Source organism: Leuresthes tenuis, unplaced genomic scaffold (assembly GCF_036924035.1).
Source record: "Leuresthes tenuis unplaced genomic scaffold, fLeuTen1.0.hap1 SCAF_6, whole genome shotgun sequence".
NCBI lineage: Eukaryota > Metazoa > Chordata > Actinopteri > Atheriniformes > Atherinopsidae > Leuresthes > Leuresthes tenuis.
In genome coordinates, this window is record NW_027325360.1 from 12468416 (window position 1) to 12577156 (window position 108741).

Below are 108741 nucleotides of genomic sequence, written 5' to 3' on the forward strand. Positions count from 1 at the left end.
AACTGTTGCATCACAAAGATAAGGCACAGTTACAGTCAGTTTTCATTTTATCAGCAGTGTGTACTGTGACTTGCTGATAAACTGATAAAAGTGTAAATATTTGTGCAACTCTAAAATTATACTTAATATTATACACTGTAATAGTATAATGATAACACATTGGAGATCAACTGGGCAGAATATTTTCTTGTGTACATATATATGATTTACTGAACATGTCCCACTCATCATTCTAACATTTCAAGTTGAACAAAACAGACACTGTGTCCATTCAAGTTTGTCCATTTTCCACTGTGCTACAAAGTATAATAAACGTCATTAATCAAAATCTGCCAAAACACATTGCCTGTAAAAAGTCTTTGGAGAAAGTGAGTTTATTTAAATCATATATTTCAAAGCACTGTAACACACTGTATGTAATTTGACCTTTTTAATCAAAATAAAGGATGTAATTCTGAAGTATCATGGGCTTGTGAAAATTGTCTTTAGCTCCACTGCACATGAAAATCTATCTTGACTCTGGTAGAAACCATGTTAATGGCTGAGATAATGTATAATAATAATAATTTCATGGTATTTCAGTCATGTATACTCATGTCTTTTCGACAAGAGTTTTCTTTTAAACTTTTTTGTCATGTCTGAATGCTTCTGTAGGTGTTAGTTTTAGGTATGATATTAATAAACCTCTCTCTACCAGATTACTGTGCTGTGAAAATTTAATTAATCTAACTCTAAAAATCCTTGTTGTGACCAGAGGGGATAAAATAAATGTGTTGGAATTATTTGGTGAGCAAAATTCAATTTTTCCTTTAATTGTAGAAAATATTGGATTTTACTGTGGTTAAACTTTTCTGTAACACTTTGGATAATATAAGTACACAAGCCAACAAAATATCTAACATTCATTAAGTTGTTTCAGAAACATTTTAATGGGTAAACATTATGTTTTGTACCTACACACCATCCATACATTTCCAACTTAGAAAGTGAAAATATAAGATATGTTCACTAATGTTCTAAAATGTTCTTACATTATCTGGTAAAATATCCTGATATGACTTACCAGTTTTATCCTTCCTAATTAACTACAGCACCACCTCCCAAACAGTTTCGAGCCCTTAAAACCAGATCTCTGAAGCACACTCTGACTAGCTCTGAAAATACCAGCTCACACTAGTCATCATTAGATACTATTGTGCTCTTGTCATGTTGAGAGCGGCTTATCTGAGTCTGGATCTTGATCTCTGAAAAGTGCAACAACACGAGGGTGCCTGGATGAAAACTGCACAATGCAGCATTGTGGAAGCAGCGACAGGCCTCATTAGCTGTACCACATCCTGGTTATCTGATCCCCATGCAGCCGGGCTTGTAGCGATGATTGGAGCTCATGACTACCACCAGAATCAAAGACAGCAGTGTCAAACTACCTGCTAAAGCTACAGTTCTTGTCAAAATGATGCCAAGGGTGTGCTGATGCGAAAAACTCGAGACAGTGTTTTGAAATAGGATGAATTCTGGTTGGTGTTAGTCAGCAATGATTATCTATAGGTGATAAGATTTCTTTTTTAGATCTTTGATACCATAATATAAATCTAAGTCACACCCAGACAGGCACCCTAAGGTTAAAGAGAGTGTTAGAAAGAAGAGCTGCATTGCATTAACATGTTCCATATTTAACTGTTAATGTCTTCCCTTGTCAAGTTTCTCATTGTTTCACAATTTCCCTTCACCAGCAAACAAAATAGTAAATGTCCATGTCTGTATGTATCATGTACAGTATATGATACACCTGATACTTGCTGAGAATGACACCAAAAGATACTGAGGAAAATGTAGCCACAACGCAGTACATAATATGTTAATATGAGACATCCATACTTGATTCTTTCTCATGGTTTTAGAATTTAAGTTATTCCAGTGCATTATTTTAGCACCCGTGTATATATTGCATTAGCAGATATTGCATAGTAACATTATCACTCATTTCGAGCCCTGTTTCTAGTCACTTAACTTCTTTTAGTGATTTCCTTAAATGTTTTATAACCAGTTGTTACTGAAAACAGAGTTCATAAGAATATACTTGATAGTGTTTTTGTCACAACCGGTTGGAGGGGGGTTGAGCATGACGTGGTGGAGAGGTAGGACCCAGATGCAGAATTAAAGAAAAACTTGATTTATTTCACACAAGAAACAAAAAGCGCGGCTGAGCTGGAAAACATGAAATCTTAAACTGTGAAAAAACAACAAAAGCTACGACTGTGCAAAACAAGAGGCAAAAACCTGACCTGACAAAACCTGATGAATCATGGACCTCATGGCGAGCCGCGAAGTAAGGTTAGGTAAGGTGTCAGTTAAGGTGAGGATTTCGCGATGAACTGAGGAGAACCTGGAAACTAAATACTGTGGTGAGGTGATTTGAGATGGGGTGCAGCTGTGAAACAAAGACAGGTGACTTGAGTGAACCTAATGATGTGAAAAAGAAAAAACATAGCAAGAAATGAACCTAAAACCTGAAAACAAAACTTATAGCATAGGAGATTTTCAGATGATGTTATGACCTGTTTTTTTTAATCCAGACACTTTCTTATACCTAAAAACCTGAAACAGGTATAATAACTCTCTAAACATACCAAGTGTTTTATCTACGTATTTTCTAAAGGATTTGATGGTTTGCATATTTGAGGTTGTCTAATACTACAGCTGATATTGGAAATGGCAATGCTACTGAGAGGCATATTCTTTTAATAGAAAACTCCCACCTATAAAATGACCCTAAATAGGGTAAAACGTGCAGTGAGAATGAATGAGTTTTTACATACTGTCTTCTTATCTACAGTGATTTCTCCTCTCTAACGTTTTTATGAAGCTCTCTTTCTCATTTCCGCTGCTTTCATTTGTCTGTGAAACTTACCTGAAGCAGCAACGTGATGCAGCTGTTTCACTGCATATGTCCATCTCATCTCCCACCTGGATTTAACCCTTCCTTGCTCCAATGGTAACCCTGACACAAAATAACTGATAAACAAAGTGTCACAATTTTTTTTTTCACATCAGACAAAACAAGGGTTTAGTGCCTTTTGAAAGTAAAAGGTAAACAATGTAAAATAGATAATTGAGTGAAATAACAATCCAACTATTGCATTGTGTTCAACTGCTGGATAGGGGTAGTTCATAAGATATCATCATATATGTCACATATCATAGGTGTAACAAAATGTACACATATTGAACCAATTAGAACCTGATACTGCATATGGGTACTGCAGTCCTCATGGCTAGAGGGCTACCAAGGTCTGAATGGGTTTATGTATCAAATTGCCCTCAGTAATGGAGATGTGCATTTCATGTCACAAGGCAAACTTCCCACACCTTTACAACCTTCTCCTCCATTTCCTAAGTAACCAGAGTGGCACGTCCCACCAACAGTGATGATACCACCTCATATCTGAAAGAAATTGTAAACATTGGCCTTTTGCGACCCCCTTAAACATTTGAGAAGTACCATCATATTTCTCATGAGATCAGGCTGAATGGGGCTCTTTTGCTCTGCTCTGAAGAAAGATTTGGTTATTTGTAATCGATAATCCCTACACCTTATTATATTCTGCAGATGATTAAAAAAAGCACCTGCAAGGCTTTTAATAAACTTGAAGTAAACAAAAAAAAACATCCCAGTTTTAATGAAACATTCCACTGCCTTGCAACTGCCCATAGAAAACTGTTGAAGAGTTTATTTTATGGTCTATGTGACAAAAAAGTCCCACGGCAATTTGTGAAACTCACTCTATTGATATTTTTTTCATATGTAAGACTGGTTAGTTGTAAACATTTAGTTCAGGTAAGGGAAATATCATGGTTTGCCTTACATTGGCCTCTCTCTCAGCCTTTTGTTCCACCGCATTTTAGAAGTCTCAACTTTTTTAGGTTACCAAGGTGACCAAATCTAACCAATCCGAAAACCATGAACCAGGCAGGCACAAAAGAACCCCCAACTGACCTATTCTACTTTAAAAGTCAAACAGTGCTCAAATTATATCCATCTCTATGAATACAATTACTCTTCTTTTGTGCTTTCACTCAGGATTTACATTAAGACTAAGAAAACTAGTGACAACAGGTGCCCGATGTGCGATATCTACTGTGGTGGAATAGTGTAAAAGAAGATTTTGAGGGTCTCCTGTACAAGATTTACATAGATCTCCCAGGAAGCTGTGTCTTATTTAAGTGACACAAACAAGGGTAATGTAGCTTAATAGTCTTCCATTCACTCAAAACCTTTATTTTTTTACTTGGGAAGAATTAATTTGGGTTTAGAATACTTTCATCTACATAGATATGCTTTGTATTTTAGGTGCAATTTTATTCCAGGAAACGTTAGTCAAATCTCAAGGACTTGGTGATAGTTTTGCAATTCATTTTCCTTTAAAGCTATTCTCAGTCAAAAGAGGCTTCAAAATCCTGTGTAAAGATAGTGCTTGATTTGTAGCTACACAAAATGTAACAACTAAAGTAGTTCACAATGTAAAAATAACAGCTGTGGGCAAAGACAGTCGTCAAGAAGTCAAGGACATATCAAAAGGCTTCATGACAAGAATTTTATTTTCTTTTTTTTTATTACATTTTGCATTAAATTAAAGAGTTTTTTCTTTACAACATACATTAAGCTGTGAATCAGATATTAAGGAAGTGGAGAGAGTAGGGCAAAAAACTTTGTGACGTCACAATATCTTACAAGCTTACAAAGTTCAAAAGTTTGAGAAGTTGATAAGAGAGTTGAATTGCATCTAATAGCAGTGTATTATAACAAGGGTGAATAGACAAAAGGCACACACTAAAGAACCTCACTGTCCACAGCAGTCTTCCCAGTCAACCCTAATCCAGCCTTTAAAAATCTTCAAACCTCACTCTGATATCAGGCTGCTGAATCTTTAATGCACCCACAGTTTAATTTACTAGTCTACACGGGATGTGAACATTTACCCATCTGACCTAGACAGGTTATCATGTCCACATTCTGTGTGGATTTTCCCAGGCAAGACCCAACTAAATATTTCTGTCAAAGAAACATTTTGCTCAGGGTCAGCATTATTCCAGGCCTGGGGGGAGGTTGAAGGTTCAACCACTAATTACACTGAAGGTTGAAAACAGGGTGTTCTTGTGCTCAGTCACTATCTAGAGTGAACACACACCATGAAGCTAATCTTGGGCCATTTTAATTTTGAAGGTCAAATCTTTACATAATTACAGGGATAAACGTCTCAACTGCCCCCAGAACGTGTTTTTAAAAGAGCATCTTTGTCTTAGTCGTGCTTTGACCTGTTTTCCCCCTGACCCATCACTTGCAACCATACCGTGCAAACGTCTATGCACACATTTAATCAAGGTCCCTGCTCCTACATGTCCCTCTTGCTTTAGCTGTGGATTGAGACATTGTTGGCTTTCCTCCATTGAGAAACACAAAATTGCTTGATATCAAGAGAAAACTTTGACCTATCTACACGTAAAACACACAGGGGGTGCTCCACTCATTTAAGTGTTTAGGTGAAGGGTGGGGTGTTCAATAAAAAATCCCCACGTAAGAAGGAAGTGAAAGAAAAAAGGTCAGATTAGTCAAACTCTCAGCCATTCCTAAGGCCTTGATAATGAGAGTTAGTGAAGCAAAGTAAAAAAAAGTGTCTCTAAACTTTCTCAAACTGCGTTTTTTCTTACAAAAAGGGGGTTAAATAGAGCACAAATTTTAATCTTGTTTTAAAATGTCAACTTTCGTCACAGGAACCAGCCTGTTTATGCAACTGCCTAACAAATAAACATTAAGATGCACACAAGTAGCCTGGAACTGCACTGGTGCACAGGGGGCTTATGTGTATCTCATACTGTACATTTGCTATGATGCTGCCGTTGCATTATTATTGCAGTGCACCAAAAAGATACACAAACATTGGCCTTCTCAACAAGACACAAATGTTAACTGTTCGGTTAATCAGTCAGTTGACCATCACTCCAAACAAACAGACAGCAAAAACAAGTAAAAACAAATACCAGGACTTTTAGCTTGTATAAAATAGAAAATCAAGAACACTCACAACGTCTTCATCGACACTGCCAGCACAACATAAAGGGTTGCTTTAAGCTCATTAATGGCACAATCAGAAATGAACCACAAAGATGAGTGTGTATGTGTGTGTGTGTGTGCATGTGTTTATCCATTAGAGGGAAAGGGTGAAAGAAGAAAGGGAATGCTCCTTCCCCTCTCCCTCCTCTGGACAGTAAGTGTGTTATGTCTAGGGACCAGAATTACAACAATAACACCTACATTCTTTAATTGCATTTTTATCAAACCAGGGAAACATGACGTAAAAAAGAAAAAGAAAAGAAATTACAACAAGGAGACAAACTTAACAGCTATCAAAGAAAACATTGTCACTACTTTAGGGTGTAAGGCACAAATTTACATGTGGAAAAAGAAGCAGGCAACACAGATGTTTTTACTGTTTTCTTTTTTCGCCTGCGTGACACCGCCGGACGAGAAGATACGTTCCGAGATGGAGTCATCGCTCCGTTTGCTTGGAGCCTCACCTACAGCTTCTTTTTGAGTATGTGTGTATGTCTGCACTGCTGCTGCAGCTGCTTTTCTAATATTTGCAACATGCAACAGTGAGCTTTGATGGCACCAGTAATTCAGCAACCAATCAGGACAAATGTTTCTGACTCACACAAAACCACAGTGCTGATTGGGGTGGGATGCTCATTGGAGGAGTGACAGAATGTGATTGAAGAAGTCTTTTTTATGATTGGTCTAAAACAATGGAAACTCTGGTCCGTAAAGGTGAAAGTCCTGGTCTGGCACAGTTTAAATAAATATCACCTCCTTGTTGCAGAGGTCAGGTATACTGTATGTCGAGCTGTAGGTCCTACTGAGCACACAGTAAGACCTTGTGGACCTTTAGTCAACAAAAAAGTTCTACTGGCTCCAGTTTAATGACTTTAAATATTTTTTCTCACTTGATTAATTCATATTAAAACATTTCTTCTTTGTCCTCTCTCTGTCCAAGCCTAGAAAGTCAGTCTGTTTTTTTTGTTTTTTTTTCCAAAGCACTTGATAAAAATAAATACAACAGGCTATTAGTATTAACAGTCATGTGTTATTCAGTAACCAGTACAGTAGAAGATTGCTCTGGCCAGGCTTCGAGCAAAACCCTGGCAGGTCTTGATTGCTGTAACACTGAGAGGCTTTTCACAGTTTCCGACAGAACTCAGGCAGCTGTCTGTCCTTTCAGTCCGAACTCCGTCTCTCTGAGTGCTTGTTCACTTAGATTCTCCAGTCCTCAAGGTACTGTACAAAGACTATTCTCCATCCCCTGCCTTCTGCATGCTGTCTTCCTATGTGCTTTTATCAGCATGATAAAGTATCAAGTCAAGTCCCAGCGACCAAAGACATTACAAACAAGAGAGCCACTGTCTCGAATGCTACAGGGTGCCAATGAATGAAAATTTTTAGGACAGGTTTCATCTTCTTTTTCAGTAGCACATGTTGCCATTTGTGTTTACAGAGGAACTGAGAGCTGGCCAGAGCATGAGCTCAATGACGGCAACAACAGACAACAACCATTGTATATTTACATATTTATATAAAAAGAAAGTGTTTTCTTAGAAAAAAAGACGTGTTGAATTTTCCACTGTACTGTACACCAAAAACTAACAAACAAACAAAGCACTAAAAGAAGATGTAGGTTGTTGCAGTTTTCCCTGTTTTTTTCTTCCTTCCAGTTAACACCTTTTAACTACTGTCTGTTCACATTACTGACGAGTTAACGAGCTAACTATGTGCCAGAGTCACTGGGCTTGACTTTTGTTGAGAGTGAGACAACGGAGGGTTTTGGAGGGACATCAGGTTTGAGGTGTTTGATGCCTGTTCGAGGCAGTGAACCATACGAGCTCATTCCAGGCTGCCGTGACAGCGATATCCCCTGTGCTGTCATTTGTATGGAGTCCACCCTCTGGGGTGCAGGTGGTGGGGTCTCCACACGGAAGCTGTGATGTCTTGCCAAATGGGAGGAGTTAGATGAGTTGGTGTTATGCTTCTTGAGGGCAGAAGATCCAGAAGCAGCAGATGCTGATCCTTTCCTGAGGCCGTAGACTGATGAGTGAACCTCCAGGCGTTTACCCATCTGTGGGACAGCAGGAGGGATGGTAAGAGAGGCCTCTCGTTGGGGCACGCGAGGTGGCAGCACCCCATCTGGTTCCACAATGTTGAGGTTATGACATGGGCTCTTTATAGTCTTGTACTCTAGGGTGGCCCCCTGATCATCCATGACACTGTGGCTCATGGTCAGATCACTATGATGGGGCTGCTCCACATACTCATGTTGGTAAGACTGCAGATGAGGCTGAAGCTGGTGCTGATGCTGTGGTAAAGGCAACACTACCACACTGGGAATGTGGCCTGGTGAGGCCCTCAGGGGCAGGTCTGTGGATATAACAGGTGAGCCAATAGGTGGCATGTCCTTGGTGCAAGCATTGATGAGGTTCTGATTTCTTTCCCATTCACGACTTCCCCGGCTAGGCTTGCGACGCGGCTGCATGGGTGTGGATTCAGGTGTTGGCAGAGCAGTAAGGTCCAGGTGATGCTGCTCAGCTTTTATCAACATCTTTCCATTTGGTGTCAGCCGCCCATTGTGCATCAAAGGGGTGAGGATTGCCTCTGGGCGACCATCTTTGGCCTGTGTTTCAAACAGGCCAGTCAGCTTAGTCACACTGTTCATTGATCCCCGGCGGGAGTGAAGATGTAGGCTGTCCTTTTGCTTGCGGCCTGTCAGGTCCATATCTCGTCGACGGTGGTCACAGACACAGTAGACAATGAGGCCTGAGAAGATGGCTCCCATGGCAAATGCCAAGATGACAGCTATGGCCAACAGGGTCACAGGCACCAGCTGGTCGCGACCCTTCTGGTAGCTCTCACGTATCACACCTGTCGAGAGACATTCACAAAGAGACTTACTTACGATGATTAAAAGATATGTTCTGGGTAAAAAGATAAGCAAAATAAATATTTTCCATCATTAGAAACTTCTATTCAAAATGTATACAACTGGTAACTTGAAGTAGAGACATTCAATATTTCCCGAAAATCCAATCTTGGAGTAAAAATGTTTTGGAGGGGTGATTAGGAGTCACATTTTAAATCCCAGATAAAACCCTCTGCTGAAATTAAAAAGATGAGTCTAGATAAAGGAGCTTGAAATACCCAAGCGCTTTCTTCTGTTAGATGCAAATGTGAGACTTTTCATAAAGCGTGGATCCAATCTCATGAATTCCAGAGAATACATTAAAAAGCCTCTGATTAGGCGCTAAATCCAATGAGCGAATTCATCTCTGTCTTATGAAAGCGCCTATTTCAAAGACGGGCAAAGACACACTGGCAAAATAGAAGATAATTCAATAATAAGCAGCTGTACAGTATTTAAGTAGGGGGAGAGAGGGAGCAACAGGTTGTGTGTAATGAAACAGGGTCAACAGTCTGCGTACGGTACACACAAATGAGGACAAATACTCACACACCCACGCTCAAAGATAATAACTTAAAGCCTGAAGATAATTGTAGTGATATAACATAGCACTCTCTTCTTTGGATAAACACACCAGTCCACAGCAGAGTTTTTTATTATACGTTCACACATGACCTGTGGCCAGCACAGATCATTCACCACAGACAGGGGATTAGGCAGGTGGACTAAACACTGGGCTTGACACGTGTGTCGAGCACTTCGTTTCTCATATTGTGGCATATGTTACTCACTAGAGAGTACAAGCACATGACAGATTTCTGAAATTCCAACGTGCATGCGGCTTGTCTCCTAAAGAGATCATAAGTACCTGAAAAACGGCAGGAAAGATGAAAGCTTTTATTCAGTGTAGAGTGAATATCTAAGGAAATTACGAGTATTTCTGTATGCATGAATGGAATTTCACATATTACTGAATTACCTTGTGTGTTCCCTGGAGGAGTTGAGTTTAAAGTAAATCTTTTCAAAAAAGCATTGAGTAGTAATGTAAGTGATAGACATTTCATTTCTTTCTCTCACTTCTTTGGGATTATTTGTATTCAGTCATGTTAATGAATATTTTGGTTATTGTCACTTTAAAAAGTCAAATCAATCTTGAAATGTGACATACTGTACAAAAAGGTTTGTAATCCTGCAGATTCATTAACATAGTTTTTTATTTATTCATTATTCCTTAAAATGCCCTACCTTAGCATGAGCCACAGACAGATTGATGCGATATTGTCTTTTTACAGTGTGGTGCACTGTAAAAATAAGCTATGTGGTTTGACTTAAAACTCAGTGGATTTTGATGGTAACACAGAGGAACTCTAAGATGAGAAGAAAGCTGCGCAAAAGGAGCTCATCCCAGAATTTTATATTCAGTAAGAGATCACTTAATGTTAAAACATTAACTGTTATGTGATCCAATTCAAATCAAAACTAACCTTCATAATAGCCAGAGTTGTTTTCATTATTATGAGAAGAAGTAACCAACTTACATCTTGGGCCACGATGTAAGTAAGAGTGTAAAAAAGTGTCTGTGAGAAGTTTTTACTTTGATAAAGTATTTTGAGAAGTCTACTCGTATGCTTCTTGTTTTGCTATGTATTCATTTACCTCCTCATTTTATGTCTCAACTGCTCAAGCTAGGAGAACTCATATTCTAAAGTGACATTTGAATTTGACTTAACCAGAATGAACAAAAGAGATGCATCTACATTAATCAAACTAGCGAGGATAAGTTGGTTCTTCTACATTCCTCTTTGATGTTTTTCACTGAATGTTTCCACAAATTGTTGCTTTTCTCTTTCCTGCATATGATCGCAGTTTTAATTGGCTATTTCAGTTTTTCAAAAGAAAATGCTACGAAGTGTTAGTTGAAATAATTGAGTAGTTTGGCTTTTCAGCTCGACTGTGAGGATGCACTCAGAGAATATCTTCTTTCTGCATCTTTTCAGCGAGACATAACACAGACACAGAGACAGCACGATGATCTGCTCTCATGGAACAGAAATTCAGTCTCTCTTAAACCAACATCTATAATCCTCACTCTCTGCAGGCATACTTCATTAATTCAACACATGACTTTAAAACCCATTTTCCAAGCTGAAATAAAGCACTGAGCAATACTTCAGTGTCTGTGTCGACTTTAAAGCTCAACCTAGAAAAAAAAAGAGCTATTACATTTTCTCTGATCTTTCCTTTTTTCATTGTAAAAGCAAAACTGCTGACATTGTGCAGCTTAGCTAGACTTCATTTAGAGTTATACAAACGTTTAAAAACTTAATTTCTGTCCAGAATAGATTTTTACCATGGATCTGGACAGATGTGTGGATAGTGTGAGAAGAAATAAGTGTTATCTGCAGTGAGGCACTAGAGTGTTCTGCTGTGACCAAAAAGTCTGCCTGTCTGACGAAGCATCTGCTTCCTTTCTCCAACATTAACATCTTTTCTTTGCTGCTGTCTTTTTTTTTTTTCGTTGTTGACTTTACTCTCTTAGATCTATCTTTTCCCATTTCCTGCAACATCTGACTTTCCTCTTGTTTCAGAGTGTTTTCTCTCACACTGCTCAGCTTCCATATGCTAAGTGTTCTATTTGGTGGCAACTGGGAAGGCTGTAATTACAACCTTGTGGTCTTTGCGAGTTAACATCCTTCAACAGAAGCGGCAGAAGTGACTGTGCAGTTTAAATGTTTGGTTAAGGGTTTCTGTAGACAAAAAATAGATGCAGGGAGGAATCTAAAGGAGAATATATTGTGGAAGAATCACTTTTTTTTTCTCAGCTTGAGAGCTTAAGTTTGGGAGGTCACTACCAACTCAAAAACTGAAAAAAATTGCATTTTATTTAGGGCCCCTCGTATCTGAAAATGTGACATTCAGTGAACCGTTTAGATTTGAGGGTAAACTTCCACCACTTTATAAGATTACCCAGCTCACTTTCTCATTATCTGTGCCTGGATTCAACCACAGATGATGCTGCATTTGCTGTACCCTCCAGTTCACTTACCTTAAGCTTAAGATTAAAGTAATTGATCTAATAATGCTCCACCAGAATTTTGTTTAAATTTATATCTCCTGATAAGGAAATCTAATTTGTAAAAAGAAAGCTTTTATTCTTTTTCTCACTTTTTCTCCTCCTCCATCCATCACTCAAGTCTCTCGCACACTGACACTTCCAGTGGATACCTAGCCCAAGTCCTTGGGTTAAACACTAAAGGAAGAAAAGAGTTTGAAGATTTCTATTTTTCTTGGGAGGACTTGTTTCTCATCGAAAGAAAGTAAAACTTTCTGTCTTTCTGTCTCTGTTGAATCACCGAATCTCAGGCTTATGAATCTAAGTGGCAATACTTATTTTTCAATGCAAGTTTGTGATCTTGGCTAAAGTTTTCAAAACTTCCACAACTTGACCTTGAAGTATCAAAGTTTAGCTAAAACCCCCAGATTTTCTGCTTTAGTTTCATCCTGTTGGGGTTCTGATTATACTAGACTTATAATCTTCTAGTCTCTCTTCCCTCGTCCTCAGAAGACATCTTAAACATCCTGCAGATCGACGCCTCTCATAGCGGCAGAACTGGTTTTCATTCCACTCTGCCGCAGGCCTCAACATTCAGATATTAAACACATATCTCAGATAGTCAGATATTTCTTGCTATCAAAACAGACTGCGTCGGCAGCACTTACTTAAAAATCAGAAATACTGTAATCTACTGTGACTGGAACGTGTGAATGCTCTTCCTCTATCTGTCCAACTCACACAGACACTCTTACACTCTTTTAATCTCTTCACAGGCACCATCTGACTTAAGCCCACAGAGTTCGTCTTTGTGGTGGTGTTAGGGAAACTTCAAAGGCAGTTAAACATCACAGAGGGGTTACAGAGGGGGCCCTAACCTTTGACTACCAGCCGTTACACAAAGACATAGTCTGAGAAATGGTAAATATCTTCATCGTCAGACTTAACTGCGCTCACTGATGTATCTCTTGTTGAAAGACATAACAGTCAACCTTAAATGGAGGAGGAGAAAGATGCAGAGGAAAAGCAGGCTTATACTGGTGTTGCCTTCTCTGCAGTGGGAGCTGAAGATAGAGTTCTCTGTTTAGGACAAACTTGTTGTTTACCAGAAAAGGACCTTGGTACTTAAAAAATGGAAATGATTCATCAAGTTCTATTTAACCCCCTGTTTGGATACCATCCCATTAAGTCTTGTGTGTGTTTATGTTTAAGAGGCACTAATGGTATTATCCAATAATAAAGGCATTATCGGACAGTCCAGAGTCACAGCACAGCATACTAATGAGCAAGTTAAGATTTAATTAAAGTCCTAATTATATCATTCTGCACCTTACGTGTTAACATTGATGTTCTAACCTTGTAGCCAATTCCCTCCATGCAATCCGTAGTATTTAAAAGTGACAGGGCATTACATGGCAGTTAATTTAAACATCCATGGGAATATTTTTAAGTGGTTGTTTGATGCCATAAACTTAAAATGACCACAAGATGAATCATAGACCCGATAGATCGTCTGCTTCACATAAATGACGTCACCAAAAAAAGCAAAACCTATTCTCTCTTAACTTCAGTGTCACTTAACTTAACTTCACGTGTCGACACATTTCTGAAAATCTGCATTCTAAATTTTCAACAATCACAAAGTTTTTTTTAATTAGTATTCAATCTCAATGAGTCCCTTTACACAGATGGTGACCTACTCAAGTGTATTTTATCGTGCCATGTCTGCTGAAAATGTATGGCAAGTTTCTATCATCTGTGGATGTCTGAAGGGCTTTGTGTGTACTCATATCCACTGTTACTCATAAATCCAGGCACTGTCTCACAGAGTTCTCCAAAAGAACAATGACTTGGCTTGTATTTTCCTGATAAGTGGCTCAGTCCTGATCACCACTGACATGACACTTTGATTTCAGTTCAAAACAGAATATTGACTGCTGAATGTGGGTTGTCTTCAGATGAAATTCAGTCTGACGATGCCGAAAGACAAATCACAGCTTTTGTATGGACCGGCATTGGTGAGGGGCCTTACTGAAATGTTTAACCAAAACATGAAGAGAGTGAATGTATGTTGAAAACAAAGGCGGTCTTAGAGAACAATAAGCTAATCAGTGGAGGAAATTATGGCTTGTGGCTTGACGTCAGTCAAGGAAGAGCGTAATACTGGGAAAACATCCAGTCCACTGTTTCTTTAATGACTCACAATGAGCTGTGAATAATTCATCTGTTTCACAAAGGCCTATCACAATCTTTGGCCAGTAAGAAACACAAACCCAAAATCTTCCGCATAATATAACACTGAAGGTGTTATATGATTTATTTTTTGCTCTCTACTACACTGCAATCTCCTTGCCTTAAAGGGACATTACTCCAACCTTTAACCTAAATCCTATCATCCTTTTTACAGGATTAGCCTAAATCCAATAATTCAACTGCAAAGACATATAAAACTACTAACATTTAATTTGTGCTCAGCCTCTTAGGCTCTTTAAAAACGTCACCTGTCAAATGCTAAGTCTGACATCAATGAGAGTTCATGGTAAACTAAAGCCTCCATTACTTCAAATCTTGTTGTCTCACCTCCAAACGAGATAACTTTGTGCTACTTGGCACTGATTGGTTGTTTGAGTTCTATTTGCAGACCCTAATTTGTGCATAAATCCGAGGTTAAACTTACCCTTCCAAACTATAGCAGCTGATTTGTTGTTGTTAATAAATACAGGTGTTTATGTATTTACTCTTAATTGAGCTAATCAGAGCATGTTGCTGGACATAATCAAGGTGACACTCATTAAATTTATTACAGAATACTGAAATGTAAGTTTGAAATCAGACTCCAACCCTGATGTTTCTTTGCCATATTCTGACAGAACATATTTGACAGATACCCCATAACTACATGCAACATTTAAGACATGCATTGCATTCAAAATAACATTGATTAAATGTCCATTCAGCTGCTTTCCAGAGAGCGAGATTAACTGCAATGCAAGGCATCTTGACATGAAAAAGAAAATAAAATAGAGCCTGTCTGAGCAAGGTCATTCTCTCTTTCTATCATACCAGCCTCACCTTGGCAAACAGGTGTCAGACAGATACCTGCAGCCAAAAATAACCCATTGCACAGCAGTTGTCCTTTGATTGTGAAATCTTGCCATGAAGGGAAATCGTGTCTTTAAATGAATTTCAGTAGCACTTGTGTAATAGTAAAGTGTCATCAAACTATCGTAAATAATTATTGAGGGGTTTCACATTGTATATGGTTGTTGCTTTTTCTATGAATCATAATCTTTTGCTATCATAGTTCCAACATGACAGGAACTTTAACAGACGCCTGAATTATGTGCAAGGTACGACCAATTTCTATCATAAAAATAGCTTCATATGGCCAACCTATTCTCAAAGAAAAATGTGAAATGGTAAGATAATCATAATCTATTGATTTGTGTCCGATCATGCCCCCTCACAAAATGTGCTGGAAACTCAAACCAGATGGCCAGTTGAAGTACATTAGTCTAACCTGTTCAGCCCAGGGAGTCTTTCTGGGGTTCCTGCTTGAAAAGGACATGCCCAAAATTAATTTAGCATTTCTCTGCAATTACAAACTCGGTGTAAGCTATCTTGGTATCCAAATGAAGCTAACACTTGTGAGACTTCATCAGAGCCGAATCAAACCGGATGTTCCCCTCCCACCCCCGGTACCGAGAACTGAAGAGGTTAAAAGCTGTTTTGGGTGTGGCGAAGTACAATCTTGTTTTTATCAGCACGAGTACAGTTTCCTGTTTCATGACTATTTGACTTTTCGCCATGAGACTGGACTTACATGGCATAGTGTACACTCAGGCTGCTGTTAGCTTGTCAGGTATCTAAAGCTAAAAGACAACAGTGTTTGAGGAGGAAGAACAACAGCCCCTTACAAAGTAAATGAATGTCAGTGTTAATCATAGAATGTCTAATATTCATAAAATGGAGTTTTCATTGTTAAATTTCCTCCTAATTTGTGCCTACACCTTGTACATAAGTATATGATACACATATCTCCATAGATAGACCTTTGTCATTTTATTTAGCAACTCATTTACCATGTCAGATATATTCTTCCTGGTATTACCTTTTGCTCAAAATAAGTTTTCTGTGGAGAGTTTTGGTACAGAAGTGGAATTTCCAGATTTGGTCACACCAGTTTTATTTTTTACCTTACAATTTCAAAGACTAATCAATATAAAGTATAGAGCATAAACAGTTCATAGTTAAAATTGTGGCTCGCTATACAAAAAAAGACAGTTGTCTACTCTGTTCAGCTACAGTATCTCTTAACATCTTACATCCACTCGGACTCTCCTCTCCTCCATCTTGTTTTTTTTTCATATAGCTCAGCCACTTTGTCTACCTTCCATCTCTTATCCTCCATATAACCTTCGCTGCTACATTATTGTTCCGTTTAATAAATCTTTATCATGTGGCCCTCTTTCTCCTCATCCCCAATGTCTCTTTCCCAGTAGTCTCTCTCCATTTCTCCTTTCCACCTCTCGCTTCATTTTTCCTTGGATAGCTGCTGTAATGAACCCATAAATTGGAGCAACACAGCAGTGGCTACAGGTCGGGGTTGGGGGAGGGTGGATGTACTGAAGAACGGGGGTAGAGTTGAGCCTGACAGAGAAAGGGAGACAGGTAGAAAAGAGGAAAACGGGGCAAAGGTACAGCAGGACAAGGATTCCTTCCTGCAGACAGGAGAAGAGATATGACTCCAGTTTGAGGGGAGACAGACTGATAAACAGAGAAGGAGGTGCAGGGATGGAGGAGGAAAAGATGGTGGAGGCCAATAGGAGCAGGAGGCTCCATAAATTGCTTTTGGAATTAATTTGCACCAGGTAAGGTATAGCCTTGGAACATGACATCCTAGTCAGATGAGAGGTCCTGTGGAAGGGAGACTGATCACAATGGCAGCAGATGGTGGAAAGAGGCAGGACTGCTGGTGGCTTTGGGGGCAGGGTGAGCTATGGGAGGAATGGAGAAAGGTGTACTGTAGAAGTAGCTGAAAATATAGCAAAGACAGATGAGGGCAGCTAGACAAACACCAAGCTCAAATGTACTGTGAAGCATAAGCAACCACCTGGTTACCCCACTGGAATGCCAAACAATGTGCTGTTAGGGACGGAATATCATCAGTGTGAGTGAAAACTCATCACTGTGCAGCAATTCTAATTACTCTGGTGATGTTGGGCTAATACACATTGGCAGCACTGTGATAGTCATTAGCAGATAATATTCTACTATATCTCAACTGCAAATGAAAAAGTTCGAGGGTGATTTTAATTTATTTTTTAAATCATGAACAAGCCTGCAAAGCCTGGATATGAGATAAAGTGTTTTTGCCCAAGCATAAGCTTGAGATTGATGGTTTGGTTAAACGTTTATCCCTTATTACTTCTGTTAAATCAGCTGCAAGAATTTATCTATGTAACCAAAACAGAGATACCATTACTGAATCACTTTGTTACTCCATAATTGTTTCTTATGTATACTTATATTTTCCAATTTTCCTCCCACACACGCAGTTTGCAAAGTTTTCACAGTACAGTTGACACCTGAAGCCAATAATACTGAGGAGTGACGGGAAGGAAGAGGAGGCAGGATGGGTGGAGCGGGAAATGAGTACTGTTGGCTGCTGTGCTCAATTTGCCATGCTAAAAAGCATTAAGCTGTATGGAGGCAAAACTGTGCTTAATACCATCAAAGCAATCAACACGGGAAAAAGACAAATATATAAATAGCAAAAAAAGACATAGTCTCAAACCAAGCCATGCAAAATATCAGCAACTGCTCATAATAAAAGCAAAAAAAGACAAAAGAAATCTCATCAGAGCTGAATTTCAGAGAAAAGTTTAAAAAAAGAAGACTGTAGAGCTGAAATTGAACTGATAGAAGCAGTGAAACAAGCTCAAAGGGTGTCCCAATAAAGAAAACCAAAACCAAAAACATTAACAATAATGATCACACTGAAAAAAACAGCAGGAAGCTTTATTTTGAAATGTGAAGCCTTGTTGCAGTTACCTGAGCATAAAAGACCCACAAAACCCCCTGAAAGGAGATAAATATTTGGTGGAATCTTGTTTCAAGACAGGTTTTAGCTTCTGTCATGGTAGAGAATTCCTCACCATTCCTTGTGAGGCTCAAGAAATGGTACACCTGCTCAGGTAAAGGCAACTTGGGGGGAGGGGGCAACAGCATGTTGTGATGCTGATTGTATGTATGTTGTCTGAAGTCTCTGCCATCATTGTGCTTAGATCTAGCCACTGTTGCCTTACTGCTTCCAGCTGACAATGCTGCAGTCATCGCTGAGCCTCTGTTTATTCCAGACAGGAAATGCTGTATTATAATATGTATAGTGGAAGACTGAACCAACATAATGTTTTATTTCGATGTTTATCATTTTATCGAGCCCTAGTTTATGAGAAAAACATACAACTGATGTGCGTCACAAAGTGTTTTTGAACTTGTTTGAATGCATTTTTTCAGCACAGCTAGAATCAACCTATCAGTCTTTTTTGTCAACACTTTTCTTCTTCAAAGACTCTTCGAGCCATGAGAATGAAGAAATATTCTGTCTGTTCTCTTTTGAGTTGAACTCACTTCCCAGAAACAAGATAAAACCTTTTTTTGTGAAACGCAAGTTTCAGTCACAAGTTTCTTTTAACTTTATATTGTAGCAAGGACATGCTGCTTTTAACATGATGTGTTATAGGTCTGTCTGTTTTATTCTAATGAACTGGCAGCATTACAGAGGCCTTTATCCTCCCCCCGCTCGATAAGTGTTGTCCCTCTCGTCTCCTCCCATTCTATCCTTTTCAGTCTGACTCATTTATCCAGTGAGCCGTCCTTGAGGCGGCACAGCATTAGGCAGGTTGTTAACACATAAGAAAAGGGCACTCAATGTCATGTCACCGTGTCGCAAAGCATGACAGAGCTGGGTACTGGGCTATCTTCAAGAGGAAATAAATACATTGCCATCTTCCTTTTCAGAGTGTAATGGTCTGAATATTATATCTCCTGTGGGACATTTCAGTCCACAGATAATAAATCCATCCTCCAACATGTGTGTGTGAGTATTTGTGTGTGCTTACTGGCATCTTAATGAGCACTGAATGTGTATGTGCATGTGCCTGCATGTGTATGTGCCACGTAGTTGTATTTGCATATGTTTCTGTGGAGGGTTTACTTGCACAGTGTGAGGCCATTTGTCCCCTAGAGAGAAAGTCATCCACCATTTCTACACCTCGTCAGCTGGAAGCAGCATTGCAGCCTTAAATCTCAATTACCTAAACCCCTCCCTTCCACTTCAACCCCCACTCTCCTGCCACAGGTGACAATGGACCAAACTGACTGTTGCCGTTGTGTTCCAAGGCTTACCATTGGCTTTGGGCTGAGTCTGAGATGGCACGGCCACGTAGGGGTCCTCCCCTTTGTCTGAACTCATTGGGGGGTCCTTCCGCTCTACCATGCGGCCCCGCCCCAGGGGGCTCTCCGCGGCCTCGGGCAAGGCTGAGGTGGGAAGTGAGAGGCTATGGTGATGGTGGTGGTGATGGTGGCCTGCCGGACACAACACAGGTTAACTTACGCTCACAGGAAACGGGGGAGGCTTCGGTGGATGCAAACAAGGGCCATCTGGGGTGCTCTTACACATGAACATTTATACTTCTATTCCTCTATGGAAGCGAACGCACAGACATATAAACACACACAAGAACAGCTGCTGGGCTGTGTGGGTCAACAGGGTGTTTGCCCTTGACTCTCTGCAACTCATTCGCAAATACATGAGTGTGGGTGTTTCTCAGGATCGATGAGTGTCATTTTTCTGTCATTCTCTGCATCTCTATCTTTCTCACTCTACCTCCTCTTGTTCTGACTGACATGTCAGATCTCTGCTGGGCCTGCCAGCATACAGTTGCATTTTTCTACAGTCACTACGGGGTGCCTTTCTTTCATATGTTGGACAAATGACAAACTTTCTCCCCATCAATCACGTTGAGAACTCTGCCTGTAATTTTTTTTCAAACTACAAAGTACCTATAACTCTGCTCGTGTATTTTCTGCTATCTTTTGAGAGCTTTATTCAAATCAAATCTTTTTGTAAATTTTGTAGCAATGTTCTATTCACTGTGATGTACAGCAATAACTTCTTGCATTTTAAATCATAAAGTTTGTTTTAAAGCAAAAGCAAAGTCGTTAGAGTGGAAATGAATGATTCCATAACTATTTTAATAACCAGTCAATAATTTAAGGCATTATCAAGCTGACATTTCAAATAATCTGTGGTTACAGCTTCTCAAAGGTAAAAAAATGCTGCTTTTCGGCCCGTCATATGTTGTCTTTCCATCAGATCTTTTGCTTCACAAAACATGCAAATTGTTAATGATATTTTGTGCTCTGGGAAATTGTGCTTTTTTTATAATTTGCAAAGTAAAGAATAACATAGATTTCTCAGTTGAATTAATGCCTAACTTTTCTTCAATAGGTGGGTAATGGATCATACACATCCCTGTGTCTGCCTCACTAAGTTTCCCATTTTCTTGCTCAATTTGTGTTTGCATTTGTTTGGATGTTTATTTTCTAACCATGACAATCACATTATTGCCCCACATGCTTACTGTTAAGCCACCCTACACACTTTTGCTCTTGCTATATATTGTATTTAATATATTGTATCTAAGATACTTTTTTTTTTTTTTTTAAAAAAGAAGCATTCCCGAGATAGAGAGTGACATCACTTTTATCAACAGCCTCTTGTGGAGCTCAGCACTCAGTAACCATTTTGACAAGCTGTCTCTATGGAGAAGGTGACAGCATGTAAGTGTGTGTTTGTTTGGGGATGTGCACGTTCCCGTTCGATATGTGTTTATGCCTGTGCTTGAAGATGGGGATGCAACCCTGATAGACCACACTAAATAGACACCCACGCACAACACCACCCAAAGCCTCCTCCTCTTCTGTGTGGCGTGGCAATCATTAAAATGATTTATTTAACTATTGGCCCAAGGCTGAGAGATTAGTGTGACAGGCCTATTTTATAATTCATTCCCCCACTGCCAGGGGAAGTGCAATTCAGGCAGATGACACATATACAGAGAGCTCTGAGCTTCAGTGCTCCTCCATGGATCAGAAAGGAGAAAAAGCCCTAAACTGCCAAAGGATGCACATTCCTCTCTTTCTACAGATTAAAAGAAAGGCGTGGATATCTAGTCTGGAGTAGAAGAGGAGGAAAATGGAGAGGAGGCAAATATTTATCATCTAATCCATATCAACCGCCAACAGTTAGATAGACAGTCAGTGGCAATGGCTGAGACTTTGTGGGGTGGTGTTGAAAACTGGGTGTTGCCTGTGTGAGTCTGTTTGTGTGCCTGAAAACACACAGCCAAGCCTGTGGGAGCATATTCAGCACTACGGGGGGGCACACCAACACAGACGCTTTTTCGATGACCCTGGATATCCAAAAGGAGGAAGAATCACAGTGGGGGTACAGCCAAGGGGGGTGAGCGAGAGGGCTTTCTGGAGAGGTTTCAAAATATCTATTCTTGTCATTCTGTATGGATCTGACCGTTTTGATCTGGCAGCTGTGAGGCACTGCATGTGTGTGCGAGAGAAAAGAGATTCACTAAAAACAAAGCTAATGCACCCTCCGATTAGATAAAGAGGTGGATGTGAGTGTAGGTGTGTGTGCTATGGATACCAGTGACTTTGCTGCAGGCCAATCACATCTGTTTGTCATTCTTTAAAAATGTGTCACGAGAAAAACTGTTCCAACCACCCAGGGTGATTGTGATATTGCATGAGATTAGGAGAGTAAATACATATCTATGAGAAAAGCTGTGTGTGCATATGTCTATGCATGTTTACAGTGGCCCTTCTGAGTGAAGCACGTTTGAGTTTACATGGTTAGCAGAATCAGGCTCTAAACAGGCCAGTTTGATATCTCGCTCTCTCTATCGACACATTTCCTATTTAATGTGCACAGTGAGGAAATGCCTCACCATTAAGACTTTAAACCACCAACAACCAGATCCATCCAATTAACAAACCAAAGGTCATGACTAATCAATGCTATTGCACAGAGGGTAAAGAGGAATGGAGTGTGGGGGGGGGGGGGTGAGAACAAGGAGAGAGAAAAGATCTAATAAGACTAACAGAATCAGCATCAAAGATTTTCAACTGTGATTGGCTATCACTACGACCTTTATCGAAACACCAACGGGGCTAAATCAGGAGAAACACTATGAAGCGATGAAAGTGACGGACTTTCATTATTTTCATTACCTTCATAACCGGAAGGGATGTCTATCAAAAAGAAAGAATGAAATAAATTCAGTTAAAACCTTCTCATTGATAACTGGTCTTTACAGATGTGGGAGGAGTTTTAATTTCCTTGAGAGGGGATGATTGACTGAGCAGATGAAGAGGTGTGGCTGAAGTTAAAGATTTAATGTAAAATGTGATGCAGCGTCTGTTTTTAATTAGATTGCATGTTGTAGATGTGGAACACTTACCATTCAGCGCCACAAATGTATCTGAAAGAAAGAGAAAATAAACAAAGGGAACCTTGTTATTGCATGCATTAAAGGGATCTTATATGCTTTCACCTGATGAAAAGCCATGATATTTAAACTAAGTCCAAATTGACTGGCTGCTCAATATTCTTCTCTTTTAATCAGAGGGAATTTATATGGCCTCTACAGCTGGTGAAGGTCCAACAGTCTGGGTTCCCTTGACTAAACATACAGATGGAATTAAAGGAACATTATAGTCTTTATTTACTCTGATTAAGGGATTTAATGCCAAATAGTTTTGTTTCTTTTGGAAACTGAGAAAGTCGATTGAATATCAAAAGTGTATACCATGTGCTATTCAAAACATTATTCCTGACACAAAAAGATCAAATAATTGGTCCCCAAAGAGTAAAAAAGACCTTTAGATTTGAAGATGACTTGGTTTGGTTTAGTTTGTGTCCTGTTTCATAATGAGCCTTCTCACATACAAAATCTCTCCCCTCTATGCAGCTGAATGGTTGTGTTTTTGAGGAGATTTGCAAGAAGGAACCCAGTCTTCGTCGTATCTGGACACAACACTCTATTGAATAATGGACTAGAGAAATGAGGGAAGAGGACAGAAGAGGACAAGAACTGAATGGGACAGATGGAAGGAAGGAGCTGAAAGAGAGGATTGTAAGGGGGAACAGACGGGAGAGGAAAAAGGTGATGGCAGTTACGAAGGAAACGAAAGGCTGAGAGGAGAAGGAGACAGAGTTGATAGAGAAAAGAGGAATGGTGGTGGTGGGGGTATGGAATAGAGGAGGAAAGATAAGAGTGAAGAGTGCCTGCTTACTTTGGCAGTCTCCCAAGCCATCTGTGTTACCATGCTCCACGTCCTGCTCAAAGGCTGATCTGCGGGGAACAGAGACATCATGGTCAGCAGTGGAAAACAGGCCAGGCCATGCAGGCTTGCCACACCTTGCAAAGTAACAAAGCTATGGGAAAACTACTACAAAAACATCATGAAACACAGCTTATCTTAGTGCACAGTGTAAGCTGCAGAGAGTCCTATGCTGGACTGAAATCAAGGAACACCTAGCAGGTTCCCTGGAGACCTAAAATCAGTGGTTATGTGAAATACGGTAAGTAAAGTAACTTCAGTAATGCCGCAGGACTTGTCGCCAGAAGAGTTGATAAAAAATAAATTTGTCTTTATTTCTCTATAATAAAAACTGATCTTCTCTTGCTTAAAAAATTGTTTGACAATTTAATGATGATTTTTTCAAACAGTCAAGCACAAACTTTCTGTAATACTAATTTCTACACTTTGTTTGTAAACCAAATTAAGTATGACCTGTTTATTAGAGAGTAGTAGTATTTTTCAAACATTGCAGGCCAAGCCTATCTGTCATCCTGTCTTTATGCTAAGCTAAGCTAGCCCTATAACTGTTGCTAGTACTTCTAGTTTCAAACTTATTTTACAAACATGGCAGGATCTTTTCATCTAACTCTTGGCTAGAACTTTTTTTTTTTTTTTTAAAGCCCATTTCCAAATTTCTTTTCACTTGAACTTCACTGTGTGTTATCATTTTCTCTTAGTACACACTATTTGACTTTATCAGACATCAGTACAGATTTGAGAGTGAAGTTGTAATCACATGGGCCAAGGGCAGAGCAGTGGGGGTAACCATGCTTGAGGGCCATCATATGACACAGAGGGAGAGAGTTTTGGAGATGTTATTTTCTGATGCCGTCTGCACCAAGACCTGTTTTCTCCCTGAAAGACCACCAAGCAGGCTGTAAGGGGATCGGTGAAACGGAGCGGACCAACTGTCAACCAGGATCACAGTCACGCATGACAGCTTTTCACAGTCCTCCTCAGCTCACTCCTCAGTACACCTCCTTCACTGCTTTTCCACCCACCTCTCATCTTCCTCACCCTCCACTGGTCACAATTATAGCATGAAGAAGAACGATTTTCTAAAACTCTATCACCCAGCCTCTGTGCTCTGATCAGAGAGAAAATATGGACCTCACAAGAGTAGCCCTTATTTTTATCAAGACAGGCTACATCTATTGTATCAGAAACAAAGTAAAAGTCACTTCTTTATGTATACCATTCAGCCACAACATTAAAATGGTCATAATGATAGGGATAATGACGATGGTCTTGACAACCAATTCCCCTTCAAACTCAAGCACAACAGCTACTTAACAAGAAGAGCAGCATCCTCTTTTCATATGTGGGGGTTCAATTAATCAGCTTATCTGATTTGCTAGTCACATACACAGTCATAATCACAAAGCATACGCAAAGTTGCACAACTGAACCTTGCTAAGCACAAATATAATCAAAGCACACCTGGTATCTGCCGAGTATTCCTTATAGATATAATCAACTTGTCGAACCCAGAAAGGTTTTTATGCTTTTTTGAAAAGACCAAGGCAACCATGTCATCTTGGTTTCCATTGTAGGTTGATAATAACATTGCAGACTGTGGTGAGTTAAATATTACAAGGTTTAAATTCCCACTGGCCTTGAAATGAATTAACAATGAGTATTCACACTACAGATGTAGTGTCTGGGCTTTACTTGGCACATATGAAGAGTGAATGAACCACAGTGTGAATCATCAAATGAGGAGGTCAGTTCCATAGTGACTGCATTATAGAAACAGAAGCACAGTGTGTTTGGATGTGACACTGCAAGCGGTCAAGCTCGAGGTTAAGATCCCACTGCAACCGCATAATGCATTTTTAAATCAGATTCAAGTTGCATCGTACATAACTGGAGGCAGCTAAGAACCCTATTTTATTTAATCCTGCATCAGATGTGATTATTATGTGAGATGTGAGGTTGTACATAGGGGACTTTGTTGCTGAAATGCAGGTCAGGCATAATAGCATTAATTATTCATATTTGGAGTTAACTGGAAGGCAGTAGATGTACTGTACATACAGTATGAACTAAGTATGCAAATTTGCCTTCAAATTATTTTGATTACTGGCTTTCATTTAAAAAGAAATGGGGGCTTTTTGGGTCATAAACAGCATATGGGCACATTTTAGCTGGGTATGCTCATCTGATATGCTGATTCCAGCAACACAACTGTTTATCTATTTTGCAAAATAACAACCATTCAGAATCATGTGCAATTACATGGATGAACAGGGGGGTGACTGGAGACCATATTGCAGGAGACTAGAGTGCAAGCTGTTTATAGGCAGTAGGTATGAGAGGCATAACTCCACATGGGAAAGCTGGCATGCTAGCATCAAGGCCAGATGGAAGAAGAAAGGCGGGGAGGCTTGCAAGAGCAAAAGAGTATGTCAGAGGAAAGATGGAGGGAAAAGATGGATAAAAATAGATGTACAGGCAGGCTTGGACAAACACAGGTAAGAAGACAAGGAGAGAGGGTAAGAGGGGCCTGTTTGAATGAGCAAATCTCTCTCCACCCTCATTTAACCTCCACTGTTCTGCCTTGCAAAAGTTTTGAACAGCTTACTACTGACCAACAGATCCTACCAGACCAAATCCCGTCTCTTCCACTTAAAAATATTGAACATTAAAGAGGCAAGGTTATCTGCCCTCCTAATGCCTCTGTTGGCTCTTGCTCCAAAGTGGAAACTCAATCAGATCTGTCCATCGCATCAGCTTTGCAGAATAATAATAGGATGGGTAGCATCTGTGTTTTCGCTATGCAAGTTTTATGTGGTGCATTGCCATGCCAGACCAATCACTTTGCAGCTGGGAAATCAAATTCATTCATCGTCAAATAGCCAGTGGAGCAGTTTGTCCTTTTGTTATGACTTCATCTATAAAATGTTTTTCCCACCACAAAACTTCATATGATGTTTGTTCAGAAAGCATATTCTGGTTCTCTGTCATAACTGGAGCCACAAAATTATAGTTGCTGTGGCCATCAAACCTCCCCAGCACTGCGTATCCAATCCCAAGCCTTGGGCAAACAACACTTTCCTTCCATTCATCCTTCCAACAGCCCCTTCAGCAGTAGGTAACTCCAATTATACAACAATTATACACCATGAAAAATAGAAAGATTGAGTGGTGAATGGCACAGGTATTACAAAAAGATGGAATACCATTCTACTGCTTAAATTCAACCAAGGCCAGAAGTTTTAAGAGGGTGAAACTGACTGGATGGATTTTAATACTTATGATACCAACAATTTGGTTGTGTTTACACATAAAATTATTACGCAAAAAGATTCAGAACTTATTTTCCACTCAAATTTTCAATTAATTTAACAAACCAAAAGATCAACACCACACATTTGGAAATAGCTTTCCTGTGGATATTGCTGCTTGGTCTCTAGTATCACTGCCTGTACAGGACAGAATCATAGGTTTCTTCTGTGAGGGAGCAATACCATACTTTCTCGGTGGTGTACTTCTGATTGCTTGTCCCAAATGTCAAGATTTGCTGTAAGGTGTTTTTGAGAAATAGCAATGAAAGGGGTACTGAAGAGTTATCAAATCCATAGACAAAGTTGCTATTAAGTGCGACTGACTGAAATTTACAGCAGTGAGTGAGAGTGGATGACATCCATGCAAGCTCAGAAAGAATCTATTCACACATTTTCAGAAAAACAAGTTTCCAAATCCCAGAGCTGAAAACTGAACACCTAGCCCTATCCTACCTAACAAATATCTGAATAGTTGAATATTTGACTGTAATAGGTCTAACCCTGAAATGCTTTCTGTTACTTTCCAACACTAAGTTATGGTGAGAACCAGAATTATTGGTGAATGAGTCTAAAAGTAAGCCGGTCCAAATTGGATTCTGTAAAGAAAACCATTTAGCTTTCCAGCATTAGCAACAGTACTAAAGAAAAACTGATTGAATATCTTCACCAAAATTACTACTTGGTAGTTCAGCCATCTTTGACTACTGTCAATTTGCTGTTTTTTTAATTTGCTGCCCACAAGACCTCCTCTGACTTTGCAGCTCTTTGTGATTGCACCTGTCTTTACTTACTTGGCATTGCCAACCACTTGTCTGCAGGCTCCTTCTGACACCCAACCACAATATGGGTCCCTGGAAGCTATACAGGACCTGAAAGATAACGACACACACCATCAAAAAATTATACACTGAAATATGGCTTGAAATTAATAAAAAATCAGAGTATGATGTAATGATTTCATTGGCAAGCATCAAACTTACTTCTTGCATCGTCCATGCCTTTCACAACGAGACAGCGGTACTTTCACCACACAGGAGGTGAAAGCCACCCACAGAACTTGACTCTTGCTGTCTATCTGCATACCAATGATGCGCTTGTCCTCCACTCCATCTATACTGCACCTAGAGAAGGTGGAGAAGAGGACAAAACTTATCATAATTATTTATAATTATATATTATATAATTATACCTATCCTTCAAAGATATTGTTGTTAAAAGGGAAAGTCAGTGCCACAAAATAAGAATCGAGACAGGAGTTAATTTTTCTTTCAAAAAAAGGTGGAGATTAAGATGGGCCAAACAGACACTGAGGTCAGCAAGAACACAGATAAAGCTGGACAAGAGTACATGAGGTCAGGAACAGAGTGGGAGATAAAGAGAGATAAAGAAAGGGGTGATACAGATAAACAGACAGATGGGCACTGTGAGCAGTCAGCAGCACTTAACTGTAAAATCCACTAACTCAACCTCAAGCCCCTCCACACCCCACCCCCCTCCCCCCAACACTCCACCACTCCTCCATCCCTGTCAGTTGTCTTTGTCTCCGCATCTCCACAGGGGCACACTCTAATCTCTCTTGGGTGAGTCAAGCATCTTTCTATCCCTTCTCTCCCTACACTCCTCTCTCCACCCTGCTATCCAGCTCCTGGGATTTAATCTTCCCTTTACAGAGCTCTGGTTCTGCATTAACTCTCTCAATTAGGGCTTAAAGTTCATCTACACTGGGTAATGCACAACAATCGGGCCTACGCTGATCCAGGCAGACAGACAGGGAAGCAAAGTCACTTACTGTACACGACTAAAGCCAGATGGCCGGCTGCCGACAAATGCTCAGCCCCAGTCAACAGGAGAGATGGGGAAACAGAGGGAGATGCAGGGAAGAGGCGGGAAGGAGGCACAGCAAGGGGAGAGGACAGAAGAGAGGGCCCAGCCCTTCATCCCCTACAGACAGCTCAAAACATAGTCACGTCATGTTCGGTAACAAACCTTGAAAGCCCTCCTGTCAAGCTCCCCATCTCTCCTCTCTGGTCCTCACAACTGTTTTCTCTCCCTCTTGTGTTTCTGCTGCTATTTGTTCCTTCTCATCTATTACCTCCCAACCAAGTATTTGCTTTGGCAAGACTATACTCGGGCTGATTTTTCCTTACTCCTTATACTTCAAATACATGACAGTGCTTATCTCAACACTCTGCAACATTAGGTCCATGGACACAAATTCATATGGTACCAACAAACATGTAATGTATTAGAAAAAAATCCCAGGCTGGCTCTGAAGAATAACACAGGACTTTGAGTTTGTGTGTGTTTTCTTTAATCAGCCAACATCTTGGAGGAGCTTAGCTTGGCTGTGGTTGGGAACCACACTGCTATGTTACACACAGCCTTAGTGTCTATGTCTTTAATTTAGTAGCTGCGGTTGGGCAAAGTGTAACCTGATAAAACTCTTTTAAATGATAGAGTAGCCATCTGGTATGCTGGCTTCACTACAGCGCTTGGGTCAGGGGAACAGACTGGTAGTGATTGAGTTGGTGGGTTGGCAGAATTGATATATGGTTGAAATACAAAATTAAACACATTCTCTCCCAGTAACACACACATATAGGCTAAATCTGGCCTTTGTTTGTTTGTAGCAACTGTATCCATGTGATTCTCTATCATACACACATGTACCCAGAGCTACATACTTGTCAGGGTTGTAGACGTTGAGCTCCTCTAGGAACAGGCTGTCATTGAGCAAGCCATTGCTCATCTTGGCTAAGAATTTGAGGATGATGCCCTTTTCTGATCCCAGGAACACCACTGTGTGGTTCTTATGGGGACCTGCCTCATTGTCTACCACAATGCGAGTCAGACGATACCTGAAAGAAAGTAAAACAAGTCAAACAACTGGTTAATTATTAGACTTTTGTCATCCAACAGAGAAACATGTTTGTTCTTTCGAAAAGCAGCATTTGGTGATCAGTCAGTCAATTAACATGCTTTACATCATGCACGTCAAATGTCTAAAGAAGACTACAGAGCTGCAGAGGGCTAATAATTTCAATAATTCCCTATAATTTTAGTAGGGTATACATAGGGCCTGTTAGACACTTTACTATCTTTTTTGTTTTTATTGCAGCTGATCGCAAAGATTGGCTCAGCACAACTTGCATACAACCCCCATAACACGAGATAACAAGAGATTCAGGTTAGCTCATTAGACACCTGCCAGTACATTTTGGACGGGTGCTCAGTTGAGCTTGAGGGTGATAAATATTCATACAGATCATACAACAAGAATAGGGTTAAGAAATATCTCTTCAGACAATTCATCTTTACCATCTGATTTCATAGCATTGCAGAGGCTGCTTCTTATCACTCTGTTAGTTTAAAGCCATCAGTGTTTTCATTATGCTGATTATTTCATCATTTTTCAACCCCCTGCACCCCAGAAGCTCCTGTTCTGGGACAGTCAGTATTTTTATAAAATCCCACACAATTCTCAAAGTTTTGAAAACTTTTTCAGAACCAGTTCTACAGCATACATTTTACTGACTTATTGTGTTGATGCTGGCATAAACTCTTAATTCACAAGTTCACTTTGGTGAATTTTTTTCTTCTTTAAAAAAAAAAAATCAAATTGATAAGGATAAAGACAACTACTGTATCTGAGAAATGTCCTAAATGCCTCTTATCCATAGAGCCTAAGGTTGTTTGGGCCTTAAAGTTGTGGAGCTGATACTGATTGGATTTGAGGATGTTTTCAGATGGAAGTTTTAAAATACAGCTTATGGCTTTAGGGGTTAATAGAACAAGATGGGATTTAAAGATTAGAGATGGGGGTTTATCTGGAAAGCCAGGAAGTCCACTGTTACCCTCATTAATGTTTACTCACTGTTGTGGGGAAAATGAGTTAAAAGGTACTCGCTATTGAAATAGTTGTTACTTTAAAGAAAGAATTTCTTTCGACGTGATGATAAATGCCACAGGTACCTTACTACAGAAAACTACCCTTTTACACAAAGAAACTTCAAATTCAAAGGCCACAATTCTGCTCTTTGCTGCCTCTGTTGTCTTAAAATATATCCTTAAATTCTCTGTGAAACTGGCTTCATCCAGTTAACCCTGACAACAATGTGAAGGTCTAATAAGGTTTGATATGTTCACTCACAACAGGTGTTCCTAAGGACTGCATCAGTGGGATTGGATCTCATCAGAATAATACAGACTCAACCAGTAAGACATTCAAGATAATACAATTCAAAAGAGGGAGATTCTTCACTGTGTGTCCTCCCCTTCAAGTGATTGATTGTGTCCCTGCTACAACACAGAAGTCTTGAGACCAAAAAGCGTTTTAATTTTGAGGAAAAAAGCTTGTGCTATATATTGGGGTGTCCTCTCAGGGGTGCAACAAGAATCAAACCATATTACTGATTTCATTTCCAGTTGACTTTGGATCAAAAATAGTAATCCACATTGAAACCACAACAATATCCTCCTCCACCCCACGCTGTGATGCACGTTGAGTTGGAAGAATACTGGCTCTGCTGACTGAGGTGCAATTTCTCATGAAAAAATAGTCTGATGGCTGACTATGACAGAAACACGCACATTGTAGTCTTAGCACACCAAAGAACAATTGATGAGAAGCTGCACATATTCTGACTGGGATATCACTACACATAGGTCAGACTTCAGGAAAGTAGCACCAAGATGCGATATGATGCAAATACAGTGAAGCTACCACCACTGAGGCTTGTCAAGGATGTGGAAAGCCATTTAAACCCTAAATCCTGTGCAGATGTGATTAAGAGCCAGGTCCAAACCGAGAGGTACATTTTCAAAGTTTAATAATATGCACTCTCAGCTAGTTTGCTCCTGATAGAGATTGTGATATTTTGTCTCTTTCTCCGTAGAGGCTGGCTTAAATGTCTAGCCGTAGTGTAACTAAAAGCTAGCTAGACTTTCACAATCAAATGACATCTGCCACGGTGCAGTGGCTTTTGGGATATGGGCTCAGTTTTAGAAACTGGGGAGAAGAGATAACCACTCAACTAAAACAAAGAACATTTTGCTCCAGTATCCTCTTTTTGAAAGTTTGAGATCAAGAGTTGTTTTTAATAAGTTTTATGTTGTTTTTTTTTTTTTAAAGGGACTAAGCATAATCGTTCACTCTGTCTTCATCACATCATTACATAATCACTCTGTGAGAAAGATAGTATGGTGTGAATTTATGTTTCCTCCACTTAGACAAAAATAGGTCAGTGATATAGTACTACTGTCTTTTAATGAGTCTGACTCTCTGGGCAACACTTCAGATAACTACCATCCTGGGCTGAGAGGGCCCACAGACCTCTGACGAGGAAGGTTTTTGGAGTGTGAAATACTTACCGCACCATGGTTTTAAGAAACCACGGCTTGTTAGCAATGGATGGCACAGCCTCGTCCATCAGAGGATGCATCTTGATGAAGTTTAGAGTGTCATCAGGGAACTCGTTGGATACCTTGTATCTCTCCATGGAAGGAGTGCCAGCACAGCTGCCAGGTCTGCAAATGGAGGGGAGGAAGAGGAAGGCAATGAGGAGGAGGAATTATGGGCAAGGGAAAAAAATGGGAGCAGATGGAGGAAAAGTACTAATGAAAAAACACTTAGACAGAAAGTCTAACTTCCTTAAAAACAATAAAAGTGAAGCTGTAACTGATTGAACTCTCATTCCAAGAGGCTTTGGTCAAATAGAAGAACACAGAATGTCTTCTTTTCTCTAAATTCAGGGTTAGGCGATAAGACGTTCTATCTATCTGATTCTTTTACAGGGAGCGGGAGAGCTCCTTGTAAAAGAGAAGCTGCTTTTGATAGCAAATCCCCTTTGCAGGCATGTCACCTCCAAGAGCTTGTAAAACCTTTTTACAGCATGGTCTTTGATACTCTTTCACAGCCCATAATAGACACCAAGCCCAAGAAATATTAGCCAGTTGACCACTTTGTGCCTGATGCTGTCAATATGTAAGGACCTAAATTAAACATATGTACATGCTCTAGAAAAATGTATATTCCTTTTCGAGTGAAATTTTTTTGTATAATTTTTTGATATAGTGATGTGTAGCCATATATATTGGAAATTTAGTAAACAGAGGCCTATGCACATATCTTTACCGTACTGATCCCTGTGCGGAACTGGAAAACTGTGTGAGATAGTCAGCTCCCGCTAATGTAAAGTTAACCATCAAACTGTTACTGTTAAGATACGATTTATGTGCACGCACATATGGTCAGCAGAACGGAAACAGACTTCTCTTAAGTAGGAAAATCTGCAAATGATTCTGTATGAGAGTCTAGCACATGGAACAATAGTCGGTTGCAGAACCAGACCTCGGTGGCATTGCTCAAGTCTGCTTGCCTGTAGATAGGCAGGTCTGAACATACCAGAGGATGAAAATTAAACTGATCACATCAATTACTGTAGAAACAACAGCAGTTAAACCTGCTCCTTAAAGCATCTGACTTTGTTGGACATAAACAAGTAATTACCTCCCTGTAACTGTGGAAAGAAGGTAAACTCTATCTTACTCACTGATTCACACAATGCATGGAGATCAGTACTATGCAGGCTTTCTAATGGTAAAGAATACCATCCTTAGGCCATATGAGATAATGAACATACACACTACTAACAATTATCCTGGCCCAGATCTTTTTTCCTTGAGGATGGAAGAGCAGCTCTTAGCTCACTAATTAGTGATCACTGGGTGGGAGATTGATCAGGTTGTGGAATGAGCCAGCCTTCTGTAAAAGGATCTTATGCTTCATTTGTCGATCCTTAGGCAGCTGCACATGGGGAACAGATGAGGTAATAGGAGCAACTTTGAAAAGAGGTGGCATTTAGATTAGTGTGATGGTGCAAACAGTATTTAGATGAGACACAATGTGATATAGGATGTGTAATCACTGTCTAAAGAAAGTGGGGATGTGCTAATATATGAGAGCTGTAAGTTAGAATAAAGGCAGGAAGGGTGAAACTTCTGGTTTCAATGTGTTTGTGTGGGCCAGTGTGCTGCAGTTGTACCTAGGCTTGGGAACCCTCTCCTCAGGGAAAGGCGTCCAGGTGGAGTCTGGGGATTTTTGCTCTTTGAAACGCCCTGTGAATGTTTTGGCCACGTCCGCCATGTCGTAGGCACACACTGCCGAACCTGGAATACTGACATGACACAAACACACAAAAAAAAACACTAAATAAACAATCCTGTTGGCTTAACAATTCAAAGAAACACCTTGCCAATTCTGTACTATCACCAAGAGACAGACATGTATTTACAATCCCTTTTCAAAGGGTTGAATCTCTGTAGGATGGCTTATTTTAGAAGTTGCGCATTTTATATGTTAACAATTCCCTCCCCATTTTTTTAACATAGAGTAAAATGGCAATTATTCTTAGACTGAATTCAATGTCATTTTATTGATTTGCACATAGTGATGTATTTGTTACGGCGTTTGTGCCTGCTGAGCAACATGAGGACACACATTCCCTCCTTCACTGGGTTTCCCCAAAAGCCTCGTGGCATCAAAGTTCATCAAAAGTCCACTGTTGGGCTTCAAATATGGAGAACAGATTATCTTGTTATTGCCCTTCATTTTAGGGGGAAAAACACCCGTTTTGTGATAGCAGCAAGACTATTGACATCTTTCTCTGTGTGGAATCAATGCATAGCTGATTACTGAGTCACTCTTCCTTTTCTTAAATATCTGCTTTCAAATGTAAAAACTAAGCACTGTTTACAGGCAGAGAAATGCTATTTTTTCTCTTTACTGGCAGGATTTTCTTGCTGTTGCATCATGGGTTAAACTCATCATGTAGACATTTGGGAGACAGAATACACAAGGGCAGTATTATGGAGAGCAAGGTCAGATCTGTTAACTCTTGGCTCAGCTGCTAAATTTCAGCAATTTTTGTCTGTATCAAATAACTGCAGACAGTTAGACAGTCATATTTCTGTTTGTACCAGGCTGCTAACAAGGCAGATAGATGGTGAGCAATTTGGCCAGTTTGAAAGTGATGGATCATGCAGCAACCTTCCAGAAAGAAAATGAAACACAAACTCTGAGTGCTGCATGCACTCTGACTGTGTTCCCTCTAATTTCACCCCTTGACAATGAAATGGAAAATTAATGCAAGGAACGAAACGGGTGCTTATAGAATTTTTCAGAGGCACTGCCTCATTGGGTTTTGATGTTCATTAACCACGCTCAATTGCGTTGTCACAAGCAATTGTTTCATCTGCTAAAAAGAAGCTATAAAACAGTGGTAATCTTCAATTTAGATTAGAAAAAACTCCCACGACCTGTGGGAACAGTTCTTGATATAAACAGCATAAGGGAAAATTAAGATTAAACAGATTAAAAACCTACTTGTCAAAGAGCAGCAAACTGTTTTGACGGATGATGTAAAAGTTGACCCTGTAATGCTCATAAATTAGATGTCGCTAAGAGGCCCAGCAGGAAAACACAGTGCTAAGATTAACAAGGGTCAGACTGTCATAATGTTCATGAGTTCGGTTCAAAATGAGAGAGATAATCAGGGCAATAAATGCAAAGTTAAAAACAGCTTTTGAACATAGTTTTATCTTTCTGTCACTCAGGGTACCTGTTGTATGGTGTTGAGAAAGTAGCCATCACTACATCCCTCCCGTTGATGTGAATGACATCTGTTACAGCTTGCAGGATGTTGAAGTAGAAGTGGGAGTCTCCGGGGATGGAGCAGTTCAGACGAGACTTCAGAAATGAGGTCCACTGTTTCTCCAGGACACGGGGCGATCCTCCTCGGTCATTCTTGCAAACTCTAGCCACGCGTGGGAACACCACCTAAATGAGTCACAAAATTTAAAAGTCACATTTGAATGGCCCAGTGTAAATTAACTGTCACTTATATCACATCTCAGTTTCTTGCTGTAAGGCATCTGTCAAAAGAGTACTCCACAGATGTAGCACAGAACCCCTACAGTGCTGTCAGACTAATGATAGACAGTTTTACAACAGAGGTCATAATTGATGCTGCAGAACAAGAAATACATCAAGTAACACCTCAAGAGGCTTTTTATTCTAAATCACATGACCTCTTGAGTCAATCTACACAGAGACTTCCAGACACGGAAGACATGCATGATGTTGAAAGTATTAGTGGTAGACAATGTGTACCCCCTAATCACTTGTTCTGAGTCTAGTTCATATTTCCTGTTTCATTCCTTGAGCGCTTGTCTTTATTAGTTACTTTAGTTAGTCTTACTCCTGAATTGTCACACTTGGTCTTTGTTTGCTGATTACTATCTCACTTGTTTGATTATCATTAGTCCCCTCAGTATTCTTCCCTGATTTCTTTGTTCACTGTGACTCTGTTGGGAGTGTCTTCCTTCTTGCCAGCTTTTTTTTTTGGGGGGGGGTCATTTTGTAACTACGACTTTCTTGCGGTACCTGTCCTGTCTGTACCTTTTGTTTGCTTTTCAAGGTTTTCCTTTGTGTTTTGTGTTACATCCGGCTGCGTCTAGCATTTCTACATTTACCTCATGACACAGTAATGGACTATAATTTATATGGTATTCAAATCTGAATCTTTGTTTTGTGCTTTTACCACATTATGAATATTAGAAAAGTAGAAAACTCCTCGAGTGTATTACTTTGATGAGCTTTTGACCACGGTAGGTTATTACTTTGATTGTCCATAAAGCGTACATGAATAGAAAATCTGCTTTCTATAACAACAGAGATCGGAAGTAACAAAGTAAAAATGCAAAAAAGAAAGTACTACCTTGTGTGCTTATTTTGCAGACAACTTTTAACTTTTACCTGTTACATTTTAACACAAGTATGTGTCTTCAACTCGTTTTAGCTGCAAAAGCAGCCTGTTACTGTTAAATATTTCTTATTTTACATCACTTTGTGTTTTCCCAACATTAGTACCAAGTTCAGCATCCATGGATAAGACAGTAACATTTGGAGATGAATATCCTTTGGTTTATCCATTGGCACAGGACTGATGACATAACATTACCAGATATCCAGATAGCAGATGGAAAAATAATAACTGTGAATTTTGTAATTCCAACTTCTAAGAATTATGAGAAAACAGCACCAGAAGTTGCATTTGTCTTTTGAGAACTTGAGCAAGGTTAGTCATCCTTTGAAATTTGCATTTATCTCTGGGAAGTGAACTTATCTTCATTTGTCATTCTTGACTCAATAAAACATTGGCCAAAGTACTTGAGCGGGATTATTAGCTAATTTCTTCCTTAAGTTAAAAGAACTATGTAACTGCTGATGAGAATTTATCGTCCATAGCAAGAGAGCAAACCATGTTTTATTTCCCACTTTGTACAATAATATGATTCTGAGATCCAATTTCTCACTCCCAAGGTACATCTAATGCGGCATAATTTTAACTAGCCACACAGATGAATGGGAAGTAGATGACACAGCAGATTCAGAGCAGCAAGTTTCTCCTCATCCATGGCCTTAAATCAAGGCTTTGAGGGTTTCAGCTCTAACAATGATTCCTCAGTGAATGAAGTCAGAGAGGTATTCATTAATTTATGAGATAAGGAGCATTTGGCTTTTTATTGAAACAGCTGGTAGATCTAAACTTTAAAGAATTTATTTTTATTTTTGTACTTAAAGTACTAGTAGTATTATTTTTTCATAGTATTTATATAGTTCCGGGAACCTCTGCATAACAACTTTGTATAAGAACTCAAACTGATGGGGAGACTGTTTTCTCATCTGTCCTATAAAAAACATAGGTGGAACATAGAGGTTTAAGAATTTCTTGCTCTGCAGAACTCCCAAAATCACAAAAAATGACTGGATGACAAGTCTTAATCCAGTATTTTATCCCTTTATGGCAAATTAAAGACAGAGGGGTAAATTGATGTGTTGATGTGCTGTTTTAGAGTCATCACCTGGCAACAGAAAGTTCAAACTATACAGCTTCAAGTAGGAGCCAGCGCTGTAATTACAACTGTGCTGTCAGATCTTGTAGCCAGTGTTGTAATTAGTTGTTGTCACACTATACTTAACAGCTATAACTCTAACCATGACCTAAAATTGACAGTGTGAATGGGAGCAGACGTGCATTTAAAACAGATCTCTATACACACACGCCCCACAGACAACTGAACACACACCCTCCTCCATGCAGAAACACCACACTCCTCTACTTCCCCTCTGACCCACTCACATGTATGAATCAGAAATGCAGAATCTAAGAAAAACAGAATAAAACCTTCACAGGCCTGTTCAATGTGGCATGATGTGGTAATGGTGCATATACAGAGATGATTTACAGCTAACAAATATCTTATCAGAACCTTGGTAATATACTCGTGTAAAGAGATATTTATCATTTTTTTGTTTTCCTGATAACAACTCAACATTCAAACTAAAACCAATCTGTCACAATGGATTTATCAGTTTGGCATAAAGCACGGGCAACTGTTTACATTGTCAGGGACGGCCATTCTGCTGTGCCGTAATGAAGAGATATCATTCACGAAATGTTAAATTGCTCTCTGCTCCATCAGTTCTCCCACCACATGCATAATTACACTGACACTGCTTTCAAAACACCCAGCAGATTGAGAAGCCTGATCTGTATTCATGCTTTGTATAACACATGGCTGTCACTTCTGGCAGTGAATCCCTTATTTCTGTGTTTCGTGTTACCTCAGCTCTGCTCTCATACTGTCTTCTCTCAGTGTGTTTACCCTAATTCATTCTGCAAAGTACATATTAATTTCCATAGCGTATTTTCTTTTACCTGCTGCCTAATTAAACTTTCTCCTTGCAAGATATAAAACTCAATCAAAGAGATTACTAGAAAAATTCCTGTCACACTGATGTAATACCTAAGGAAAGCTGGTTTCTACTTCAGCCTTTCTTTTCCCCCTCATCTCATTTCTCAGAGACACTTGGGTGGAGTTTCTCTTGGGAAACATTGAGACGATAGGTCAAACAGGAGCACTGTGGGACGGATGCGGATGTGCAATTCTAGATGTATTTTTAGACTCCAAAATGGGATCTCCAGACATTCATAGATTTTGTTTTTGAATCTATTTTTGGTCGTGTATCCTGCTCAGTGTTGCTCAAAATTGTTTTGGCCACTTAACAGCTCCTGAAAGCCTCCTTCCCATTATGTGATACGCCCATATCCTGTTAGCTTCCCCAGGCACTTCCTGATTCTCCAAGTAAATAGAAAGTCACCTCTGATTAGAGTTCAAACAATAGCGGAAGATTAGGACTTGTGCTTACCTTCCCCATTGTGTTGTACTCCATAGCAATTTCCCGAAAGAAGAAATAGATGAAGTCCCCGTAGTCAACTGCCTGGACAAAGTAGGGCTCTGAAGGAAAAAAATGATATAAAAATGAGTCTGGGTGAGTGTAAGGGATGTTTTGCTATGACAAAACAGGTTCTGACACTGTATTTCACAGTAAACGGCCAGAATATCTGTCATAATATGCAGATAAGCACATACTGTGAGGTCTGAGAGCCCCAATCTATCATCCACTACATCAATAAAACTGTTTGCATGTGAGAAAAAGACAAATATCTTTAGTGAGTTTTGACAGACTAGACTTTTGCGTGTTTCACTCCAGGGCAGAGCAATTTCAGCAGGGGCAGGGTGGCAAAATGAATCTGTGTCAAGCAGAACACGTTGCATTAACATAAGTGGTTCTGCACTTACCTACCCTACCATCATTCATACACAAAGGTGCAGACACACTTGCACATTCATCATAAATCACAAAATGCATGGTCAAGCATGTATGTCCAAATCCTGATTTGTTTTCTGTTTTGTTTGTCAGCTTGGTGCTCTCCAACTATGGGGACTGTTTGCGTGCCCGCAACTCACCTTTGAGCCATTTGGAGTCATGTTTGACAGTACGCAGCGTCGGGCTGTCACCAAGGCTACGATAGATGACTGCATCGATCGCTAGAAAGTCTGTTACTGTGGCCGAATACAGCTTGCCATCTGGAAAGGAAACACAAGAGACAGAAAACGCAATGAAGAGGGGAGAAGAATGATGAAAAAAGACAGAGGGATCCACAAAGAAAAGAAAAGAGATGAGGAGAGTTAAAGAAACATTAGGGAAGAAGCCCATAAAGCTACAAAGAAATTCCTGTTCTTTGTGGCTAGATGCAAAAATATGTTTCAGATGACTTAGACCTGGAAAATGAATGAATCACAACCCAAAGGGAATCTCTGGTGGACAACAAACAGACTGTACACACACTCAAACATGTTGCACATTTGTAATTACCCAATTTCACAAACACTCTTCAAAAGCACAAACGCTGAAGCCTTGCGCTCACATCCAGTCTTAAAGCACAAAAGACAGCCACAGTCACATACTGCCATGCATATACATACACACACACACACAAGCTTCACAAACACAATGCACCACCAGAATGACCTCAGACTGCCTTGGCTATAACCACAGTGGAAACTCAAACAACATAATTGAAAGGATAGCAGTCAGAGGAACCCTCCTGATTACTCAGTGCTTCCAGCTCCTTCCAAGCATCTCTGCTACACATTAACTGTTCCAGCTTGGCATCTACTTTTTTTTCATGTGCTTTAAACCAGCAGGGACAGCTCATCAATACTGCCATAAATCAGTTCACAGTGAATATGAACGGGGACTGGATGTCTTTAGCAGCCTGTGGATCGCACTCCGCCAACAGAGCACTGACTCACTCTGGTCCCATCCATTTGTGACTTATTTTTAATCACATGCATATTGAAAGAAACTGAATAAGATATAAAATAGCTGAAAGAAAAGTGCAATAAAAGCTTGGGGCAAATCATTTTTTTCTCTTACGACAGTTGTATTGATGCATTTTCAAGATCTCTAATAAGAAGCAGCTTCCTAACACAAAGCAAACGTGGCCCAAAGTCTGATGAACTGTTTTTGTCTACGTAATACTTTTCCTTTTTGACATGTTGTTGGAATAGTGCCATTAAAATAAACCACAGAGTATTAAGAAAAATATTGAATACAACCACAACTAATCCCTCACTCAAATACACTCAACTTTCCCATCTAGCTCTAAACTGTTCCCTTGTTTAATAAATGCAGAAGCAGAAAATTGGGTTTTAATGCTTTGCCTCATGGCTGTCAGTGAACGGGAACGAATATCAAACAAACTTAATCTACTTTCACCTCATGAAACTTGAAATGAATGGCAATGCAACAGAAAAAAAAAATGAAAATCTAAATATAAGAATGATAATAGTTTCTTTAAGTGTGACTTATACAGAAATGTTTAACATACCACCAAAGAGAGCAACATTGGCATGCTTGGCATCATAAGGACAGCGTGCCATCCCACTGATCTCTTCTCCCAAAGCCTCCATGGTGTCCATCTAGGGTCAAGAATGAGATGAGAGGTCAAGAGAAGGGCAAAACTACACTATATGGAGTGTGAAATAAAGCAATGCACTTGAAATAAAGCTTAAAAAGTGTTGGCTCCCAGTTGTACATAAAGATCCTGAAAAGAAAAGTGCATTCAAATGTTAAAACAATGACTTTCTGTGAACAATAGATTAGAAATGTGTCAGAGTGGTGAAATATTGCAGGAAAGTGATAATAAAGCCGGAAAAGCTGTTTTCTAGCCCCGGAGTGTGTCTAAAATAATAACCCTTGGATGCCACTTTGGTGTCCTGTTGAGATCTGTCAAAGCTGCACATCTGGGAGAATCAGGGAGACTGTCGTGACGAAGATAAAAAAAAAACAGCGATATTTTCCACAGCAAAGCGTTTCACAGTATGGGTGGATGTGGTTTGTTTTCCCCCTGCTATCTTTTATCCTTCAACTGCGCTGATGGTAGAGAAGACTTTTAACAACCCTCCAGACAGATCTTCAACCCATTTACTGCACTGCTTTCCCTGCCCTGATTTCCTAAGTCTGAGCTTTAGCTGGAAAGATGAAAAAAATTACGTACAAAGGAGAAATGGGTGAGCGCACAGCCCTGAGCGGGATATGTGAGAAATTTTTTACCAAACCACAGAAGTTTTTAAATAGTAGATTATATGGTTGCGATTATTTTAGTCAAAATTTTCAGCCTTCACTCTGACTTGTGCTGAGAGTCCTTCCTGAGGGAAGAATTGTTCCCTCATTTCATGTATTTCAGGAGAAATCTTCATTTTTCTTCTGCACCTAGTGTATTTAAAGGTTATCTTTTCTTAACATTTGCAATGTGGTTGATCAAATTTAGTTATTAATTCACAAATTCAATATCTCTTACATAATCTTAGTGGGATGATCTCTATGAATTTGAATTCATATGAATTTGAAGTTTTTTGTTCAGTTTAGCTGCAGTGCAATTGGCAGAGCACGGCAGATGATCAGAAGTGGGTGAAAGGTCACTATCATCCCACTGTGGGTAGGCTTGTTTCACCCAGCATGCCTCAGGACGCTGTCTCACCCTGGCTACAGACCAGAGGCACTCACACAGACACACAGGCACAAGAGATGAGGAAAAAAAAGCCATACAGCACTGACCTGACGTCTAGGTTAGAAAAGATTACCGCACACTTTGTCTCCAGAGTTCACAATACATAATAATTTTTCCTTCACAATCTGAGTTTCTATCTGTCATGCTCTCTATGTCCTCAATTTCTCACTTTCTCCCTTTCTCTTGACAGAGGGGAGCGTCGCTGGCTAAGGCTACTAACTGCTTACGCCTCCCTTTCTGGTCTCTAAACAGGTCATTTTGTTTTCTATTCCTGTCTCGGCGGAAACAGTTATCATCTGCCCACTAAAAAGGTCACAAACACACACATACACTCCGGCGCAATGCTGGAAAAGCTTGCCAGAGAAAATTGTTGAGGCTGATCTGGCAGAGAAAATTACAAGTGACCTTTACAACAAACACAGAACAACCAGCGGCAGTGCATCGCTCAATTTCTCATTCCTTCTGTTTCTCCAGAAATTATGCTGGGGTGAAATATACAGAGGCATATCGGACAAATAATGTTATTAAACAGGAGAGACTGTAATTATAGATTAGACAGAGTTAATCATAACAGACATGAGGAGTTTAAGGTCAGGTGCGCCCACTGAATCAGAGGTATAGGTGTGCAGAATGACACGGGAACTTGGTTATGTTTTAAAACATCAGCAGCTTCTGTGTCGTCCACCTAAATCAAGAACTCCATCCTACTCTGACACAACGTAAACATACGCTTACATATCTCACATAGTTGACCTCACCAATTCCATCTCCTCAGTTGGTTTCACTAAGATAGTGACCTCTGTTTGCTGGGCTTTGACGACTGTCATTAATCTGCTCCTGCAGTTTGAACAAAGGAAGACACTCCCAGCCAGCCGCAGATATGCACATGGCTCCAGTCTCCTGTCGAGTCGGCATGTGCGGTGAAAAAACACCATGGTGCTCCTTTCTATGCTATTAGCCTCGTCAGATGCAATATTTAATATTTTGAAAGAGGACGGCAGAAATCTATAAATCTGCCACGCTGTACCACAACATTTTTAAACATTAAGAGATGTTTTTAATTTACTGTTTTACTGCCAGACAAACACTATTATGCTGTCAGCTCTATGAGCTGCAACAAATAAAGAAGGGCCTTCAACTTTGTGGAATCACATTTCAAAATAATAGGATGGAACTGAGGCGTTGTCACATGTCTCTTGCCTTAACTCACATTGTTCTGTGGGGATCTACTGTATCTAAGCAGATTGAGTATACAGTAACCTTGGCTCGGGGTAAAGTCTATCTAGATTAATTAATTACAACAACAGCTCATTTGTGTTTTCCATAGGCTATATGCTAATTAATTAGACAAACACAATGTAGAGCCAAAACATGCCCATCAGGAGTGTTATAATTGGTTCAGAATTCAGGGTGAGGTTCTTCTTCCATGTCTATGCTGTTTTCTGAGGATGCTGTTTTTATGCTTTATTCATCTGTGCCGAGGGATTTGTGAAATCTGACTGTGGACAAACATGGGAAAAAAATGAGCCAGCATCCCACTCACAAACTGTTTACTTGAAAATACTTCCTTTAAGTAAAGCAAAGCTTATTTATTGAGGTCTATGCTTGTGCAAAAAAGTTTGAGTTCTTCACAATTTTATCCCAGTTGTTAGAGTCCAAAAGGGCAGACACTGAGAAACACTGCTGTTCCGGGCATACTGATATTTTCATAGTTGGGTGACCCACTGTTTGCAGCTGGGTTGAGTCCAAGCAAATGTGTTTGTATGCAACCCATATTTCCACCTGAAACAATCCTCTGCATCCATAAAGGTCAAGTACATAAGTTCACACCTGGTCCAGTAGAGGTTGTATAAATTCAAAAAAGGGACACATCTCCCTGGGAGATTAATAGTCATGGCCCATTTCTCTGCAACTTGTTTATGAGGACTGGAAAGATGAAAGCTTTCCATGACCACCTTTTACACAAGAGCTGGAAACCGGAGTTGTTGCAGCTGTTGAGAGAAATCTGGTGTGTCCACCAACAAACCTACATTTTTTTCTGAATCTGTCTTTCTTAATCTTTGAATTTTGGACATAACAGAAATATATGTACTTTTATCAGTCATGTAACTTTTGCCCTACATTTCCTAGTTATTTGAATGGTCTTAATCAAAATGCTTCTGAGCAAGCTGCAGAAAAAAACAGGAAAGTGTGGCTCAATCCTTTACCTCATAAATTATAATAAATACCTCTGTGTGCGCAAATAATTTAGAATGCAAAGACTGCAAATACTTCCAAGTCCGCCATCATTAAGCCCAGGACGCATCACCTGGGAGTTAGAGCCTCCAAGACTCTCCACTGATGCCTGCTGCTTCACCCGGCAACAGGCGATGAAACTGACTCCATTCATATATCAGCCCAGCTGGATGGGGTGTTTATTATTACAACACAGCAAGGGAGTGACAGAGGGAGAAAGCAACAGAGGGCAAGATGGCAGAGTGTGGGAGCAATGGAGGGGGAGAGGAATTAAGGCTGGCAGAAGAAGAAGGGAGAGGATAAGAGAGGTAGGAGGCATGAATATAAAAAAAGGAGTTGGGTGCTGTTTGGTGCAAAGGGAAAGGACTGCATCATGCTGCCAAGGTGTCTGTCAGTGTTTTTTCTTCATGCATTTGTGTGGCACAGTGCGTTGACACTAACAACACAACAGCAACAGATAAAGAGAATATAGTAATGAAGAGAGAGACTTGATAGACTTGTAAAGAGAAGGAAAGACCGAAAATAAGAAATCTAAAGGGAAAAATGAAGAGATAACCAGGCAGTGAAGGTGTCAGTTAAGAAAAAACATGGGATATGGCTAGTTTTGTCCTTTCTGCCCCTTATGTCTCCCTCTGTGTCTCCTTCCACCTCTGCTACCCTTCCATGCCTCCAGTTCCCTCTCGCTTGCCCTCGCAGCGTTGTTGATTAATGTGGGATGAGGCTGGCCCTGAAACAGAAGCTCTTTTCAGTTCTGTCACACTGGGGAGATGGAGAGGCAAACTGTGGCCAAGGTGGATTTAACCACAAGCACACACACACAACACACACTTTTAACCAAGCAGCCTGGATGAGCCCAGCAGGCCATCAAAGGCCTGGTATCTGCCCAGAGAGTGTGCAAGCTTGCCAGCAGAGAAGTGTGTGTGTGTGTGATGCTTTTGTAAAATGTGTTTAGTAAGTTGCATGTTTGCAAAGCTGAATACACATTTTTTTCCCTTGCATGTGTTTAGGCAATTCAGTGAATGTTTACATGTTGGTGTGCAATTGAACGTCTTTTTACTAAAATTGATATTCTGTTCAAGTAAATTTTTATCTTTGTAGAATTCTTTTAAGTGGAAAAGCCATAACAAGAACATTAAATAGCCCAGAAAATACTAACTGAATAACATTGATGTGATAATTGTATTTTATCTTATTTTTACAGGCAGTTGTGCACTTTTTCACAAAATGAAATACACTGAGTTTTGTTCACAGATAAACGTGCTTCTGTTTGCATGCGAGGCCATTTCACCAAATGTCACAATGTTTTACAGCACTTTCTCTCATTTCCCTCTTAACTCCGGCAGACTAGCTGCAATATCAGCGCAGTAACAGCTAAAACAAACCTTGAAACCATAACCAGAGGCGCTATAAAAGCTAACCACCCCTGATAAATGCGGAGACATAAATTCCACCTTCCCTGCAGGAGGAGGCGGTGAAATGAAAGACATCCACTCTGTGTGCTTAGCATGCTGAGCCACAAAAGCAACGGAGCGGAAATGTCTTGCTTTTCTGATAAACAGATCTAGTGGACCAAGGCAGGAGAGTGTTCCCCGTAGGCTACATAGATAACATCTCCGTGTGCTGTGGCTGGCACATCACATCCTAACAAAGCAGACAATGACATTCGTCAGGACAGAACCGCTCCCTGCCTGCCTGTGCTTCTACTGTTCTTACTATCTGTGTCTGTTCCTCTGTCCTTCTTACTCTTGTTTGCAAGATGTTTATGTCTGATTTTTCTGGATCATAATGTCTACTTATTTACAATCTATGTTTTTTTATACATCATTTTGAAGTTAATCTTTGGTCATATCTGGGTTAGGCCCAATATGACCATATTAGCTGAGCACCATTTAAATTGCTACTTTTTTCAAGGTAGAAAGCTTTCCTGGTCTAACAGTGAGTCTGCCAAGCTACTACAAAGGCAAAGAAGTTGTCTTGTGAATAAACTGTCCACACCACAGCACTACTTCCACTCTATACTACTATATTTTCACCTAAGTATGAGAGTTGTGTGAGAGTTTTCATAGAGAAAAAAATCAAGTTTATTTACTGAGCAGAAACTGAAAATGCATGTGAGGCCAGATCAGCTGCCACAACATTGAACAGTGGAGATCAAATGAAAGCATACACAGAGGGAGACTGAATGCCATTCCTGGAAAGAACACAAGTACAATGCTACAACTTGAAATAACTAATAGTTGTTCTGTTCTAGAATAAAGTTTAAATGCCTTATAATAACTTTAAAGGATTCCCAAAGAGGATAATTTTACAAGTGCTTCTAAAACCATTTCATTCTAAAATCCCCAGCATTACTTTTTATTTGTAGATATAGTGACTTCTGGAAACTATGGCATATTTCTTTCCCTTGGCCATGGTTTCCTATGGTGATACGTATTTTCTCTGGTACTACCCTAATGTGTCACCACATCTGCTTTGCCATAATTTTAAATATATGTTGTTTGCTGCCATGTCCACCTTTTACATGTTACTTTCAGAAATAGTTTTACCATATTGTCATTTCAAACAAAGAAAGCTCTGATCTTGTGTCTCACCTTAGCTGTTCTTTGTATATTTGTACAACTATGCAGTCAAAACTCTACCACCTGTTTCCACTAGCATAATCATGTCTGAAGTACTTAGATTATAATTTGTTTTCAGGTGCCTTTGCATGGACTGAGAATAGTGCTCATCTGGATGGAGATCACTTTCAGTGACTAATTGAAATAAAAATTAAATGAAATTTTTCATACAGGATCATCAAAAAACTTCAGATGTATGTCACCAGGGAAGGAAAAAAAATGGTAAATTTTTAGCCCATCTGGTTTTTATGTTTGTCCATCTGCTTCCCTGTATGATAAGTTTTCCCCTTCCTTCCTCGTCTCTTTTTCTTCACCAAGTCCATCTACCTGCTCTCTTTTTTGACCCAAGGTCAATAAAATGCATCAGTTACTTTCATGTTTTTACTATTCCTGAAAGAATGCTGAAACTATTCCAGACATTCCCGTGTGAAAATGACCTGCAAGATGTTTGAAAGAAATGATTGAATCAAATTTCAGGACTGAGCTCTCACCTGCATATCACATTGTGTGTGAATGAAAGAATGCAGGTTGATAGGTTTCTGTGTTTCTAAATCGAGCGTGTCAACTTGGAGATAAGGATTTAGGAGGAGGCCTGCTGGGTTGTGAAAGTCATCCATCTACATCCAGAGTTCACCTTTTTCTAAACTCTCACATAGCTGACATAAAAAAAAAAAATCTCATAGTGTTTGTGTGCCACAAAGGAAGAGAGACAGAGGAGACAAGATCTTTAAGGCAGAGTGCGTGAGCAGTATGCATGTCAAATGTCAGTTAGGTAAAAATTATACAAACGTGGAGATTTATGTGATTTCCTACCTTGTAGGTTCGACAAGAGGGGTTGAAAGCATTTGTTCCGCAAACAAACAGGGTGTCATCATTTTGCTGCAGGAGGACTTTGATGAAATTATGACACTCATCCTTCACGGAGTGCAGGACAGAAAAGGGAAGAAAGACAAAGAGAAGAGGCCATCACAACATTTTTGTCAATATACTTTTACACTAATAGCCCCATGTGGCTTGTAGAACCAGATGCTTTTTCTCATCTTTCCTCTGAAGCAAAGCATGTAGTGCAAGTAAGAGGCATGTGTAACAAACACTGAGCATATGATCTCGATATGCAGTATTTCCTAAAGGCATTTCCTTTAATATAGTGGCTTTTTTAAACAATAAAAAAAAGGTTCATTGTAAAATGCAGAGAAAATAAAATTATATAGCTAATACATTTCACAAGAATGTTCACTGTAAATCAAGAGAGCAACAGCTTATATAAACTACAAGCAGTGTATTATTGCCCCATCAGGGTTATATGTCTGTTGTGTAGGTGTGTATGAAAGAGACAGAATAACAAAGAAGCAATGATGCAGACTGCCAGTGATTAAATCTGTTGTCTGCATTGTAAAATGTGTGACTGACTTGGGAAGTATTTTGTAAAGCGTAAGGTGATATTTGCTCTATAAATTAATGTAGTGCGTAAGCTCAGAGTGCAGCTGTTGTGTAAGTTATCTCTACCTTATGCTTCCCTTTCATTCTGCATGTGTCCACATCTGCCTGTCTGGACTTCCATGTCATTTTCTGAGGGAAGAAAAAGATGAAGGTAAGAGAGTAAGAGACAGAGTAAACAAGTTGAATATTAAGGTAAAAGGAAAAAGCAGACCATTCTATCCAGCTCAATAACTCATGTATTTAGTGATCAATAATCATCATCTTAGATTTCCCATCACTTATTCCCCTCTTAAGTCACCTGCTCTGAGATGAGCTTTGCACTAAATGCTGAGTGAAGATAAGTTTTCCTCCTTGAAAATCTAATTCTCTGCCAGCAAGGAGGAAATACGATACTGACCCCAGAGCAGAGCAGAGCAGAGTCTGTCCAAGGACAGATCCCAACCCATCTCCCACACACTTATCAATCACTGCCAAGCCACAAACATGCACACAGATTAACACACACGCACATACACAAACCACTATGGTCCCTTCCCTGTGTGGCCTGAGGGTCAGCACTGACCCACAGGTTCAGACCGCTGTGTACCCGTTGCTGTTGTACAACTTGTTTGGGCCTCAGCTACTGATTAAAGACCCTCAGTCATCAATCAATCAGTGAGTCTCCCACCAGCCTTTCATCTGCAGCCTGCCCTCATTAAGAACCACTCACCAGGCTTTGACATTGAAGTGGATGAGGTGAAGGGAGGGCGGGTGGTTGTATACACGAGAAAGGCCTTGTTTGAATGCTGTTTTCATGCATTATGTTAAGGGAAAGTGATGCCAGAGAGGAGTCGTTGGAATGAAATGTGATTGTTACAGCCTAGGGCTTCTGAAAATGTTAGATTTGTTTTCATACACAAATCATTTTCCTCTTCACATACATCTTACCTTTATCTGTTTTTCTGTTTTGTCCATTTGTCCATTTTCTTTTCCCTCCTTATCCCTATGTTTCCATCCCCTTTCTACTTCCTGCCTCTGTCTCTAAGCTTCTTTTACACACCCTTTAGACCTTTCACTGTCCCACTGATGAGCGTGGATGACGCAGACACTTTGATCACTGATTGATTGGATAATCTTCTTAACGGGGTCACCATGGCAAGCGCGACAGGCTTGCACCATTGAGCAGGTAGTTGAGTAAGAGTGCTGACAGACACATGCACACACAAACACTGAGCAAAATTATTAGGGCTGCCCTGTCAATCACAGCAAGCTGAGAACAACATTTCCACAAAGAACCCGACATCTTACTCACCTTACTGAAAAAGATCTCATCACTGTTGGCTGTGTCTGTATCCACCGTGTATATGTGATCCCTGCCAGTGATGGAGGGAGCGAGGAAGAGAAAGACAGAAAACAGAGAGATGAGAAGATAAGAGGTCAGACAGCAACAGACAGTCAAAAATTCAACAAACAATAAACCAGTTTCTTTTCGTCCTTCTCTGTTTTCCGCCTGCAGGCAGCAAACAACATAAGAAAATGGGGCTTTGTATAAACTTTGTTCAAACCTCCAAAAATGACAATAAACAAAAGGAGGCCAGAGCTATTTGCACTGTCAGACAGAAACAGTCAACAAAGGTTTAGAGCGCCGTGGCGCAGGCCAGGGGACAAAAGCCTCTTTGTCCCAGAGAATGGTCTTGATGGGGGGTGAGGGAGGAGGGAAGGTTGAGACGGGAGGTGCCAAGACACTCAGAGCTGTTCAGGTCAATTAAGTCCAATGTTTGAGCCACAGGAAATCTATACTAACACTCATTATTGCTCAGACAAGAATACTTATGTGTGCTGGCCTGTAAAATATACAGGCTACCCCTGTATTACACAGTCCAGGCATAAAAGGTAGAAGAAAGACATATGGAAGACATAAAACTCAAAAGGGTTAACTATGTCTCAGACAGACGGACCGGCTGGTTGACCAGGCACCTACTAACCATGGAGAGTTATGGTGCATATGTGGAGATGTAGGGTGGAAGGTGTTGAAGGTGGTGTCAATAGAAATAGCTAAATTAAAGAGGAAGAGAAGCAAAGGTGACCATGCCAAACGATGTAACGGCTTTAATTTGGTGGAGATTAGCTGCTGAGTGTGTTTTTAATCAAAGTGTGCAACAGTGGCATCGTCAGACTTGCAGCTTAATTACGTTCCAGCTCCCAAACCTGCGCTCAGGCAGTCAGCATGCCTTGCTCTCTCATTAACTAAATCTAATAAAGTCTTTGGAGAAACAGGCACCTTGAAATGAATCCACTTATATCGCTTTCCTGGGGGCCACCACCGTCTCCTCAAGGATAAAACCCAGTCTACTGTACATTATCAGCCACAGCATTCAAATTGAATAATTAATCTCATGGAGAAGTTTAAATTAAGAAAACAGTTCTGCTTTCTTGGTGGGAGAGGACAGATTTCCAGTGAGGTTTGGAAGAAATGTCACCACTCCTCTTTCTACATTATGGCTGTGCTGAAATATATATACATATTCATTAATATTATTATTATTATTATTATTATTTAGACATGAGATACATTACATCCTGAGTGCTTTCTTCCATGTTTGCTTGTTTTAGATTTAGATTTCACACATTTCAGGCCATGACTGTAAGCTATATTTTTCACTGAGGCTACTTTTACACTACTCTATGCAATTAATCTGGACTGAATTTCCTGGCTTTTGAATGACTGTGTTCCAATTCCAATGCCTCAGTTACAAAGCAATAAACATTGGTCAGATTCACTGTGAATGTGTCAATTTGGTGGCCATCAAAAATAAAAACAAAGCCACATAATAACACAAAATATGTAAGAAGATTCCTGTAAATGAAGATTAAAAAATGATGGATAATATAACTATAATGTGCTGAGAGATCTCCTACAGTTCAGCAAGTTAATCATGGAAAGTCGTTAATATATTCATTTAAAGAATTCAAACTTTATACTTAAAAAGACATAACTAAATCAAAAGCTATTAAATCAAGGGATTACTTGGCAGGTTTAGTGTAATCCCTTGGGTTATTTCACTGCCTGCCATTTTAAAACAGCTCATGAGTAATCTGTAATTGACTGCTCCATAATTTTCAACAGTAACCTTCCATGCTGGTCGCCTCTCTCATACTGGTGCTGACAGCGTTCTCGAGGGCCAAGGCCTTCCAGTCGTAGGGTTTTTGGTTCCAGCAGAGATTAGAGGGAGCCAAGCGATGAGGCGTCCCTCAAACATCCTGACTGAAGATGGAGGAGGACAATGGAGGGGCTGTCTCTGTGTCAACACCAGCTCTCAAAGCACACACATGTGCAAGGTCTGCACTCCTGTTGTTTTACTCCAGTGAGATTACACAGACTCACACATGCACTCTTTCACCTCCTGAACGCTGCACCTGAACTCATATTATGACATGTTCACTTCCCCCTGCCCTATGAGTTACATCTGTGTAACTTCATAGCACAATCAGAGTTTTCAGGGACTATATTGACATCAGTGTGTGCTGTAGACCTCAGACTAAAAATTAGTTCATCTGAAAAGCTTTTGAGTCACAGTAATTAAAATTGTTATTGGATAAGTTATTGGATAATGACAACAAATAGTACTTCCATCAGTGATTAAGCTAGACATTATTCTCTCTGTTCTCTTGATTTACCCTGATAAAAGACAGCAACAAAGATCATCATCACAATTTCTCACTCCATCGTGAGAAGTCTTTTTTTGTCCAACACACATTTTTTAAAAGAGAAGCAGCAGATTCTCACATATAAGACGCAACAACCAAAGAATGTTTTGGATTATTGCCTAAAAAAAAATGTTTCAAATTGGAAATAAGCAATGAAAACTATCACCTGGTCTTCGAGAAACTGCCTTTTCTGAAAAACCTCAAGGATGAAACATAAAAATAGAGTTTATTTTCAAACTGTGGCAAACTAAATAGAAAGTAGTAGCTACTACTTTATGGTAAGGTATCAATCTAAGACCCTTTGGTTTGTTTAAGAAAATGTCAAACAGGACGTTAAGCACAGTATACAATGAGATTTATAATCATTTCTCTGTGTCTGCATGGTTCTTCAAAGAGCAGGCATTTAACATAGCTTTTTCTTTGATTTGATTTGAATTTTGTTTAAACCTATGTAAATATTTTAACTGAATGAGTTGTCACTATTGAAAAAAAAACAGCATTTTACTGACCCAGTGTCTTCAAAATGAGTATGATTTCAATGCAGTGCCTGAATGCAGTGCACAGTCAAAAGCTGCAGTCCTGTTCGGGCAAAAGAATTTGGAAAACCCTAGGCGTAACTTTTATTTTGTCACCGTTTGTTTTGATTTGTGACTGTCACAGCCTGGTCTGTTGCGCCAAAACATAAAAAGAGGGACTAAAACCATAAAGCTTTAGAAGTCGTGTCTTCAAAAATAACTCATCAAAGTTAAATGTTTAGGCAAAGCCACAACATGTATCCCTTATCGACACTTTCACAGATGAAGCCAATGCATCACACAAAGTTTCTTGTGCTGCCACCACTAGGCCATTAAGGATGTAGAGGGGCGTAACATTGATTGATGTTCAAAAAAAATCTTCAACTCATTACACTCTTCAGCTTCAGTCTCCTCTTTGGAGTGATTAGATTCAGAGGTCTGGACTGAGCAAGATTTACAGACAACTACCATTACTTTGAAGAGGAAAATTAAGAAACCCTAATGAATCCCATCTAAGTTCTGGAGTTTGGTAGGGAGTATAATCTTTATATGATTTCTCAAGGGGAATAGTGGCTGTTAAGTCATAATGGGTTTGAGAGATAATCACTTCCCCAGAAAAAGTAAGACACATCATTTAGGTAGGCCATACCACAATAACTCTTCCCTATTTCATACAGAAAACAGGCATCCACCTATTCATGAGTTAAGAGTCACCTCTCTCCCTCTTCAACCCCCTGGGAAGATGCAGCTTGCATTTTTAAATCAATGCCACACACATTGCACAAAATGACTGTTCAAAATTTCCCTCAACTTCTTTAAGGTAATAGTGTAACACCATCTGATACCTGGTAATCACATCAGAAACAGAAACCATCTCAAATGCTGTTCGGCCACTATCTAGCAACAAACTGCATATTTCTAAGGTGTAACTCTAAAGTCTTTTGTTCTTCATCAGCGGCTGCCATCTAGGTAAAGCCACACCAGTGCCAATTCTTGTTTTACACCTTTGTCTATCCCAAATTAGTTTAGCATCTTTGTGGTTTGGTACTTTTGACTGGGTCAGTTCAAGTGCCTTTGTCTCTTGTTGAATCCTATGATAAATACGATCCTCCATTCCTCAAACGTGTAACGCCAAACTTCTCAAGACACAGCACCCACAACAACTGATCCCTCAATTTTTCTTCTCTGGTAACAGTCCTCCACTTCAATGTGTCTTTTACGATGACAGCACACAAATAAATGGTTCATTCTAAGATATTCACAATGTAACAACTTTTAGTCGAAAAATATTTTCAACACTAACTTTAAGTCACGTGAGGGAGATAATCACATTTTCAGAGAATGTAAGTCATGTCATATAAGTAGGTCAAACTACTATACCAGCACCTTCTTCTTTCAGCAAAGCCTCAAATCTCTGCCTTTGCTTCCTCCTTGGTAGGTACAACCTGCATTTTAAAATCTGTGTCTAACACCTCACCCAAAATCAACTGTGTTCAAATCAGTCTGAATTCATCCAACGTGTTCAGGCCTTTTCATGGACACAGTTTCATCAAATCAAAACCAGCTGTTGATCGCTGACATGGTGCGGTTACATAAAACATGAGGTTATAGAGGTTCCAGTGCTGATGATGAAATACGACACACAGTGGGATTCTGAAGAAAAGGAAGTAACAGTAAGCCTTTGACACTGGGTGAGTGCAGAACATCGGGTGTCAATGTGAATAACTTGGCGTGGGCTTCGCATTTCCCAAAATTCTGTGACAAATATGAGTGAGTAGGATGGAAGGTATGCAAATATTCTGTCAGGCACAAATATGGAGGCATTGTAAGAGGATGGGTACCCACTGGGAGAAAGGAGCTGAGGGATCAAGTCAAGACAGTAGAACAACTGAGTGTGGGCAAGAGTGTGAGACTGAGTACAGCAGAGTGACATAGAGGGTCTCCATCAAACATGTAGCCATGAGTGACCATGAGAACACAGGGTCTTTGTGTGGAAGAATGTCGTTTTCATAACAGTGGGTTTCTTCTAGGGTGACTGCCGGCGAGCTTAGTCCATCTGTTGGGTCTTTGTCAAACTATCTCGCACTCCAGCAGGAGAAAAGAGGAGAATGTGATTAGCATGCATCTCGCACCTTAGGCCACCACCCTGCTTTCTACAAACTAAATGCTTGCACATCCACCCTCCTCTCTGCCTCCCACCCTTTCTCCCTCATCACCCTCTTCACCCATATTCCCCTCTCTTCATAACTGGATCATGGGTGGTGGAGGAAGGCCCATTGTACATTGTTTTTGGCTTTCACTGGTTCAAATCCTCTTCACCAAAGTGGATGGGGGGGGGGGGGGGGGGGGTGCCAGCAGGCACCTTTGGGCTGTGAAGGGAGTTGTTGAAGTTCTGAAAGAGCTGAGGGCATCGAGAGGCCCTCGGTGATGTGGTGGCATGAAATGCGACAAGCCAGGGTTCACCCACCCCCAAGCTGAGGCAGGTTGTTCTTTTTGAAGGTTGAAGTTCTCATTATGGGCTTCCACATTCTCCACACTTTTCTCTTTTGTGCTTGTGTGTTATTGTGTGTGGCTGTTTTAGTAGGGTGAGGGGCATTTTTTTGAACATGCAATTAAGCAGGCAGGGAAAAAAATGACAGCATGAAAGATGTGATTCTCTTTACATGTAGTCTCAGAGTACACGCCATTTTTGCACAAGAGACAACTGAGTCGTAGTTTTCTCTATGTATCTTTTTATCAATTCACTTGTTTACTAATGAATTATCTGTGCACACCAACAATATGGTAACATCTGCCACAGATGATGACATATTGCATTAAATGCTTGGGATCTATATTTTGAAATATTTCTGTCCAAAGTCAAATCCAACTTGTATCAAACCTAATGTGATATGATGAGAATTACTAGGCATGAATATCACGATTTGTGAGCCATGACTTTAGCTGTTTAAAACTGTGTTACAAAATGCACACCTAGAGATTTTAATTCATTCTAACCATTGCCGTTTTTATTTGTAGTGACTAACTAACAATTTGTGGGTTAGAGTTCTATAGAAAAGAAAAGAATTGTGAGAAAATAGAAACCATAAAAGTTGTATGAATAACTGTATGGAACAAATCTGATAACATGACAGCATGGGGTCACACCTCTTCTCCATTTTTTACGTCACCATGATTACGAGTCCCACAGTGGCGACTACACCAACAGAGAACATTCGATTATAGCCATATTATATCTACCTAAGACTTTGATGGAATTTCAGTGAAGTTTGTCCGACTACTCGGCTTTCACTGGTTCAAATCCTCTTCACCAAAGTGGATGGGGGAGGGGGTTAAATATGACAGTAGTCGGACAAACTGTTTAAATATGATTCCAGGAGGACCTAATCAAGCATTAATGTATCACTAGCCAGGAGTAAAAACAAAAAAAATCAAAAGAGACCATTTAAAAAAATTGTATGAAGAGAAAAAGTGAGAAAAGCCTCTAACACCCCAGATGATCCTCAATAACTGACTACAGTGGCCGCAACCACATGTAAGTTAATTGCCTGCTGCACTAACATTGTGACATCAACCACCGCAATCAGAGTCTGTATAGGTTTTGTTCAGTAAGCTGTTAGAAGAAAGAATTATGTTTTGAATGAAATTCTGTTACAACTTTTTATGTCAGGTGATGATGAGAATGATAACTAGAACGGCAAGCTTTGTTTCAGAGTCCGGACATTGCTGGATGCCGTTGATGCTGCGAGAAGAGGGAGAGGACGCAACCGTGTAATCCCAGTCATTAGTGGGCTTTAACAGGATTTGGTGGAGTGACAATAATGGAAACTCTTGTGGCCTCCACTGCGAGACCCAAAGAGACCCAACAGGGAGGAACAGCATCCACAGAGGCACGACGATTCCAGTGGACTCAGCTGAAAGAAGGTAATCTGGATTTTTGAGTGTAAGTGTGTGTCTCTGTGTGACTGCAAATGGCAACCACAAATTTTGGTCCTTCAGCTCTCACTCTCACACTGATCACTCCATCTCTGTTTCTTTCCCACACACACACATTCACATTCTCTCTCTGATTCCCATGCTTCCCAGCTTCATAGAGGGGTGTAAACAGAGTGTGGTTGGTGTTACCATGGTAAAGGCTGACTGCAGCCCAAGAATGGCGACTATGCCCTGCATGTGGCGAGACATAGGACATGCATGCCAGGCAGCATTTACTGTAACACAGTCACATATACTCACATGCACAAGCATGTATGGACTATCTGTCCTGTCATGTCCTAAAAATATGTGCAAACCCTAAAAGAAAATTCCACTGTGTCACTTTTCCAAAGTTTTAGCCTTCATTCATTTTGGTATCTGTCATCATTAATGATTAATGAGCCCATGGAAACTAGCTAGTTTGCTGAAACAGACACCTAAATGAGCACCTGTATTACAGCAGCTGACCTTAAACAGAAAACAAAAGCAAAAGGTAAGATTATTGTTACCTAAACCACCCACCAAAACACCTACTGCAATTTACAGACAATTTTCAACTTGAGTAATCACAATACTCTTGTTGTGTATACACAATTTTTTTGCTGAGCAGTGATAGATAATCACTAATGTTGTGTGAGTGCTCACCTACGCATTAATGTCCAAATTACTTGTAGTAGTTTAGATAATGTGGCTACTTCGTTAGCTTAACAACAGCCTATGAAACTCTCCTCACATCTTATCAGTTTTAAAACTGATTAAACAAAATTAGAAAAAATAACATTCAAGCTTAGAAACAGTTTCATCTAAACATCTAAAATAGCTGTTTCAGTAAGGAATATGTGATAAAAACTGAGCTCCACACTCTTAAGGGTTACAAAGATAAAATGAAAAAATTAATTCTAACAAAGGTAGAGGTTCAAGAACACACATTTAACAGAATTTAACATTCCAGAAGAAAACAAAGTATTCAATATTGAGATTCAGGTTTGAAAATGTGTCTGACTTAAACGTAGCAACTGGCTTCAGTCAATTTATTGAAAAAGAGCGCACACACTTTGGAGCCGTGTCTTTGTGATGTTGTACACACTCTACACTATATTCATGCCTACACTCTGACCCACACACACACTATTTTTCAGCAGAAATGAAAAAGATAAATCTCCTTTTGCGCTGTGATAAATTTCCTCTGAATGCTGTACATAGTGTACCCTGCCCATGAAATACGGACCTTTGGGATAGGAATCCTACCACTTCCATCTATCACCAAACAGTTTATTGCTTTTATTAAACGTGCTACACAACTAATACACATGACAACAGACACACATAAAACACTGAGGTTACACATGATGAAGTTTTTATGTTTATTACCTCAACTTAATATACATCAAGTCTCAGTTTATCTTAGATAATGTATGACTGATGGATGCAATCACAACAGTTTCAAACAACAGCTCAGTGCCAAGCTGGGTCTCATGTTTATCACTCATTTCCCTTTCAGACACACACTGCTTTCCATTAAAATTCATGTTTCAGCTTCATGTCTGAGTATCCCAACTGCACTCTCTCTAGAACCTGGTAACATATGTGTATCATTGTTAACACAGCAAAAGTCTGAAACACATGCAGTTACATCAGTGACAGACACAAGTAGAGGTGGCTCCAAAGTCAGCAAGTGATCTGTGTTTTAGTGGAATGCTACAGATTGTGTCGTTAGGTAAATGGTTTTCCCTGTCATTAAAAGGTGTAATGACTCAGAACTTTTCCACAGCAACCGAACCAAAAAAAAAAATAGCTTCTTTTAATGTTCTCCATCCAAGACCCTGAACTCAGGTGAAGGGAAAACTGATGTTTTTCTAGAGTCGACAATAACAGTAATACAATCTTTGCAAACTGCCAAAAAGTGTCTGTTTTTAAATCAACTGTTGATGAAACATGTATCTAACTTGGAGAACTATCCAATTTCACATGAATGGCACCCACTGGTGTTAAGTATGTCTAAATGAAGATTTGAGTAACATTAATGTAGAAGCGAGCTTGTCTAAATGACGATCAATAAGGTCGATAAGCCATTAATGTTGCCTATATTTCTTGTGACTTTACTAACACATCTTGTTATAACTTGCTATACTCTATAACTGTATTGTTCTCCATTAAGACAATATTTCTTGGCAGAAATTCTGCTTCTTGCTTATTAAAACTGAACAAACAAGAGTGTTTTGAAAAAACTGAATATGAAAAGCATGTGGTCTGATATCTTATCAAGCTGTAGTGTCCCTCTGGATAAAACACTTGATGGAAGTTAAGCCATGGAATATGATTCAGAATATTAAAGAACTAAACGAGCCATGAACTGAATTCATAATCAACATTCAACATATACGAGTTTAAGAAGGCTAATGACATTTTGCAAATATTTCAAAAACCATTTGACCTCATCGGCAGAGGCCATTGTATTCATTACTTGTCCACATACACTGGCTGAAATAGGACTGTCAGACTTAACTGAAAAAATACATTTCATTCAAGACTGAATTCTCAGAATAAATTATCAATCAGTGCATCTGTTGCTGCATTTCTCTCCTGCCAAAGACTCAACTCAATCCCTCTATGGATTAAGACACTTTTGTCTATTTACCATTTTATCAGTTGCTATGTTTGTATGTATGGCACAGCTTACAGCCTTAAAATCTGTTTTTTTTTTTCTCTTTTTAAATTTTTTTGCCAAAGCTGAAACAAGAGCCAATGGGACTTTAACACACTGAGCAGTCATTGAAAAAGCAGGCTGAAACAGGGCTGGGTTTTGGACTGTGTTCACAGAGGCCATCTGCAAGCTGCTGCACACCAAGAACTGAGGCAAACCAGTCTAGAGGCATGATGGCAAAGCTGTGTGATACTGGCCCCAGAATAAACAAGCCATTTAACTGGACAACCTTCATAAAAGCAACTATTGATGTTGCTCAGTTTCTTTCTGCTGCATTGTGCGTTGTTTCGTAGCTTGATTCCTGCTGCCTGTTGGCTCACTTTCACATTGATTTCTGAAGTGGTAATTGTCTCTGCTGTTTTCCTTACACTGTCATTTAACTTTTTCATGTCTTTATCGATATCCTGTTAGAGCCAATGGATGTTTGTGCCGCAACTGTCATTTGTATGTCCATGCTATCGACTCTAACTTTCCCTTCTGTGTCCGGATCAATTCCAGTCATCCGACTCTGTCTAATCTGAGGCAGCCATTCTACTAATTCAGAGGTCACATACCATGACCATGTGTCAGAATTCCTGTCTGCCACAAACAAGTACGAAAGTTTGGTAACAGCACACTTTCACACACTAACACATGCAAGAGTCAATGGAGACGAGATTCCTGGCTGAAGTTCCTCCACCCATATTCACCATCCCCAACGTATGGCCATATGCACACATGTGGCTACAGACGCCACTTTTAAATCCACATGACAACTGGTCAGCACACTAAACTAGGCAACACACACCCTCGTGCTCATATTCACATAGACACACCTTCTATAAACCCTCTGTGTCTCATTTCCTTCCTCGACCCCTCAGGCCCCAACGACCCCATGTTGAGCAGGTGGGCAACAGGCAGACCAAAGCCTCTGACATCCCAACACACACACACACACACTTATACAGGCTCTCTCTTTTTCTCTGTTTCTTCGCTCTTTCCACACACCTTTGCTTAATGACCACAGATATGTTAAAAAGCTCTGCCACTTAAACCAGCCCCCCCCCCCCTTCCTCTTAATTTGACATGCTTGAGAGGAAAACAAAGAAAGACCCCTATTGTGGCTTTCAACAGTCTCCAATCAAGCCTGCCACTCAATTATCCATAAATGGCAAAGAATGAGCACGTAAGGATCCATTTTCTTGAGACCTTTTCAGTGCTACTGTATTTTTACATTATGCTGCACTTTCAGACGTAAGTTGAAGGTAAACCCGCTGGCTGATGCTTTAAGTACTGTTTTACAAAGTGAGCAATCTGTAGTGCTTCTAAAATGCTTATGTCAAGAAAAAAGGCTAAATCAATATGATTATGGAAAAAACCATGGGTCATGTAATTGCCTGTGTAATTAAGCTCTATTCTCTCAAATGATTAGTCACATAAAGATGCAAAGGTGAAAACAGACAGACAGAGAGACAGAAAGCAATAAAGACAGGTGACAGATGGGGAAAAAATACCAATCAAAGCAAAAACTCAAGAAAAAATAAGCGTATCAGTTCTGTGTTACTGTTTATTGACACAGATTGTGCATTAAGACTGTTTGGATGGTGAACTGAGAACCTAAATTATAGTCTTTTTTTATGTAAAAAAAAAAACAATAAGGAAACTCTTTTATTTAATGTGAGCATGTGAGCTTTTATATCAGCTTGGATGTCCAAAAAAAAGGAGGACAGAAATCTTGAGGGACATCACACAGAGTAAATGGGGTTTCGGCAGACAGCGAGCTCAAAATAGAAAACAAGGAGGTAATGAAAGAAATAGTCCACACAGCAAGGCTTCAACATTCCTCTCTGATTGGTCCCAACTGATTCCCAAAATTTAAAAGAAGAGCACCTCAGGGCTCAAAAGTTCAGTCTGAGGGCCCCACACACCAAGAAATGAAGGGGTAGGAATGGTCCGAAAAAAGGTAGAAAAGCTGCTTTGTTGCTTCAGCTGTACCCTAGAGGATATCAGCGCTGTACTTTGAAAAAACAAAATCAAACAAAAGCTAAGCATATTTACATGAGGACCATTTCTGTATCTTACAGGGAACTGAGCTCTCCCTATGGGTGCAGAAATCAAACTTTCATCTCACTGTGGTCTGGTTCACAGTTCTCAGCCATAACTAAGTTAAAGCGGGCTGTCGTGTTCACAAAATAACTGCTATATTAGAAGGGATGATGAAGAAATTCAATAATCCGTATGAAACCACCTTTTTTCAGTTTGACTTTATTCCAGAATAAAATGCAATAAAACTGTTCTGTTTTGTTTCATGGCAGCAGTACTCAGATTAAACTGTGATTATCACTCACCTGGCAGCGATGTATAATGTCCTGTTCATGATCATGATGAGCTGGATGTCCAGTTTGTGCCGCTGCGTGTTGTTCCTTCCAGGTTTGTGGCCCACAAAAGCTGGATATTGTTTTGTGTCTGTAAGAAGGAAGCAAAAATGGACCCCTGCAGTAATAGTAAAGATGACTTCAGGATATTATGAATTTCAAAGCTTTTCTCAAGTTTGTCATGGGTTAAATGCCAACACATGTGTCCTAGCTAAATGAGGAGACACACCCAGTGGTTTGAGATTGTCCTGCAACAATAAATATGCTACACTGTACTATGCAAGCTTTCTATTGTTAGTGGCTCTAGATGAAAGCACTTGGTTTAAATAAACAGTCTGATAGAAGAACACAGGTCTGCACGAGCCTGGCTGGCTTGTATTTCAGCTCTCCAGGCCAGAACATACAGACAGAAGTACAGGACATAACAGAGGGTGAAACACAGAGAGAAACACAAGAAGCATTGACCATTTCTTTGTAGCTTTCCACAGTCTTTACACTATCACAAACAGCATTAGGAGCCCGAAAGAAAAATAGAAGATCATCCTTTGATGTAGGGTGGGCTCTGTTTCAAGTGCTGTCTAAAGTCCATAATTTTAGTGTGTGCAGAAGGGCTATCTTTGGATGGCCATTTGCACACCATAGCTTAAAAATGCATTCAGACTGGGGAAGGTGGGGGCTGAAGAGGAGGCAAGGGTTGAAAAGGAGGCAGAGGAGTAAAAGGACACGGCAAGTGAGACAAATACTGAGAAGGAAGATTGGCAAAGTAGGAGATGAAGAGACAATGGAAAGGGTGAAAGCAAAGTGACTACTTATAGGAAGAGAAGAGTCGCACAGGTGTAGTAATAAGGACCTGAAGAAAGGAAAGAAAATCAAGGAAAAAATATATACTTACAGTTGCCGTGTGAGATGCTAATAGGCTCACTGTCCTCGGGGAAACCTGCCCCGGCTATTTGCAGTAGCGTGAAGTAGAGTAACAAGGCCTCTGACCTCATGGTCGCACCAACACTGCTGCTGCTGGTCCTCTACAACAGATTTGGCTCAGTCTGTACAAAAAGAGACAGAAAAGGTAGATGTGGAGGAGATAGACAGGGAAAGAAAGTTTGTCAAACAGTGCTTACACCTGGCTATGTAATCAGTTGCTTTCCTTCTTTGGTTTCTGCATTCTTTGTGTTAGACAAAGAAATGCAGAACCCAGGGGTCAGGAAGGCCAAACATTTTCAAGTCCACTTGAATTAGTGGTTTGTGCATTTTGTTTGGCCCTTTCAGTCTGTCAGAGATATATTTGCGTGCATTTTCGATGACTCAAGTAAGCCACAGTGCAAGCGAAACAGAATTAATTGGATTAGGGTGGTAATATGCGTCATAGATCGATGTCAGACAGGGAATGATGCTTCTCTGTCCCTCTGCCTCCCTGTGGGTGACAGGGTCTTATTGAAGCAGGAGTGCTCGCGGAGAAAATAGGATTGCAGGTACCTTATTTCCCACCTGCCAGACTTTAACAAGGGTAGCAATCTCATGTTCGAACTGAGATGACAGCCATCAGTTAAAACTGCTCATGGAATAAAGGATGATATAATTTTACCGTAGAGTGGTTTTTGAATCTGTAACACTCAATATTATCACTTGAAATCCTGTGTTTTTCTTTTTTCCATCTCTATTATTTCTCTCATTGTGCCTGGTCTTTGTTTTGAATGACAGAATACCGTGTTTGTTTTGTGATGATTCCTTCTCTTATATAGAATTATTGGGAGCAATGCTACGAGTTAAGAGGAAAAAAAATATGCCTGTGTGAACCTACATACAGATGCTGAGTTTTTACTGCTGCAAGCCTCAGTTCATTTCAAACCATATACTGTCTCTCAGTCTTTTACTTACGGCCTACATTGTGCTTCAAAGTTTCAGCCAAATAGAAGATCAACAGTCTGAAAGATATTTCAAAGATGGGAAAAAATGTACTTCATTATCTCTGTTTAATTTGCAAATGAGGTATTATTTCACTATATGTAGAAATGTGCATTCACTTATACAACAAAAATCCGAACACTGTGAAATCTAGATTAAAAATCATTTTGTTGCTAGCTGACATACAGAATCAGAGGGTCCTATCAAGAGTTACTGACGGTAAAATCAGAGAAAGGAAGAAAAATCCTCCTTGCAATCCAAAAATCTCAAAATTGCAGTGCCTTTGCCTGTAATATTCTACCAGCCTGCAAAATCCATAGACTCTGCAATCTAATTTTCTAATGGTACCGTACTTGTTGAAGCAAGCTTTATAGAAAATGACCTACATTCTGTTGATGTAATGTTTTCATAGCACAAACCAAGGCAACTAAGCTTTTCTTACTGCAGTTTGTGGCAACCAATTACACCCATAAATCATCTAAGACAATTATTGCGTCTGTAATCTAATCAACAGTAAAGCATTTAATTTGCATGAAGCTCCTTCTATTTTTTCAGATGAAGCTGCAGGAATGAGATGCAGCAGGGTAGACAGAGCAGGAGATGCTTCAGGGATGAAGAATTGAATAAAAAAGCCGATTTCATTTGCTCCAGTCTGATAAAAGTTGTTTATCCCACGCTGTATTTTTTCACTCACTATTGTATATCCAAGGGGAGAAGAAACAGAAGAGAGGAAGGAGGAGGAGGGGTTACTTTCTCTTTTCTATGTTCATGTCCCTCTTGTCCCCCCTCTCTCTTTCTCTCTCCATGCTCCTGTGAATCTCATTCAGGAGAGGAATGAAAACACTATTCACTGGTAGATTCATTTTAACACTGAGGAGAATACCAATACTAAAGCCTGGATACGACCTTGATCTCAAAAGCTTCTCCCTTCCCCTCCCTCCTTTCGCACTCCTTTTGGCCCACTCCTTTTTTCCATGCACAGTTTTTTTTTTATCGACCACATTGTACTGTATGTTTTATGATGAGAAAAATACAAAAATTGATCCTTTCCCCCTCCCCACACAGCAACAGTCCACTCAGCTGCACTCAGGATACACATCTTAATGTTGTCCAATTTTTAAATAGAATTTGGATTTTTTTCCTATACAGTAGAGTAAATCTCTATGGAGGGCTAAAATGTGTGTCTTTTCTGAACCTTGACCTAGAAATCCTCTAGTAATTGACTGATTGATGAGCAGGAAGCAGCATAAGACAGAGAGGTTAGCCCTTAGGGAGAGAAAACAGTGAATGATGGATGGAGGCTGCACTGACCAACAAAACAAGATCTGGCTCTGTGCATTCTGATAAAATGGGATAAATCAGTAATTGTGATCTTAGACAGGACTTGATTATGCCAGAATCATACAAAATTACAATTCAGTAATTGCGTCCTCCATATAGATATAGATGCTGCTTGTTGAAATTATTATTGTGAAATTAATCACACTGAAAATAATTTTTCTTGTAATCAAAAGTGACTGAAGGCGAGGCAGATCCTTAATTTATATCAGTGGGTTTTAATTGGATGCTGACAACCGTCAAAGTTAAACCTCGAAGCCTACCAGTGGCTCTTTCATTACCAGCTGCAACATGTGCATAGGAAGGGAAGAGAAGGGACCAAGACATAGTCTGTCTTTACCGAATTACACTCATTGCGTGGAAGAGCAAATTGCCTACTTGTGTTTAAGTGTGTTAAACTCTGATCTTAAATGCTACTTTTTTACAACACTGTTTAGACACTCACGCATACTCAGAACATCAAGCTTCAGAAATCAAGGCAATAAGTTGTGCCCACACTTCAGTAATGCCACATAGCACAGGTAGAAGAGTGTGGATTTTCCCTCCTGTAAGAGCAGTCCCTGGAAATAACCAAAAAGAAGACAAGGTGGAACAGCGGATCCGTGTGAACTCTTATTCAGGCTTTTGATTGATTGAATAACATTTTGAGAACTATTTAGTTGCTATTTTTTTACACCTCCTGCACATTCTCAGTGATTAAGCAGCAGTGTGTGAACACTTGCATATTTGTATGAAGTAGAAAAAGAAAAGATGGGACTTAATCAAGCTTGATGCTGGCAGGGGGCACCAGCAAATAAAAAAAACACAAGGACCCCCTAGAATCCCTCTACATATCACACCCTCTTATGAATGCCTGCACGCACTCATTCACCTTCTACACACAACGCTCGGAGCATAAAACTTGAAAAAACATGATTTCAAACTATAAACAACATTAAGACAACCTAAAGTAGACAAACAATCACAAACACATAGGACAGGCACACATGGAGCCACCCATGGGGGCAGCTGAGCCAAGCTGCATTTACTTTAACAATAAACACATTAGCCACCCTAATGATGTTATTGCTGCTCTTGCATCAGCACGTTAGCTATGGGTGCTTAGAGCTTAAACATGCACACAAAATCACACATTTATTATCACAAAAAGGTCAGTTGCATAGGCTTCAGGTGAGCAAGAGGACGGAGATGTTAGCCTACATTCAGTTTAACTTAAAGTTAAATGCACAAACACACAGATGAAGTTTGGTGCTCATAAATAGAAACATGTCTACACACACACACACACACACACATAAAAACACACATTCACACGATTAGTTAATCCTGTGAAGGTCCCAGCTGTTCATCTTTTGAGACCCACTCTGTGCCAGACTAAATGTGCAATGGAGTGAAACACTGCTGTTTGATTACATCTGAGTAGACCTGTTGATGATTGACTGCTGCTTCTGAATGAGGTTAGAAGCTGGTTTCCCAAGAAAAATTACTTTTATTTTAGATAAAAGTATCATATGTTTACAATCTAATGATGGTAGCCTTCTGGTGGCCCTCTGAAGGGAATGGTGTGATGCTGCATTAAGGGAGAGGTTTCTTTCAGGATAGATTGGTCAACAAAAACTACTATTAAGGTAACCAAGACAACAAAGGTTGAACCAAAATTATTCTGGAGACTAAACCAAACTATTTTTGTACCAAAGATTTAACTAAAAGCTTAAATATGGAAATTGTGCTTTACAATATTCTGACTGCTGATGTTGCCCAATGGCACTTGAGACCATGTTGCGGATTCTGAATGAATGTATTTGTGGCTCTAATAGCACAGCTATACCTATTATATTATATTATATTATACCCTATTTATATTATGTTCTGTCTGTATAACATCTCATGTGATGGAATTGAGCAAATGTCAGTTGTTTCAAGTATGCCATTGCCATTATTTAGAATCCCAGATTTGTCTTTTGCTCTTGGGTTTGTGATCATTATCAATCTGGCAGAAGGACTCCATATGAAGATTTTAAAGCAGCAGCTAGCAGCTTCTTGTAAATGCTGTCTGACAGTTTTGATACGAGGGCAGTCTGCTTGTGTTTATATCTGCCAGTCTGGGTAATGTCCACAGATTTGTGATGAAGGTTTTACAGATGACAGAATTGCAAGAGAGAAGAGGGGTAGCTTACTGACAATGTGCTCTCATGGCCAGTCACCAGATTTGGAATTTTGCAACATAAAGGCTTTAAAAAATTGCATTCAGTATTCAAATAGCTATTTTAATGGGGATATATTTGGGGATATATTTTCATTCTTTTTATCCATTTTGTAGGGACCATTTTTTTGGATGTAGTTCCACAGAATACCATGCAGTCCCTTGAGATCTGAGTCATCTGTAATGTGTTCAGATGGAGGCAGAAAACTGAAAACTCAGCAAAGCATAGCTGAAGACCTACACAAAATAGAGGGGCCTGCGTATGTACTACAAGGTAAACTGATCCTCCAAACATCAATAAGAAGTAGAATTAATGTCTGAGGGAGATTAATGGTTTTTGAGCTGTTTTTCATGGTTACAGAAGCTAAATAAAAACTTAGATGATTTAATATCTGAATGAATATTGGATGGATTCCAGCAACTTTAGAAAGTTGTGCTGTGTGACAATCTTGTAGAGTTATAGAGTGGAAACGCACAGGTGTGAACACAAAACCCATAAAAAACACCAGACCACACCAAAAGAAGACACGTTTACAGCACAGCCACATAAATACCATATTGCTAAGAGTTTGCAACCACCTTAAGTTGTGACAGGCAAGCTGGAGAAAATTGTGTTTGGGTTTATATGTGAACGTAGAACAGATTCCCACCAAGCAGAGAAGGTTGAAAAGACAGCAAGGTGAAAATAATGAACTGGATCCACCAAAAAGGGATAAAAAATGGGCCACAGCCAACCACCCAGAGCTCTCAAATGGGGAGGATAGCCTGACAGGTGTTTACACTTGTCAGTCCTGGCCTGATAAATCAGAGAGAAAAGACAGGAGGTGCTGTCCGCCTAAGCCCAAGAGGCCATGATAAGAAGAGGGAATGGAGAAAGCGCAAAGAGGAGGAACCTGCCCGTCCATTTGAGAGCAAAAACCAAACTAGCATCCAATATAAACACACTCCTACAAAAACTCCATGAGCTATCAAAACGCAAGCTAGTGTTTTTCCTTTCCTCTCCTGTTTTCCAACCCTTACAAGCTGCTTTGAAATGAATATCTATATGCAGGCAATCCATCATGGTTTGATTATTAAAGGACAAGGAAATGGACATGAATGAGGAACCATGCTGCTGTAGACCAGTTATTGAAACAGAAGCCTAAATGCAAGAGGTGATGGATTGATTGTGGAAGTGAGCCAAAGACGACTCAAAAAAGAAGACAGGAAAAAAACTTGGAAAAGAAAGACAAAAAAGGAATAGAGGCAATGTGCCAACTTGGAACAATAACAACCTAACAAAGACATTCAAAGACTGGCGATAAGCTGCTATCTTTATAATACTGCTTCTGTGATCTAAAAGCTATTAGGCCTGGACATGCCTCTCTGATTCTTAATCATTAAAAACAATTATGTCCTGCAATGCAATGCATATCTTTTTTCACAATGTAATGAGGAGATTCTTTGAAACAAATTACCAAAGATATTGTAATGAGGAGAATAAAAAGTAAGACCAAAAGTACAATGTGGAAAGGAAAGGAAATCAGAGCAGGGAAGAGGAAAGGAAAGGAAGACAAGGAGAGAGTACTGGGCGTTCACTGAGAATGATCCAAAGTAAACTGACATCACACCAACCTCACTACCAGCAGAAATTTAACAGAGAAGAAGGTTGACAGGAGATAACTACCACTCACTGCATTGTTTTTAAAAGTAGGTCAAGAAGAGTGATGAAGCACGAATGAGCGCCCAAAGTTACTCTGAATAAGCTCTAACATCTACAGGTTCTAGAAACGACGTACACAGTTTTAAATTAGCCTCAAACAATACAAAAACAAGAAAAATATGGTTGCTTGGCAAAGAAAACAATAGTGGAAATAGTCTATATTTACATAAACCTGCAAAAATATTTATGAGATACAATCTAAAAATCTCTTATCTATTGTGGCAAATGGACTGTAGTTCTAGGTATGATGACACCACTCACTTTGATACACTACTCTTGTCAAGATTGAGACATCTCAACATCATCTAGTTTATGGTGCAATAGATATGTTATAAAATGTAATTAAACTGATTTGAATGCATCTGATTTGCTCACCATGACAATACAATAACCAATATAAGGCTCTACCAATCTGTGAATAAACACAAGTGTCCTCAGCTGGTTCACATCCATCTCCTACAATGTCTTTCCTCTTTCTGATTGCAGTAATTGCGGGAAGAGTGCTGTGTTCCAGCGTGGGCTGTTAAATTTAGTAAATTCTGTTTTTCAGGCTCCATTGTTTAACACACACTAGGACACTCAACATGGTGGGATAGAAACCTTGGTATCAAACAGCATGTTGGTTGTCTGATTGCAGAACGACATGCTGATAGCAGCACAGGTTTAACTCCATATGCAAAAGAAAATCAAACTTGAATATGGTACACACATTATGTCTAAATATGTACACTTACATAGTGTGTGTGATCTTTTGTGTAACTATTTCAGCTTAAACTGAAGCCTGTCTTGGCATTGAACATTTTACAGATCAAAGAGTCTAGGTCTTAGACCTGATTAGATTGAGATTGAATACATAAAAGTGTTTCACAGAGATAATTTGTAGTTACTTTAATGGTTAAGTATGTGGGATTTAGTGACACATAGTGGCAAAATTGCAGACTGCAACCAAATTAATACCCTTCACCTCAACTTCTCCTTTCAGGCACGTTGGAGAAATTAAAAGTGTTTGCTAAGGATTAAAATAGCCTGCTCTTGAGTATTGTTTTGGTTTGTCTGGGCTACTGTAGAAACATGGCAGTGCAACATGGCAAACTCTGCAGATTTTCTATTTTTATTTTTCCCAGTTGCTGTGTTGTTCCCCTTGATCAACTGGCATAAGGTTTGAAGAAACTGGAGTAAGAGATATAGGTTTGCCAGCCTCCATGCTGCTTTTCTAACTTTGTTTTCCATCTTGTTTATAACATAACAAGTGACAAAAAGATAAACTTGTCAACTATCAATGGGACAGGAGTCATATTTTTATTACCAACAAAAAAAGCTTCCACTTACACAATTATTTTTAAAAAAGTTAGTTATGGTCTTTTTGTCTTTGTTTATGCCAATATCTGGCCTCCATGTTCCCTCATTTGGTCTCACAGACCAAACGAAAGCACCATTCCTCTTTATCTCCTCTCTTATTCATCTTCCTAATTATCTTTTGACATCTCTTTAAGAATGGCAGCTTCAAGAAGGAAAAAAGTAAGTGTGGTGCAAGCTGCTCCATTTGCTTTGTCTGGAAAAAGCATTCATGAATCATAAAAAGCCCCCACTCTGTGACACACATTCAACCACACACACAAAAAACAAAGCTCAACTAGCATCACGCGCTCACAACTGGTACTTAAGAGATTGACCCCAAAAAAAGGCTACACATTTGAATATAGGAACCTTTTTCAGGCCTGTCAATCATCGCTTATGACAATGCTAGCGAGCACCTTAATAAATCTGGATGCAGCTGATACAGAGCTGTATGGGCTACGCAGAGAAAATTGACTGATAAGACCATGATTGGTAGCACATGGCTCTCTCAAACTTTCTTTTCATCCAATTATCTCTCTAGTCTGACACAATTCCATCTGCCTTTTGATTTTTGTACAGCCCAATGTTTGTCCCTTTACTCTATATATGCCTTGTATTATCAGGGCATACTTTTTGTACTAGTTAGTCATTTAGAGTCAAGGTTACCTGCCTGTAGTGTTGAACTTGACCCTTAAAAGGCCAGAAGCATTTAAGAGATGCAAACTAAAACTCTGTTTCTTCCAAGAAGAAGAAACAACATAAAAAAAACTGTCAGTGTCACTGAGATAAACGCCACATTAACTCCAAGGAGACAGATGCTGGCATGACTGGGGCTGTGCCCTGCAGAGCAGCAACGGGAGTGTTGAAACTGTCACACAGCATAATGCACTTTTTTTTTGGAAACTCACTTTATGAAGTTTGACTGCAGGGTGCCTTCAGGCAGCACTGCACAATTTCATGCTATGCTTAGTCATGATACAGACCTGGGAGATCCACTCTGTTAGGTTGGTGAGTCAAGTAATGCCTTAATTTAAGCTGCTGAGGTTGAAAAAATGCCAATACGTTTATGCGTGCCCACTACAGAGGAACTTGAGTTCAACTTCAGCCCCTCATCTACAGCAAACATCAGCTAAACCATCAACAGGGAGAGGTATATCAGACAAATCTATTTGTGTGGGTTTCAACTTAAGAATTTTGAAAATGCATGAGCCCTAAAATTACTTTTTGTGTAAGTTCTTGAAGAAAAAAAGTTAATTGTTTGGAAGAGAGAATAACTTAATAGAGATGCAGCAATCCATGCATAAGTTTTCTGAGTCAAGCCAGAAATAAGTGAAGAGTATGGGAGAAGTAGCTGAGGTATGCTGGGATCCTGGGGTAGTTTTCCCACAAATAAAAGAGGATGGGCAATCAATAAAACATTAGCTGTAAATTTTGGACCAAGAACTGGATGGTTACAAACCCTATTCCTCGACTGGCCCTGGCTGTAAATGAGAAAAGTCTCAAAGTCAATATTCAACGGCGGCTCGCTAAGTGGTCTTTATGGATATTAACAGCTCAGGCAGATTCGGAAGAAAAAGATAGAAAAAGAGGGCTTTGGGGTTGTTTTGTTTTGTTTTTTTCTTGTTGGACCTCAACAAAACAGACAAAGTTGTAATTAGTGTGCCATGCATGTAAAAAGAAATCATAAGACTCACATGCTTCAGTATCTGATAACCACTGGGCAGAAAAAGCCTGTGGATTGTGCTCAATCTTGTGATACAACTACGGTGAAAATCTGACAGCAAAAAATCTTTCCAAGAATTTAGTTTGCACCAACAAAACCAATTATATGTACTTTTTTCATGAGCGCTTTAACATTCAACTGCAGCGGTTCTCGTTGAGTTCTCTTCCACTCCTTACAACTAAACTGGAAAAGCAGACAGGATATAAACAGATGGCCTACAGGGATGAAGTAAGAGGTGTGATGGCTTTCTGTTGTTGCATCCATCTGGTGCAGTTTTCACATATCACAGCCTCCTACTTCCTCATAATAGGTGTGCTTCTGAGTTTCACAAGGAGTGATAGAGTCTCTGTCTGTGCCTCATTGCATGCCTAATACAGCAATCAGTATCTCTTGAACGATTTTTAATCTTCCAAAATTCACAGACATTTTCCATTGGAAATTTGGTGAGTAAATGTTACAAACAGAGAAAAGCATATACTTGAGTCAGTTATGTGTCCTTGTCAGCAGTGACAGAAAAAAGCCGTGTAAATGCCATGCTTCTTCGTAAATAATGCTGCTGTATATCACATCAGGAGCATCTGTTTCAATCATAAACTCTGCAAATGTACTACGATTTAATTTGCTGTTTTGCCATCACAGAAAATCATTTAGGCTCTGTTAATGGAATCTTTCTTGTTGAGCTCCCAGCTCATTTGATGTAGCGTCCATTATGGTAAGTGACTGAGTCTGTGTCCTCGCTGATAACTGGCTAACTGGCCTTCTGTTCCTCAGCAACGGGCCTATCAGATCTGACTTAGCATGATGCTAATCTCCATTAAGGTAGCCATGGGTCGAGGAGAGAAGAGCACACACCACTAGCACACACTCTCTCAGCCTTCGCTCTGCTTCTTATTCGCTTATAACAGACATTTTCAATCCTTACAGTACATTTTTCCTTCCATCTCTCAACTCCACTGCTCTCTCTGCATCTACAAAAACAAATAAATCTTGAAAAAAGAATAAAGCCACAGGCTCTCTTCATTTTCATCCATGACAGGAAACATATATTCATAATGGAGAATGGAATAAACTGAACACAATTATACTGTGCGTTAGCTCGTGATATTGTGATACTGATAACAGAGTATCTTGTTTCTGTTGCATCAAATGTGCAACAAATCCAATAGCATTATGAATCATCTGTGATAAACCAGGACATTCAATCCTGCTGCTGCATGAGGCCTCAGTCACTAACTGACAATGCATTGTACCTTTGCAGCTGCTATATTGTACAGAATGAGTCTGTCCCAATGCCGTTATCTCGACGGAACATATTGGAGGCGTGATGCAGCTCACATACAGCTCTAAATGAATGAGTGAGATGACAGTGCTAAAACATCACTGTCCCATCAGTGAGAGGGGCTAAATGCATGGAGAGAAAATGTATTACAAATACAGGACAACAGGTTGCACATTACATGTTGTTAGTTAGCAAAATGGTGATTGCCATTACATTATCATGTCGTAAGATGAGGTAACAAAATACAATAAGTGCAGTAATTTACGCTGACATGGGAGACACTTTGGAAAGCATTTTCTTCTTTGTGCTTTGGTTTAACCACAAATTAATCCCACAACAGGAGAACCAATGTGAACCAATAATTGAGAGATAGCATTTTGAAAACAGTACCTTAAAAGGTACACAAAGGAAGTGATGAAAGGATCTAAGCCTTTGGGAAACCAGTGTCTTTGTCGCTAAACCTGATTAGAGGCAAGCCGATCAGTGCAATTGGTGTGTCACTATACAGTACCTGCTGTGCTATGGAGCAGTATGTGCAGGCATGCTATCTGTAAGACATGTTTCATGACAACAAGAACATAAATAGTCCACAGTCAGTAACTATATAATATGTCAAAACATTGTATGTGTCTTTTCTTTGCTTATGAGGTAAAACATCTTAATTTCCCCTAACTATATCCAAATAACAAAATATGGAACAAAAATGCTATCTTTAAGCATCGGGTTTAAGGTTTAAGGATAAAGTAAGTTGGAAAAGATAATGAAACTATGCAAACTGCTAAACGTATTAATACTAACTACCTAGGCTAATTATTAATTCAATCAGCAATGACTCTGCAAACACAATTAGTACAAACCTTTAGGTTTGTAAATACAGTAAACAGGAGGCTGGATTATTGGTTAACCTCAGTTAACTCAGTTAACTCAGTATGTGCTTCTGGCTGCTGTGCAATGCAACATTTGGGGGCTCATATTACGGGGGTTACAAAACAGTATTTGCATGACAGCGACTGAAGTCAAAGTTAATAAACACTAAATGCCAGTGTTATATAATGATCTCTGTAAATACTGGTACCACAAGAGAGGTGCATTTGTTGCAAAGAGACCACAGAATCAATACAGGGAATTTGAAGTTAATCTATGCAGCAGTATAAAAGAAAAGCCATGGGATAGAAAAGTGAATCATATCAAGAATGTCTTTTGATAAATAGAGGGAAAAGAAATGTACTTTTTGTCATGTTGCTGTTGCCGGAGTTCTACATTAAGTAATGCAACGTTAATGCTTCTATAAATACATGCTATAACATATTTGTCAGTATTTTTGAGACAAATTAATCGACACAGCATTGTCACCTTCTGGTCCCATGCTTGACAAGAAAAGAGGATTTACATGAAACAATACTATTCAGAGAGACAGAGATAAGACAACACCACAATATGGTATAAAAATAAGGATAATACAGCCTTGTGGTTGTTCTACAGCTGTTTGAATCAAGCCTCACTGTTTCTTTTATGCACTGTAATCATGCTGTAATTACAGTGTACGGCTGCAATGAACATAGGCATATCTTTACTGACTTTAAAGTCATGTACTAACTGGTGGAAAACAGTATGAAATTACATCTGAATCACAGCCTTTCAATTGAAATTTGCCCTGGAAAATGTTTTACATGCCACATAAGCGTTTACAATGTATAACATCCCTCTTATCATCTCATATATATATATGTTTATGTGTCTACACATGTATATACACAGATATATATGTATGTGTATATATACATACATGTATATCTGTGTGTGTGTGTGTGCAGTCTCCATCTCTGCCCTCCATCACAAATTTCAGCAAAGTGCAGATGACGGTTCTCTGATAAGCAATTTTCCATGCTATGTCAAAGCATCTTTGTGATCACTAACTTCTTATATCAGCTGTGTCAAGCAATTTTCTAATGGAAATGTTGCATTAATTCAGCGGCTGGGGTCATACATCACGGCTGTAAATTTTGCTTGCCGGTGTGGAGCAAAGCTGCACCAGGCCTGGCCAGGTTAACTGGTTTGTGTTGCTTTCAGGGAACATACAAAAAAAATAAGTTTAGGGAGTAAAAATGCTTTTATTCATTCTATGCTTATATCCAGAAATAACAAAAAATACAAGGACAAAAAATAAAAACTATGACATTTTTTGCTTTTTTCCTCTCATTGCTAAATGTTCTGGGAGCAGGAATAATTCAAATTCATCCATCCATTTTCTATACCCGCTTAATGCAACTCAGGGTCCCGGGGGGGCTGGAGTCTATCCCAGCCGTCATTGGGCGAGAGGCAAGGTACACCCTGGACAGGTCACCAGACTATCACAGGGCCAAGGTAAAGAACAGATGCAACATAATCAGTTGAATATAATCTAACAAAGAAAACATTAGCAGCTTAATCTCCAGCAGTTTCCACACAATTGCTCTTTCTTTCTATTTGGTCTATTTTCTCTTTTTCACACCATGATAGTGTTGTTCCTCTCAAGTGATAAAAACTGTAACCATTTCACACCCACAGTTTTCTTTTTATCAAAAATGTATTTAATTTCAGCCATTTGCTTGCACACAAAAAGTTTGACAAATAAGCCACATGTAAGGCTTCTTCTAAAAACCTCAAACAATTACTCTGCCTTTTGTCTGTAACCTTTCAACTTCTTCCATTACTATAGATGGGCAGCATCTAAAGACCTGCATTTTAAGACTTCCTGCTACCATACCAGCAGAGGAGGGTGAAGTAAAAGCAACTTGAGCTAGATTGACAGTGGCTAGCGCCTCAGCCTGGAACTATTCTCATTTTGTGTGATAATTAAGGTTGGAGTGTGAAGAGACTGAGGAGCGACACTGCAGCTATGGGCTGTTGTGACCGTTTGTGCGATGTGGTCATGCACTCGCCCATGCAGGTGTTGCGTTTCAGTCTTTCGGTCAGATGGTGGGCATGTTCCTACCTGCAGCTCCCAGGCTTTACACCATGGAAACACAGAGGGAAACCTGAGCTAGTCAAGCCCACTCACTGTGATGTTAAGCTAACGCCAAGATTACTGCCTCCTTTCAATCAAAATCTTGTCTGTATGATCACTTTGTCTGCTGCTCTGTCTGCTTGACTGACCTCCAGACAACAAAGTTATAAAGTGTCAAGTAGCTTTTCTTACTTACACATATGACAAATGTTTTAGCAAAAGTTCAGAGATAGTTGCTGAGAAGGAGCAGATTTAAGTAGGGAGAAGAGAAGGAAAAGCAGACATGAAGACGGATCATGTCACAGCATTTTACAGGGAAGTTTAATAACACTTTAGTATTTTAAAGTGGCAAAAGAGCAACTAGCACTTTATCAAGCCTGTATGATTGAGAGCCAGAAGACATTGATTCATGCCTGCGTTTTGTTGCACTTTTTTTTCTAAATAATGACTGATGGCATGGTTTGTTTCAGCAAACAAAACAAAGTCTAAAGCAATGCTTGAAGCACATTGTCACTGTCGTTCCACACAGAGGTGCTTTAGTATGAATGTTAATAACTATATATTTGCATGACAATGCTAATGCCCTAACCTTCTAATATTTAAAGATCGCATGTAGTTGATTCAGCTGCAATTCCAAACACTGCTGTATCATCACACTAGTTTAAGCCAAATTAAGGCAATCATAAACTAAAATTGTGTGTATGTATACGATTGTGACAGCCGATATGAGCTGATTAGCACTGAATCAAGCGGAAAGCTTACCAATGCATTTTAGCATCACTGAAAGATTCAGCTTGCCCAATTCAATATTAATCAGAAAATGAAGCAGTGTTAAGCAACATGGTAAAATGTGACGCCAAATGTTTTTCACTGTGGTTGACTGCACATTTACTATTGTTAAAAAGCAATATGTAAGAAAGTAGAATGAATCTAAAATGTTAGAATCTTAATCTTTACAATTATTTGTGACAGACCATCCTGGCTTTGTGAACCACACTGTATTCTGTTTTCTGTATGAATGGCTAATCTGATAAGCAGCGGAAGCAAACACTATCCATATATATGCACATCAACATATGAACAAATGTCAGACGAGCAGGGCCAATTTATGCATACATTTCATCCCTCAGAGAGGCAATATACAGTACACATAAAACAACAACCAGCAAATAAAACTTCAGTCTCCTTAGGGATTAGTTGCATGGCTGTATATCTAAGCAAACAAGAGCATTTAAGTGTCTGTGTGTATTTCTGAGCTTTAACTAACCATTTCATTTCCAAATAGGAGGACTTGGTCTGGCTGCATCCATGTATCCGCTGGCACACTCACATTACCATTTCATCCTGATTGTCTCTGTCAAAGTAATTCATCATCATCAACTGAAAGACTGTGACTGAAGCCTCCCCTGTCACCGCATCTCCCTCTTTCTATTTCTAGTTTGTCCATTCCCAATTTTCTGGCTGTCCTTCTTTACCTCTTTTTTCCTCTCTCTGCAATTCTCACTCGTGTCCATCTGGCTCTTGAGATAAACACAGGTCTGGCACTCTTCACACAGACAATACATCTAGACAAGATGTGTGGAATTACAGTTAACTGCACTGGTTTGGCTGTTTAGTCCAATTGAATATAATCCATCTGTCTACCTCATTCCTCTTAACTTCAATTGTTGTTTTTTCTTTTTTTGGCTGCCCCTGCACCCATTTACCCTCGTCTGGGTTCGGATTGAGAAGCAGATTAAATCCAGGGGAAAATTTAATTAATGAGTTTGTTTGAGGAAAATTGACTAAATAGAATTGGGGGCCAAATTAAAGAGTGAGACAGATTAAGAGAGGGACAGGGTCGGTCAAGGATCAAATATTCACTCAGCTGAAAGGTAACAACATTAGGCAGACCTCAGCTGCTGTCACACTGGACTTGAGGAGAAAAAAGGATGATAGGATGATTCAGTTTCTTCAAGTTTCCCTCATTTTGCCTTCTCGTGCTGACTCCCTGTCCCTCTCTCCCATCCACCCTCCATCACATCCTGCTTTCATCCACCCAGATATGATCCTATCCAAACCATTACCACCAGCAGCACCAGCATTTCTAATCCAAGGACAAAGCCTATAGGATCTTACAACAAGCACACGCTCGCACGCTCACCTTCACGTGCATGCAATCACAAAGAGAGCCTGCAAGAAAGCACTTTACAGGCTCCTGGCTTCAACAATGAAATCTTTGCTTTACTGACAGAGTTAGGACCCCTAAAGACATAAGAGGATCAAGTTGCTCATCCGGCAACTTAAACCATTTAACTGTTTGTGCATTTAATTCCAACTGACATGTAATTTTTAAAGAGAAAACAATGCAAAGGAACTATCTTGTCAAGACAGTGCTCAGGCTTATCTTTGTGAAAGACTTTAACAATCTTAGCAATCATAAGGCTGCAGATTTTTTATGAGTTTTTTTTTAAGATTTCAAAAGCTCTTTCTTTTCTCTGAAAGCAAAGCCCAGAGTGAGCCCATGCAAATCTGTCTTTATGTTTGCATTGACCGATGACGTAAAAAGTTCATTAATACGTATCTTCCGTTAAAGGAGGATTATCATTGTTGTCTTAAAACGCAGTGGTAGCTTAATCTCTAAACTAAGGATAATGCAGCCGTGGGATAATTGGCAATATTACTGATAGGTTTTTCTTTGACTTAACCCCACGAATGTGTACAGGATTTCTGCATCTGTGTGTGCTCATATTACTGTTTGGGTCAGCAGCATCAAAACTTCCCAAGCATTGGCATGCAATCAGTCTGCAGTGCACTGTAGAGGTGTGGATAACGGTGACTATTCTACAAAGTCTCACCTCAAAGGAAACATGTCTGATCTCTTTGTCTTCTGTGTCTGGTATATTGTTTTTTCTTAACAGACTGGTCCATGCAGTTGGCCACAGAGGGTTCCAATAGACCCTCGTGGACAGGTGCAGATGATGTCATGTTTTGACAGAGTTCTTGTGGACGGAAAGCATCGATTGTGTTTAACGTGGAAACGAAAATTAACCTCAAAGTAAGTCACTTACAATGCAGATGTCAGCGGGGAAGCCTCGTGTAATCGTGTTTTCCTGGATCACTCCTTCATGTTGTTGCAGACCAAGCACAATCCTTCCACTGGCAATGCAAAACAATATTTCACACCATAAAATCTGCTGAAAAAAACCCAACCAAAACCCTAAGACGTTGAATTAGCCAAATCTCAATCCATTTGTGTACATTTACGTGCAGTGTCTAGTAATGCGCCATTTGTTTCTTTCTCAGCTCTGGTTGTCAGTTGGTATACTCTTCAGTTTAGCAATTAGTGAAGGAATCAATTCATGGCAGGAAACAAATAATTGATTGTAATTTTTCTTCTGAAAAGATAAGTCATCTGTGAAAGTAAAGGTTCAAAATATTTTTGGCATATCAGTGTGATGAATTACAACAACAGCTTAGAAGAGACTTACTAGTTGATTTTGAGAATGTATTCAGATACAATGTATTCTGTACATGTAGATATTGTTTATCGACAGGTTTATTACTATATTTCAAAGTAAACAGAAAAGCTACATTTCATCTAATGCAGAAGAAAGGGAGAATGCTGTGGGGCCTGGAGTTCTTATGGTTTTTTAAACAACATTCAGAAAATGACAACTTCATGTTGACTCTAAGCCATTTCTGTAGAATCAGTCAAGGCTACACAGGTATGCCAACATCTGACATGTTTGCAGAGGCACTCAGTCATCAGCTTTGCCCTTTGACTCTGTTTCTACATCTGACAAAAGACTGATGCTGGCAACTGAACTGCTGTCAAAACTGCCACAGAGAAGTCAAATGGCCCTTCAGGATTTCTCAACAAGCCCACTGTTGCTTCGTCTGTGTCTGCTTGCTAGTTGGAGAAAGTGGCCAGGTGAACAAGACAATGGCAGCAGGAACAGGAACAACTAATCCACTGATGCAGCATTGGAGCATGCCACAAGGATAAATAGCAGGCTAACTGGAGGAGGCTGAGGGGAAAGGTTATAGGTGACAGGTGTAAACTAAGTGAAGGTAGCAGAGACATTCACATAGCATTAAATAGTTATAGTTCAGGGGCAAATATGTTACTCAGCCTTTCAGCTGTCAGCGCAGACTACTGATAAACTATCTGTGGCTTCTGGGTAGTAAAGACAGGTAATGCTTCCTAGAAAGAAACGTGCCTGGGAACATAATCCAGTCTGCGATTACTTTGCTGTGAGAGACATACTGTACTTCTAAAACAAATTAGTGGGTCATAAACGTAATTTGTAATTGAATGAGAGCCAATTAAGGACAGAACTATTTGGATGGTTCATGCATCATATGATGAGGTCATTGAAATGCTTAAAGTGTATCATATTAATCCAAATGGAGGGGATAGTCTGAAGGTTGGACAGATATGACTGCCAGATATAGATATAGATAGAGTAATATCATAGTCTCTCTAATAAGAAGTAAGCTCAGTATACTGCAAAATGTTTTATGACATGAATCATAATTTAAATAACTACATTTGTTTTTCAATTTGCAGATGGGTTAGAGTGAAATAAGAACCCAGACCAGAACAAATACAGTCGTTAACGAAAATGTATTTAAAAAAAGTGAGTTGTAGAAAAGTAATAAAACAGTGTATGTTTGGCCAGTAGCCGATTTATTCTGTGTATCAGCACAATATACGCCATCAGATTACAAAATTATCACCCCCCTCTATCCAAAGATAAGCATCTTACCCCTTACTGTACAACTGCTGTATTTGCATATAGCACCAATGCTATAGACCTGTAGAGATGCAACAACAACATAAGCTAATCCGAGCAATGTGCCTCAGAGGGGTTTAGCTGAGGGGGAGGGACTTAATAGAGAGCGGGGGAGAGGGACTTAAAGCAGTCATTGTCCCTCCAGGAGCAGATTAACTATTTTAAAAGTAGAGGTGACGTCTATCCTTGGCTCTCTGTAAAGGCCAGCCAACGCTCTGAAACTGTGTAAGATCACATTTCTCCGTCTAAGTGTTTATCTGTCCTTCTCTTTCCCTGTAATGCTCACTTCCTGGAGCAAATACATCTTTTGCTCAGTTACTCTCTTAATCTTTCTCTCTCCTTATATGCCTTTAGTCTTTCTTTTCTTTGAATCAAATAGGTGACCAACATAAGTTCACTCAGGGCTGCTCCATTAACAAACAAAATTGCCTATTAGGGTAGCAGAGCTAAGACCGTGATAAAAACACTGGACGCACTGGGAGGACTGCCTAGAGCTATTATGGTCCTGAAGCAGTGGTACCAATGAGTGAATGGGAGATATAGGGCCGTAGAGTATCTGTCCGCAGGGAGCAGCACAAACAGGTGACGAAAGGAAATGTGCAGGGACATACAGGTGATAATCGTATGTCAAAGAAGAGAGTGCAAAAGTAGAGCATACAGGATGTGAGAGTTGGGTGTACATCTAAAGGGGCTTTTGGGAGTTTGTTGAGGAGAGGAGGCATAGCAAGTAGTCACATGAGAGTACACATGGAAGTAAAGCAGTCACAAATGTAAAAATTTGCCACGTTTCATTTCTAGAGTGATGAAGCTGTAGTTTTTTACTTTGTGTCCCCATTGACCATCTCTAATGAATCCCATGCAAGACCATTGATTTGTTTATTTCGTTTTCTTTCTCACTTGCTTTGTGGTTAGGCTTCGGTTCATGTAAGGGTACTCAATCTGATGAGTTCATTTTTATAGACAATCGTTATTTGGCATATGAGCTGCCTTTCAGAGAAATCATAAAGATTGAATCATTAAATATCCACTGTGATCTCTGAAAACGTAATGCAGCAAGTATCACTCAAAAATCATTTGAAAAACCTAACTTGAAGCCCTTAAACCAGCTCATACCGTGACGTGGATCTTATCCCTCTCTTTGTAGGATGCTTTTTAGCAAATTAATGTAGTTTATTCTGTGGAGGAAAATCTGCAGAACTGCACGGCAGGGATTCACAGGGGAGGGTGACTGTGCTCTCTGGTAAGAACATTGTTACATAGCTATAACTTTAATAAGGTTATCAAACAAAGAAGCTTTAAATAAATCATTAACAGCTCTGTTAAAACTGTGATTGGTTGTGATGCAAATAGGACATTCGCTGAATGCACTTTGCATCTGGGAGGCAACTAATAACAGAGAACAGCATAAAAATGGCGACAAACAATAACAACATCCAGAAAAAGAAGAGACAACCATTTCAAGTAAGAACTTTTTCGAATAAGATTAGTAGTGAAAACAGGATATAGAAATGGGTGGATATGGACTTGAGTTGAAGAGACAGGTTTTGCATCAAGGCGACAATGTGCACAAGAAATCATGTGATCACGCGTTTAATAAGATTTGTGGGGAGAATTATAATTCAAGTGGTGGATTGTAGTTCTATCACAAAAGATCTACAAATTATCTTTTGGCTTGATAATCCTCGCATAAGTTTATGCACCAAAACTTTGTAAGGTTTGGGAAAAGACCATGGTATGATGTGTAATACAGCCTTTTAAAAACCCTGCTCAGTCCTCAGAAAGCATGTAACAATATAGGAGGGACACCAGCCTATTTTGGCTTAGAAACTTCAAGATGACACTCATTGGTGTTCTCTAGAAACGCAAAATGGCAATGTTTTAATGTGCTGTATAAAGAGATAAGCACAAGACTGGAGGGATTTAGAAAGATGGGGTAAGGAAAGAGAGGCCAAAAAACGTGGGATGCACTTGTGTTTACCTAAAGGCAAACAAAGACTGGCACTGAAATGCATGGCATGGAAATGCAAATAAATCCCTCTTTGTTTGTATTGACTATAAGAAACAGCAAGAAAGATGGAAAGAGGCAAAGGAGAGGTAAAGAAAAGAAAAAAAACTGTCCAATCATTACATTTCTCTTGCCTTTTCCTTATGAAAGTGTAAGAATGTGTTGTGTGTATTATGATAATACACTACAAAGTCATACTTTCATACTTCCCTTTCATAAATCCCTCTATCCCCTCACAGTGCAAACTAGTCATCTTGTACAATCTGCATAATGCATGAGTTCTCTGTATATACTGTGAAGGGGAAAATGAGGCTTGGCGGCAACAATAGAAAGCAAGCAGACTTTACGTATATGTGTGTAATATTAACTTCTAATGAATTATTACATAAGCCCCTCGGAACATTTAAAGAAACTACAGTTGAGTTGTGTTTCTTTGCAATATAAAGTATTGACAGAGAGGAAACATGTTGATGAACACTTCAGCAGTCAAGCAAACAGGAGCAACCCCTGAACATGGCCACATACACACACACACACACAATGAATAAACATGCCACACATGGACACACATGAAGGCTTTCATGTCACCCAGCCTGTCACTCTCTTTCTCTCTCCCTTTCCAGTTATTCAAATACACACACACACACACACACACACACAGCCATACCAACACAATTCAGCTCCGTCATAATAAGGCCATCATGATGAGGTACACACAGAGTTAAGAGACAGCCATTCATTCCAAAGAGTCACGGAGTCTCCTCAACTCTGTCTGGCACTGGCCCCAATGTGTGTCTGTGTTTGTATGTGTGTTTGTGTAGCTGCCAGGCAGGGTGGGCCCCAGAGGAGAGGCCTGCATGGCATGACCTCAGCCAGAGTCTTTCCTCCTCCAGGCCCTGGCACTCACACACACAGAGACACACGTACACACACAATGTTCCCTGCGTTCCTGGCAGCACCAGTCAAACCAGATAGCTCCTCCGCATCTTACAGTTACTTTTTATTTTTGTAGGTCTTGCCTTATCTCTTTTCTTTTTTTTTTTTCCAGATTTTTTGGAAGTCTTTGATATATACATTGTCCTGCTATCTGATGAAGATACAGTGCCGTTAGAGCAAGTTTGAGATATAACAACAAAAATCCAAAAGCATTGTGATTGTTGCTTATATTCAACAAAAAAAAGAAAAATGTGAATTGATTCAACAGCAGGCTACATCAGTTTCTCTTAGTGCCCTTATCATTCTTATCTCGCAAAGCCTTTTAGATTGCTCCTTTCCACAACAACTTTCTCTCAGGTAAACTCCAATCTGTTCTGCTGCCATGTTTAAACCACACGGTGCAGCAACAAGCAAATATGCAGTGTAAAATGTCAAGTTTTAAATGGGTGTTACATTGACTTGACTCAGATCTCAGATTTAAACTTTGTTTTTGAACAAGCTAAAATGTTGCCAGACTGAAATAACTTTTTTCTTCTGCTGTCGCTAAAACACCAGCAAAGCTGACAGCTGTTTAACACAAAATAGTAACACCAAAGAAAGGAAGCCATGTCACCAAAGATGTATGAAAATGGCTTCCTTTATTTGGGGTCAAGAGTGGAATAGACCACCATGCTGTGTCAGGTTTGTAAAAAGTTTACTGAAACTAAAAGTAGCAGCATGACAAACCTGTTGCAGAAATAAAAGCATGCAGTAAAATGGAGAATGTGTCTCCTCTGCTGCTTCGTTTTTGCCGGTGTCGCACCATATGAGAGGATGAGAGTACAATCATTCCCAAGTGTAAGCCTTGAATTTGTTTGATGCTGTATTTCAAGGTGTGCAGAACTGATTACTTTTTCTCAATGAAACAAATATACAAGTGTGCAATAAACATGTTTGTACACATGTCATAGCATGTAGCAGCATCAAAATTATGAGTTGAAAATCCTGAGATGGCAACTTATGTGTAGGCTGTTGTTTTGTGACGGGGAGTGTCCGTGTGACACTCCTGTTATGGCGATGCATGAATTTTAAAAAGCATAAGCATTAACCATGTTTATCAGTTCTAACCGTAACCGTGCACATCTGACTCCTACCTTTAATCAAAGCAAAGTAGAAAATGCAGCTGACTATCACCATCCAACATCCCTCCTCCTTTTCATTAATGAGCAAATCTACGCCGTTCAACAGTGTGTTGTTATATGGCAGGACCTAACAGGAGAAAAATACAACTCCAAAGCAAGCAAGAAGGACTGAACCTATGTAAGCTGCATCCCCATATAGTCAAAACATACATTTTCAGAAACTCTACTGCAAAACTGCAACATCTTGCACTGTGGACCATTAACCTATACATTCTGTCTTGGGATTGGTATAGTAATGCACTTCTGTTAAAATATATTTTATAGTTATTTTACCAAAATTATTTTCTTTGTTGTTCTCACATAGACAAAAAATATCCATTGAAATTATTAAAAAACATATTTTGATTTACATTTTTTTGGGCCATATTGCCCAGGCTGATGTCCAGATATTTGCCAAAACAAAAATCTTTGAATTTCTACTGTAAACAAACACGGGGAAACTTTAACATTAATCACGAACAGAAATAAGACATATGCCACTTTATATCATGGTTGTGCCATAAAGTGCTGAGCTTTTTGAGGATACTGCTCTTTTGCCATCCAAATTTTTTTTTTCTTTTGTCTATGCATAGTTTGTCATGAATAAATGCATTCTCCTCCACATCTCCTTTTACAAATACTATAAATAATATCCTCAGTGCTTTTGCTAAAGGCAGCATCTCAGATTTGCATAACTATAGAAGGACGTAGAGTACCATTCTGTACATTGCTGCTGCATTATTCATCTGCACCACAAGATAACATCCAAGAAACTCAAATATTTGAACTCTGAAAACAAACATTCAGGTTAAATTTGAATGAGGTGATTTCATATGCAGTGGAAATGCTTAAAGATTTAAGGGATGAAAATAGATCTTTGTTTGAGGACGGAAAAAACGTACTTGTGCATGTTTGATGAAATAGCTATTTCCTGTTCCAAGAGAAGTTATGTGCTATGATTTAAGATTTCAAACTCGGTGCAAGATGCCAGCAAAATGACACCTGAATGTTGACTGAATGTGGTAATTTTGCATGCATAGAAATGAAAACCTGCTGCCAAGGCTGTACCAGAAAAGAAAAGATTTAGCTCACATGAGATGTTAGGTTGTCATGCTAACAAACAGAATGAATTATAGATTGCCCGCATCGCCCTACCTAACCTCTAGCTCTCCCTCTCTCTTTGTCAAAGAGTGATGAGCAAAGAAACTTAAGAAGCAGCTTCGGGTGTGAAACTGTATCCTTCTCTGGGGGTTTCAGCCATTTTGTTGAATTTGCATCTTAACAACCTTTCTGAGTAATTGAAAAAGTGGTGTCAGAACCCTGAGTCTTGATCTCTGATATGGTAATTACCTTCCATTTATGCCAGAGACTTTCAGGGAGTCCTGAGATTCAGCGGCTGCAGCTGTCTTTGAGGAAAAGCGTAATGACCTGCATATGTCTCCCTCTTTTTGAGAGCTATCAAAACGCATTTGGTCGGGCATTTTCATCTGTGGTTCACATCTGATTATATGATCCAGTAAAGTCGTCCAATCTTCTAACAGAAGCAAAGGGATGAAAAAGTGGAGTGAAGGGTGTATGGGCTGAAGAAAAGGGGTAAACCTTTTTATGTGGTTTTACTCCACTCTGAAATGGGTTCCAGAAGCGAGCATAGTGCATACACACAGCACTTAAGACTGATGACATGCTACTGGTTTCGTGTGTGTGTGTCTGTGAGTGTGGGGTGTGGGGGAGGAGGGGTAAGTTCGCTTGGAAATTCAGTTAGTTAGCACCAAGAAACCCTTTGTTTTGATTTATTCTTAAATTAAGTTTGGTGATTATCTGCGAGAAGGTAGAAATACAACTGGAGACTGAAATACAACTGTAGAGTGAAATAAGAACTTTAATGAAACAACATAAGAGCGTCTCCCACAGACTAAAGCACACAAAAAGCTTTTAAATCAGTGTTTAGTGATACATTCTTTAGTGCTACTAGCAATTAACTGCTACATAGCCTATGATGCAAAAGTCTTTCCATGAATGCAGTTTAGCATTATAGTAGTCTTAATAGTCTAACAAGAACAAGTGATTTATCTTTGCAGAAATATCAAAAAGATGACAGATGACATCCATCAACTGGACTGCTGTTGGAACTGGCTGCTTTTATAGTTTGATTAAACAACATATTTCCACTGTATATGTGGAAGTCACTTCTGTGAAATGTCAGCTGAATCGCTCAGCACACCTCATTTATGAGAGCGACACATTCATTTGTTTGTCTCAGGGATTATTATTAAGTAGACTTGGATGTCTGTGTCTGAGTTGGCAAGCATGTGCCTCCCTAAAGCCGGAGGATTTCTGTCATGTTCATAAAGTTATATGAAGTTTCACAAAAGAATGTCTTTTCAGATTAAAATGTGTACGATCAGGCTAGCATAAATGAAAATGAACTATGCCTTCCAACGATATACATAAGAAAAAATGAATCTGTAATTCTTAATTGCATGTGCTTGACCTGCTCCACTGCATGAGACGCAACACTTTTTCTCAGTCATCATCACCACAATCACTTGATTGGCTTCAAAGTAATTTGTCAATTAAATTTACCACTCATCATGGTAAAATGGAGAGAGAGAAAAAGTGTGAGCCAGAGGAGAATTGGAAAAAATCTAATGATCCATGGCACATTTGTAGCTCCCATACTCTGATTTATGCTCTTTATGCCTTTATGATAAACTATTAGTTTTAGCTTATTCAGCTGCTCTAAGCTGTTTGAAATGCCTGAATCTCGGCTGAATATTGGCTAGGTCAAATAGGCTAAAAGGCTCATAAAACTGCTGGGAGAGAAATTATCAAATTAAGCTTTTACTTTAGATAAAGAAGAACATGATTCTTATCGGAGCTGATAGTTTCCCCCCGTTAGTCCAGCTCTTGTGCCCTGTGCAATGTCACTGTCGGAGCCATGGTGCTAATTACATTCAGGACATTATCCCTTGGTATACATGTAAGTTGTCCTCTGAGTCCAAATCAATACAGAGTTTGTTAAAGAGCCACTAATGTCCATGGCTCCATGGTTTGCAGACACTAACGAGTTCGCTCTGGATCAAGCAACGACAGCTGAAGACACCCAGCACACACTGCAATCAATACTTTCTTATACTGGCTCAGTCTTTTGCCTGCTGTCTGTCTTACTGCCTCTATCCTTTTATCGCTAAGGCCTATCTTCTCCTTCCCTTTCACTTCCATCATCTCAACTTCTTATCTCTTCCACTTCTGTTACCAACAATGCAATCTCTCAGTGTCTTTTACTTTGAACACTTTCCTTACCCTGTATCTCTCCATCTGTACCTCTCATGCCATCCCTTCCCCTCTCAATCATTCATTCTGTCAATCTCAATCTATGTCTCTCTCTGTCTCTTTTCTCCTCTCTTTTTCTCATCTACCCATCTCCCTCTCCTCCCTCTCTCTCTCTCCCAACCCAGCCAACAGCTTCATTGTCCTTGGGTCTGGGTGAACAATGTCGTCCCACATGGGGCCCCAGTGCAGTCCCAGCCGAGAAGGCAGGGAGCACCAGAGAACACCCATAACTCAATGATTCAACTGGGCTGCAGGATAAAGGGAAGCCTCACACATGGCTGACTATATGGGTCAGCCTTGGATCATTTGTAGAGGAGGAGGCCAACAACTGGCACCAGAATCCCCCACTGAGTGTGTGTATATGTGGGATTGCATGAATGCGTGAGTGGATGAGTGAATGAGTGTGTCGTGTTCCCCTGCGTCCTAGCGTCAAGGCCCCCCTCAAGTTCATCCTGACCAAATATTCTATGGGAAACCTGCTCGTCCCCACTGCTGCTTCCCTCCTCCCCCATCCTCTACAAGACCGCACCCTGATGCCTTTGTGAACGGTGGGGACAAAACAGGGGGCTCTGTGGGGCCACCAATTAGTCCTCCCCCATGGGGTGACATGGTCGATGAATAGAGGGACCCCCAAACCGTCCACGCATATAATCTCAGCCTTCCCTTTTGGAGTCATACCCACACAGATTCAACCTTGTTTTCAGAAAGGCCTTCTTGATTTAAAGGCACGGCCCGCTGGTCCAAAAAACGAGCATCCGGACACCAGTGAGTCACTTTGTCCGAAGACTAGGATGGGACTTGTTCCTCGCAATGTGTGTTCAAGGATGGCTTTGGGAGGGGAAGTGAGGCGGGTTAAGAGAAGGTGAGTTTTTCCCATCAATCACCAAGTGACATAAGCAACAATAGCAACTTGGAATCCATTACCAAAATAAACAAAGACATAGCAGGAGAGTCTGCAGCAGGACCTTAAGACGGAGGGGGAGACAATGTAAACTAAAGTGGCGATTGAGTAGACGCAGGGGGAACTACTGAACGAACAGTCTGATTGCTGGTGAACTGAAACACATGTCACAGTGACGAGATGTCTCAATAGTTGCATTAACGCTTCAACGAGCCCCTTTCCCTACACTGTTGATTGGTGCTAGATTAGGAATGAGCTTTTCAAAGCAATCTGATGATATTCATTTCAATACCTGAGATAAAAGGCTAATTTGTCTCTGCGTGTAGTTTGCTTTCATGAGTGAAAATTATTCATTGTCATTACAACTTGACTCAGACTCAAGAGAATTTTGTATGCATTTCTTAGCCATGACCTTTTAACAATTCAAACATCTTTTTAAATCTCCTTGTCTCATGGAAAAACCGTTAGATTCTATTGACTTTTACATGAGGGATTTGGCGCCCAACCTGCTCGCAGACCGTCTGGCACTAACTCTCACTAAGCACTCTAATTAACGCTCACACAGAGATGTGTATCCATGACTTCAGAGGACATTACATTAACTTACATTAATTTAGCCTGAATCGTTACATCTTCTTGCCAAACCCTAAACTTATACTTACCTTCACATTAAAATGTAAAGATTAAAGTGATGTGTCTTCTTTTTCTGTCCAAAAAGAGGACGCATCCCCATCATGGCAAACATTTAGGTCCTCATGAGTAGCATGGACCACACACATACTGTGAGATTAAACTTGCCATTTACCTTCTCTACATTGACCATTGACAGACAGCTTACAGACCATAACGGGAGACAGGAAAGACAGGAAAGAAACAGTGAGAGACTGAGTTCAGGCTGAGAAGAAGATGAATGTGACATGTTTGTGGACATGAGCTTCCTTTGGTAATCCTTTCTCCTGTTGCTCTTCCTCTTGTCTAAAGAGTCAGGAAAGTCTGCATGTCTAATCAAATAACTCTTTAGAAACATACAAAATAAATAATTGTCAAGCATTATTTTGACAATCATAACTGAAATAACTGACTTGATATGTGGCCAGATGTTTCCTAGAACTTACAACACTTTTGCTGCAGAGTCTCTACAGAAACAACCTAAAATCACAAGTGCAGTAGAGGTAAGTGTATTATAATACTTGTACCATGTCACGCTTCAGTTAAAAACACATTCCAATAAGTAATTTCATTCTAAAAGTAGGCTAGGTCTCTCATCTGAAGCAACATAGAAAAATAGAAGCAAAATAAAATATCTACTCTGCAAGTGAGGCACATAGGCTCTTTGTTCATCATCATCAACAATAGTGCTCCACCAGGCTATTTAATGCTTGGCTGGAGACTCAGTTGGCATTTTGTCTTTGTTTCAGTCTATATACCTTTTTTTTATTCCTGAACGCTACAAAAGGGCAAGGGTGTGTAATTCATGGACTACAATTCACAGTCTCTCTGTACCATACACAAAGTATAAACTTCTGCTCAGGGTCATTGTGTTGCGATGTAAGGCTGATGGTGTTACTAAAAGCATTTTTAACTGATCTGTTGTGTTTTTTTTACTTCGCAACATAGATGGTATGCTATCTGAAGGTGAAAGCTGCAGGGCAGAGATGCTTTGTGGGTTCCCACTGAGGTAGGGTGGGGGTGCTGCTAGGCAATAGATCAATGACTGTGAGTCGCCCACTGAGGGATATAGAAAGTACAGGGGAAGCAGCAGCTGGGGCCTTAAAATAGCTCCACCGATTGCTGCACAGCTTTAACCCAAATATTGGTGAGTCTGACTAAGGTCTGCAGAGGTCTTATCATTTTGGATTAGCTCATAACCTCCGGACAGAGTGGGAACAGAAGAAAGAATTTCAAACTAAATGATAGAAAAGTGGGAGATGACTCGTCCTGTCTCCATCTGCAGCCTTGCCAGTTTGCTTTGAACTGGTGCTGTAGATCAGAGTGTAAGATGGCATTGGAGCCCACGCACAAACTCATGTTTGTGTATTGCAAGAGCATGCATGTGAGATGCATCTGTGTAATCCAAATGTCATATTAGAACTAATGAGTTATGGCTTCAGGTGAATGTCACCTGAAAACCTCCAACTACCCCACCTACCCCACTACCCCACACAACAAAACCCATCTCTGCCCACTTAAATGTACACGAATTAATTATAATGATCTTAGTGGATATACATTGAGATAGAAAAAACTCATGACAAATAAAGTAAAATAAAATCACTCCTAAATATATATACTTAGTTCCTCAGTTGGAAAAAAGATGGTATTATTTATTCATTTGTTTGCATAAGAAGCCCAGCTTCACTGGAAAACATGTCATAATTACATGTCAAAAATGGGCTAGATTCATATCTATGAAATTATTGTAATAGTAACTTATCCCAAGGCTTTATTTTCTATCAGACAGTGTTCACATGAGATGAACTGGCTCTGTGAATGGTAATCCATAAGTCTGTGCATTTTGTAACTTCTAAACATGTACATTCATTCTAACCCTAACCACGTACTTTTAACTCCTAACCCTAAGCATTTACAGGTGAGAGCAAAGTAGAAAAGAAAGGAATTTGTAAGTCGGAGAGAAGAAGAAATTAGAAATGACGAGACTTGAACTTACAGTCTTGTATGAAGCTCCAGCTTTGGACCATGTCGTCATATTGGCATTGGCATATGCTAAGATATATTGATAAGACATGTGCTCGTCTGGGTGTTGGTAAAGCTAAAACCCTTTGCTAAAAATGTTTTTTCATCTGTTTACATGGACATTACAATGTTTTAACTAAACTGATTGTGTTTAACAAATGTTTCCCCTTGTGTGAAAGAGGAAACTATTTGTGGTCAGAATGTTATCACCAAGGATGTAGATAACTGTGTTCAGAATTGATTTATTTCAAACTTGTGTTTATGTCCTCTGATCACCAAAACATATGTTCTGCATTTACTGTTGTTTCAATTAATTGCTGTATTTTCTACATCTGTCATTAGCGATTGCTGTCCCTGAGCCATGTTACCCCTTGAGGACACAGAAGGTTCTACTTGTCTTGCTATACATAGAACTATCATCTCTGGGAGCTGAAAAGAAAAATCTCTATTTTGCAAAAAACAAATTATTTCTCTCTGCAGTCACAACATCTTTTTGAACATTATCTCAATGTAGCTTAATGAGAAACGACAAGACTCAGCTTTTCCCTGACCCAGAAACTAAAACAGAAGATCAGCATATAATAAGCAGGCAACCCATAAATGCAGAAGTAAATAGAAATGAAGTAAATAATTAGAAAGCTGATTATTCTGGACAAGCTGGCTCATTAGTACCAGGGACTCCAGAGGAATCTCCATCTCATTGTGTGGTGCATTCACCTTTAAGACTTTTCCTGCCGACGAAACAGAATCCAGAGAAGAGCTGCTTCTGCCAAAACAAAGCATCCTCCCTTTTCTTTCTCTCCTTCTGTCTCTATCAATTTCCCTTTTCTAGTTTTGCCCCCCACCTATTACTTTCCTTTTCCTCCGCTCCTTTCTGCACTACCTCTCCCCCCCATCCTCCTCCGCCTTCGCTCAGCTTTCTCAGGGTCAATTAAGCTACAGTAACTAAACAGCAGTGCACCCTGTCACATTCCATCCAGGCGCCCTCAGTGAGTGACTACAACTTTCACTGAAACAAACGGGCTTTGAAGGAACCCGCTTCAGCAGCTATTACCATATGAACAACTCACTTCCTAAAGCACAATGAACTACCTTGACAGAGCTTCTTTGGCCTCAGGCTGTCCTTCGTGGAACTGTGTTATTAATGGGGTATAAAGAAGGGTCTGTGTGCAGGTTGGCTGCCCTGGTTTTCCTCCGCTGCTCTGGCCTGGTCTACCTGGCTATACTTTCCCATCATTGCAAGATTCCCCTCATGAGAGGTCAACAGAGCAGCACAGACACTCACTTCCACACCAGCTCACAGCAGGGGTGGACATAGTACAGAGAATATCAAACACGAAGCAAAAACTTTGATCAACACACTCTTGCACAGATTAAAAGAAAAAAAACATGCACGCAGTTTCAAGTACAAAAGCACCATGCTGTTTACTTAAGAGGCCAACCACCGAAGGCACATCTACAGTATTTCTCACAGAAACCTTACAGTATGCCAAGGATAAGGAAAACAGGGACTTTGTGTTCTTTTCTGAGTGTTCTTAAAGTTTTTTTTAGACATTTTCATGTCATTTTTTTGTGTGTTTGTTTTGGGTTTTTTTGCTACTCTAACTCATCTCTCAAAACAGAATTCTAACTCTAACCCTTACTCGTTGTGTAATTGCTACTGCAAGTCATCGCTAGAAAACCGTAGAGCAAATCTTGTATCGTCTTAGGTACACAAAATAACTGTGGACAAGGACGAGCTGTACATGTAAGTGATACTTCTTAGCATACAGTACCTGCAGGCAGGTAGATCAGCTTTTTGGTGATTTGATACTTTCTTCTGCATCTCAAAATCTTATAGAGTGACAGAACAACCCTGCTGCCGTATTGACTGAAACACAGAAGGGGGAAATATCACATGAATGGGTTGTGCACTCAACTTGAGTTTGTTTGTCTTATCTTTGATCTGTTTAGAGGATAACTCTGGTTGAATGGCTCTTTGTGGCTCTATGGCTTATAGCTTACATCCTTGGCCTGCAGTGTGGGTGGGCAAAAACACAATCAGATTTGGCTAAACACTCAACAACGCTCAATGGAACAAACCCGATCTATAGCATATTTCAATACGGGAAACATAGAGAACACCCAGCAAACAGATCTACCTGCATCAAGGAAATGTCTTTTCTCCACATTACAAAAGGGAGAATGTAACACTCACCATTCTGCCAAAATCTATAATTGAGGAACTAGTCATGCTGATAGAAACTGTGACTCAGTGTTCTTAGCTTGGCTGCACTCTGATGTTCACTTCCATGAACATATTGCAGTTGAAAGAAACAACAGATGGTGTGACAAAGTGTTATATTATGCAGCAGTAGTGTAACATACCTTGCTTTAGTGCTCCCAGTTGAATTGTAGGGGGCGAAGATGCCAAAAACAGTCAAGCCAGAGACATCCTGCATTTATATTACGTATATGATGGTTGTTTAGCTCGGTTTGATCATATGGATACAATTGTCAGTTTGTTTTTGGCTAGGAGAATATCCAACTATGTTTCCTAGAGTCCAGGAGATGACGATTTCAGTACTTATGTGTTATTTATATTAACATACTAATGGTGCTCTAAAACATTTAGATAATCATCAAATATAACAAAGAACAGCATTAAATCCCCATAACAGAGATGCTCTAACTGGCAATAATTGCTTGACTGAAAGGTCTGAAATCATGATTCAAGTTGCCAATTAAATTCTAGTGGGTCACAAAACATATTAATCTGTTAATTGCTTTAGTCCTACTCTGTATATCCCAGCTGACCTCTTATTAAACTGCACTCTCCAGCAGGCATCTGATGCCAGAAAAACAAAGAAAACCTGAGTCAGAGAATCCAGCTTCTCATGGATCAGATCTTCATCTGACCACAAAGTCATTTGACTCCTTGCACATGTCCGACTCACCGATACTTGATACATAGACTTTAGCCCCAAACCATGAGAGTAGACACCAGAGAGGGACACGTACACAATTCAACCTATAGAATAGCATGACTATAACCTGAGGCAATGTGTGCTTCTGAGAGGTTTTATCTAGAACACATGATGGTGTGTTTACACTTACCTGCATGCAAAATCATGCGCTGAATTTAATTAGGCCATCGCAAGTAATTTTGCTGTAAATATTGCCAAAATCTTGTTATCTCTCACACATATTTGTTCATTATACTCCACTATAAAACCCCTCAGAGGTGGATAAAGTTCCATCGACTGCAAGGTAATAAAATCCACTATTTGTTCTCTTATACAAATGACTGCAATACAGGTGCGCCTCTCTTTCTGTCTGTTTGAGAGATAGCTATCAGTTAAAAGGGTAACCAAAACCTTTTCGCTAATAGGGTTCCCTCTTTTTTCTCGGCATTCAGCTCTTCATTATATCTCACTGTGAAAAAAATCTCTCTTTAGTTCTTTCAGTATACTTGAAGCATATGGCAGCCCCACTGTAGTCAGCAAGCTGTTCCTATGACTAACCTTTCCACTGTGGTTTTGTTGCTGCGCTCTTATGACCACATCATATGATGACGATATTTAAGCAGATCTTAACCATGGGATGAACTCATGATAGGAGCGGTTTTGTTTAAAAGAGGAACGCAGCGGTCATCCGTGAAAAGAGGGAAGAAAAACAGGGGGGAAAAGTATTAATGCTTCTATTGATTACAATCTTGCCATCCGCCTTTATGCCCTCCTTAGATGTAACACGATGCATCCCAGGGAATGAATAACCATTGCTAATGGCTATAAAAAGCTCCTGAGAATCGGCTAACATTCTAGCCACTAAAATCAATATCTCCACCAACCACAATCTTTATTTAATCTCAATATGGTGGCACAAGGAATTAAGGATGAAAAACAGATGAGAAACTACTCAGTTGGATCAGAATAGAAGATTGGTCCATATGGACTTTCCCAAATCAAGTGAAGCACTGTCACCACACTTTATTCAAATGTTGTACACTACAACTGTTTGTAGTTAAAACTAATTCATTCATACTAAATATCCACTGTTATCCAGGCAGGTTCTTTGGATGAAAATAGGGCCTTTCTGTTGAGTCACATTAACTCCAGTCAGGGATTCCAAATAACTATTAATTAATTAAAAGCATCTCCGGTGTGCTCATCCTTTCCACTCAGCTGATGCTGTTGTCACAGCCAAGGCAGTATTTACTATAGTAATTAGCCCAGTGTTACAAGCGTGGAAATGACCGTGATGAGGGAGTAACTATCTGACTGCCTCCAGGGTGGGACAGGCAATGAGAACACTGAAACAGAAAGTCATGCCTTATTATGCAAGGGCTGGGGGTAGGAAATAAGCCCTCCCTAGGTAACAGAGGCCATGTAGGCTCCTTCGTACAATCACCCTGAATGAGACTGAGATGCAGGCGTAAAGTGGAAGTGAAAAGAACTGAAACCCTGCAATCTGTAATCATACCTTTCAAAACTGAATAAATATATGGGGAAATGTGAGCAAGTGTCTCCAAAGGCCTCCATAAAATCTAAATGCCTTGCTTGTACATGAAGCAAAAATGAATAGCTCAACTGCACCATATTGTATTGGAAACATGTGCAACAGGTAGCATGCAGCACTGTTGTCATAAACAGGTGAAATCGTAGCTACACAGTAGATTCTGCAGTGAGAGGCAAACCTGTCCTTGAATTGCTCAGCTGTCACTAATTTGTTAGTTTTAGCCTTGATTTACTGTCTTCGAATGGTTGCGTCCTGTTTGTGTGCCTGCATGTGTATTTGAGGGCTTGTGTGCACATGTAAAAGGGGTTTAGACAAGTGTTTGTATACCCTAAAGTAAATAAAGAATCCAATTACTGCAAACCACATCCTCATTTTTCACAGTGTTGTAATGACACCAAATGTCTTTGTCTGAGCTGTCTGTTTTATCTGTGACTGTTCATTTACCAAAGTCTGGGTGACCCGGCGTTAACACGAAGCACACATGCAAAGACAAACACTCTCATAAGCACACACATAAGTCCTTCACCTGCTAAGGTGCGAAACAAATGACTGTTGCAACGGCGCCAATGTGAGCACGCCGTCATGTCTCATCTTATCGGCTGGCTGCATGAAAAGCTGTTTGTTCTGGATAGAGTCTGCAACAATCAACCAGTCTCCTCGAGGGGAATTCAGCGATCCCAGGATAACTACCTTCACAGGACTGAACAGAAAAGAAAATTTAGCACCGCACACAGGGAGGATGAAGATCAAAGTCAGGTACTGGTTGAATGACAACAATGGGCTGACACCATAGAATCAGCTTAATGCTCCAAACTCCCAGTCTTATCTAGGTCAGAGCTGCACCTCCAAAGACTCATCCCATCTCCTTTCCTTGATGTCTTTGTTGTCGTGTGCAGTGATGTAATGCACTGTAATTTTGCAGTGTAAACTCAAGAAGGAGACCAGGTTGTTACTTCCAGGCCCATAACTTCCTTTGAAAACAACGTCTTGAAACAACCAACAAGTAATTATTATTGCCACTGTAATTACCCTTTAAACCAGCTGAAAATGTCACAATATGACATGCATTTAAATTGAAAACAACAGAGAGAGCATCTTCCTATAAGTTCAAATTAGCCATGCAAAGTAAGACTCAGGCACGACTTGTAAATGATTAACAGTAAGGGCCTGTAGATAGCCTCACCTGCCACACAGTGTTCCTATCTAGTTACCAGGCTAGCATTACTAGACTAGCTACCATTACTAGATCTCATGCTTACAGAGTTAGCTCATGTGTGCTACAGTATGAAACAAAGCCTCACAGACGGAAAGACAAGGTGGGGACAGAAACTGAGTAGGGTGACTAATAGATTGGCTGTCCTCTGTTTTTCCTACCTGTGGGACGGATGACAGCGGCAGTTCAAAGCCTTTAAGCAAACACGATTTGATGCTGAGAAAACACACACATTCTAATAATCTTCCAAAAACAGGGCTAATTCATTGTGATGATATCTAACCAGTTTTCACTCATCAAACTCTCCTCCGAGGAGTCGGGCTCAGAGCCATACCACCTCTCTCAGATTTCAAATCCAATTAATTAATCAAGGGTTCAATTGCTGTGTGTTACCACAGTCAACAGACAAAAGACTTGCTGGTTATTTGGATGAAATAAAAAAATAGACCATGCAAGAGAAAACTACAGTAAACGTATTAGTAAAACAGTTATAGATGATCCCAGATAAGTTAAGGATGGAGGAAGATGAGGACACGGTGCATTGAAGCAGCAGCACAGCCCAATCAAAGTAAACCATTTTCAGACCTCAACAGGTTTCATCACAGAATTTGCATTCTCTCCACAAACCATTTTAAGCAAGAGTTTACACACACAAAACTTCAGCTCAACAACATGTACAAAGCCTCACACACCTTCCCAAACCCACCGCCTTAATAATCCAGTCAGCAAACCTTGACAGGTTTAGAAAAGCAGCGAGGCTTTTTAACAAATAACGGAAAAAAATGGCCCCCAGTAGAATGTCATGAATGAATCAACCCAACCATGCTGTGAACATTATCGGAGTGGGGGATGAATGAATACATTATCATGCGGGGCACAACTTCTCTCTTCCTGCCTCACAGCTTGTCTGTCTTCCTGCCTATCAACCTGCCTGCCTGATTACCTGCCCACATACAGAGCACCTTTTGTCCATATTAAAGGCGTATGGATGGGGCGAGTTGGAAAATTATTTCTTTTCACAAGAATTCATTTTGAAAAGGTGATGTGTTGAGTTTCTTTGCTCTGTGACTCAAACGCTCTCTGCCTGCCTCCTTCGCTAGCTGTCCAGGGTTTTTTCTATTAACCTCTTTGACAGACTGTCTGGCTCTCTACTTGTCTTCTTAAATATCCCAGTTACCTCTGTGAGACTGCATTTTTCTGTGCCCATAAACTACTGGAGGTCTGCATGGCTGTCAGAGTAACTGTGTGATGTTGTCAGTTGATTTTTTCCAAACATTTCCTCCTTTTTTCAAACAATTACGTTTCTATGCAAATTGGACGCATGCTTTATGAGAAACATGTTTTACAAGAAACTTTCATATCGATGAGCTACATTCATATTGAAGGGAAATAAGGAATTAAAGCATGCATTTTGGCAAAAGTCTGATCTTTTGATTAAGTGCACAATTTCGTTTTAACAACTAACAAAAAAAGATTGAATAAAGACTGAAAAGATAGGATAGGGCTAGTAAATCCGATAGCAACTCTGAAAGCTCACATGTTATTTCTTGTTTGTTTAACCTGGATAAGAGTTTGCCTCTTGGCTAAGAGACAATCTGACATGTAAAATGATCTAATATTCCTTTATTTATTTTTTTTCAACTGAAAAAATGATAAGCTTTGCTATCTTTGGATAGAGCCAGTTTGGCTATTTTCCGTGTTTTTTTAATGTTTCAAGAGAAGCCAAGTGTGAAGATAATGAAGATACACTGGGTGTATCTTCATTTTTACTGCACAAAAAACTTGTCAAGGAGGCAAAAAGGCATTTCTAAAATAATGTCACAGATACTTTAATATTTTCATAGACAAACTAGACATTAGACAAACTTGGACTTGGCCAAGGCTAAAATAATCTTGGCTAAACAAAACATATATTCATATATATATATACATCTATATATACATATAAATAAGTTTTCCTTATAACCTGTCTGTCTGCCTGCTATTGTCCTCATTTGGCTATCAGCTTTTCTCCTCCCAGTGTCAGCGCAGACTGTTGTCACACTAGACATTATATCAGTCCAGCAGCCCTGACTACCTCAAGCAGTCCTCCGTGTGCTGACTGGACTGTGTGCATGCATATGTGTGTGTGATGTGAGTGGACCTTTGTGAGGCCCCCACTCAGCAGAGTGATGATAAGTACTCCCAGCCCAGCGCTCTGCATGAGCTGATGGACAGACAGGCCAAGAACACTGGGGGCCTTGTGGTTGAGCATGTGTGTGTGTATATGTGTGCATTGTGGCAAAAAGAGGGAAGGCGGTGGCTGGGGACTGTAGTGCGCGTGTGTGTGTGTGTGTAGCGTTTGAGACTGTGTGTGTTTCTCTTTTCACCAGCCACACCACCAGACCATGCCACATGGCTACAATTTGTTCATTAACTATGTAATAAATGTACACACACACACAGAGGTAATATTGTTCGGAGTTCTGCCTGATTGGATTGTGAAATAGAGGACCCTCCGGGGAATCACTTGTAGTCTGCCAGCCACTGTGACCGGGAGAATTTTTTAACAAGGTTTGAGAACTGAGAAACTGAGAAGAAGCACATGTAGTCTACCTTTTTTGTTATTTGATATGAGAAACACTGAATATAAACTAACATAACTTTATCTGTTTTAATGGTTTGGGTTTTTAGTGGTATTTTGCTCCCATATGGCGAAATGTCAAAGTCTTTCTTATTGAATTTTGATTTTATGTGCAAGAAAAACTGCAGGTTATCATAAGGACTTACCAGCCACCTGGAAATAATCAATATTCAACTATAAGGCTAATTACATGAACGATCATCATGAGTGTCAGATGAGATGGGGATGGTTGCCAATGATAACCGGCTGTCTTGGGTATCAGTTTGCAGTTTTTCGAGCTGAGCTTGTCCCACCAGGTTTAAGGCTATCTCATGAATATTTGCATCACATTGTTGTAAGTAATATTAGATAAACTAAAACTGTGTAGTTGTGTTTGGCCTGCACATGGTAACCGGCAGCAGGGCTTGTGAGAAGAAGCTGCTTCCTCCAAATTCAGCGAGGCTCGTAGCCTCTGGGAGAGTATGACTGCTGCTCTGCCATGAGCATACAGATCACCTTACACACTGGCTTTCCTCTGCTTTGATGACAGATGCATACACACATCCTCACATGCATGCCTGCTTCCACAGAAACACGAAAGAGCATTACAGATTTGCCCCCCCCACACACACACACACACCTTCTTTAACCCCATCCACCACCTGGATTTTTTCACCTGCTGCACCTGAGAATGCGGCCGCTATGATGTCATCTGCAATCCCCTCACTTCAAAGGCACAAAAGCACTTCAGTGCCATCAGCACAGAGAGCAAACGCACCCTCTCACTTCTCCCTTTGTCCCTCTGTCTCCAAATGGTAATTCCCCTGCAGAAAGTCCATACATGGTGAGGGGAGAATTACACAGTGTACTCCACAATCAGGTATTCTTGGGTTTCTGCCCACCGGCACCCATCGCATGCTCCGCTGTAAAAATGACAAGCTTTCTTTATTTCTTTTCAGTCTCACTGACATGAAAGCAAATGCCCTGATGCCTGAATTTGAGTGCACTTAAATGTGTCTTCTGTGTGTTTATTTGTGTACATGCATTTGAGTTAAAGGTGGTTGCATGTAGTGAGAATCCCATGATTATAGTGCTGCCAGTTTCCTACTAAAGCTCCCACTGGAAATACTCACAAGCAGGGTATGATGTGAGGAGACAAGGCGATAATACAAGCACCACATTAGTGCATGGTTAGCCATTAAAAGACCCAAATGAGATTATGAGGTCATATGGGAGGTACAGAGCCTACAGACAAAAACAAGGGCCACTTCTGTGAAAGTAACAGCGCATGTTCAGTATTCCATTTGCGCTGAGGGGAGAAAATTTGAATGTGGAAAGAATGAAAACAGGCCAGGATAATAAGGAGGAAAAACATTGAGACAGTGACAAAAAGCTTGATAGCAAGGGGTATTCCTTGCCTTGGAAATTTCCATAGAGGTTGATTTTTGTAATCCATCATTGACTAACACAATAATAACACACAATTCAGCATGATTTACCATCAAAACATCCAACTGAGCATGAAACAGGAGGCCCAAGCCCATCTTCCATCTCAGCTCAGTGGAAAGCATTTCCATTGTAAAGTAAGGTGAAATAACAGCAGTTCAATGTTCTGTGACTCACCAAGAAGCACCAACCCCATGAGCGTGTCGTTCACAAGCTGATGCCTGCTGTGAAAATATTCTTCTGCTCTCTTTAGGAGGGAAAGAGCAGAGATGTGGCAAGAGATTTCTTTTTTTTTATGTGTATGTGAGAGAGAGATTGGAGAGATGCTCACGCAGGAGGAGATAGAGGATTTACTGCTGAGATAAAAATGGAATCCATTTTGGTTCTTGAGCACTCACATCCACAGTGTGAGGACCTGCTCGGTGTGTTAGCCTGTCATTGCACTTCCCCTGTTTCCTCCTCTGCTCTGCTTTAACTGCTCTGCCTTCCCAGTGCTTCCTCATCTCCTTCCTCCCTCTACAGTCACACCTTCATCCTTCCTTTCCTTTCCTTTCCTTCCCTCCTCTCTCCCCCTCTTCTTCCTTTCACTTTTACTCTCTCTAGGCAGCCAGGCACCCCAACACTGTCTCAGGTCCTGAAACTATGGCAACGGAATGAGAGAGCAAGCGCTCTCTATGATTAATAGATGAGAGATGCAGTGCCAATCGCTGGGGCCTGGGGAGGAGGGACAGATGCACTCAAACAACGCCACGCAAACATGCACATATACTCCCAGAGAGTACACACAGTGAGCACACTCAACCCCCCCACCATTAGCCACCCTCCATGCTTTGTGGTACTATACACACAGAAATTGGACGAAGTCTAACGTGTACACTACACACAGACACACACACACGCATGCATTGTCAGCTGTCTTAGGGCTTAAGAAGCAAATGAAGAGGCAACAGAGTTTTCCAGTGCTTAACATCCACACATGACATACATCTCCTCACTGGCTACCAGCAAACAAACTAGCCACAGACACAACCGCAGCCACAGTAGCGGATGTGGTCCTAATGAGTCCACACAGACTGTGGCTGTCCCCATGACTCACAGCTTGTATCTCCACCTGTAAAAGCACCGCAACAGCAGGACGGAAACTAGAACATCATATTCTAACACTGTGTACCATGATTTACATCATCTGAACTGTGGTGCAAGATTGGGCTCCTTTTAAGGACAGTCATTCATCCATCACCCAGGCACTCTCACAAAGCCCTGCTGCGTTTGGATTATCCCTTCAAATGCATTTGCTTTTTACTCCATTTGAGTAATGACAGGCAACCAAACTCAGCTGTGACAAAGGTATTACCACATATTAATGCTGCATACACTTAAGTGGTTCGAAAAAAAAAAACTCATGATGCTATAATCTGATTTTAAATGTGGTTTCATTTAGCATGCAACTGATTTTACAACAGTAGTACTGGTGGGCTGGCTATCACTTTCTAACAACAAAGCTTTGCCAAGTACCAACAGCCAACAGCAGACACTCGCTTGCCTGGCCCTTCATGCCTCAGGCTTTTTTGGCACAGTGCAAAACACGCTCAATCAATTATGCTAATGTTGTAAAAATGAAGAGTGCTGAACACATGAATGGTTGACTCAGAAGACGTATGATAGAGTCGTTCCATGAACTCTTAGGGGTTATGACTAAGTGGGAGAAAGCAGCCAGTTGAATCACTATGATGAAACTTGGGAACTGTAGCACCATCCATCCATACAGGTCTTTGGTCTTTGGGTGAAAGATAGAAATAACAGGAACAACAAGCCAAAGCAAGTGATAAGAGAGTATTTACATTCTCAATGAGCCATGGTGTGGATAGGGCATGCTGGACTGCAATGTACAGAGATATATATTATGAACAGAGAGCAAACATTTCCAGCTTAGCCAGAAAGGATGGGGCAGTAAGAAAATAAAGTTATGCCCATAATGAAAACCTGTCAGTCTATCATCTCCTCTCAACCTGCTGATATTCTCTGTACATTTTCTTAGTCAAAATGAAAGGTATTCAACAAATAATGGATTCATTTTCAGAGGTTCAGAGAAATCACAGCCAATTTAAATAAAAGTGACAGCAACAAAAGGTTAAGTAGAAAATGTTTATACGGACGGGTGTTGTGGGCGGGTGGTGATGTGGTATCAAGAAGGTGAAAATAGGTTAGAAAATCTTTCTGTTTCTTTTTTCTCCCTCCAATTCAAACCGCTGATTCCGAAAGAAAAGGCTGACTGGAATACAACTTAAGTCAGCAAATGAGCCTTGTACCATTAAAATACAAGCATTTTTCTTTGCGCTAACCTGTAGTTCGAAAACAAAACGTGTCAAATTGCAGATACAAACGAATGATTATCTTTTTTTTGCCAGTAGAAGAGATTTGTCATTTTGCATTTAAGGCAATGTTATTGAAGCAGCAGCAATTTAGAGAGATGTGGAAACTGGAAAATGGGTTAAGCATCAATAAATCACATTCAAATGAGTGAGATGGGTTAGATGCTTTCTTGTACTGTAATTGTTTTTTTTTTTTTAAAAACAGCCCACACACCAAGGCTGTACATCAATAAAACATGGCTTTGATAAAATATGCATAAATACACACACCATTGAATGCTGGGTATTGACACTGACTGAATGAGGACCAGTGCTTAACAGCAGTTGACTGGTCTCATTGTTTATGAGAGAGGGCCAATTCATTCGAACAGGAGCAAAGCCATTTATCAATTATTCAGACCCACTGCATTCAGGCCTCATATGAACATCTATTTAACTGGCAAAGGTAAATACAAACTCCCTCTCTATCTCTCGTCCTCTCACACACATACAGCGTGACAAATTCACATCGGTCACACACAATGCCGTCCCCATTGCTATTGTTAGGGGATCGGCAGATCAAACGTTCCGCAGAGCATTGCTCCAAATACAACCATCAACTCGGGTCGCTCTGCTGTGTTCTGCTTCTCCAAGAGGACAACAGACAGGCTGCTGTCACAAAGGTAATCATGCTGTAATTAATCTATCAGCATAAAAACATGTCAGTGCATACTAAGTGTTAATAGCAGGATTAGCCCGGTGGTGTGTGGTGTTTCTAACCTAGAATGAAACCGTGGGATTTGCTGCTTGTGAAACATTTCAAAAACTACCTCCAGGACATTTGAAAGCCTTGAGGCTGATGTTGTAGGAGGAGTAGCAACAAACTGTTATAACTTTTAACTTTTTCATGTTTAAAATATGTCACCAAGGTCAATAGTTTCAGTGATTTTCAGGGGGAAAAAATTAATTGCAATGCCCTTTTCTTTTAGAGCTGGAGTAAAATTTATTTTCCATTCTATTCATTCTTTGAAACTACTAGAATGTCTTTCCAAAACATAATTTACTGCCGGCAAAATTCAGATCCATATTTTGCTGTGTGCGTTCAATATAGTTTGGATTGGCCAATTTCTATCATTTCCTTTGACACTTCAAAATCTATAACGTAGAGTTTTCAAATCCTTTTTCGTCAGCTTTTTCCAGTGCCTCTGGGGGGATCTTTCATACTGGGGAGAGGAGAGCAGAAAAGCAGAGAAGAGGGGCAACTATGGAGTAATTGAGTGTAAGCAGTTGGGTTGCTGGATGTGTTTTCTTTATATGTATAGCAGCACTTGATCTAATGGCAAATTCACTTCTGACACCAGTGCTCCTGGTCAGAATTACAAACATTCAATTGATCTTTCTAGACATGAGTTATTGTGACCACTCCACCGCCTGGTAGCTTGAGAACCCTGAACACACCCTAACCAGTGTGTGTGTGTGCATGCATTTGTGTATATGTATGTGGATGTATGTGTGAAACAGAAAGAGAAAAATTGTGAGCTGGCAGAGTCCCTTAACTCCCTTAAATCTGATTGCAAAATTAAGTATAAATTCCAATCATATCTATCTGATTTGAGTTTAATGGAACAGAATGACGGAAGAAAACCAAGCTGCACTATCAACCTTTCATTAGATGTTTCATTCTAAATTTCCAGTCATGTAAACATAAATGGCAAATCAAAACCCCGTCATGCACTATGAGACACTTGAGTGTTTTGCGTTTTCAAAACAAATCAGGCAATACTCTATTAATAGGCTCATTTAACTTGGTCGATTTTATATCTTAATGTGATTAATCTTTTTTCTACAAAAAAAAAATTTCTATCCTTCTCTCTCTTGGCTGTGACTTTCTGAAATAATTCAAATTAAAGAAGCAAATTGAAAAGAATAAATATGAGGAGAACAACAGTCTTAAAAGTTCCAACAAGCAATTTTTTTTAATATGCCGTACGTGTAACAGATACTCAGAATGATTGTTTTGCTTGTGTTTAGCCTTAGTGTCATCCAAAATAGGTCCTCAGAGACTAGCACTTCTTTATTCCATATGAGTAAACAACAGAAAAGGGATTACGCACGAAATTCTTGTCTTGTTTGCATCGGCAGAATGTATTCCTGATGTAGGAAACCGCCGTAGTTTAAACGTCTAGTTAAAACTGACAATTTTGGAATTATAAGTTTTCAAATGCTTTTAAAATACGTAAAATAGCATTAAGTAAATAAAGTAACCTCCAGTGAAGCCTATGCACTTGTCGTCCGGCAGCCAGGCTCTACAGAATCACAAGCCACCGGGGCTGGAGAAACACTGGTACAGGCTATGAGCGCATAAAGTTTGAAATAAACACAGAAATCTTACCTTCAGCTCATGAATGAAGGTGCCTCAGAGTGGTTCTACAGCTCTCCCTTTTTAGTAATCCATTAGATTTGTCTCTTATGGCAGTTCAGATGGTGCTCTCTTCAGAATAACAATACGAGCGCTACTTTACTCTTGCGCTTCTTTTTGTTACATGCCGCGCTCAAATCACACCTCTTCAAATCGGAATATCCATCAGAAATCCACACTAAAGAGACAGAGAAAAGCGATCTGTTAGTTCTTAGATTCCCCTCAGGTAAACTGAACGGATGGAACCAACCGAGTGTCCCAGAACTAGCTACGTAGCTGTGCGCAGTCCCTTCCACAAAAGCCGACGGTCATCCTATTTGGAGATGAAGCTTCTTACCAGACTGGAGCGGAGCGCAGCGAGCCCAGCTGTCACCCACCCGCTACGCACACACACGCTCTCTCTCATACATATAGGGAGGAGCTACGTCTATGGAACGGGAGCTATTGTGTCAATGGGTGGTAGTTATAGACAACTGTATTTCTATTTTTACGCAGCGGCATTTCCGAAGAATGCGCTACTGAGAGAGAGAGAAAGCTCAGGCGCTATTAATAATGTTGACACTGGAAAACAAAAGAAAGATTGTTGAGATCAGGAATTTGATAAGAATGCCCTGCTGGCTCTGTGTTGTGAGGATTGTCACTCGCACATTTTATGAAGCAACAAAGTCTTTACTCGAATCACCCACATTTACTTACTCTGTGCCAATGTGAACGCGATCAGGTTCAAAGCCTGTCTTGTCTCTTCTCTCCAATTTCAGGACCGCCCTTCCCTCCCTGGTGGTCCCTCCTGGTGCCGGGTTGGCACGCCCGAACGCACACACACTGGAACACGTGCTTTGCACTTACTGAGATTTTACAAATGAGCCTTTTCTTGGCCTCGGTTTCATCAGTGGAGCCATCGGGTAAAATCTGAAAACTCTAGCAAAGTTCAAAAAGTTGTTGCTTAAATTGATGGCGCATTTACAATCTGATGCCAGCAATGCATGCTTCACATGCTCTGTATTTACAAACGCATCTAAATAGCTAAACCAAGCCAAAATCAACATCAGTTTTCCAGACTGAATGCTGCAATCCTTCCAAAGAGCATAAACTGCTAGCGCATGCCCTCATATACACAACCAAACAGCAGGCTATCACAGTGCGCGCGCACCTGTATAGACATCTACATCATATATAAGGGAGGAGGGCTGTTATGTGTAAGGGGCTAATCATTAAATAATAAGCGACCAATAAAAGAAGCGCGTGTGTGCATATGTGTGTGATTGACTTATTTTGCTCCTGAGTAGAGCGCTGTCAAGTTTCTTTGTTCTCTTTTTAGAATACTTGAATAGAAGAGTACAATGGTACTTTCACAAGATGAATGCCAAAACCCAGTTTTTAACGTAAACTAATGTGCTGCCAGCACTTCCTTGATATCTTCCCATTTAATTCAACAACAGAACTTTATCATTCAGGTTTTTTTCAGTGTAAAAAATAACCTGATGATAACTTTGCAGTGTATGCCAACACAAGCATTTGATTTGCAGATTACTGCCAAGAATGCATACACACTGTGTCATACGGCTCAGTTTATGGTATAATGTGCTTGTTGGAATTATAACGGACAATTAACACAAAATTAGATGAGAAATATATTTTCATCTGCTGACATTAGTATTCGTACAAATTCTGCAAGCCTCTAACCAAATCAAACAACATACAACTCCACTGTTTCTCTCACAATTTGTCTTTAGATTATTCAATTCTCTCTATCTCTCTCACACTCAAGCATCACTCACACTTTCAAGTGGACGTGTTGCAAAGTGTGGGTGGCAGGCAGGGTATAATTCCAGCTCAATAATGTCAAGATGCACACCAGTTAGTTTGAACTCTGGAAATATGCTTGTGTCAGAGCTTATCTCGCTTATCTTGCTAAAGTTGTCCCAGGTGCATTAAGACTGTGTGTTGAAGAGAGGCAGATGAAATGGAGCAACCATCACACCTCAGACTGGGACAAGCAACAGGAACACAGCAGCAATTCTTTAGGGATTCAGGTCAGCTCACATCCAGGCTTTTTTCCTGACTAAACGGCCATACCTCATATACACTCCTGCCGTCTTTCAAGCCTCCGGAGCTTTATCTAAAACTTCACTTTCT

General features: G+C 39.9%; 1 protein-coding gene across 2 annotated transcripts; it reads right to left on the reverse strand.

Annotated features, from left to right (window-relative positions):
* Positions 1 to 4581: 4581 nt before the first annotated feature.
* On the reverse strand, positions 4582 to 106980 carry sema6a (sema domain, transmembrane domain (TM), and cytoplasmic domain, (semaphorin) 6A). Of its 2 annotated transcripts, XM_072387652.1 has the most exons (19): positions 106579 to 106980; positions 62692 to 62842; positions 61773 to 61890; positions 49856 to 49916; positions 48631 to 48693; positions 47938 to 48039; positions 41090 to 41180; positions 39663 to 39782; positions 39061 to 39149; positions 35408 to 35625; positions 33833 to 33964; positions 32160 to 32315; positions 29474 to 29647; positions 27770 to 27910; positions 27581 to 27658; positions 23434 to 23492; positions 22599 to 22619; positions 19468 to 19647; positions 4582 to 8968 (listed from the first exon to the last, which is right to left on the reverse strand). In XM_072387652.1, exons 2-19 carry the CDS (start codon positions 62789 to 62791, stop codon positions 7821 to 7823), a joined length of 3051 nt encoding a protein of 1016 aa, XP_072243753.1. In that variant the 5' UTR covers positions 62792 to 62842; positions 106579 to 106980; the 3' UTR covers positions 4582 to 7820. The 2 variants fall into 2 exon arrangements, with proteins under 2 accessions (XP_072243753.1, XP_072243754.1); XM_072387653.1 differs by lacking the exon at positions 19468 to 19647.
* Positions 106981 to 108741: the final 1761 nt, after the last annotated feature.

What these genes read in the sequence shown, in the direction of transcription:
- sema6a (XM_072387652.1), bottom strand. Translation starts at nt 62,791, where the DNA reads ATGAGGTCAGAGGCCTTGTTACTCTACTTCACGCTACTGCAAATAGCC. An exon ending in ATGAGATCTTTTTCAGTAAG is followed by an intron (nt 48,694 to 49,855) that starts GTGAGTAAGATG and finishes TTCTTCCCTCAG; the next exon opens with AAAATGACATGGAAGTCCAG. An exon ending in AGTACAACACAATGGGGAAG is followed by an intron (nt 35,626 to 39,060) that starts GTAAGCACAAGT and finishes TGACTCATTTAG; the next exon opens with GTGGTGTTCCCACGCGTGGC.